The sequence below is a fragment of the Benincasa hispida genome, chromosome 2 (assembly GCF_009727055.1).
Source record: "Benincasa hispida cultivar B227 chromosome 2, ASM972705v1, whole genome shotgun sequence".
Taxonomy (NCBI): domain Eukaryota; kingdom Viridiplantae; phylum Streptophyta; class Magnoliopsida; order Cucurbitales; family Cucurbitaceae; genus Benincasa; species Benincasa hispida.
In genome coordinates, this window is record NC_052350.1 from 38,814,421 (window position 1) to 38,951,273 (window position 136,853).

Below are 136,853 nucleotides of genomic sequence, written 5' to 3' on the forward strand. Positions count from 1 at the left end.
GATGATGAACGACAGCGAGAGGATTGGATGTTAAGCGATAGTAAGAGATTAAGTAAACGATGGAGCTATGCGATGGTGCAAGAGCCAACGGAGGAATTGATCAAACTAAGCTTTTAAAGTTCAGCCTCTCTTTTTATACTACTTTTCACTGCTTACCATTAAAGCCTAGCATGACACCTTCAGCTTAAATGGAAGTTAAATTCGGTGCTTAGAACAGTCGTTGCCCTTAATCGGTGGTTAAGACTAATCAACGCATGCTTCAATCGTTTAGCTCAGCGCCATCGTTTAGTGATTCTCTCGCTGTCGCTTCTCACCCAACAATATCGTTGTCACTCATCGTGTAGCGCATTGCCTATCGCAAAACTCTCGCTGACTAATGACCATAGTCATTGGACGTTAGTCATCTTATCTATTTATCATTATTTTCATGAATTGTATGGTTGTTAATGATTTCTTTAAATGGAATATTTCACAATGTGTTCATTGCATGACATATATTTAATTTTTTTAATAAAAAATGTGTCCCACGTGTCGTGTCCTACTTTTTATGAAATCAACTTTTCGTCGTGTCCGCGTGTTGGTGTTCGTGCTTCTTGATGGGGAGTACATCCTCGGCCTCGCCCCGCCCGTTGCCAACCCTAGTTATAAATTGATATTTCACATGGAAAAAAGGTCAGTTATAGAAAAGATTTTAGAAACATCCATAGAAAAGTTTTTATTTTTGGGTTTATTCCATGAAATTTTCCCAACGTAATAAGAAATTGTCAAAATTAATTTAAAAAAAGAAGAAAAAAGAAAAGAAATGTCAGTAATGAAATGCATTGCTTTTAACCCTTTGTACTTGGTTCGGTCACCTTTTACAACCCAATTCCCGCCCCCGGGCATCCCCCCCCCCCTAAAAAAATGGAAAAAAATATCCTTGTTCATCCTTTTTCTTCTTGCTGATTTGAAAGGAGAAAAAAGAATAACTGGTAAAAAAGGGTGGAAACAAATGGGGTGGAAATGATAGAAAGGAAAGGGATGGAGAGGGAGAAAGGGGAACAGAAAGCGAAGGTAAAGGAAAAAGGAGGCGACGAGTAAAGAAAAGGTGGGTGTGGAAAAGGAGGGAAGGTGAAGAGGGAAAAGTTGATGGAATAAGGAAAAAAGATAGGAAAGGAAAGAGGACTGGGGAGGAAGAAGAGTGGGGGTAGCGGGAAGAAGTGGTAGAGAAGAAGTGTAATAAAAAATAAGGGAGAGGAAGGGGGAGAAGTGGGAATGGAGGGGAGAGAGAAAGGGAGGAGAAAAGGGCGAGAGGAAAAGGAAGAAGGTAAATAGGAGAATGGGCTGAGAAAAAGCGAGTGGGGTAGAAAAAAAAATAAGTAGAGAAAAAGTTAGAATTTAGGTAGCGAAGAAAAAGGATAGGGTGAAGGATGAGTGGTCAGGAAGGAAAAAATGAAGAGGGAGATGTGGAGGTTGAAAGTAAAGAGGGGTAAGGGAAGAAGGTAAGAAAGAAGGAGAAGAGGGGAAGGGCAAAAGGAAGAAAAAGAAGAAAAGAAGAGAAGGGAGATAAAAGAGGAGGAAAAGGAGTAGAGAGGTGAGGTAGAAGAAGACAAATGAAAAGGAAGAAAGGAAACAAAAAGTAAAGACAAAAGTTAAGGAGCGGAAAGGAGAAAAGGAAAGCTAGAAAGGGGAAGTGAAAAGGGAGGGAAGGAAATTAAACGAGGAAGCGTAGAAAGGAAGAGGAGGGAAGGAAAAAAGATAGAAAAGGAAGGAAAGATAAAGAAAGGAAAGAGAGAAAGACTAGAGGAGCAGAAAGGGAGAAGATAGAGAAGGGCAAGAGAGAACAGCGGAAGGACAAAAAGAAGCTGAGACAAGGAATAAAAGGCAGAAAGCGAAGCAAGAAAGGAAACGACAGAAAAGAAGGAGGGGAGGTGAGGTAATGAGGAGAAGAGGGGGAGCAGAAGAATGAAGAGGCGAAGGGGAGAAGTGCGAGGAGAGATGGAAAAAGGCAGGTATAAGGGAGAAAAGTGGCAAAGGGAGGGAGAAGGGGAAGAAGAAAAAAGGAAAGTAAAAAGGAAAAAGGAGAAGAAAGCAAAGAAGAGAGAAGGAGAAGCAGAGAAGAGGCGGAAGAAGGAAGGGAAAGCAGGAGAAGGGGGCGGAGAAGGAAAAAAGCCAAAGAGAGAGGAGGGTGGAACAAGCGAGGGAACAAGGGAGAGGAGGAGGGGGAAAAAAAAGAGAAGGGAGAAAACAGGGACGAAAGAAAGAGGGAAGATGAAAAAGGGAATTAGAAGGCAGAAAGGAAGATGGAAAATGTAAAAGAGAAGAGAAGACAGAGAAAAAGCAGGCGGACGGGAGGGAAGAAGAAGAAGGAGGAAGGAAGAGGAGAGGCAGAGTGGAAGGGAAGCAAAAGTAGAAAGGAGGAAAGAAAAAGAGAGAAAATAAATAAGAGGAATGGAGACAAGAGAAAAAAAGAGTAAAAGGAAGGAAAGAGAAATGAAATAGAGAGAGCGAAAACAGAAAAGAAAAGGAAAAAAGAAAGAGAAAGGGGGAGGGAAAAAAAAGCAAAAAAGGAAAAGTAGGAAGAAGAAAGGAGAAAAGGAACGAGGAAGTAGAAGAAGATAAAGGGAATGAGGGGGAAAGGCAAACAGATGGAAGAAGGGAAGTGGGACAACGTGGACGCAGATGAAAGGAAAAAAAAGAGGGAGAAAAAGACAAAAGCCAATACGGAAAGCGATATAAGTGGAGCAGGAAACAAGGGGAGGAAATAAGAGGGGAGAACTAAGGGAGAGAAAAAGTGCAGATTAGAAGAAAACTACAGGTAGAACGTGGGGGGAGAAAGGAGAAAGGGGAAAACAAGGGTGGATAAAAAAAGAGAGGAGAAGGAGGAACTAGCTGCAGGAGAAGGAGCGAGCGGTGAGGCGAGGAAAAGAGGAAAGGCAGAGAAAAAAAGAGGAGGGGAAGAAAAAAAGGAGAAGAAGGACGACGCGGGGAAGGGACGAAAAAAGAGCGTAAGAGAGGGAGAGAGGTAAAAAGGAAAAGGGAAAAAGAGGGAAAAGGGGAACAGAAAGAGAACGAAGAGAGGAGAGAGGCGAAAGTAAATGGAGCGGGAATATAGAAGAGACGGGAAGGGAGGAAAAAAAGGATAGAGAAAAAAAGAGGAAATGAGAAGGGAAATAAGAGAAAAGGAGGGAAGCGGGAGGAAAACGGGGATAGGAAAGTAGAGAAGGGAGATGAGAAAAAGGAAAGAGATAGAAAAAGAGGAAAAAAGAGAGGGTGAAACAAGAAGGAGAAAAAAGAGGGAGAGGAGAAAAAGCGAGGGAAAGGCGGAAAGAAAAGAGAAAGAAGAATTAAGAGAAAGGAAAAAGAAAGGAAAAAAAGGAGATGAGAGGAAAGGGAAAGAGGGAAAGGACGAAGAACACAAAAAAAAAGGGGAAGAGTACGGGATGGCAGAATACAAGGAATGGATAGGGGAGTGGGGAAAGTGAGAAAAACAACGACAGGAAGGGAGGAAAAAGAAGGGAATAGAAAGTGAAAAAAAGGAGGTGTGAAAGAGAGGAGAGGAGAAAAGGAAAAAGGGGAAGAAGAAAATGAGGAAGAGAAAGGAGGAGAAAGAGAAGAAAGAGGCGAAACGGAAAAGATAGAAAGGAGAGAGGAAAAGAAGCGAGCAGAAAAAGAGCGGGGGAAAGAAGGGAGGAAAGGAAAGAGGAAGGAGCTAACAACTCCTTTAAATTTCAATAGGATACACAACATTTTCAGCAAGATACAAGGAAAGCCATTGAAGCTTTGGGGAGCCAATTCTCACAACTAGCCACCTCTATGAGCAAATTAGATAGACGGTTTGGCAAACTTCCGTCCCAACCTGAGTCAATGCTTAGAGAGAATGTTAGTGCAATCACATTGAGGAGTGGCAAAGAGTTGAAGCTACCTGTTGAGTCCATAAAAGAGCCAAAATTGGAGAAACCAGAAATTCCTTCTTTAGTCAGACCGTTTTGCCACCACAAAATAAATAGGGAATATCATCTCACTCTTATCCCCCTTTAGATGCATATGTACCTAAAGCCCCTTTTCCTTCCAGTCTTGCTAGGCCAAAGGAAGCAATTGCAGACAAGGACAAGGAGCTTTTGAGATGTTTAGAAGGGTTGAGATAAATATTCCTCTCCTCGATGTCGTCAAGCAAATCCCCAAATATACCAAATTTTTTAAGGAGCTTTGCATGAGGAAAAGACAAGCCAAGGAAAAATAGAGAATGGTGGTAAGTCAATTAGTATCTGCAATTCTACAGAAAAACTTACCAGAAAAACAGAAGGATCCAGGTATGTTTTCTCTCCCTTGCATCATAGGCAAAAAGAAAATTGATAGGGCCATGCTAGATTTGGGTGCATCTATAAACGTTATGCCTTATTCGATTGATCAAGAATTAAAATTAAAGGACTTAACTGAAACTGAAGTTGTCATACAATTAGTAGATAGGTCCTTTATTCACCCATTAGGAGTCATAGAGGATGTCCTAGTTTAGGTCAATGAGTTGCTTTTTCCTGTCGATTTCTATGTTCTTAAGATGGAAGAGCCCACGTCCATCCCATCTGCATCAATCTTGCTTGGGCGGCCTTTTATGAAGATGACCAAGACTAATATTGATGTAAATGAGGGCACTTTGTCTGTGGAGTTCGATGGTGAGTTGGTCAAGTTTAATATTTTCGATGCTATGAACACTTCCACCATAGGGTAAGTACATTCTTTGTGCCAGATTGATGTGTTTGACTGTCTTGAGCAGGAGGTTATATGAGATGTCTATGATAACGATGAGGATGACTCAAGAGATTTGATCCCCCTTGGGGAGCTTGCCACCTTGTCCATGACAGAGCCGGTAAGTATGCCCTCATGTTCTGATGTTGAATCTTCTGACAAGGTGCTTCCTTCTGTTTTACAAGCACCTAAATTAGAGCTGAAGGAGCTTCCAGACCACTAAAAGTATGCCTATCTGGGGGAAGTTGAGACCTTGCCTATTATTATCTCCAAGCACCTAATTGAGGAACAAGAAAAGCAGCTAGTTGAGGTATTGCAGAAATATAAAATGGCCATTAAATGGATGCTAGCCGATGATTACATACAGGAATGTATGTCATCTTAAGCCTTTTACTTAGAATTATGAAGGTTGTTAGGTAGAATATGTGTCAATCATGTTAGGAATTCACGAGAAAAAGAGTTTGCGTCGATCAGCATATCTAATCTCAGCTAACCCATTACTTTGCATTAATTATGCGTTCAATGTTCTATTTTTGTAGCTAATGTAGGAAATGAATGCAAACGCAAAAACTGGACCACCGCATAGACGACCGGATGGGGAGAAACACTCCATCGCCAAAGGAAACGCATTGATCACGCATGGATGTTGTGGTAATCAGCCGTATGTGTCCATCGCATGGGAGTTGCGCTCGTCAAGTGATTGTGGTCATCATGTAGAGTTGCGGTATTAAGCGAATGCAGCCATTGAATGATTGCGGCTATGCGACAACACATTCTATTGAGATCAATGCAAGGTAGGTGGAATGAACACATCAACGCATCTACCTCTAGAAAGACCAAAAGATGATGTTAACATTTCACCTACCATGCCGTTAGTGGCAAAGGTTCAGAAAGGACTAACGCGCCGAATGTCAGACTCAAAGCAGTCAAATTAATGTTGTCGGCGACCCAAGCTCTATAAATAGAAGTCGATGAGCAGAAATTCAAAGGATCCAAGGTTTTCGCCTGAGGTTCGCCTAGGGCAGATCCTTGCAATCCAGACAAATGCATGAGAAGATGGCTGAGAGTTCTTCACCTCCTTCATCCATTCCGAGTGACGACCGGAGCCTTCGATCGGAGCTAGATCTCAAGAGAGTCAGCTCCTCTGCCCATCCATGACACCACCGGCAACCTTGACGCACATCCACTGGGAGCAAATCTTTGCTTCCAGCCGGTCAATTCATTTCCCTTTGTTTTCTCATATTGTATTATATGACATTTTGGAATTAAGGAATTAATACAATCTGTTTTCAATGCATTTCTCTGTTCCTTCGACTCCATCTCCATCTTCTTTGCTAACATCTTTACTTTCATTGCAACACTTAGTGGGAGTGCTTGGGTATTGCATACTTAGTCATGTGGATTAGGAATATGAAGCATGTAGCAACCCATCTAGAGGTGTGCGTTGCTCGAGTGTGTGAGTAATCTTATTTGCTTAGTGTGAAGCTGCTGCAATGCCTGTCTATAGGCTAACGCATTGCTTGTCTATGAGTAAAGTCAGCAACAGTCAACTACCCGGGAGGATAAATGGTTGGACGCATTAAGCAAGGCATGCATTGTTCACTAGAGATAGGAGTAATCTTGTGTCAACCAAGTTCATGTGTTTGTCTTGTTTTATGTTGTGCCCAACACCCCTTTAAAGCTACTCGAGAGAGAGTCTAAATAAAGAACCTAATGACTCGAGAGAGCTAGGTTAGAATCTAGACTCTAGAGAGCGAGATTAGATCGGCATAAGCAAGAGATAGGGACTTAGAGATAAGCTCTGTCTGTCAACACTGCATCGCATGCACCCTAGGAATAGTATGATATTATGTGGTCGCCTTATTTGTGTGTGTGTCACTCTGTCATCGCATAAATGAGAATAGAGGCTTATGTGTAGGTCCTATAGACTTATCGCATATATCGCATGCGTTCTAGCATTAGAAGCCGTAGCATTCGCACCGAGAGGTGGTTTACTATTGTATGTATATTCCATGATCGCATGGCTTGCGTTGACTAAGGTTGCCCTTGCGGTCACTCTTAAGGGTTGCAATGAAATCATCTTCGCATTTTATCTATTTTCCCACACATTTATTTCATGTCAAGGTTTGTCATATCTCTACCTTTCATGCATATTCTCATTGTGTTGTCTGTTAGATAGGAGTAGGAGTAGGATTAACTTAGTAACATCCCCTCCATTCTTTTATTTAAACCGTCGCATGCACATTACCGCATACATATAGCTACAAGTCCCTGGGTTCGACCTCGAATTACCCAAGAAACTTGCGTTGGAATTATACTTGGTTCCAGCGTAAGAAAACTTGTGGCAAGACACATGGTCATCACATACATTCGTTAACGCATTATCCGTCCAATGCATGATCATCGACGCATGACTATCAACGTATATCTTAGGAACATTCATCGCATACCGCGTCCACGGGATTTTGGTTTTCGAGTAAAATTGACTTCTAATTTCCCGCCATCAGCCGACATTAAAGGTATTAGTCCCGTTGTATGCATGCATCGAATCTCTTTGGAAGATGGAGCTAAGCCTTGTCGACGGCCCCAACGGTGTCTGAATCCTATCTTGAATGAGGTTGCTATGAAAGAGGTCTTCAAACTCTTAGATGCAGGTATTATCTATCCTAACCCTAATAGCGAATCGGTCAGTCCTATTCATGTAGTGCCTAAGAAAATAGTTACTACTGTTGTTAAAAATGATGAGGGTAGTTTGATTCCTGTTAGAGTCTAGAATGGGTGGAGGATGTGTATAGATTTTAGGAAATTAAATGTTGTAATTAGAAATGACCACTTCCCCATTCCGTTTATTGATCATATGCTCAAAAGGCTTGTTGGAAAGCTCCTCTTCTGTTTTCTTGATGGTTTTTCTGGTTTCTATCAGATCCTGATAAATCAAGAGGACCAACAGAAGACGACATTTACATGTCCTTATGGCACCTTCACTTTCAGAAGAATGCCATTTGGACTATGTAACACTCCTGGTAACTTTTAGTGTTGTATGACGTCCATATTTTCTGAGTATATTGAAAAATGCATGGAGGTTTTTATGGGATGACTTTACTATATATGGAGACTCATTTGCTTATTGTCTGTTTAATTTGTCTAGGGTTCTAGAAAAATAAAAATGCATTGAGTCTAACCTTATTCTGAATTTTGAAAAGTGTCATTCATGGCCTCTCATGGCATACCTTTAGGACATATAGTATCTGAGCATGGTATAGAGGTAGATCATGCTAAAATTGATGTTACTGCTAAGCTCCCTTACCCCACAAATGTGAGGGAGATTCATTCATTTCTTGGTCATGCAGGGTTCTATTGCAGGTTCATTAAAGATTTCAGTAAGATTGCTCAACCGATGACCTCCCTTCTCCAAAAAGACGTGGCCTTTGTTTTTAATGACGAATGCAAGAAAAGTTTTGAAATGCTAAAGAACGTCTTGTCATGCACTCTAGTTATTTAGGCTCCTCGGTGGGACTTTCCCTTTGAGATCATGTGTGATGCGAGTGACCATGCTGTGGGAGCAGTGTTGGGGCAGAAGATCGATAAGAAACATCACGCCATCTACTATGCTTTGAAGACCCTCAACCCAGCTTAGTGCAGTTACACCACGACGGAAAAGGAGTTTTTAGCTGTTATTTTTTCTTTAGAAAAATTTTGCTCTTATATTTTGGGATATGAAGTTACTGTTTTCTCTGACCATGCAGCTCTATGCTACCTGATGTCAAAAAAGGAGTCGAAGCCTAGATTGTTGAGGTGGGTTCTTCTCCTTTAGGAGTTCAACTTAAACTCCAAGACAGAAAAGGATGCGAGAATTCCGTTACTGATCACCTGAGTAGGATTGTAGCATAGGGAGGTTGCCTCAATTCTGATGGAGACTTCCCTAACCACACTTTGATGCAGACAAATGGTATTTCTATGACTCCCTGGTACGTTGACATTTGACCACTGGTAAGTTCCCGCATAGGATGAAAAAACATAGGCAAGATAAAACTAAAAGTGAGTCAAAATATTATGCTTGGGAGGATCCTATTCTGTGGAAGTTTTGTTCAGATCAGGTAGTTAGAAGGCGTGTCCCTGATGATGAGTTCTTTTCTATTTTTGAATTTTGTCATAAGCATGCATGTGGAGGGCAGTTCAGTCCCAAAAGAACCGCCAAAAAAGTCTTAGATTCTGGTTTATATTGAGACACACTATTTAGGGATGCATACTTTGTTTGCAAAACTTATAAGCGGTGTCAAAAATCTGGAGGGTTGTCCCGTAGGAATGAGATGCCACAATTCCCTATACTTTTTTGTGAGATATTTGATGTTTGGGGGAGTGACTTTATGGGACCTTTTCCTTCTTCTTTTTGGTACAAATATATTTTATTGACAGTGGACTATGTTTCCAAATGGGTGGACGGCATAGTTACTAATGATGCTAAAGTGGTTGCAGGTTTTTTGAAGACTAACATTCTTAGCAGGTTTGGTTTCCCTAAAGTAATCATCAGCGATCAAGGATCACACTTTTGCAATAGAGTCATTGCATCCCTGTTGAAGAAATACGGTGTCCAACACCATATTGCCACCCTATACCACCCTCAAACCAATGGGCAAGCGGAGGTGTCCAACAGGGAAGTAAAGACAATTTTGGAAAAGGTGGTCAACCCAAGAAGGAAGGATTAGAGCCTTCAGCTTGATGACACTCTATGGGCCTACAGGATAGCTTTCAAAACTCCTATTGGAATGTCCCCTTACTGGAAGGTTTATGGTAAGGCATGCCATCTTTCAGTTGAAATCTAGCACAAGGCTTATTGGGCTATCAAGAAGTGCAACTGGGACTTAGAGACAGCTGGGGAGGCCAGACTTCTACAGCTTCAGGAGTTGGAAGAGCTAAGGTTAGAATGTTTTGATAATTCCTTGATTTATAAGCAAAAAGCGAAAGACCTTCATGACAAGATGCTTGCACCCAAGAAATTTCAAGTAAGGCAAAAAGTACTCCTTTATAACTCTCAGTTGAAATTTATGCCTAGTAAACTCCAGTCCAAGTGGATTGGGCCCTTTGGTGTTTCTCACGTTTATCCTTATGGTGCATTAGACATTGTTAATCTTGAGACAAGAAAAGTCATCAAAGTTAATGGGCACGGGTTAAAGGTCTACCATGATGGCGAGTCTTTGGATTGCTTCGACATCGCCAAGCGGTTGGACTCTTCGGTCTACATCTGAAACAAGCCATCACGGTTGAGCAACCGACCATAAACATTTGCGCTACCTGGAGGCAGCAGGATTTAAATTTATTTGTTTTCTAGGATAGATTTCAATTCAGTATTTCTCTTTTTAATTTTCTCATTTATTGAGCCTAATTCTTTCTATTATTCTTGTTTGTAGGATTTTTGGGGAGAAAAAGAGTTGACCAGGATGCCCTACATCCTTCCTTCACCTCATTGTTAGGGAAGTATTCTGATCCCTCATGCTTTATTTCTAATCACAGTGGGGACAATGTTTATTTTAAAATTTGGGGGTGGGATGTTTGAATTTTTGGGCCATTTTTTCAAATTTTTGGGCTAAAATTTTTTTTTTATTGATGATATTATTTAGGGTCCTTGAGCGCTATACTCAGAAGATGCTTGCTTGCTTGTTTGTCTTGTTGTTGTGTTCCTTATGATGACTAGCCTATGACGCACTCGAGGAATTATTTTTGCATGAGAATAGGTCGAATGAAAGGGTTCATAATTTTCATGATATTTTTTAAAATTCTGCTTAAAATTTTTATTACATCTCCAAGTCCGTTGCATATCTATCTTGACCATGTACGGTTGCTTAGAATTTAATTATAAGACCATAAGTTTGTTCTCACTCCGATAGGCCTTGGTAATACATATTAGTCTTTTTAAGGTCCAATTCAGTAATGCATGCTTGAGATGTAGTCAATTGATATTACTATAGCAAGAAAAAAAATTAATGATAATCAGTTATTCATGTTTAGGGGTCTACTCCTCTTCTTCAAAGGGTATGATTAACTTGGGGTGGTCATGACACTCATGGTTTCCCTCTGAACTAAAGTATCCTAGAGGAATGAGTGAGCTTAGGCACTTTTGAAGGAAAATTGGCCTGTAGTTGGATGATTCGCATGACACCCATGTGGGCAAACCAAAACGAAAGTTGATTTCCTGAATTAGGTTTCCCCTTGTTATTGCAAAATATGAAAGAAAGAAAAAAAGTAATAGCATGTGAAAAAAAAGGCGATGGTAAATAGATTTTTGACTAATCCAATGTTATGTCATTACCACTTTGAATTTAGGAAAGCAAATTCAAGATCCTTTGAGCTAGTGTAGGGGAAAATAAATGGAAGATTCATAAGGCTATTTCGGGCTCGCTCTGGTTCAAAATAAATAACTTCAAGCTTGAACATACATTAATAATTTTAGCTACTTAATTTGGTTTAATTGTTTATTTTGTAGGACTCGAGTATTCTACTTAAATCTTTACTTAGGAATGTTCCAGCTAATTAAACAACCTAAGTATAGGTGTTTATCCAAGTATAACATTTATAATTGGATTTAACCTACGATGTCTAGGTAAAAAACCAATTTTAACACTTCACATCGCTCTCGTGTGCTCATAAAATCGGTTAATAACTCTCAATTATTCAGCCATAATCCCCAGGTAGGAGGTGTTCCATAGACCGTCAACTTAAGTACCCCAGCCTTAGACAGAATTATATGCTGGTTGAGTTTGTAACCGTATTTTACAAGACGTTGACCTATTTTAACTATTAAAACATATGGTTAACCTAAGTGAGCATGCAACTTATCTTTGTTATGGATTTTAATGTCTAATCCAATCTTATAACAACTTATAAAATAATAGACATACATTACATCCATAACATGCTTTTATATAACAATCATATAAACATTCATTCCATACATTTAATATAACAACTTATATCAAAAGCCATGGAATCCTACACATGCATACTATACATTATAACACTTATAATATACTTGCAATGCATGTTACATGCTTATCCTATGGTGGAATTTTAAATCTACATGGCATACAATATGCACACAATAGATAAATTATTTAATTCACACATTCACAATGCATAATTAAATAAACACACTAAAATGGACCGGTTTTGGCATCCTAAGCTAGCTAAAAACTACACTTATTATAATAATAAGCAAAAACCAGCCCCGAACCGCCTCTAGACACTTCAAACTAGCCCGAACCACTTGAAAGAAACTTGAACCGGCCTTCAAAACAGCAAAACAACCCAAAATCGATCAAAACTAGTCAACCAGCTTGAACCGGATCGATCCAGACCATCTGGACCGGCTGAGCCTCCAAAACCAAGCGGGCGGGTTGGCTGGAGCTCCAAATGGACGGGTCGGCTGAGCAGGCGGGTCACGGGCTCAGTTGCGCGCAGGCGCTGGGCTGGCGAACAGACGCCTTGGACTGGGCTACGAACGCTTGGTCTATCAACACAGACTGGCGTAAGCCTGACGGGCCGCGCGCACTGGGCTTCAACCGGACGGACAGATTAGGTTGGGTCACGGGTGGGTCGCCGGGACTAGACCTACATGTGTCAGCACTTCCTCCGCGCAGATCAGGCACCTTCTAGGTCGGGTTGTGAGGCGGGTCTGTAAGCTAAAAAATTACCAAAAATGGAGTTGTCCTCTTTCCGAAACCGAGCAATTACAGCCTAATTTTGACTCTAATGACTCTAGCAAATTTACAGACCCTTCACGACATGTTAAAGCCCATAAAAAACTGGGAAATTACAATAATTATTATAACCCAAGAGGAAAAACAGATGCCAAAACCAAAATTATCCATTTTAGAACACAAGCATTCATAACATGAATCAATACCCACTATATGCATAAATTAACCAAAAATTGAGTACTTTAAGCATGTTCTGATACCAATTGATGGAACTAACACATGAACAGCGGAAGAAAAACAGATCTAAAGTACTCAAATTAGGTTAATTACAAAGATAAGCATGCAATAGAAACAAATAAAAGGGGGGAAATAATACAACCTTTGTAGATTTTGAATCTTCTCCAAATTAGCTCCAATCTCCTCAAGAACGGTTCATAGACAACCAGAGAGTCTTTCCGACTATTTTCGACCTTAGAACAGGATGGTAGGATCCAGTAAGTGACTAATTTGAAGAGGAAAAAGCTAAAAATTTGAGAGAAAAATGGATGAGAGTATCACATAATCTCATCAATTTCCACTAAGGTCAAGAAGTTTTAAAAATCAATAAACACTCCCTTTTAAAGACCATTACATGCAAAACATGTAACTTTGATTTTGATGAGAATTTGACACTCAAAAATCCACTAACTCAAAGTGGGATTTAGTGGGTTAAGTGTCTTCAGATGAAGACAACACTTATCAATTCAATAGTCGGAATTTCTCACTCAGAAATGTTGGATCTTTCCACTAACTTGGTCAAAGTTTGATTCTTAAAGTCTGAAGTCAAAAAATTTGACTTTTTGACTTGCAAAAATAAAAAAAAATCAACAATTTGACTTCCATTGCATTTTTTACCTAGTCAACAATTTGACTTTTAATGCAATTTTGACCAATTCCATTTAATTTCAAAATTAGTTCTAATAATCAATTTTAAAATTAAATTAATATGAAATAATTAATTAAACAATTTAATTAATTTAATTTAATATTAAATCCAACCACTAATCTCATTTTATATGAATCCCTATTCATAATATTGATATTTAAATCTTATTTAAATATCTTCTATTTTCTCTCTCTTTATGTTTAATTCACAATTAAACATTAGGTTAAATATATTGTATATATTAAACGCGTTGCTACAAAAATAGAATTTGAACACTTCAAATTCGTTCATCACATTGTTCTAAGGTTTAGTCCGATATAAGCTAGTAGGGGGACCTCATGGACCTACAGATCATGGGCTCCAATGATCCGCGATTAACCGACTAAACTCTGTAACCTAATTAACCACCATTCATTAACTATCGGGTCACTCCACTAAAGCCCAGTAGTTGCACTCTCCTCATTATAGATATATTATGTCCACTCGATATAACCATGATTAGTAAGTTAATCCTTCATAGGTTGTTCGTAATAACTAGTCCAAAGTTGTTTTACCTCTAATAACAATTGGTTTGTGATCCAATCACTAAACTAAGTCCCTCTCGGGCCAATGAGAGGGTGGGGCTATAAACCCCGTACTCCATTTTCCTACATAAGTGACTAACAGGCATGCTAAGTAAATACTAAGGATATGTTAAAGTAAAGTTGTGAAAGGAAGTAAAGAAAGTAGGAAGATGGAGGAAGAAAATTCTAAGTGTTGGAAATACCTAGTCATGGGTGAGTTTTAGATAGTTTAACAAGAGGAAAATTGGCTAAGTATGGAAGCCAAAAGTAGACATGCGATGATTGAGAAGTATGGACGCATGAGGTTGTGTGTGTAGCAACCAAGGCTTGTAGAGGTTATGTGAGGCTAAGTGTTGAAGACAAGGATAAACTATGCGTTGGAACTAAGGATGAATGCATGCGTTGAAGGATCTTGCATGATGCGTTGACAAGGCTTGCGGCAACTAAGGGGCTTAGGAGGTTGGGAGCTTAGGGGAAAGGTAGGCTGGGCGTTGGCACAAGGCCAGGCGCGGGCGAGGAAGCACTCAGTTGCGAGTGAGCAAGGCACTGGGCATTGAGACGTTGCGCGAGGGTGATCGTATAGGGCGTGACGCGGTAGACGATAGGCGTCAACGCTACATGATGAACGAGAGCGAGATCGTTGGGTGATGAGCATCAGCGAGAGATCCTTGAACGATGAGCTGCACGATAGGCATTAGACGATAGGTTTTGGATGCTAGACGATGGGGTATGCGGTGTGTGCAAGGCTAGACGAAGAACGCAAGGCTGAGCGTTGAGGTTGGGCGTGCACGCTGGCCAGTGTGCGGCGTTGAGTGCAAGCCGTTGAAACTCGATGCACGCTAAAGTTATGCGATGAAGCGAGAAAGGCCTAACGCTTGGTTGATATATTAAGACTAAGCTATGTGTGGGCTAGGACATGCATTGGCTTAGGAGTACACGACAAAAGAAGGGACGCGATAGCCTCTAAGTGAGCTATACGTTGGCCAAGTTGGACGATGCATTGTATGAAGAAGGCATGCAGCCATGTGGTTGCAAGCGTTGGCTTGGGAGCTGACCCTTGTGTTGATAACCAAGAGGAAAAGATCAGCTTAGTGATTGATCAGCTAAGCCAGCTGTCATGCTCAGGTTTGTTGTTATCCCTTTAAGAATGAGGTGGCAACTTGATATTAAAGGGTGTTGAAATGCCTTGAATCTGTTTGTTGGCGCTTCAAACAACCAAATACGGGGGTCTCACTGACCTTAGAGGTGTCGTTTTTTATGTAATTTCTGAAAATATTTTCTCAAATAATATTGTTCTCCCTCTGCCCGTGGACGTAGCTAACACACTATTAGTGTACCACGTATATCTGTGTGTCGATCTTCTCTATCTCTATGTTCCTTTTCGTGTTCTTTAATTGTCGATTTCGTAACAAAGGGTAATCATGCAGTTGCTAGTTTAAAAATGAAAGCTAGAGTTCAAAGAGAGGGTTTGAGCAATTCACTCGTGCAAATGGAGTAATTTCATATCCATTCAAACCCTGAGTGTGTCTAGTTGCTGAGGTTGAATTTTCGGAAGGAAATTCTAGAGGAATCGAGCTGAAGAGTGAAGAATCCGGCTGAAGGTCGAGCTTTTGGGTAAACTTGAGCTAGTCTTGATTATTTGAAGATTTTGGCCTAACCACAAGGAATTCTGAGCTGAAATTTTAAGGTAAGCTTGCTAAGACATTTTAGAAAATGTATATAGAAGGAAATTTCTTTAGAAAAGGACTGAAAAAATTAATTATTAAAATTGTAAGTTGAATATGGAATCTTGAACAAGCAGGTAGCTATTTGGGTTGAACAAGCAAGCAACTTAAAGGGCTTGACGATGATGTTGAGCGCATGCGTTGAAGGCTGAGTTGGCACAAGGACGCATGAGAAGCGTTAGACCACGCAACGCATATTAAAGTTGTGAGCGCAACTACTGTGTGGGCGTTGGACCATGCAGGCCGGCGCACAAGGTGTTAGGCGCAAGGTTGCACTGGAGCTTGTGGGTGTGACCAGACGAACGCATGAGGCATGCATTGATGTGCCATATGACGGGCTCATGAGTTAAACGATTGGCGCAAAGGTTGCCATGCGATGAGCAATAGGTGTGGGCTGGAAGCTTGGGCGCATAGGAGGCTTGAATGCCTAAGGCAAGGCATGGATGCATGGTGAAGAAGTTGCTGCTTAGACAAGTTAAGGCATAAGAATTTGGCTAAATATTCAACACACAATGAGCTTAGCATTGAAAGGTTTAGTGACAAAAGGAGAAGTACATGAAGAGGATTGCCAAAGACTGTGAGTGATTTTAAATGTTTTAAATGTTTTAAGTAAATTGCTAATGCTTTATGAATGTCTAGCAATACATGTTTACTGTAACCTATTTATGACATCTATTCTCAAATAGTTTCCAAGTAACGCATCTCTCATTAATGTTATGTTTATGCTATGTTTTTCAATGATCATGAGGATGCATTAGTACAGAATGCTTTAGGGAAACTAAGTCATTAAGAGATAAGAATATGCAAGTTCAGCATCAGTAGCTCAATACTAAAGGATTAGATGAGAAGGTACTGAAGCACAGTCTTAGATTTGGATAGCTCGATACTGAAGGACATAGAGAAGGTATTTGAGCAGCTCAATACTTAAGGACATAGAGAAGGTTTCTGAGCAGTAGTACTTAAGGTATGATGGTACTTAACTAAAACCACGTGCACATAAGGAAAGTTGTTATTGATAGTGTTGAGATTACTCCACACCAATTATGGATTGTAGTTGAGGGATTGAGAAAAGGCTCTCTCTCAACTGAGGATGCAAATTATGTTTTTAGGAAGTTGAACAAAAAGGGATCCTTCCCAGTTAAGTAGTAATGCAGTTAAGCATGGTAAAGAGTGAGCAAGAGGGCCACTCTAAACTAAGGCAAAGTTCAACAAAGCATAAAACGGTGCCATTTTATGTTAATGATTCTAGAAATAATAATAGTTTCCAAATTTATGTTTTTAGTTAAAACTTTCAGTCTTACTATCAGATTTATGTATGAAAGTTATATTTTAAAAGTTAGTCACTCACTGGGCTTCTAGCACATGTTTTCAAATTTTCCTCTTAGGTAGCGGTCAGTTCCCAGAAGATATCTTTGTTGCTGTTCTGCCACTCAAAGACTCAAGTTGAAGGAAGCTTAATTGAGGACTGTGTATTTATTAGTACACATGTGTCTATCATATAGGGACTAGTGTTCTATTTTGGGCTCACTAAGTTGTAATATACATGTATGAACAATGTTATGAAACCTTGTAAAATGATAATGTGTTAAGTTCTGAGTTAATTTGTTCAGTATGTTAATGAAATGTACGTATTCAAGGTTTAAAGCAAATTAAACAGGTTAGTTAGGCAGTAAGTGCCAGCAAAAGGGTTGAAAACTACTGCAGTCACAACTCCATCTAGGTTAAGAGGGTAATCTGGAGCAAGGTATGACAGAGGCCCCTTGTTCAAGACCTAAAGTCAACACTTAAGGGAATAACCTCTTTACTACCCCTAAAAGCGAGTAGGAGTGAGTTCCATCTTGCACTCTATGTCCCCAGCTATCTACCCGGTCTTACCCTAAAATGGGAGACTTATTGAGCCGGCACTGTTGAGCCAATTCTCACCCATATAAATCTAAGGATAATCTCGAATAAACAGGAGTTCATAGTTAACTCAGGATTAAGGTCAAGTTACCTAGGTCATCGCTTTGAATAGTCAATCTTAAACATTAAATAGCGTTATAAAGTAAGAGTGACTTAATTCTTGGTCCGATCTTATGAAAACTCATTGCATAGGACACCCTACTTCTCATGTCAATACATGAACGAACTAGGATCACTTTGTTTGTAGCACTTTACAACAAATTGTAACAACTACAGAGTGGGTCACATCCAATAGTGTTACCAGAATAAGGCACTCAACCTTATTCGTATACTCTAGATCATTTTGACTATTTACTCGAACATGTTCCACTCTTATGTCTCCACATAAAGTTCAAATACTCGTGTAATAGTCATGGATCTTTTAGTTTATTGAATTTATTTCTAAAATGAAATAAGCAATTCATATATTCAATAACAACTTTATTGATTTATAGAATAAGTTTATTGTTTACAAACCACGAGTTTTAGGACATAAAACCCAACACACTTTGCCTCTCTTCAGCCCAAGGTATGCATCCACATGTCCATCTTTGCACCTATTTCATCATCTATGCGCCCAACACTCTGATCTTTAGGGTTTTCTCAATTTATAGTGTCATGTATTGTCCAACACTTAGCTAAATTCTCCCCCTTAATACCCTATGCATTCACCAACCTTACTCTACGCGTCCAACCTTATTTCCTCTCTTAGTTGTGCATAGTTCAACGCATGGTTTACTCAACACTTAACAAATTCTACCTCATGCTTCCACCTTGTCCCTCATCTCAAAGCATGGCTCCTCATGTTCATAGCATAGTTCCTTATGCTCACAGCATAGTCTTTTATGCTCATAGCATAGCTCCTCTCACAGCATAGTCTCTTATGCCCGTAGCATAGCTCCTCATGCTCACAGCATAATCTCTTATGCTCATAACATAGCTCCTCATGCTCATAGCATAGTCTCTTATGTTTGTAGCATAGCTTCTCATGCCCATAGCATAGTTTCTTCTTTCTCATAGCATAGTTTCCATGCATCCAAAATTGTTCGAAGTTTTCCCTTAGGATGCACTTACCATGCATCCAACATGGTAGGATTTTACTCTACTATGCTATGAGTTGAGCATTTTTAGCTATGTTATGACTTCATCTACTATGCTATGACTATTGGTGGAGGAATAATTCTTGTTCTGTTGATGATTTGATATGCATCGATGGTCATGCATTGATCATGCATTGATAAGAAGAATATGCGTTAATAGTATATGCGATGATCACACGATAATCTGAAGGATACGCAGTATGTGTTAATCATTTATACGATGACTATGCATTCCTGCCACAAGTTTTCTTGCTCTCTTTCCAAGTATAACGAGAACGCAAGTTTCTCGGGATGATCTGAGGTCAAACACAGGAACTTGCAACTAAATGATGCTTATAAAGTAATGTGTTTGAGGCAATGAATAAAAATAAAAAGAAAGAAGTTGATTGCTATGCGCTACTCCTATTCCTAGCTAAACAGACTGAGCAATTGAAGTTTGACTATAAGAATTGGTAAAGATGTGGCAACTGTTAACGCGTAATGAGATGCATGGAGAAGTATAGTTGAGGGGAAATTTCACCAAGTCATTAAGTTTGGTCACAAGGGTAATCCCAGCTCGCCATACTAACGCATCGCACACCTCTCGGTGGTCCGCCACATGTCTATATCTCTATAACACATGGTTTCTTTGAGCATAAGATTATTCATATCTCTAGGAACACTACTTACTTTACTTAGTGAGTTTTACTACTTACCCTCTCGGGTAGTTGGTTATAGCTACTCAGCTCATAGACAAGCATTATGATAGCCTCGCACTAAGCAAAGAGGATTGACTCATTATACTCGCGCAACACACACCTCTCGATAGTTTTCTACATGCGTCATATCTCTATGTCGATATATGATGCATGATTGAGTATGTGATAACTCTTGCAATATGCACATAACTTATTGCGATGAAAGTAAAAGATGATAAAGTAAAAGAAGATGATGAAAATGGTGTTGAAGGAACTAAAGAGATGCATTGATTACAAAATGTATTAATGTATTAAGCCAAAATGTAATACAATACAGAGGTAAAAAGAAGGGTAGAGGGCTAGACATAGGCAATCTCTTGCTTCCATCAGATGTATGTCAAGGTTGTTAGTGGTGCCATGGATGGACGGTGGAGTAGTCTCTCTTGAGCTCTATCTCCGGCAAAGCTTCGGTCGTTAATCGGAAAGGGTTGTGGAAATGAAGAACTCTCAAATAATTTCTGCTCATGCTCTCGTTTGTGATCACAAGAATCTGCCCAAGGCAGAGTCTCGGATGCCTTGAATATTAGCGTCAAAGCTCTACTTATAGAGCCAAATGTTGACACTTTGATAATTCCGCTCTGATTAACCACCATGACTAATGTGGTAGGTGAGAGTGTCAGCACTGCATCATGGTCAACGATCAGGAAGTACGTCAGAATATCTACTGTACGATTTCAAAAATCTCGAGGCATGCGTTCATATTCATTTCTCATGAAAGATCAACGCATTCCACCCACTCTTTGCAATCATACTTTTATCATGGTTATCACTCTGTAGTTGCAGTATTTCATGCGACGAATGTGTCTTCATTAAGATCAATGCATGCGATCACTTTGCTATGGCTTGGGATCAACGTATGCGGTTGATTCCTGCGACAACTACAAAAATAGACATTTTGACGCAAAATAACCCATGATATAGGATTAACGAGGATTTTTAGTGCTAATCAACGCAAGCTCATTATTCCACATGAATTCTTAGCAAAATTAACTCATACTCTGCTCATCAAACCTCATAATTCTAAGTAAAAGGCTGCAATAGCTTGTATTTCTACAAGCTATCAACTATGCTATGACTTTCACATATGCTAATTTCCTCAACTATACTATGAGTTGAACTTAGCCAAAATTCTTCATTCTTTCCTATGATATGAATCCAACTCTTATTCTTATAGCATAGTTTTGATACTTAGTCGAATTTTGAATCCAACACTTATTCTCATAGTATAGTTTGGACACTTAGCCAAATTTTAACTCCAATCTATTATGCCTCCAGCACTTAGAAATTTTGTTAAGTACTTTTACTTCCTCCAAGGCATAGTTTAGGTACTTATTCAAACTTTTTCCTTCCAAGGCTTCAAGTTCAAGTTCATCTCTTGACCTAATTAATCCTGTAAGGGCTTAAGTGTTACACATATACCCTTCAAGTTCAATGCATGCTTCTCTCCATGCGCCCAAGATAGCTTACCTCATTCTAATGACCCTTGCATTCAGTGCACCCTCAAAGTAGACACCCTTTCATCTGGTGCAACTCCTCTTACTCCCGCATCCAAGCATAGCTTCTCTATGCATCCAATGAAATCTTCATGAGTCCAAGATGTACCAAGGCCAATTTCTTGAGGTTATGCATCCAATGTGACCTTCCGTCTCTTGTCTAATGTTGATATCAAGTGCCACACTCATAAAGTATGCGTCCAAACTTCTCATACCTTCAAGGTATGCATCCAAGGGTTCTTCCTAGGTTTACTTAATGAAACTTTCCTCACCTTAGGCTAGCTTATGCATCCAAGAGGTAACTAACTCTCAGCCTTTAAGATTCCAACCCTAGTTTCTCCTCACATGTCCACTAAGTATCCTAGATGTGTCCAAGATGGTCTCTTTGACCTAGCATGCATCCAAGGAGTCCTTTCCTTGGCCAAAGCATACATCCAATGTGTCCAAGAGTATTTTGAGATAGTGTATTGTATAACATGAATTGTATAACACAGATCTCCTAAATTGGAATTTCCTTATCCTACCAGGCTTTGAATACAAACTCCTCAACCATGCGTCCAATAGGTTCAAAAACTCCACTCAACACTTAACCAAATTTTTAACCTCCATTATTCTATACTTCCATCCCTAGGGCTGATGAGTTGAACTTGTCTAAAGGTTGAGTCCAACTCTTCTTCATCAACACTTAGTCAGATTTTCAATTTCCTCAAGGAGTCATGCACCCAACCTTTTTCTACCAACACTTAACTAATTTTACTCTTTCTTCTCTTCTAGTCTGACATATACTCTATTCCTAAAGTTTCTCCTAAGCTTAACGCATAGCCCTCCCACGTAGAAATTTTCCTGATACCACAACTTCTTTCAAAGCATAGTCTAAACACTTAACCAAATTCTTACCCTCCAAAATCCAAGTATGCGTCCATCATACTTCCTTGACTCAAGTGATTGTTTACTGCACCTCATGGTTAAGTGAAATAAAGAGATTGAGGGCTTATAGTGATACAACCTATACCTCTTTTACGAATAATAATAAGTCTTGACATATATGACAAGGACATAATACAAAATCAAACAGCTATTTTTTTAGTGAAATTATCACAATTGACTTTGTAAGGTCAAAAGATAATATCTTGGGTCCCGTTACAAAAGGTCTAACTGGAGAGTTTGTTGAAAGTTCATCGAGGGAGAATATGAGTATAACTTATAGTTTTAAAAAATTGACTAAAGAAGCAACTCAACTTAGTTGATTAGAATCCTAAGATCTAGGTTCAATATGCAAATCAATCTCTAGATGGCTTAATGAACATTAAATTAAAATTTTTATTTTTTTACCCATTCTGAGGATGATCAGACCGCACAAGTGCGATTTTAGGGCTTAAGCATTATGCTTTTAATAATTTCTTTAAGTAGGTTGAAAAAATATTTTTGGAAAAATCATATACTATTTTCATTATAGGACTCGCCTATGTGAGAGTGAAGGGGTCACTTCTACAAGAATTTTTAAACTGAATTCTCTAAAATATTTACAAGATCAGGTGGTGTTCAAGATCAAAATGAATATATTTATGAGAACGAACTTTGTAAGATTGAGAAACTATGTGACTTTTATTCATTGGGTTTACTCTAAAACGGTTGATAGTTCAAGGCATCAAATCCATTAATTAAGTAAACTCAATTGATGTTCAATAAGAAAAATTCACCGTTTTACTACTTATCACAATTCAGTTTCCTCAATGAGAAAATACTGATCGTTTTGAGTTTCCTTCTTTACCTCAAATTATCAACTTTCTATTCATGGAAGGATTGTTGAAATAAATGGTATTGGACTTTTCTTACAAAATTATCCTTATTAGGGTTCATATCCTCCTTGAGGTGCATGAGCTTGTGAATAGAGATTAGACAATTAAGTTGTCTTACTTCTTGATTTGACCGTCTATCCAAAAGTAATTATATTGACATCCAAGGGTTTTTTCTCGAACTCATATGGTACATTCCATTGCCTAGCTCTATCCAGGCTTTTCATGGATTTAAATTGAATCTATCTAATGGTCAATGTTTAAAATATCGATGTCAATGGAAACATCGAGGTCTTAATTTTACGAAAATTCCAATGAAAACATCGATAAAAATTCGATTTCGATAGATATTTTTTAAAAAATTATAAAAAGAAAAGGTTCAAAAAATATATCTAATTTAGTAAATAAAGATTTTATGATTTTTAAACAAGTTAATATGTCAATTATTTATATTATATTTACATTAGTGATATTTTATTGTTTAATTATTATGTTTCATGGATTTCTCTATGATATAATGGAAATATTGATTCATCCCTCATGCCAATATCGAACCTATAGGAACGTGAAAATATCAATAAAAATATCGACATGTCAAACATAGATTTAATACTATGACAATGGTTATACTCCACAATCTCTAAAATTTCACTTGTATCAATATTTCCTAAATTTAAGCCCTTGGAAAATGAAAGTAGTATGGTACTAATTGAGATGAATGGCCTCCATTATTTATCGTTCTTGTAATTCCAAAACCGCTCATGAGCCTTAGACTGATGTTGTGAAAATAGCTTAAATGTGCCCAAACAAGCCTAATTCAACAATGAACTTTGAAGTCTAAGATTCAAATTCTCATACCCCACACTACAGATAAATTGGTGAATGTTAAATTCTTATACAATTTTACTGCCGTCAACTAGGAACATTCTATTGACCCTCATCGAGTTCATTTATGGAGACGAGAATAAACTTCATACACACGACATATCATACATTCCTTAAGAACCAGTCACTCAATTATATCCGTACAGTACACTTCAATTATATCTATATAATGTTTGCTTATCATTTATCTATATAATGTTTGCTTATCTTTTTTCTTTCTTTCTTTTTTGTTTCATTCTTTTCTTCCTTGTATTAGTTAATCCCAACCTTGCTGAAAACCCGATCTAAAATTTGACAATGTGGACACAATTAAAAAAAAGGAGTGAAGTTGCAATTTCTGAACAGTATCAATTCTAAGCTTCCAACTAGCAACTCCTATCAGAAATGTACCGCTAAGCAATAACAAGAGCCCAGAATATCTAAGGAACCCTGATACTAAAAGGGCATACAAAGATGCACAAAATTAGAGGAATGGGAGTGGACGAAAATTAAAAGCACAAAATAATGAGCTAGCATTCCTTTGATCTTACACGAATTTGGCCTTTTAGTAGATGATACAATAGCCTCTTCCGACCCCATCGCCAACTTATTGGAGCCACGACAGCACGTCTTCTCTGCTTACATGGTTTTCCTGCACATGAGAAGTCTCAGCACACCATCATATAGTCTTATACTCTCACACGAAATGTTTGGAAGTCTGCAAATGCATAGGATACTATCGATTCTAGATGTGCAATCACTAATAAAACTAGAAACTCATGAGTTCAATTAACCTCTAAATTCGCAACTTTGATTTTCGGGCTATACTATAGCACCATTGACTTACATAAATCATTGTAACACCAAAACCACTACTATTTTTCTTTTCAATCGTTTGTCGCTGTTTCTAAAAGGGGGTAAGGTGAGTACGTACTTGCACTGCCCATTATAGATTCAGAGGATTCAAACACAATATAACTTGAAGTCATAGACGAGAACAGATATCAAATATTCTTCTAACATGTCAATCTATAGCAACATACAACTCCAAACAATCATACTGGTAGTTGATAAATTCATTCTCTCAAAGAAAAACAGCTAATAGAAAAGGAAAAAAATTTGATAAACCCATGGTGCATAGAAGTTTGAATCTTTTTTAATCCTTCCTTCCTTCCTATCACCGCTTTCTGCTTCAAACTGCGTATTCGACATCATAACTAAATTTGCTTTATCCAAATTAACATCGATCTCAACAGAAAAGATAAACTTGGTTGGAATGGATCTTTAACTCAATTTTATATCCAATGCCTCTTTGTTGTCTACCTCCAGCTGTAGCCTAGTTAAACCCCACTAAACTAACAATCTTCCCCCGCATACACATGCACAGCAGAAGATGAGAGAATCCTTACTTCTTTCGGTGGCAAAGATCTCCGACTCTGACTGCAATTTTGAAAAGTTAGATTCCAGCACCGGCCAAAAATTCTTTTGAATCGCAAGCACATCTAGTACAGTTTTCATCCCAGCGCTGGAGGGGAAACTATCATCCAAGTCGCATCCAGGACTTTCACCCAGCAATACCTTTTATTAATGTAGCAACAAAAACGTAAAAAGTCAATGAGGGAGAATAAGTGACACCATGGACACCCTAGATAGGCACCATAATGATTCAGCTTAATATATAATTAGATTTATGAATTAGGAACGAGAAAATATTTGCAATTTATATGACAAAAGAAGATATACTGTTCAATTTCAAATTTTGTTTTTCCATTGTTCAAAACAAAGCACCTTGATTACTGCAGTAGCTGAAGATGATATGGAACGAAGATTATAGCTGCAAACAGAGATCTCAATCAACTTAGCACTTTGCAGGAAAAAATCCATTTAACCTACTCTGAGCACAAGCCACAAGGATTTAGAAATGAGCAACAGACCCGCCTTCCAGTATAACAAGCAACTTCCCACCAGAGACAGTATTCAACAACTGAGTCATCTGTGCATACCCGGCAGGAGTTACCTAGAAAATGAGAATAATAACGAAGTTTAATATAAATCATTAGTCAGAGAACACAGATTCCAAGAAATTTAACTGGTGAATCTAAATAAAGAACACTCCTAATAATAACAATAACTCAATTAGAAAATATTTACGTCACACATTCCCAACGGATCACCCCTAGCAGCATCAAACCCTGCTGATATGATAGTGAGATCGGGTGCAAAAGCAGAAGCTGCAATGAGAAGGATAAAAAAATATATATATCAGAAATGCAGATTTAGAATTAGTACTATAGTATACGCCATCTTCAACATTTAAAAATTAGTGATCTAGATATTCTAAAAACCAATGCTCTAGAATCCCGCATATCGAGTATAATAATGATGGAGAAAAGGCTAAAATGAGAGAATTGCATATCTTCCAGAGGCCAAACCAGATAACAAAAAGTTTCTCCAATATGTCATGATTAAAGTACAGGTTGGTGATTACAAGAATCTCTAGTAACAAATAAACCAACCAGAGACATAGATTATGACCCTATGCCAGAAGTCTAGAGAATCTTCTCTCCTTGTCATCAAAACAGTATACTGAGTTGATCCTTCCAATTTTCCCAACAACATGGTCACGATTGGATGTGGGACATCAGATTTTAGATTCTTGAAAGCCAGAAAATTGAAAAGATGAAAGACAGGTCCCTCAACATTCAGAGAGGAAACACAGGCATAGCATAATGCTTGCGAACGCCAAAAGGAAGATTGAACATTATTTTTATAAAATAGATAATAATAATAATAACAACTTTCACAGGCTATCTTCTGAACATTTTTCATCTCTTGTTACATGAGAAACTAGAACCACGTCCATCATACTCAGTATAACAATTTGATGAAATAAAAGATATTTGAAGACAGTAAAAAACCTTAATATCAATTTTCTCAAACATCAACCTAACCACAACCAGTCCTCAAATGTTGATAAGTATTATCTTTCAAATATCTAATCTGGGCCCAAACAGCCCCTTAGATACATTGCTATGTCATCTGAGAAAATGTCACTAAACCAGACTAAGATATCAAAGTAGATGATGCAACATGCAATTTACGTAATTTTGACATGCTAAAAAAATCCATTAAAAAGAATAAAAAAAAGTAAAATAGAACTTTTGAACCCGATAATCATAGAAGGACGAGGATAAGGAAAGAGGACGAATGGCGCAAGTCTCAAAAATAACATTCATGACTAAATTATATGTATAATCCCATTAGGTGAAAGTGTAACAACAATCATAAACCATCTGGGGAACCCCAATTATACACATGTACGAGAGAAAGAAGAGCAAAAGGGGAATTAAGGTGGACCACTTGACGGCTATGAAATTGAGATGGGGAAAACAGCAAAGGGGTTTATAAAAGGTTTTGACAAATGGAATTGGGTCTGAAGAATATTGTGGAAGAAGCTGAGGATTAGGAGAGGATTTGTCCTGCTCCTGCCCTCTCGAATGCGCTGGTGACTTAGTTTTATATTTATTTGTTGCTCTGTTTCGATCTAAGATATAGTAATCATGAGAGCTCTCTTTATGTTTATCAATATAGAAACAGGGGATCGTTATTACCCCTATCTTGCATATTTGTTGGGTTTTGCTGAGTGCAGGATATTGACACCTAACAGTTTTCTCTTTTTTTTTCTTTTTCTTTTTTTTTTTGATACCCAACAGTTAACACTATCCGTATCATTGTAAATCATATCTCATGCCACATTCCAACACAATTTTTCTTCCTTGTAATGTAAGTGTTATGTTTGAAAAGCATGATTACTAATAGGTGCTATCAAACAGTTTCAAACTTACTTCTATTCCGAATATATTTTTTGGCACAAGATAAAACAAATAGCAGTGAGGGAAATAACCTATGGGAAGCACAACTTGCTTAAATGCAAAAATGTAATCGTTATCACCAACTCCTGACTGACTCCAAGGAACATTCACACAATATCCTTCTGCTCCCATTGTGCCAACCTGAAGAAGTAAATAGCCCTTACATAAGTAATAATGCTCTCACAGTGGGAGGCCCACTCTAAGGCAACAAGCTTTTTGGTTGCTTGGAGTCCAAAGTGTAGAAAAGGAAATTGTAATTTTGAAGGCAGGCAAAGAAACAAATGACTTTTATGACTATATCAGCATATGCGTTAAGCAGAAAGAATAAACTTTAAATGGAGATAAATATGATGATCTCTATTACTGTCCGATTGCTGGAAAAAATATGATTAAAATTACACAGTGCTGTAAGAAAACTAGACAGTTCTTTTTCTTTTTTTTAGTGAGAAACATTTAATCAGAATTTCACTAGTTAAATAACATTACTACATTTCAATTTCACTAGTTAAGTTTTTAGTAGATCTCATGTAAAGATCAGACACTCTAGCTTCAGCTGCACATCCATGTACAATAAATTTAGACAGACAGATACTCCACATGTTGAACAAATTCAGGATACTTGTTTAAATACACATCCAATGATTGTATATATCTTTTTTTTATTTTCTTTGACAGATGGATACTCCATCACTTGTTGAAATCATTTAGGACACTTGTTAAATACATCCCAAATGGTAGTATACATGTCAAATATATTTGAATGCAATAAATAGGAAATTTGGCATTACACGCAAACATAAGTTGAACATTTGTGATTTATTTGCCACAACTAAGTTTTAACATTTTTTCCTTTTGGGACAAAAACTGGTTGAATGTGTGTCGATCATTGGTTAAACTAAATAGGTACTGCACGGTAGCTATTTAGTTTAGAACTACACGGTTAACTTATCCCATGTAACAAAGTAGGGTGGGAGATTTTAAAAGATGACCAGTTGTTACCTCATCAGCAGCTCCTGTTCCAGGATAGAATCTACCTAACTCATGCCTATGTAAAGATATATACAAGACCTACAAAATTAAGTCAAATTGTCATCAAAACTATATTAAGTCCAGGAACGTGTCTAAAAAGGAAAATCACAAAGATGACTCTGTTAGAACAAATAAGTGAAAGTGCAGAAGAAGGTTGGAATACATGCATGTTTGAAAACCAACATTAATAACTTTAGCAGTTTTGAAAAGGCCCCAAATCTTAATAAAGAATGTTTCAGACATCAGTAGGTATATTCATGAACGCTAGTCAAGGCTTGTGATTATAACTTCCAACAATGAGATCATCTTCTCCGGCAAAAATTTTCATCTTCTGAAAATCAGAGATCAGAGAAGGAAGGTAGACCACTAGATAGAGAAATTCATTTAATAAAGAACATACCGATTTATTTTGCTCAAATATTTCCTGTGTTCCATTTCCATGATGAACATCCTAAAGTAGATAGAACAAAAAGTAAAGAGAAGGCATCGTGAGAGAGAGAATTGAGAACAGTTAAGGCCCTACTACTTGGGAGAAAAATAGCAACCTTACCCAATCAACTATTAACACCTTCTTAGCACCAGCAGCCTGAGCTGCCAATGCAGAAACTGCCGCATTGTTATGGAGGCAAAACCCCATGGCTTGTTTGACGCCTGCATGGTGACCAGGAGGACGAACCTGAGATTTAAAATAGTCAGACAACATTCTAAAGGAGCATGTACAGAGAAGTTCATTTTACAATAATGGCAAAATAAATTTTAGTATTTAAAAATGTTATTTTCCATACCAAAGCAAAACCATTTTTTGCACGACCAGAAATGATTTCTGAAGCAAGATCAGCACATAAACCTGCTGCAAGCCTAGCAGCCTGTGCCGAATGCTTATTTGCATATGTGTCGGGAGTGAAATAACTGTCATAAAAAACAAACCCAAAAGCAACCTTACTAACCATCATAAACATCACATTTACAACCCACGTCTCATAAGCACAAACTTCCATGGAAAGAAAAAGAAGGAATACAAAAGAAAATAAAAGTAAACCCAATTCAAATTTGACTACCCCCACTTCTACAGTTTCAAAGAGAATTCATCCATCAAGTAGTGATGTTTTGATACCAAAATGGTTTTCCTCTTTAATCAAGGCGTTTGATCTGCAATCTAAAGAGATCACCTCTTTTGCATTTTTTTTAAGGAAACAAGACCTTTCATTGATATAATGAAAAGAGTCTAATGCTCAAACATATAAGAAACGATGACTAAAGAAAAATAAATCAAAGGATGAGAAGTTGGATTAAACAGAAAATAAAAGCACTCCAATACAAACTAATATCTTGAAGACTTGAATAGAATAAATAGAATAAGCCTTAGAAAGAGAAAATCAAGAAGAAGCAAGAAGGCAAGCTAAATCTAGCGGCAATATGCTGTGCAATATTCCAAGCTTTACCCTTGTCTTCAAAACAATCTTCTCTCTTTCAATTTAAGTCAACCATGAGAAAGGTTTGGCAACATTCCTCCAAAGAGAAAGGAACAATAACTATTTTTGGAAGATAACATGGTGTTTCCACATTTGTACCATTGTTTCAATGGCCTCAATTTTACCTTCTTTTGGTGTCTACTATCTCCTCCTCTCTTTTTCTTGGGTTCCACTTCCATCATCCTTAGTCCCCACTAGGAAGAGGGCATATATTGTGGCTCTTTTGTTTTTGACCGGGAATCTTTTTGGTTTATTTGAGGAGGAAGGATATTTATCTCGGTACCAATTTTTACCTTGCTTTGGAAGGTTAAAGTGCTCAAGAAGGCCAATTTTTTGTGTGACAATACTCCACAATAGAGTTAACATCTTGGACCACATCTTAAGAAAATCGTACTACCTAATAAGGTGGAGAACATTGATCGCCTTCTGAATTGTGATTATACCATCGGTCTCATTTTGTAGGATGGAGGCCCTTTTTGGTTTACGTTGGCTCCTCTCCTGCAGGGCCTTTCTCTTTTATGCCTCTTGTATTTTTATTTTTTTTCCATTTAATCAGAAGTGGCTTTTTAAGGAAGGGGGGTAGCTCTTTCCGGTTAGTCAGCATGAGTTGCAAAAAGACAACTTCATCATCCATAAACAATGTCAAATATATTCTAGTTACATAAAAGCAAATACATTCTATCATTCTATATGGGAAACAATTGAGAGAGAATATGACATACCAAGAAATAACATTGCTTGTAACCTCAACAGCCTGAATGTTCTCCAGGGAATGAACCTTTTATCCCAGTGTATGGTCCAAAAACAAAAAATCAGAAATGGTTCTTACAAAATAAGTGAAGGAACGTCTATGTTATGTTCATCGATATATAGATCAGTACTAACCTCAATACATCTATGGACATACCCACAAATTTAAGTAATGTACAACGGTCCACATGATATTTCATTGATACATCTATGAAAATCCTCACCACTTCCCACATCATCAATTTCGATCCAAATAAATTGATATATCAGTCAAGATTAGTTGACAAATCCGTACCATCCAACATTAGGCCAATATCTATACACGAAAATTACCCATCATAATCTTAAGAGTATGCTCATTATTCAGTTTTTCTTGTTTCATATTATATAATAAACTTAGATTTCCTAGTCATTTTTGCAATCACCCTATTTCGATGATCATCATTCATATCCTATTCGGTAGTTTTTTAGGACGACATGTCGTTTACGGGGCTTCAGCTTCCTATAGTATACCACATCCACCAATGAAAACTGTTCGTACCAAATCCTTAAAAGAACGCCTGAAAAATAAACGTAGTTGCTTACCTTCTCGAGTTCTTCTTTGGTAATTTCTCTAGCTGGAATTGGATAACATCTCCCAGGAAAAATTCCTACAGCAGTAAATTTTTGCCATTGCTTACAGTCCAATGATAAAAAGTTGAAAGCAATAAACTACATTACAGCATATTAAATTATAAACATCAGCCCAACTATTTCCTAATTTAAAAACAAAAGAAAATATGCCGAAGTAAAGATTACCAGCTGTAGCCAAGCTGGCAGCAATAGCTCTCAGACGATCTGGTCTTTCTGGGTGTGGGTGTGACTTCATTTCAACCTTCTCTAGCAAGAATACCACAAGACAGGAAGTAAAGCACTAGAAAACCAATGACTAAAAAGTCTACAATAAAAGCAAAAATCCTTTTGAATCCAAACCATAGACCTAGACATATGACAAGAATATTACAAAATAAGAAGTGTCATGCCATTTTCATAATAATTAAACTAATTAAATTTAGATTTAAAAAAGAAAAAGAGAAAACATGTTAATGTAGGCATTTACATTTTTCTTTTTCCTTTTCTTTTTCTTTTTGGTTCTTTATTTTCTTTTCTTTTTATAAGAAACAATATTTTCATTGAAGAAGAGGGGATTACAAAAAGGAATGATAAGGATGTGAGGCCTCCAATTGTGAATACATACTCCACAAGGGGTGAGAAAGTAATTGAGCAAGAATAAGTTTGTTGTTTTTATTTGTCAGAAGGTGGCATGTTGGTACGGAAATTGATGACTGAAGGTTTATGTAGGTTTTTCGTATGACGGGGAGGGTGTGAATTTTGGTTGTTTGGCCTCTGGAGAGAACCTACTCTCCAAATAGCTGGAGTATCATTTTCCTTTTTTCCTTTCTCCTGTTTCAGTTGATATTCTATCTATGTTGCATGTGAGTAGTTTTTTGTGTTATTTGCAGGAAATGTTGTTAGATACATAACAAAGGAATTGCCCTCAGGGCCAACGGAATTTAGAAACAGCTCTCGGTTGCCATAAACCTTGTCATAGAAACAAAAATCTTAGGCAGGAGGAAGCAAAACATTTAAGTAAATCCCAAAGCTCGTCCAAAACTTCTCTGGTTTATTTCAAACTAAAGCCTCCAAAAGAGTGGTCCATGTCCGCATTTGTCCAAATAACTTGAGCTTTGCTAGAAAAAATTAGCACATAGCAGCTGAATCAGAGCCATCTTGAACGATAGGAAGGAAGATAAGCCAAAGAGTTGGATAGAAGGCCTCAGCATTTACTTGCATAGTCACACTGAAGGAGAGGAGGGTTTTGGTCCTCTATAACTTTATCGTTAAGGAAACACCAGATAGGAGCAACATAGAGGGAGGAAAACATATTTTTCAATTTGAGACTCTCCTGATATTGGAGCTTCTGCTTACAAGACAGTCTCCTTATTTCAGATGAATCACATATTTGAACTATACGATCAAATTTTAAAATTAAATTAAAATCAATTAAATAAATAAATAACTGAAAAAAACTTGCATCTGAAAATTTTCCACCACATTCCAGGTTGAATCTTTCAGAATCAGGCACGAACAACAGTATTATAGTATGATGTGACATAAACATGACACAAACAGGTAAATTAAACTATAGTCACAAAAAGAAATTAAATGGGATAATTTAATTGAGGTATGGAGCTACAACATTGACAAAACAGTAGAATAGCTATAACATTGAGAAACAAAGCCTGGAAATTTCCACGGGAGAACACATGCATTTGCATCCAACACTCTGAGAAACAAAAGAAACAACAAAAAAATGAATGCTTGAGGATCTAAAAGATAAAAAGTTTTGAACAAAGTCCCATACTTCTGAATGCAGCAACATTCTCTCATCAAAGCCTATTGCCGTGGAACTATTAGATGTTGATACTTGCAAAACCATGGCTATAAAAAAGACATAAGAATAATTGTAGTTAGACTCTTAAAGCAATAAATAATGACCAATAAAATTATAAAGAAGATGTAAGAACAAGAATCACACTAAATCAACACAGATAGCACTCAAATATATGTATATTAAAACATATATATTTAAGCAGCAGATTCAAATATTGGAGTCCAGAGAAAGGGAATAACTACAAAATAGCTATAAAGAATCAGCTAAAGAGAGACGCTAAAATGAGTAAAATTCCAAATCCTTCCAAGACCTGTTATACCCAAGAAAGCTCTCTAATTCTAGTAGCGAAAAAACCTAAAACAGAAGGTCCAAGATGAGTTCTTCCATCATTTTACAGATACTAGGACTCCTTTTCCTTAAGCACAATTGTTTTTGTAGACCTGTTTTTTGTTTTCTGCCAATGTTGGGCCTCTTGTATTCTTAAATTTAAAAAAAAAAACTAAAACAGAAGGTCCAAGATGAGTTCTTCCATCATTTTACAGATACTAGGACTCCTTTTCCTTAAGCACAATTGTTTTTGTAGACCTGTTTTTTGTTTTCTGCCAATGTTGGGCCTCTTGTATTCTTAAATTTAAAAAAAAAAAAAAAAAAAAAAAAACTTGGTTCAGGGGGTACCCACAATACCGAATGTCTAGAAAGCAACAAAGAAAAGGGTCAAACCCATAAGCCATAACAAATGGCTTGGAACTTCAAATGCACCCTCAAACATAGCCCACCAACTAAGGCCGGGGAAAAAGGAGGAGGTTTTTTCAGATCAACTCCAACGTGTTCGACCTTGCCAAAGCCAACCAAGAATTTTCCCAGATATGTGCAACTTTCATAATATAGAAGCAAGAGATGTCAAATGGTTGGCACAGATGGATCTTAACATCTTATATTCATTTCTAGGAAGGTGTTTGATGTAGGGACATCTTGAAGTTCTTGTAATTTCTTGGCATCTATTCTTAGTCTTTTAGAATCTTTCCTTCTTATCTTAAGTCCTTATTAAATCTTGACTACAGTCTTATATATTATGTTTGTCTATAATTGGTTACTTGCCCATCCGGTTCTTTCCCTGTTCAGTTAAAGCTTACTGCCTTACTTATAAATAGGGCAGTCATATATTAATAAAGTTTTGAGGTATTTTTTCACTTGTGTGCATCAGTATTTGGCCCCACATGTCCCCATCATCTATACTCTCAGTTCCTTGCTAAAAATACCCCAAGCACTTTGCATTTTACCAATAATATGTTAGGATCCTCAAACTCAATAACAAGGAATGGACTTAAGAACAATCAGGCATGAAAATATATTGAAATATTAAAAGAAATAGTAATAAGATAACAATCGGTATATTTTAGAGGACTCAGAAATCTTCTCCCAAATTCCCAATTAGGAAATCCTCACATAAAATTCTCCATACCTTCCTCTCAACCCATTCCCTCTATTTATAACTAAAAAGTCCTAACAAACCTAATAGCTAATTACTAATATGTCCTCCTAATAACTATATTAATATTCTACTAATAATCCTAATATTACTATAATTAGGGGTCTTAGATTACTCCGCTCTTCGAAGACACCTTGTCCTCAAGGTGTGCTTACAAAACAAGATCACCTTGTCCCCGTGGGTATGGTGTTGCCAAAGTGGGCCGGATTCTGGATTTAAAACCAAATAACACCCATCTAGGAACCCATCTTCAATTCCTACCACATTTTCTGACTTAGTAATGGATGTTAGACCCTTAACTTCTAACTTATCAAAATCCTGCCCAACAAACCCTAGGCCCCTACTCTCACCAAAATCCTTTGAGTTCTCCTGAATTAGGTTAGGTTTTAACAGCCTATTAAAATTCTGAAGCCCACGTTTAAGTCCATTGAGTAATCCACATTTTTCAACTTTTGACACAAAGTGGGCCTTAACATTCCTGTTTAAATTTGGCCCATTAAGCCATAGTTTGTTCGTCCAATTAATGAAATGCTCACAGTCTCATCTCTCTTTCACATAAACGATTGACACGTGGGTGGCATTCAATGTTTCAAAAATCGGTTGAGGCGAGGCGACTTCCTCATGCCTCAAGGTGTGTGATTACATCAAGAAAAAAGAGGTGTACGCCTCTTTCAGTGAAGGCGTACGCCTTTTGGTATGGCATTGAGGCGTTTGAGGCTAAAGCCTCAAGGTATTTGAAGGAAAATTAAATGGGCTGGGCCCACCCACCGAGAACAATAAACATTGTTCTTTGCATGTCTTCAAACTTGCAAATTGGGAAGTGGAACCGGCAGACCACATTAATTTAAAACCAAAATTATTATTGAGTTTTTTTTTCTTTTTGGAGGAAGTGGAACCGGCAGACCACATTAATTTAAAACCACTTAAAGTAAAGACCAAGATTTGGGTTAAACATAACTGGGAGAGTTTTCTTCCATTTTCTTCTACAAAAAAAATATAATAAAACACAGTTCAATCAAACCACTTGAAGACTTTAATCTTCCTAATAGAACATTTTCAATTTTATATTTCTTAAAAGAGTTTTTTCCTTAAATAGTTACTGTTTCTTAATTCTCTTTTTTTAAATAGTTTTTTTATTTTTTTTCCTTCATAGTTTTTTCCTTTTGTTTAAATATTTTTCTTTGTCATGATGAATTTTGAGTATGTTAGGTATTTTTAAGCAATATTATAACATTATAAATATATAATAGAATATATTTTATGATTTAATTGTCTTTTTAGTTTAAAATGAGGCTTACGCCTCATACCGCCTCGAGGACGCCTTTAGCCTTTTAAACATTGGTGGCATTAGGGCTAGACTTTTAATTTCCCTCCCACTTTCGCCTCCACTCATTTCCTTTCCCTCTTCCCAACCGTTTCAGTGGTCCCCATCTCTCACTCCCTGGCTTGTCTTCTTCCTCCTTCACGACTTCCTTTGTCATTAACAACCCGATTGCACCCATCGCCAGCAACTTTATCTTTCGTCGTTGGCACCGGTCGTCGTTCTCTTTACTTTTGGATCCTACGTCAACTTGGCTACTAGTTGGTCTCCGAATTCGCCCACACCGTCTTCTTCCAATCTTCACACGCAGCTCTACCTCTCCTTTTGGTTTCTTCATCATCTTCAGCCTTCGTCCTTTTCGCCATCCCATCCAACGAACCACCAACGTCTTCTTTGTCTCCAACCTCTTAATTTCCTTCTCTTTACAAAACTTGCATCCACGCCCTTCCAAAAATTTCATCACCAATCGTGCTGGTATTCGTCGATTCTTCTTCCATTTGATATCTCGATTTCTCCACCATTTGTTCCTCAAATAGTACTTCTTCCAACAATTATTTGTTCGATTATTTTTCCTTCATTGATCACTTCGCCTCTTTGTTGCTTCTACTCCCTTTGATCAACATTTCTACTTCCATCGAGTCCTTGTCTCCAACCATCTCGCCTTTCGCCATCGACAATGAACACGAACGATCAAGTTTCTCTTCCTCTCTGATTTCTCCATCTTCAACTCCTCATTTTTTTTTACTCTTTTTCTTTCTACTATGGAGCCCCTCATCACCTTCCTCTTTTTTTCTTTTTGTCTCTCGACCGCATCTCTTCTATCTTCGATGTTCATTTTCTCTCAACGAAACTTGTTGGAACAAGCACCACTCCTTCTTCATTGATGCCTTTCAACATTCGGGAAGATCCCTCCACAATAAGCATTCCACTAGAAGCTCACTGGGAATTCAGGTTCAACTCCAACGACAATCGTTTCTTGTTTTTCTGACCTTTTCTTTGTCAATTCTTCTTTCTCCACTTCGATAGCTACTACTCTTCTTTCTTTTCTTTCTCTGTCTCTTTGCTGAGACTCCTTGATTCTTTGTTGTATTGCCTTCATTTCTCCTTGTATCTCCAACAACACTGATTCTAGCATCTAACCTCAATCCATAGTAGAAACAATACTCCCAAGAAAGAACAGCTCTTATATCAATTTGTTAGGGTCCTTCCTAACAAGAATAAACTCAATAACAAGGAATGGACTCAAGAACAATCAAACATCAAAGTATATTGAAATATTAAAAGAAATAGTAATAAGATAATACTCAACACATTCTAGAGGGCTGAGAAATCCTCTCCCAAATTCCCAATTAGGAAATCCTCACATAAAATTCTTCATACCTTCCTCTCAACTCATTCCCTCTATTTATAACTAAAAAGCCCTAACAAACCTAGTAACTAATTACCAATATGCCCTCCTAATAACTATATTAATATTCTACTACTAATCTTAATATTACCATAACTAGGGGTCTTACATAATAATTCATTTCGTACTCTAATTTTAACTTGCCCTCTTATATAATCCAATATAGAAGGAAAATTGCAGACAAAATACATACATACATATAGATAAAGAGAGAGAGAGAAAGAAGAAATACCTAAAAGCCAAATGAAGACTATTTCCTAATATTGGCTACTATGAAACCATTGGGTTTTTCTTTTCCTTCTTTTTTTCCTTTTTTTTATAAAGAAATTGAAAATTCTATTGATAAATGAAATGACCACCAAAGGTGGATTGCAAAAAGGAATGCCAATTAAAAATTAAAGAGAAAAGCCAATGATCTTTAAAAGAATGAACATTCACACCAATACAAAGCATTAAAAACAACTATTGGTGTAACTAAAGCATTAAAAACAACTATTGGTGTAACTATCCACTTCCAGTTGTTTGGTTATTATGGAAGCATTGGCTGAATTATAAAGAACAATATTTATCTCAAAGTTCATCATCTAGTTAAGGCATATATGATAACCAGTGACTGAGAGGTCAAAGTCTCAAAGATCCAAATCCTCCCACTCCCACATGGTGTTGTACTCAACACACACACACACACATATTAATGAAAAAACTTGAAATAAAAGCTTTCAACATATCCCAGAAAGTGAGACCACCCTTCTTAAAACAACCAACAAGCACACGAATGACCTTCCTTGCACCTGTGATTGGCCGTACAATACACTCAATTATGTGGTCAGAAAAGGCTTTTGTATTTTAGTCATACCAAATTCATCCCTCTTGCTTAAAGAACTCTGAAAAAACAGCAACATTCATTAACTCGACCAGATGATGTTCAAACCAAACAGGTCAGACAATTGCTAACTTAAAATCCAAATCGTCAACGAATAAATGCTCATCTTCAAACAAAAACCAGAACTACTTGAAGTCAATACAACTACTACTGCACTCCATGACAAAGTACCACACACAACTAGGAAAATAAATGAACCTAACAAAGCCCAACCAAAGCAGTAAACCAAACCACACCACATTGACTTAAAGGTAACGAGCACCCAACCAAACAACCAAACCGACAGGCTGAACTAAAGGGCAACACTTCCGAGATTCATTTTCCTCCTTCGTTAGTTGTGTGAATTTGCTTTTGTCTTGTTAGATGACATAATATTAAATTTACCTTCACCCATAAGTTTAAGTTCTTGGATCAATTGGTGATTTAAGATGATATCAACGCATGTGGTCTAAAATGTCCTATGTTCATACCCCTACAAATATTATTTCCTCCTCAATTAATATTGAATTTCAAGCCCACAAGTGAGGGAAAGTGTTAGGTGATATAATATTAAATTTACCTTCACTCATAAGCTTATGCTTTTGGTCAATCGGTGATTTAAGATGTCCTATGCTTTGTATTGGTGTACACTTTATAGGCCTTTTTCTTATTATAGTCTTTCTTGTTTATTTTCCCATTGGCAAAATTTTATGTAATTTCACCTTTGGGTGATTTAGAGTTTTTACGCCTTTATTTCATTTATCAATGAAATTGTTTCCCTTCTCAACCGACGAGCTGAACGAAAGGAAGAAAAGAATCTAGCGACAATGGAGGACAGCAATGGAGAACAACTAGCAACAAAAGGAGACACGAGTTGGAGAAAAGAAAACCCAAGAAACGTTGAAAACCCACAACAATGGTGCACGATGACAAGGATGATGACAATAGCAATGGTGACAGCAAATCTGATGACAAAAACAACGACGAATGGCAACGAATAGACGAAGGAGAAAGTAAAACTCAAAGACATTGAGAAGCCTACACTCAAGAGACAAAAAACAGAACGAAGAACCCAAAACACGGCTGACAATGACGGTAATGACCGTTGGCAGCCTAAAAGAAACAGCATGCATGGCCAAATATAATACAACCAATTAGATTCAGATTATCATAACTTCACCGTACATCCATACAAACATCGTATCTAGAAATATTTCTAGGAAACCAATGGTCAATTGTCTCATAAAATAATTATAATAATAATACAATATGACATGAAATATAACAACCCAGTCACCAAACGAATAAGATTAAAAATACAAGAATACAAAGACAAGAAGAAGATTAATGTTTTTTTTTTTGGATAAGAAAGATTTTATTGATGAATGAAATATCCAAATAGTACAAAAGGAATAAACATCGAAAAATACAAATGAGGCCCGATAAATAGGAGAGGATAACAACAGAAAAAGAAGAAGAAGCAAACAAAGAGAAAAAAGATGTACAACCAAAAGAGATAAAATAAAAAAGCAGAGGACCCCTGATCAAGTGCATAAAGGAAAAACAAACGATGCCGCACGCCAGAAGAAGATTAGTGAATTAAAATTAAAATAACACAACATGAGCATTTGCAACAACAAATGACTCACCTTTATCAGTTCTTTTCGTTTCGAGCTCAGTCTCTAATAAATTTGAATCTTGTGCAAATGAAGGAGCAAAAAATCCATGTTTGAGTATTGCAGATTCTTTATGTTCTCCACATGACTGCAAAGGAAAATATACATTCAAAAATGCAGAACCACGTCCTGAAACCACAAGTTAAAGAAAACGCAGAACATAAAGAAGAGAAAGGGAAATTGTGTTGAAAAGGAGCACAAACGGACATCACAGTGTACAGCAACATCAAGGTTGGCCATGGTACAATTGGTACAGAACCACTTCACTATTTCCCTGAGTTTCTGTAATGGTTCCCAGTCACTATCATCGTCGTCATCCTCATCACCATCCCCCAATATGTCCCAGTTTTTACACATATCTTGGAAGGTTATTTCTCTTTGCTGTCTTGCCTTCTTCTGAAGTAAAACAGTATTGTATTTACTCATAGTGCAGTCAAAGGACACAATAACATTTCATGACAACTGTAATACGTACTTACTAACTAAACAATGTTTTTACTTACACGTAAAGTATCAGGTTGCAAATCTATTTCTACACTGCTTGGTACATCTCTATAAGAACCTACGTCTGTATTATCTTCTTGACAATTATCATCTGGACAAGATCTAACACCATTTCTATCAGAGCCTGATTTTCCACATCTTCCATTCACACTTTGACATGAGTGTTGGTCGCCTTGCTTCTGAAGATTTACTTCCACCTCTCCATCCACTCTCTTTTGAAGAGCTTCTGAAACCATTTTGTCTTGTTTTCAGGGGTTGGATGAAAAATTATCATTAGTGAATATCATCGACATGACAATAACTACAAAAAACATGAGAACCAAAATTATGATGTGGTAAACAAATCAATAAGAGAAGATAAAGGTTCAAATGATGGGTATCAAACAGTCATAAATTATAAAAATAAATAAATAAATAAAACCAAGAGTGAGAAAGAGCAACACACGTGAGTGCTAAAAGTCCTAGGCAAAGGACATTGAAATTAGACAACACTCTCTCTAAAGATTCAATATCCATACATAAGGCTATTAAGAATCCAACATTAAATTTAAGTTTTTTTCTCAGCAGAAACTGACTTCCATCATCAGAAAGTTGGAAATAAGGGGTCCTCACCGCACCAATGAATTTATAAAAAAAAAAATAATTAATTAATTAATTAAGAAAAAGTAGCTTCCCAGTTGGCAACAATTTGAACAAACTTTAAATTCAAGTTTCAACTACGACCTTCAGCAACTTAGAGACATTGTTCTAAAAGTCCCAAAATGGATACTCTGAAGTGCATTTGGCACATAAGTTAGATCATGTGCTTCACCTTATTCAGCATACTCTCTCACTTAAATGTAAAAGATATTTTAATAAAGCATGGCATGGATAATTCAAGTAAAGAAAAGAAAAGTTAAACAAAAAGCTAGTAGTTCTCCTTTGTTCAACTTCAACGTTCTCACCCCAAACGTGTCCTCTTCCTCTCTCTAATCAATGTGAAAAGACATAAAATAAAACTAAATTAAAAACACAAAATATGGAAGACTATATTCTGATGATGAAGAAAAAGTGGAAACAATCACTTATTCGGTGATGACAAGTTCTAATTCATTGGCAAAGTATTAAAGATTCAGTAACATTTCAAACACATGCTAGTAAAATATCGGCATGATCATTATCTCAGACTCCTTGTACTTAATTTCTGTCAGTCTTTAGTAGTTAATCCTTTATTTTCTCTATCTCCTACTTCATGCTGATTTTAATACTTTATGTTGAACAAATGCATACTTCAAATAAGTATGTAGGTACGCATACTTAAACTAGCACTTGTAATGTAACTTGTAAGAAACAAATTTCATCACATCTAACTTGATTATCTCATCTCTTGAGAACCCCCTGTGGCGTGAAAAACTTGTTGGGCGAACTACAACCCAGCATATACAGCCATTTCAAGAACACAGAGAAAAGATAATACAACCAATACGTGGGGAAGAGAAATGGGAACAAAGATAATAACCCTCCAACGCAAAATTAATAAGGAGAATTAAAAGAAACCCTAACTACCAACAGAAACATTTACAGAACGATTCTGATGCGGATGACCATCGGGATCGACTCAGTAAGATTTTCGAAATGAAACTGAAAAAACAACATAGCGGGAAAGATTAACAAGAAGAAAGGAAAGGAATAATCGAACCTGCGCTACGCAAAGATGAGTCGCTTCAACGCCAGAGCCAAAGCAGAAGCGCACTGGTACGGCAGCGGGAGTCGCCGGTTCATTTCCATTGTTGCAATTCCAACTCGAGGTAAAAAAAGAGAGTGGACAATTTTGCAAGCTCGTCCTTTGATTTTTAATGTAATTTCACTTGCGCATCTTTCAATTTTTTCGCACAGTTCGATGTGGTTAATTTTGCAAGAGGGTTTTTTTTTTACGGATGATCCAATATCAATACCAACTTTTTTGTACAGATAATCGGATACCAATACCAATGGTTTTAACGTGGAATGACCTGATCTTAGAAGATGAAAAAAAATTAACTTTACACTTACAATTAGGATATTCAAAAAATTCGGTAATCCGACCAATTCGGACTATCCAATTCAATCTGGGTTAGATTTTATTTTGAGTTGGATTAAAAATGTTAAAAAATATTAAATTCGGGTTAGGTCTGGGGTTACCCAATTTCAGAATCGGATCAACCCGACCCGACCCGATATATATATATATATAATAAAAGTTAAAAAAAACAGTCGAGTTGTAAAAATTTAAAAAAAAAAAAAAAAGTGACCCAACCCGGAAATTTTGGGTTGGGTTGACCCTCCAAAAAAGAACTAATAGGTTCATTATTAGCCAACCCGAATTTTTGGGTTGGTCCAAAAAATTCTTCCAACCCGGGCCAATCCAGACTATGTACACCCTACATATAATAGTACACTATCAAAAATACTCTATCACTATCTAACTCAAACTTTAATTGATTTTTATTTATAATCACTAGTTGTTCTGATTATCTCACTATAGAATGGATATCCCTAACAACAGTGGTGTGTGGTATAAGCAAGATGTTAGTTTTCATTAATTTTTTAGGATTTGATCATTCCGCATAAACGCCTCAAAAAATGGGTGATACATAAAAAATCTCTTTTTTTAATAAAAGATTTTGAAAATTAACCTACTACATAATTAATATTTTCATAATGTTCTAAAAATTTTCATAAATATATTTCAACAATATTTTGGGACATTTTAACCTTTTATAGATTCTCTCTTTTTGTATTATTTAAAAATATTATTAACAAGGTTAATTTTGAAAACATTTAAAAGCTTATGGTATATATGTTAGTAGAGTTCTCGATTAAATGTCTTAAAAAAAGAAACTTAATTCTATTATTTTCATGATGAGTGTCAAAAATTAAACCAACCAAAGAAATTGACTCCAACAAATCAAAAAGTTCGGTTATTTGATCATATTAATAGTTTTTTTCTTTTTGAGTTCCACATATTGATCTATTCAAATTCAACTTAAACTAAAATAGTTTCGATAACTACCTAAAATGATTGATCTTGTTTTTTAAAAAATAAACGGATGTATACACATAATTTTTTAAATAAAGTTAATCTATTTAAAAGAAAAATATTTAGGTACATCCAGAGCATCAACTATCTTTATCCATCCCATCAAATTATCAGATCATAACTTGTTATACGGTAAATTTTGTTTTTTTCTCTTTTTAAAAATATTTTAATATCTTTTAGATGTGAGTGATGAAAAAGATATGCACAAAGATAGATAATCTCCCGGATGCATCCAAGTATTACCCGATCTAAAATCTTACAAAATACAAATAAAAAAAAGAAAGTCATGACTTATTGAAAAATATTTTGCATATAGTAGCTAATGTATTTTTCAGTTCCATAGTCATTCATATATATTTCATTTTACCTTTGCAAACGCATAATCTCTCACTTTCATATTTAAGCTTTTTTTTCTTAATCCTCTCAATTGTTCGATCTCTCTATTTATTTATTGTGTTTATGTACTTTTTTTTCATACTTGTGTGTCATTTGAACTTATCTCATCTATCATCAACACTCCATTGAATATAATTCATTCAACATAAACAAAAGTTTAAATTTGATTCTCCCATCGTAAGATTTTGTATAAAATGACAATAAATTTGTATACATCATTTGATAATAAAAAGAATAATCTTTTTTTCTTTTTTTATAGAAAAGTGTATTAAAATAATGTGTGAGCAGTGTTATTAATTTTATGAAAAAATGCAAATCGAAATTAGTATATTGAGTTAAATTTAGGAATTTTCAAAGATAAAAAAATAAGGAAAACTATTTATACAAAATAGTAAAATTTAATCTTCTTTGATAGAGATTGATAGAAATTTATATGTGTTTATCAATGATAGAAACTGATAGAGATCTATCATTGAATCAGTCTCTATCATTGATACTATATAATAGACATTGATAGAAGTCTTTTTTTTTTTAATTATTTTTTAAATAGTTTAACATTTTTTTATTTATGAAAATTGTCGAGTGATTCAATTAAGTATGAAAAAGTTACAAATTTTTAAATTTCAAAATTCTTGAAACTTTATCATTAATTACTCATTATTAATTATTTAAGTTAAAAACTCTATCAACTTATCATTAAAAGGTAAAAGGATTGATTTCCACGATAACCCTTCAATATAGATTTTTAATGGGACGTGTCCAGAAAATACCAAAGACCATACGAATGATTAAAGGGTGTAAAAAAATTGAACCAAATGAAGTTTAACGATTTTGATACAATGAAATGGACACTTTCATTATTTTTTTTAATGACACATTGATCATTACTTCAACATTTAATTTAATGACTAATATAAATTTTTATTATTTATTATAAAATTGGGAAAAACACAAATATGGAGAAAATATAATATAATAATAATAATATATAAATTTGTGACACATGGGGTTAACATGTTTAAGGACACATGGTCTTTTTTGGGATGGACATCTATCTTCTATAATATTTATAATATTATTAATATTTTAATTAGATAATTATATCAAACCTGGACCGTTGGTGATTTGATGAAAACAAAATTGTTTCCTAAAGAAATATATCTATAATCTATAGTCTATAATCTATAATATTATACTAAAAGGTGAGAATGTACGAAAAACTTGTTTAGACACTTATGTCCCTACTTTATGTTACTTATTTACACAATATATCATTATCGATTAAATATAAATAGTAAATGGATTCATTAATCCATAATTTTCAATAATAAATATGTAAATTTCGAACCTTATTTTCCCTACTTAAGTAAGTTAATTAACATGTTAATCAAGATTAAGAATAAGTTATAAATATGTTTGTAGGGAAAAGACTTGAAGAAGAAAAGAAGGGAAAATGTTCTAAGTGTTGAACATTATGACCCTCAATAGCAAGACAAATGAAGCCCCTTTAGGAGAATTTTGGCTAAGTGTGGAAGTCAAAATGGCCATGCATTAGAGGATGTGGCCTAGACAGTGGCAGCCATGACCACGAAGGCTAGTTAGGCGCATTTGAGGCATTGACCATGAGGCTAAATGGTGGCCGCATGGGGCACCATGCGTTGAACAAACCCATGAGAGGTCAGATGGGCAAGGATAAGCATGGGAAAGCATGAAGGTCCTAAGCATTGGGGGGTTGTACACGTGTGCGTTGATGAGCGTGGGTGCAGGACACGTCAAATAAAGCACTGCCTAGTTGGCGTGTGCAGGTGAGCCCATGCGATGGCATTTAAGCGAGGTGATGGGCGTTGGCTGGTGGCTATGTGATGGCGCTGGCTAATGAACTACGTGTTGAGGTGTTGCCATGCGATGTAGAAAGCGATGGTTGAGTCCATGCGTTGTTCAAAGTAAAGGCCACAGCAAAGGAAAGCATGCATTGGCACTAGACCAATTGATGGGCTAGTTGCATTAAGGCCATGCGTAGGGCAAGGGCCATGTGTTGATCGTGTCAAGCAAGGGTAAGTTGATGGTGAAGCCATGTACTGATCAAACAATGATTAATAACTTAGTCACCTATTTTAGTGGACCAGCTTTCGAAATTAAAGGAATTAATTCCACTTAATGGGTGAGTTGGCAGCTTAAGAATGCATTGAGGACATGCAATGCTTAGTATAAAAGAGAAGTTTTAGTTCAAAGGTTCAGTTTAAGCTCTTTACCCATTTAATGAGGTGATTCCAGAGCCATTTAAAAGCTTGTTGAGTGTAGTTTAAGCTCTAGGGCTGCTGAAAGGAAATTCCAAGGAATTTAGGTTGAAATCTGAAGGAGATTTTAAGAAGGTCAAGCTCTCGGATGAATCTGGGCTAGTGATGAAGATTTGAGGCTTTCAGACAAACCACAAGGAATTAAGAGCTCGAATTTTAAGGTAAGCAAGTTAATATGTTTGTAGAATGAAATTTTCTAAGATAAAGTATGGAAAATAAGTTATCCGAGCTCAAAGTTGAAACTAGGTTATGGTTAAACTAGCAGGCAGTTGCAACCATTGAGCAAGCAGGCTGCACGACCTAGGCAGGCTGCAAACACGCACGAGGAGCTGGTTGTGCACAAGGTATGCACTGAAGTTGTGTGCGATGGGTGCGTATACTGAGTTGATCCTTCCAATTTTCCCAACAACATGGTCATGATTGAATGTGGGACATCAGATTTTAGATTCTTGAAAGCCAAAAAATTGAAAAGATGAAAGACAGGACCCTCAACATTCAGAGAGGAAACACGGGCATAGCATAATGCTTGCGAACGCCAAAAGGAAGATTGAACATTATTTTTATAAAATAGATAATAATAATAATAATAATAATAATAACTTTCACAGGCTGTCTTCTGAACATTTTTCATCTCTTATTACATGAGAAACTAGAACCACGTCCATCACACTCAGTATAACAATTTGATGAAATAAAAGATATTTGAAGACAGTAAAAAACCTTAATATCAATTTTCTCAAACATCAACCTAACCACAACCAGTCCTCAAATGTTGATAAGTATTATCTTTCAAATATCTAATATGGGCCACATGGTTAAAGCTTAGCTACTCAAAATTTTCCTAAGTATTTGACGCATAGAAAGGTACGCATTGAGGAAGAAATTGATGTTTTTAGCTAAATGTTAAATTCATTTAGGTGAGTTAGTCTCACAAAAAGATTAAAAGTACTAGCTAAACATGTCATTCATTTCCACAGGGTTAGCGCCAATAGAAAGGGCTTATCAACCCTAGGAGGAACGCCCAATGCTGTAAGTAACAAACTTGATGTTTTTCAAATGTTTTAGTAACACATGCTTTACTTAAATGTTTAGAATCGTGTTTGTCTATATGAATGGTTAAAATTATTTCTAAGCAAACTATGTTTCATGAAGCCATTAACACATGCTAGTTTTAAAGAAGTTTATAAGCATGACTTAAGTATTTCAATACTTACTATTCAAGAAGCATGCATTGGAAGTGATTCTTAGTAGTAAAAATGTTTAAGCATATGATTTATGATGTTATGCTTTCAAAGTATGATTTACTCAAAGTATGAGTTTTATAATGATTATTAAAACTCGATACTAAAGGACAATGAGAAGGGATCTAGGCATTAGTACCTAAGGTATGACGGTAGTTAGTGATAACCACATGCATGTAGGTAAAGTTAACATTGAGGGATTGAGCAAAAGGATTCTCTCTCAACTGAGGATTGCTAACGTTGAGGGATTGGGCAAAATGGTTCTCTCTCAACTATCAACCCATTAAGGTTTAACGTTGAGGGATTGAGCAAAAGGGTCTCTCTCAACTTAAGATTATGTTAAGCTATGTTTTAAGCTATGCTATGATGAAAAGTTGTAATTATGAGTTTGCTTGGTAGTTTTCAGTTTTAAAGCATGTTGTTTATATTTTATTAGTCACTCACTTGCCTAGTAGCTCACTCGTTTAAATGTTTTCCTTATCCCAGGTAGTGGTCATCTCCCCAGAGGATAACTGCATTGCTGCTCTGCCACTTAAAGACTCATTTGGAAGAGAAAGTCTAGGTGTCTATTCTGTAAATATTTGTACACATGTGTCTTCACACTACAAGAATTCTGGGATTTAATGCCGGTTCAAAACCGACATTAAAAACCTTTTATAACACGATCTTCACAACCGACATTAAAGCCCAAAATTATGGTCTTTTTTTTTTTTTGCAATTATTGTCCCTTTTTTAAATGTCATTGTCCAATCCATTTTTAATGTCGGTCAAAAAGTTAAAAATGACATGCACTAAAACTAAGGTAATCAACTTATACATGCACAAAACAAATTCTAATTGCTTTCACAAATCCATAATAATAAATCACAAAAGATGAATTGGATGATAATTTAACTCCAAAACCAAGGTAATCAACAAATTACCAAAACTCATAAGGGTTACATAGCAAAATTAAAATTTTGTTAAATCCAAACAAATTTATTGGTGTATCAAAAAAGAGCTAGAACTTACTTTTAAACTATAAAATACAAACTAAGGCTTGTAANNNAAAATAATAATAATAATAATAAACAAAATAAAAGTGCACACACACTTGTTGTCATTATATAGTGTTTTCCAAATAGTCTTTCAATTGCTCCTTCATTATGTTCTCTCCACCATCCACCATAGGTTTGATCCAAATCGAAAGCATGGCTTCCTGTAAGCAGAGGAAAATGGGAAAACAACATATAATAAGAATTCAACTACCCCACACAAAAGAATTTATGAAATTCAAGCTAGGGAGCTATGGAAAGACAACATTTAAACAACCACACAGAAGGTCGAGATGTCATTTAAACAACCAACATTTAAACAATTACATTTATGCACACATATACGTATGTACATAAATTCTCAAATCTTTGATTTTGAGTCTTCATAGCAATTTGCAAAGAAGGCCGAGATATCATGTTCTTGTTATAAACAACCACACAGAAGCTCGAATCACATAACTCCAAAATATGCCAAAACATAAGCATAAGCATATGAAAGAGGAAATGAGGAAATTAGTATCTCCAACTAAAAAGTTTTACATTATCCATATAACTAAAAAGTAAAAAGCCCCTTAAAGCAATACCAAAACTTAAGCAACTAAAAAACATACCAAACAGATACAAGACTTCAATCAAATGAAACCACAAAAAACATCTCTAATAAAAGATGTTATCGAGGGTCAATCTTTGACATGAAGGTAGTCAATCCTGGATTATCTAAACAAGATTCCAAGGACGAATTAGATCAAATTGACGAATAAGCACAATAAATGGTTAAATAAGAGATAACAAAAGATTTGGCGATGATAATAAAGAATTAACCTAACCCACAATGCATGAATAACCCACAAACTACCATAGTGCAACCAGATTTATTTAGACATATAATGCATAAATATAAACTACCAAAGGATGCCTAAGAAGTTCCACCACCATAAACCACTCAATGAAAGTCATAAACAACATTTACGAACTGTGAGTTTAGGAAATTCCCAACATATAGTTAGTTCGTGAAGCTCAAGTAGAGCAAAAGACGATTTCTCAGACAGTAGATTAGCATAGGGCAACTAGGACTAGAGGTGAGGATTCCAATGGAGCTAAGCAAAAAAAGGGGTAGTAAGACGACCCTGACAATATGGTAGAATGTATGCGGTGATTCACTAGGAGGCAGAGGAGGCGCGAGTGTTATGACTAGTAAAGTAACTTTATGTAACCAGTCTGCTTATGTGTTATTAGATCCTGGTGCTACGCATTCATTTATATCGAGCATGTTTGCATTACATATAGATAGATTACTTGAAAGCATGCTTGAGACTTGTTTATTTCTATGCCTGTTGGAAATGTTCTAATAGTGCATAAATACTATACGAACTGTGAGATAGTCATTGGGAGTCAGAGCTTATAGGTTGATTTGATTCCATTAGAGTTACTTGAGTTTGATGCTATTTTAGGCATGGATTTTCTTAGTAAGTATCATGCCTTTATTGATTGTTTTAAGAGATAAGTAGTATTTAAAAGGCCAGGAGAGCAGGAGGAGTTGTTTGTGGGAAGTAAAAGACTTCTCCCTAGTAGTTTGATATCAGCGGTGAAAGCTAGGAAGTTGTTGAGCAAAGGATGTGTTGCCTATTTGGCACATGTGGTTGTATCACGGGATAATAGGTTGATGCCTGAAGACGTGCCTGTAGTGCAGGAGTTCCTTGATGTATTCCCTAAAGAGTTGTCAGAATTGCCACCTAACAGGGAAGTCGAGTTTACTATCGACCTGATTCCGGGTACAACATCTATTTCACAGGTACCATATAGGATGACACCAGCGAAGTTGAAAGAGCTAAAGGTGCAATTACATGAATTAGTTGATAGGGTGTATGTTAGACCCAATGTGTCACCCTGGGGAGCGTCAGTCTTATTTGTAAAGAAGAAATACGGTACCCTTAGGTTCTGTATAGATTATAGGCAGTTAAATAAAGTGAAGATTAAGAATAAGTATCCTTTACCTTGCATAGATGATCTTTTTTATCAGTTAAAATGAGCTACAGTGTTCTCTAAGATAGACTTGAGGTTAGGATACCATCAGTTAAAGGTAAAAGAAACGGATGTTCCAAAGACTGCTTTCAGGACCAGATATGGGCACTATGAGTTTCCAGTTGTTGGGTTTTATGTCCTAAAACTTGTAGTTTGTAAACTAGAAACGTATTCTATTTTTAATAAAGATGTTATTGACGTTTATTCAATAAAGTTATTGTTGATTATATAAATTGCACTTGTTAAGACTAAATCCAATAAACTAAAAGATCCATGGCTATTATATGAATACTTGAACTTTATGTGGAGACATAAGAGTGGATCAAGTACAGTAAATAGCCAAAATATTCTATAGTATACAAATAATGTTGGGTACCTTATTCTGGTAACATTATCGGACGCGGCCCACTCTATAGTTGTTACAATCGTTGTAAAGTGCTACAAACAAAGTGATCCTAATTCATTCATGTGGAAACATGAGGAGTGGGGGCATCATATGCAATGAATTTGCATAAGATCGAACCATGAAATAATTCACTCTTACTTTATAATGTTGTTTATTATTTAAAAGACTGACTATTTCAAAGCGATGGCCTAAGTAACTTAATCTTAATTCTGAGCTAACTATAATCTCTTGTTTATTCGAGATTATCCTTAGATTTTCATGGGTGAGAGTTGGCTCAACAACGCCAATAAGCCTCCCAAATGTTCATTAGAGGCTATCAGTGGGACTTAAAGAACAATAGGTAATTTCGAGGGTAAAATAACTATTAATCCAGTCGTTATTACGAACAATTTGTGAAGGGTTAACTTACTAATCATGGTTATATCAAGTGGACATAATATATCTACAGTGAGGGAAGTGCAACTATTGGGCTTTAGTGTAGTGATCCGGTAGTTAACGAATGATGGTTAATTAGGTTAAAGAGTTTAGTCAGTTAATCTCGCATTGTTGGAACTCATAATCTGTAGGTCCATTAGGTTCCCCCTACTAGCTCACAAATGGAATAAACCTCAGAATAGCGTGATTAGTGAATTTAAAACGTTCAAATTCGAATTAAGAAAATTAGTAATTATATGTGATATAATTACACGTTTAATTATCAAATTAAACGAAATTGGAGAATCCGAAATATTTAAATATGATTTAAATATTAAATTCATAAATAGGGATTCATGGTAGTGGAATTGGTATTTAATTAATTTAATATTTGATATTAAATTAATAGAATTAATTAAAATTTTTAATTAATTATTAATTTTATATGAAAAATTAATTAATTGAATTGTTTTTTTGTAAAATTAATAAAATTTTTAGTTTAACTAAAATAATTAAAACTGAAATAGTTTTTAATTTTGAAAATTGTTTCAAAATTGAAAAGGAAAAATTGAAATTGGAAACCCACAAAAGGTTGGATTTTTCCACTTTTAGCTTTAGCACATTACTCATCAAAATCCACTAAATTCACCAAGGAGGTGGTGTCTTCACTTGATGAAGACTTTAAGCATGTAGTATTTGATACAAAACAGTTGAATGATTCAGTTGAGAAAGGCATGCAAAGTGAATTTGAAAGCTGAAAAAAACTGAAGAAAGGGTTCTTAGTCTCTGCAGTGTTCATCTCAAATCCCCTCTAAATCTCAACTCATTTTGAATCCCACAATTTAATCTAAGGTCCCAGAGGATAGTACGGAAAATCTATTAGTGGTTCACGACCAATAGAGTTGGCAAAAATCCCCGTGGGGTCGAGTCCCCGGCCCGATCAAGGTGGAAAATCCCTGATTTGATCGGGATTCTAACCAAGTCTCCGGTTGGGAACGAGGAGGGTATCCCCGCCCCATCCCCGTTCTCAACCCCATACCCAATCAAATTATATATATATAATTTTGAAGTTTCAAAATTATATATATATGAAACTCCCATACTCGCCTTGACCCCATTGCCAACCTTAATGAACAGTAAAGGATAAGATTGCAGCTACAGCTGATTTTGAAGTTTCAAGAAGATCTTCAAAGATATTTATGAAACTCCCTTCATATTATATGAGCATGCTTGATTTGAAGCTAAAATTGATGAATTAGAGTGCTTAATGATTTTGTTTTCTCCTGTTGCATGCTTGTTGAAACTAACACTAGTAATGCCATTTGGTTTGACAAATGCGCCTGCGGTATTCATAGATCTTATGAACAGGATATTCCATCCCTATATGGATCAGTTTGTGATGGTCTATATTGATGATATTCTGGTTTATTCCAGTAGTAGAGAAATGCATGTGGGACATATGAGGTTAATGCTTCAAATACTGCAAGAAAAAAAGTTATATGCTAAGTTTAATAAATGTGAATTCTAGTTGGATGAAGTTGTATTCCTGAGGCATGTTGTATCTGCAACAGGAGTTACTGTAGATCCCCAGAAGACAGGAGCAATTGTGAATTGAGAGCAACCATCTATGGTAACCAAGGTACGTAGTTTCCTGGGTTTACAGGTTACTATAGGCGATTTATGGAGGGCTTCTCCAGGATAGCCCTTCCATTGACTAGTTTGACCAAGAAATATGTGAACTTTGAATGGTCTTCTAATTATAAGCATAGTTTCCAAAATTTAAAACGAAGATTAGTGTCAGCTCTAGTACCTACATTTCCTACTCTAGGTAAGGAGTTTGAAATTTATTGTGATGCGTCCCGACAGGGACTAAGCTGTGTTCTAATGTAAGAAGGTAAAGTGATAGCCTATGTTTCTAGATAGTTAAAGAAACATGAATGTAATTACCCTACACATAACTTGGAATTAGCAGCAGCAGTTCTAGCTCTTAAGTTATGAAGACATTACTTATTTGGTGAGCGATGCCACATTTTCACTGGTCATAAGAGTTTAAAGTATATCTTTGATAAAAAAAAGTTGAACTTGAGACAGAGAAGATGGTTAGAGTTGATCAAAGATCATTATTGTACTATTGAGTACCATCAGGGAAAGCAAATATGGTGGCAGATGCTCTAAGCAGAAAAACAGGAAAAACGAGAGCTACTATTTGTTTAGTACGAGGTTTAGTGTTGCAAGAGTTAAGATATGTTAATGTCGATCTAGCAGCCGATCAAGTAGGAGGCATGTTGGCTTCGTTTCAGGTACAACCTACCTTAGTTAATGATATTTCACGTGAATAATTAGGAGATTCTAGTCTCCAAAAGATAGCTGAGAAGGTAGGTAAAGGTCTGAGGATAGATTATGAGTTAAGAACAGATGAAGTCTTACTCAAAGAAGGTAGGGTTTATGTACCCAATGCTTTAGCATTGAAACAGGCAATCTTGGAGCACATAGTTTAGCTTATACTATGCATCCATGCAATATGAAGACGTAAAAAACATTAAAGAAGTCGTACTGGTGGCTTGTCATGAAAATAGAAATAGCAGAGTTTGTTGATAAATGATTGATATGTCAGCAGGTTAAACCTAAACGGTAGAGGCCAGCAGGATTGCTTAATCCACTTCCAGTGCAAGAATGGAAATGAGAGCATATTACGATGGATTTCTTATTTGGCTTGCCTAGAACACCATCAAGATATGATAGAGTATGGGTAATTGTTGATAGGTTGACCAAGATGGCTAAGTTCGTACCAATAAAGATCACTTTTACCCTAGACAGACTGACTAAGCTTTATGTTGATAAGATTGTCAGCCAGTTTGGAGCTCTAGTGACGATAGTCTCAGATCGAGATTCGAGGTTTACTTCAAAATTCCGGCCTAGTTTACAGAAAGCTTTAGGTACTAAGTTGCATTTTAGTACAACTTTCCATTCACAAACAGATGGTCAGTCAGAGGGGACAATTCAGACGCTAGAGGACATGCTAAGGGCATGCGTATTGCAGTTCAAGGGTGTTGGGATTGGTGTCCTGAATCTTCTTGTAATCTCGTAGTTTGCAAACTTTGTATAAACATATTGTTGTTAATAAAATAAGTTTTATTTTATAAGCATATACTCAATCAAATAAACTAAGATCCTAGGTTATTTTATGTAATTTAAACAAGTATGTAGAGATATATAAGTGGATCTTGTTTAAATAATAACCTAAACGATCTGTAGTAGATGGATAAGGTTGGGTACCTTATCCTAGTGACATTATGAATATGTCCCGGTTTGTAAGTGTTACAAATGTTGTAAAGTGCTACAAATGATTTGGTCCTGATCATTCACGTAGAGATATGTGAGTGAGGGTATCCTATACAAGAGTTTGTATAAGACTGGACCACGAAATGATTAGTCTTTTTATATAACGCCGTTAATAATAGAGACTTACATTTCACTAAGATGACCATAGGTAACATGACCTGAATTCTGAGTGAGTTGAGAACTCCTGCTCATGAAAGAGGTCTTTGATTTGTATTGGTGAGAGTGGCCAAATTGCTAACTCAATAAGCCTACAATTTTGGGGATTCGTCTGATTGGGGAGCTGGGAACACAGCTACACAAGATGGAATTCACTCCTTCCCCGATGCAGGGGCAAGTAGATAAATTGCTCCCTTAAGGGCTGATTCTAGGGCTTAAACATAGTGACCACACCCTCTCTTGACCCAAGAGGGATTTGATCATAGTTGGATCATGACTTATTGTTCATTAGAGAGATCAATGATACTTAAGGAGTTAGATGTAACTATATGGGCAAAACGGTAATTTTGGTTCAGCTATACTTACGAGCAATTTGTGAAGAGTCATCGCACTGTTGATTGGTTATATCCAATGGACACAGAAATTTATTTGTAGTGCGAAGAGTGCAGCTGTCAGTCTTTAATGGAATGACTGATAGTTAATGGACGTTGGGTAATTTAATTAAAGAGTTTAATTAATTATCCAAGTACCGTTGGAGCTTCAATCTACAGATCCATAAGGTCCCCTTTATAGCTCAACAGGGATTTAATTGATAATTTTTTTTGGATTAATTTGAAGTATTTAAATTAATTATATATGATATAATTAATTAAATTAATTATATATGTGATATAGTTAATATAGTGTATTTGATACATTATAATATAAGGTAAATATGAGAGGAATCTAAATATGATTCAAATACTAATTATATGAATGAGATTCACGTAATTAAATTTAATATAAATATTATTTATATTAAATACCATAAATAAGTTGAAAGGAACTAAATATTTGGATATGATCCAAATATCAATTATATGAATGAGATTCATATAAATGAGTTTACTATAAATGTGATTTATATTAAATGCCATGTATGGTTGAGAGAAAATACATCTATAGGTTATATTGTATTTGATACAATATATAACTATAGATTATGTGTTATATGGGATATATCATATAGTTTATATACATATAATAAGGTTGTTATTATATGTATAATTATTATTAATTTAATTTAATTAAATTAATATCAATTAATTAAAGGGAGTTGTCAACTCCCTCCCCCTAATTTCTCTCAACAAAATACGTGATGAGAGGGGTCAGAGAGAGGGATGGTGCTCATTCATCTTCCTCCATGAAACACTGAGAGAATAGTTTTCTCTAAAAAAATGAAAAGAGAAGAAAAGTTCTTCTCCTCCCTCTCCTCCCTCTTCCTCTCATTCTCTCTTCCAAAACCTTAAGGCAAAGCCCATACCTCCTGTCATTCTCAATCCCTATGGAGAATATAGGAGGCTCCATTTGGTGGTGTCCCTTTTGAAGAAGGAGATTCGTTCGTGACTTTGTTCGAGGGAGTTATTGAAGAATAATCTTCAAAGGTAAGGGTTTCTGAAACCCTAAGTTTTCCTTTTTTTAATGCATGCTATAATTTATGTAAATGCTTATCTTGTTCTTGATTTGCTGTAGAAATTAAATTCAATGAAAAATGGATTTGAGACGATCTTGCTTCCGCTCAAGATTATCTCATCAGATAGTTCCTTCAATTGGTATCAGAGCCGGATTGTTGGTTTTCTGATCCTAAATTCCATTTTTTTATCGAATAGAATTTTACAGTGTTGTTGGGTTTTATTGTATTCTGTTTAAAGTTCATGCGATAATGGTTTCAATATGAATGTGGTTTTATTGATGGATGTTTTGGGATAGGATACTTTGTTTTAAGGCTTTATTTCATTTACAAATTTGGTTTGTAAAGGCCCCTGTTTAGGGCATAGGTTTTGCTATAGAGTTTGTATTTGTTGTTTGAGTCACTCGTGCTGTTCTCGGGAAGCTTCAAAGAAGACGAAGCAATTTTACAACCAGCTACACGATCGTGTAGCATTTGCTAAACGATCGTGTAGCTAATGCTACAAGATCATGTAGATTTTGCTACAAGTTTGCACAACAAATTTGCTACACGATCACTGTAGAGAGTTCATTGAAGGGCGGCTCGGTTCGAACGGTTCAAGTCTTGGTTCACCTATTTCGAACCAGATGACTCCTATGCTGTAATAGTTAGCCTTTTAACTTTCCTTTAAGGTGTCCTATCCCCGTCCATTAACTGTTTATTTTAAATATACATATGATGTATATTCTATATTATATGTCATATAGTTTTAAAACCTACCATAGGTTATGCATTTATATTCATGCATCATTTTATATTATAAGTGTTATAATAAATGTATGTGCATGATTTAAATTATAAAGCATGTTCATGCATCATATAGTATAAATGTTATATTATATGTATGCTTGCATTATAGTATTTTTATACATCATTTATATTATAATTGTTATAATATATGGTTGAATGTATGTATAGAAAGTATGTTATGGTATGATTCATTACCTAGTTATATAATTGTTATATATATTAGTAATGAATGGAGATTGCATGAAACATGACGTTACTTTAGGTTAATTTATAAATGTTATGATTAACTGAAGTATGTCAAATATGCAATGGATGTTTTAATTGTTTCATTTATTTATAATTGTTATAACTAAATGAAATAAAATTAAAATCAATAATTAAGAGTTACATGCAAACCTTAGGTTATAATCATTTTTTAAAAATTGTTTTAAAATATGATTGAGATAGACCTAAGTTCACAAATTTCTAATGAGATTAGAAATTAGATTAATCTTTTTTAATCCGTTTAATAGAATTAAATGGATTTCAATAAAAGATTAAATTTGTAGCAAACGTATCTATAAGGGACCTTTTGTCTAGGGTGGGTTCTGTATAGGCTGGGGTAATTAAGATGATGGAAACGTCGCAGCCCTACCTGAAAACCTATCTGGAAAGGTGAATTAGATAGATCTGTTGCAAGCATGCAATTGTTGATTAACATCTTTTAAAATGTTTAACGAATATTAATCAAAATTCTTTAACTTTCTAAAGTAAGTGTTACTTTTAGGAAAACTTAAACAATCACTAAGTAAAAATAATTAGTCGTATTTTTCCTATGTAAATTAAACCCTAGGTTGTTAAAATACTCAGTGGGAGAAAAAGATGTATATGACACGTCAATTTTTTTTCCACTCATGTTTCTCCCTTAATATTCACACCGTGAGACTCATGCTTAGCCTTGAGGCGCCCTAGGAGCGTCCCCCTTCGGATGGTGTTTGCATGGGTCAATATCAAGGTGAATAAAGAGAGAATTTATAGTAAGTGGGAGAGGGATGTGTGTCAATGAAGGATCTGATACTAAGTCCACGATCATATATTCAGTAACTAAGCGATGAGGCTTGCTGAGCTATACGATCATCTAGTGCGCGCACACGTTAAACGACATCCAAGCATTCGATACTCAACGATCGTCTACCTCATCGCCTACACGATTCGACCAACACTTGATCGTCTTCTTCCTCGAAGAACAGCATCCCTTGCTATGAACTTCTTCACGAACGAATCAAAACTCAAACTAACTTTGAATACAAACTCGATAGCAATTATTTATGCCAAAAAATGCATGGGCCTTTACAATTAACTGGAAATGTAAACGAATTTAACAAACTGAGGTTTCACCCTAGAAAACTCTATTAATCCACACATCCATAAACGATTTAACAATTAAAACAGAGAGTAGACATGATGATACCCACCGAGAATGTAAATGCAATTCTTTGCAGCAATGAAATTGGAATATCAAGAACCTGGCTCTGATACCAATTGAAGGAACTCTTATACAAGAGTACCTATAAGCGGAAGCGGATTTTTCCAATTCATTGTGATAGAATTTCCACATATGCATTCAAACATACAAATATGCATTCATAATGCTAAACTATTGGCATACTAAAAGGATAAATAAACAAAAGTCCGAGAGAACATTCCAGTTGAAGACTTTTCTTCACTTGAAAAATCGCTTTCTCCACGAACGACCTTTCGCTCTGGCTAAACCAGCAAGTAATCGTCTAGTAACACCCCGGTCGTCTACACGAACAACAGGCAATAGGAACGACACCACCACTCAGAGCCCGTAGTATTCTCGGAGTGAGAATCCAAAGGGTGGGCTTTGATGGAATTGGTAGAGGTGAGGAGGAAAGGTTGTCGTGTACTAAGATCAAGCAAGTGGGAAAATGGAAAGACTATCGTATAGTCGGGTGTTTGATCGTTTAGTGTGCGTTACACGATTGGGTAGTAAAAGTTGGGCAATCGTCTATACAATCGTTTAGTTATGCTCAGGCGCTAAGCGATCGTCTATGAAATGATACATGACCGGTTTAGAAAAACGCAGGTGCGGGTGTGTGATCATTTAGTGAATGGTAGGCTATCGTATAGGCTCTCAAACATTATGCGATCAAATGCTTAACACACCGTGAGCAATTATGCGTATCTCTCGTGAAAAATAGAAACCATTTTCATTTTATTCTTCTGTTACTAGAACTGAATTGAACTTCCCACTAACGCATGAATTCGGAGAAAAAGCCGGCCAATTATCTCATAACCGTCCAATTAACAATTAATAAATCTAATCATATTATATTCATAACTTATAGTTTGATATCATATATCAACCATAGTGTTTTCTCCTCTCTTGATATAAATCATATTTATATCCAGTTTCCTCCAAATTATGTATCTCATACGTTTAATCAATTATATCATATATAATTAACCAGTTCAATTATATCAATTATATCATATATAATTGTACTCCTTCTTGTCAATTTGAACATTTCAAATTGACCCAAAACTGATTCTCAATTTGTATCCAAACTACCAAGGGACCTTATGGACCTATGGCTCGAAGCTCCAATGGTATGTGAATAGCTGACTAAACTCTTTAGCCACGAGATTCACCATTCATTAACTGTCAAGCATTCCACTAAAGACCGGCAACTAAACTCTTCTTACCACAGATATATTTTTGTATCCATTGGATATAACCAATCATGAGTACGATAATCCTTCACAGATGGTCGTAAGTACAGCTGGGCCAATTTACCGTTTTGCCCATGTAGTTACATCTCACTCCTTAAATACACCGATCCCTCTAATGAACAATACAACACAGTCCAACTATGTGTTAACACCTCTCGAGCAAATGAGAAAGTGTGTGCGTCACATTGTTCAAGCCCTAGGATCAGCCCTTAAGGGAGCTATCTATCTACTTACCCCTACTTCGGGGAAGGAATGAATTCCATCTTGTGTAGCTGAGTTCCCAACTCCCAAATCAGACGAATCCCCAAAATGGTAAGTTTGAGTCGGTAGCCTGGCCACTCGCACCCATGCAAATCAAAGGTCCGCCCTCAATGGCAGAAGTTCCCAACTCACTCAGGATTGAGGTCATGTTACCTATGGTCATCTTAGTGAAGTGAAGTCTTTATCATGAACGGTGTTATATAACGAGATGTTAACACTTCCTGGTCAGGTCTTATACAAACTCTTTGTATAGGACGCCCCCGCTCACATGTCCCCTACACGAATGATCAGGATCAGACCATCTGTGACAAGTCACAACACTTGTAACCATTCCACAAAGCGGGCCGCATCCGTATCATTACCAGGATAAGGTTTCCCTCCTATATCCATATACTACAAACCATTTTGGTTATCACTTAAGACAGGATCCATTTGTATGTCACCACATACATGCTTCAGTTACATAAAAACAATCAGAGATTTTAGTTTATTGGGTTGTGGTAAAGAAAATAAAACATCCAAATGAGAAAAATCAAGAAGTGAAGTAAATATCATATATTATACATCACAAGCGTTCGTACAAACTGTTTACAAAATACAGGACACGAATCTTTAGGGCATCGACCCCAACAGTCAACATGTTCTACGGTCTCTTTCATTGGTTTACGCCGTGAGATCTTCTTGCACGGTCTCGAGGCGCTCTAGGAGCTTCCCTTTTCGGATGGTTTATGTATTAGGTCAATATCAAGGCGAACTCCATAAATGGATAGGATCGTTTTAGCTTTTGCCCCAATCGGTTTTTTCCTTTAATTGGCTCATTAAGGCGAAACTTTAGGGTCTAAAATGGAGGGTCACACTTACGGGAAATTATTAAGCAAGTTAATGATTTCTTGACCAAATAAATGATGACTGATTGTTATAGGAATAAGAGTTAATTCTGGTGTAATGATTGGTTGAGAGTGTCTCAATTCAGTGAAGGGATAACTGACTACCCTTCGGTGGCTTTTGTCCTAAATCACTGAAGCGTCATTGCAAAATTAGATATTAAATGGGGTTCATTTAGATTTTTGCTAAAACTGATTGAATTTTTTTAGGAGTTAAGCTAAAATCTAATGTAGATCAATGTGTTTGTTTTTTAGCAAATATGTCTAATAGCATTTTTCTATTAGTTGTTTTTTCTAGTTTGACCGATTTCAATTACACGACGTGGAAAGATTCCATTAAAACGTTTTTTTGTGCTAAACGACCTCGAAATTGTCATGATCGAGGACTGTCCTCAAGTTCCAACCCCTGATGCACCATGAAATGTTCATGATGCATATGAGGTATGGACGAAGGCTAATTTTAACGCCCGAGTTCACATTTTGGCAAGCATACCTGGTGCGTTGGCCAAAAAGTTTGAGACTTGGACATTGCACGTGAGATCATGCAATCAATGCGAGAATTATTTGAACGAAAGTTCTCACGATTCAAGCAAAACAAGATTGATGACAGTAGAACTAGTATTGTTAGTTCCCAAGATAATCTCCAGTCTATATTGAATGTCAAAGGACTAACAGATAAAGCAATCGTTGCCAACTCTGATGAAGTTCATCGACGAGGATTGTCCTCTGAGATGAAACTTGGAGTTTATGACTTGGGTTGTGGAGAAGATCCCCCTACTCTCCAGAAAATGAAGAACTCCAAAGAAAATAAATATGATTTATTTGTCTTGGAGACGTGCTTAGTAGAGAATGATGATTTTGCCTAGATAGTTGATTCAAGAGCTACTAATGATGACGGGCAGAAATGCACGTCATTATAGGCCTTTTATTTAGAATTATGAGGGTTGTTAAGTAGAAGATGCGGCGATTATACTTAGAATTCATGAGAAAATGAGTTTGCATCTATCAGCATTAAGAATCTCGGCTAACCCACTATTATACGTTATTATGCATTCAATTGTTTATTTTTGTAGCAACCGCAGAAATCGATTGCATACGCGGGAGCCAGGCTATCGCGGAGACGATCGCATGCGGTGATCACATACGTCAGTCATATGGGTGTTGCGGCTATCAAGCGAATGCGGTTATCGCAGGGAGATTGCGGCTACAAAGTAATAACCATAATAAAGGGATGAATGCAAGGTTGGTGGAATGCAAGCATGAACGCATAAACTGGGATTATCAAAAAGATGATGTTGACATTTCACCTACTACGCCGTTAGCAGTAGAGATTCAGAAAAGAACCATCACGCCACGATGTCAGATTTAGAGTAGGTCCATTAATGCTATCGGTGATCAAGCTTTATAAATAGAAGCCGTTGAGCAGAACTTCAAATCATCCGGGGTTTTCTGCCTGAGGGCAGATCCCTGTGATCCAAACCAAAGCGTGAGAAGATAGCTTGAGAGTTCTTCATCCCCTTAACCATTCTATCCCCTTAACCATTCCGAGTGATGACCGGAGCCTTCGCCGGAGTTAGAGCTCGAGAGAGTCTACTCCACCGCCCATCCATGCACAATCCAAATGCTGTCTCTTATACACATCTAGATGTGTATAAGAGCGGGGTTTTCTGCCTGAGGGCAGATCCTTGTGATCCAGACCAAAGCGTGAGAAGATAGCTTGAGAGTTCTTCATCTCCTTCAACCATTCCGAGTGATGACCGGAGCCTTCGCCGGAGTTAGAGCTCGAGAGAGTCTACTCCACCCCCCATACATGGCACCACCGGCAGCCTTGACACACATCTGATGGAAGCAAGACATTACTTCCATCCGCCCCTCCGTATCTCTTCTATCCTTGTATTGTATTATATTGTGGCATAAGAGATTAATACATTTTGTGATAAATGCATTTCTGTATTTTCCGTCGATTCCATCTCCATCTTCATTTACTTAGCATCCTTTACTTTCATTGCATCACTAAGTAAGACTGCTAGAATATCGCATACTTAATCATGCGGCATAGGAATATGAAGCATGTAGCAAACCACCCGTGTGCATTGCGCGAGTGTTGTGAGAAAACTTTATTTGCTTAGTATGAAGCTGTAGCAACGCTTGTCTATAAGCAAATGCAATGCTTGTTTATGAGTATAATCAGTAGCAACTAACTTCCCGGAGGGTAAGTGGTTGGTCGTATTAAGCAATGTAAGCAAATGTTCACTAGAGATAGGAATAATCTTATGTCAGCCAGGTTTATGCGATTACCTTGTCTTATGAGCGCATCATTCATCATTTAGGCATACTTGGGAGAGTAGTCTAAAAACCAAATCTAAGACTCAAGAGAGCGGATTGGATCGCATGAGCAAGAATGGGGAACTTAGAAATAAACTCTGTTTGCTACTACACAGCGTATGCGCCCTTTAAATAGGATATGGTGATATGCGGTTATCTTGCTTATGTGTGAGAGCACGTGAGCGGGAATATAGAAGCTTAGAAATAGGCTTTTCGGCACTATCGCATATACATCGTATGCATCTACGTCAAGTGTGTATAGCATGATCGCATAGCTTGCGTTGGCTGGGGTTACCCTCGATCAAGCTTAATGTTACAGTGAAGATGTAAGCCCTTGATCTTGAATTGTTCCTAAAGGAAACAATTAAAATAATTAAAGTTAAAGTTAGTTTGGAAAAAAAAAAAAAAAGAAGAAGAAGAGAAAGGGAATTAATCTAAAAGAAAAGGAAGAAATAGAAGAAAGTGGAATTTTGGAAAAGGAAAAGGTATTTGAAGAGGAACTTTTTTTTAAAAAAAAAAAAGGAAAAAAGAAAAGAAAGAAAAGAAATGAATAAATAAGTAAATAAATAAAATAAAGAGAAAGAAATAAGAAGAAAAAGAAAGGCGGTGACCAGCTTGAGAATGAGACCGATTTATACCGATTCCCTCGAGCAAACCCTAATTTTCTTTGATGAAATTGTAGAGGGACGTGAGGAAGAGAATTTCGAGGGTTATCGGAGTGATTGGAGCTGTGGAGGTTGAGGAATTTGAATGAAAAGTCGGGTTAAGTCTGAATTTCGGACAGTCTGAACAGGCTTTAGTGTTTTAAAGTTCTTGAGCTGTAGAAACCAAATTTGAAGCTGAAATTTTGAGGTTACTAAGTTAAGAGGTTTATTAACATTTTTCTTGAAGGACGTTAGAGCTAATTTTGACTGAAAATTGGTGAATTAATAGGAAAACCGAGACTACACAGAATTTCGGGCGAACAGAGAAACGTGACTTTTGGAGCTGATTCGGTGTTATTCAAGCGTTGTCAAAGCTTCAAATTCTCAGGATAGTTGGTTAATATGCTTATTGGAAAGTTTAAGCAAGATATTTTAGGTTATATGGTTAGGGATTGATGAATTTCAAGCTGGGAAAAAGTTCTGAAACTTCTCGCCGGAAAACAGGGGTATCAAGAAATATTTGACCGATTCCAGAAGATTTAGGGCGATTCAAGACTCCAAAATGTGAGGTAAGATAGTTTAGAGGATGGGTAAGAGGTTTATATGAATTAATTCGAGTGGGTATGGCTTAAATGAGCGAATTTGGTCGCCGGAAGTATCACCGAAAAACTGGCCGAATTTGGAAGAAAATGTGGGCTGGAGGTTGAAGATGACTTCTGTCCGTCATTAAAAGCTGAAAAATCCAAATTTATGGTAATTAAAGTGTTCTCAATCATAAGTAGTGGTAGTTTGGTATTCATATGATAAAGCATGGAATTGGAGGAAATTGGGATCCTAGTTTAATTTTGAAGATGATTAAGCGGTTAATTGGTTAAGTAAATCTCGATTAGGGTCAATGAGGAAATTGGGTAAAACGTAGACTAAATTAAGGTTTTAGAGAAGTTTAATTAAAGTTAAAATATTTTAGAAATTAAGAGAATTATGGTAAAATGTTGAATTTTTTATGCAGTGTTTGGACTGGATAATCATTTAGAGGATAACCATAAGTTAATAATGTGATTTTCAGGCCAAGTTCAATTAGGAGAGGCTTATAAATCCGAAGGATCGAGCCTGAAATTGTGAGTGACTCTAAATGCTTTAAATGTTTTATGTAAATTGTTAATGCTTATGAATGTCCAACAATGTATGTTTCCTGAAAGCTATTTATGACAACTATTCTCAAATAGTTACCAGACAACTCATCTCACATTAATGTTATGTTTATGCTATGCTTTTCAATGAACAAGATGATGCGTTAGTATGGAAAGCTTTTGGGCAACTAAGTCATCAAGAGATAAGAATAAGCAAGTTCAGTGTGAGTAGCTTAGTACTGAAGGACTAGATGAGAAGGTACTGAAGCTCAAACTTAGATTTAATAGCTCAGTACTGAAGGACTAGATGAGAAGGTACTGAAGCTTAGTCCTAGGTTTGAATAGCTCAGTACTGAAGGACTAGATGAGAAGGTACTGAAGTTTTGTCCTAGAATTTGAATAGCTCGATACTGAAAGACATGGAGAAGGTATCCAAACAGCTCGATACTGAAGTACACAGAGAAGGTATCTGAGTAGTAGTACCTAAGGTATGACAGTACTTAAACTAGAATCACATGAATATAAGAAAAGTTGTTATTGGTAGTGTCACACTAACTATGGATTGACGTTGAGGAATTGAGTAAAGGTTCTCTCTCAACTAGGATTGAAAATTATGTTTTTAGGAAGTGAACAAAAGGGTTCCTTCCTAGTTAAGTAGTAATGCAGTAAAGGATGATAAAGAGTGAGCAAGAGGACCACTCTAGACTGATAGACTAAGGCATAGTCCAGCAAAGCATATAATAGGGCTATATGATGTTGATGATGACATGAATAATAGTTGCCAAGTTTATGTTTTAGATACAATGGTTTTAAAAGTTTTATGTACACGTTTGCTTGGCTTGTTTTAGTTCCAGTATTCTGTTTTCTAGTTTCCAGTTTAAACATGAGATTTATGTTTTTAATAGGTCACTCACTGGGCGAGTAGCTCATTCTTTCAAATGTTTTTCTTTTCCCAGGTAGTGGTCATCTCCCCAGAGGTTAGCTGTCATGCTGCTCTGCCACTCAAGGACTTCAGTTAAAAGTCCAAAGTCTAAAGAGAAGTTTTAGGTGTCTATTTTGTAAATGTATGTACATATGTGTTGCTCATATTAGGGACTAGTAAAGTATATTGGGACCCGTTGAACTCTGTATGTGTTAATATCATGTAGTTATGTTGTTGTTGATCCCTGGTGTTCTGAGGTTATTTTTAAAGTTCCATTAGTTTGTTGAATGTTATATATGTATTTCAGGGATCTAAGCAGGTTATGTAAGTTAGACAGTAAGTGCCACAAAAGGATTGGTAACTACTGTCGTCACATTCACTTCTGGATTAAGAAGGGTAATCTGGGAAAGGGTGTGACAAAAGGCATCCTCGCCTTTTCATCTATTTTTCCATACATTTTACTACGCGTTAACTGTTGCCGCGTCTCTACCTCTCAGTCATACTTCCACTGCTTTATCTGTTAGTTAGAAGTAGGAGTAGTGCATAGCTCGTAACCCTCATCATTCTTTTATTTCTTCGCCGCAAACATATTGCCACATAACATTTGGCTATAAGTCCCTGAGTTCGACCTTGGATCACCTGAGAAACTTGCGATCTCGTTATACTTGGCGAGAGCGCAAGAAAACTTGTGATGGGAACGCATGGTCATTGCATAAGAGATTAACGCATACTTTTCATTCCAACGCATGACCACCGACGCATGAGAACAAACGCATAACTTAAGACATGCATCGCATATTGCGTTACCAAATTTCCATCAACAACTAACCTCGTGTGTTTTCCCACTAAGGATTTAATTCCTGGAAATACTTGGAAGCTGGAGAGATAACTCTTAAAGTCGGTACTGGTGAGGCCATTTCAGTTGTTGCTGTAGGCAGGCTTAAATTATTTTTGGACAAGAAACGATATATATTATTAGATGACGTATATGTAGTTCCTTGTATCAAGAGCAACCTAATTTTTGTTTCTTGTCTAATTGAACAAAAATATTCCATATCCTTCTCTGAGAATAAATTGTTTATTTTTAAAAATGGAATGGAGTTAGTTTTTGGTTCAATGGAAAATAACTTATATGTACTAATGTCGTTAGTCATAAAACTCGTGATCAGTATTGAAATGTTCAAAACAACAACCACCGTAAAACGATTGAGAATTTCTCTTAAAGAAAATGCTCATCTTTAGCATCTAAGGTTAGGTCACATCAATCTCAATATGATTGAGAGGTTGGTGAAAAGTGGACTTCTAAATGGTTTAAAACTCTTTACCAATATGTGAGTCATGCCTTGAACGCTGTAACAACCCAAATTTGTACGCATACACTACAGAAAATTAAATGTCAAATGTTAAGCAGGACGAAATTTTATTTAAGGAGGTAGTAAATGTAATACCCTAACCCTAATTTAGAAAACAGGAAAACAAATAAATTTAATAGGAAAATCGGGTGAAAATTTAGAATTGGAAAAAATAAGAAATTTATTAACTATCCAAAAATAATGAATAAGGGGGCAGAATCAGGAAGGATTAATTAGAAACTGGAGAGAGCGAGATTCTCAGTGAGAAAGTGCCTGGAGAGAGAGTGAGATTGGAGAGAAACCTGGAGAGAGAGTAAACCAGCGAGAAAGTTGGAGAGAGCGAGAGCCACGAGAGTAAACCAGCGAGAAAGTTGGAGAGAGCGAGAGCCACGAGAGTAAACCAGCGAGAAATCTGGAGAGAGCGAGAGCCACGAGAGCCAGCGAGAAAGCTGGAGAGAGCGAGATTTGGACAGAAGCGTAGATTATGCGTTGAATTTGGCCACGATCTTATAGATTATACATGGAGAACCCTAAAATTGAATACAAACAAAGGTTGACGACGTAAGGGCAAACGTTAGCCAAAATTATGTTTCTTATTAAGAGAAATTCTTAAACCTAAGTAATTTTAAAAAAGTAATTTGTAGGATGAATTGTCACATAGAGAAGAGCTGGAAACGGCTATAAATAGGAGGCTTTGGGCTGGAAGTTAAACTCATTCTCAAACAAAACTTAGTAGTAGAAATCGTGTGAAAAGGGTGAAGTAATTCTGTTAGTTAGAAGGAGGAAATGGGAGGGAAGTGCTGCCCAAATTTCCTTCTGGTTTAAGAGGGAAAGCTCTACTGATTAAACCATAAGGAATAATAAGGAATAACTAGGATCGCAGTCAAGGTAAGTAGTTTATCTCACCCTCTCTTTAAGTGTTTCATGGTAGTGTACCTTTAATATGCTGCATAATTATGTTATTGTTCTGTTGCATTACATTTTTAAAATACATTTATCGACAAGGGACCCCATGCATTATGTTTGTTTACAACGATGAAATATTAGATAAAGGTTATGCTTCTAGGGCTAGCAGGGCATGTATGGTTGCACCCCTCTAGACCCAATTCTATGTCAAGTTTATGCTAGGGACTAACAGGGTATGTATGGTTTCACCCTTCTAGTCCAATCTTACGTTTATGCTAATGGTTGATGTTAGATGTGACTTTGGACCTACTGACTGCATGACCCGCTAATCATCAGATGAGTTAGTTTTCGCTTAAGTCCTTATCTTCCTACCAGGGCGGAGAAATTTACGTTAGAAGCATAACCAACCATCATATGTTATTATATGTTTTCGGTCCCAATCATATGTTTTCAGAACATGTTGCATGTGATTGTGCATTTGCTCACTACCCTTTGTGAAAATTACTTACTGGGTATATTATATACTCATCCTATTTTACAGACTTTGTAGGTAAGGACACAGCGTAGGTGGCAGAACTGGACGTTGCTTAAATGGCCAACCATCAAGCTTACTATCATAGGCATATGCATTTTTATATCACTACGCTAATGTTTTATGGATCCTGGTGTTTTGTAAAATAAACTTTTTATATAGTTTTCTACCTAATTAATAAAATCTTAGATATGTTCTTTTGAGATTTTTACCAAAACTCATCTCATGATAGAAAAGTCTAAGTATGCATGTCATAGCGGTTGGACCATAATATGTAAGGATCCGGTCGTTACAGTTTGGTATCAGAGCATTTGAGCCAATTAGGCTCTACTAATTAAAAAAGTCGTGGTGTTTGATGGTTCGACTTGTTAAGTGATGCCCACAGTTATGCCAAATACGCTGGTAAGTGGAATTTTCAAACGAGTAATTTAGTAAATAATTTAGTAAACAAAAGGTATGGGTTAAAATTTTTTTAATTAAAATTAGATTGCTTCCTTATTATGAAAATAAAATGTGTGTACCAGATGCCACCACAAAGGGCTCCAAGACGACGAGGCAGACCTCGAAGTGAATCCACAAGCGATCAAAATCAAGGACATGGACAGACGCCTTACGTGTTACTTACACCAGATGCGCTACAAATGGTGATACAAAATATGAGTAATGGAAACAGAACCTTGTCCACCACACCAACAACCAATGATACAAATGACTCAAAGATCATTCGAGAATTCAGAAAGTTCAATCCTTCAATATTTGATGGATCATTTGTGGATCCAATTACAGCAGAGAATTGGATAACAGAAATAGAAACTATTTTCCGCCATATGAACATCTCAGAAGAACAGAAAGTAAATTGTGCCACCTTCATGTTAAGAGGCGATGCAAAGTTCTGGTGGGAATCCACACAAAGAACAATCAAAGGTTCAGTCTCATGGCAACAATTCAATCAGGCCTTTTACAACAAGTATTTCCCGTTGACAGTGAGATATCAAAAGAAAGTGGAATTTCGTAATCTTCGTCAAGAGAACAAGTCGATGGCAGAGTATGAACGGAAATTTGATCGCTCGTCTCACTTTGTCCCTCGACTAGTGGACACAGAAGAGAAGAAGGTGGAAAGCTTTATTTGGGGATTAAGAGAAGGCATTCGAGGCATTGTTACTGCTTTCCGACACAAAGAGTATGCTCTTGCCCTCAAGTCAGCCTTACTCATGGAAGTAGATCTTGCTGTTAAAACCTCAACTTCTGAACGAGGATTCATGCCAAATCAAAAATGGAAATTCACCCAACAAGGCTTCCAACGTTCACAACGGCAAGCAAAAATTTCCCAAAGCACTCAAGGCGTACAGTCACAACAGAAGAGTCAAACATTCACATATCCTAAGTGCAGAAATTGTGGAAAACACCATCAGGGGAAATGTCTACGGAACTTAGGGGTGTGTTTCAACTGCGGCCAGACGGGTCACTATGCAAAGGCTTGCCCAAAGCTCATCAACCAAGTATCAACTACCTAGACCACCCAGCCTACTAGTAATAAGGTTACCCAATAACAGAAAGGACGGGTGTTTGCTGTTACACGTCAAGAGGTAGAGGATCAAGATGCAGTTGTTACAGGTACATTACCCATCCTCGGGTATTATGCCTTTACTTTATTTGATTCGGGCTCTAGTCATTCATTCATCTCTACAACATTTGCACAACATGCTCAATTAACATCAAAGCCCTTAGACTACATTCTATCCGTAGCTACTTCTGCCCGAGTATCTATGTTGGCCCACTCAGTAGTAGAAAACTGTGAATTGTCAGTATCAGGACATAAACTAGGGGTGACCCTTATCATCCTAGACACTGTCTCTTATACACATCTAGATGTGTATAAGAGACAGGAACTAGACATCGCTTAAATGGCCAACCATCAAGCTCACTATTATAGGCATATGCATTTTTATATCACTACGCTAATGTTTTATGGATCCTGGTGTTTTGTAAAATAAACTTTTTATATAGTTTTCTACCTAATTAATAAAATCTTAGATATGTTCTTTTGAGATTTTTACCAAAACTCATCTCATGATAGAAAAGTCTAAGTATGCATGTCATAGCGGTTGGACCATAATATGTAAGGATCCGGTCGTTACAGTTTGGTATCAGAGCATTTGAGCCAATTAGGCTCTACTAATTAAAAAAGTCGTGGTGTTTGATGGTTCGACTTGTTAAGTGATGCCCACAGTTATGCCAAATACGCTGGTAAGTGGAATTTTCAAACGAGTAATTTAGTAAATAATTTAGTAAACAAAAGGTATGGGTTAAAATTTTTTTAATTAAAATTAGATTGCTTCCTTATTATGAAAATAAAATGTGTGTACCAGATGCCACCACAAAGGGCTCCAAGACGACGAGGCAGACCTCGAAGTGAATCCACAAGCGATCAAAATCAAGGACATGGACAGACGCCTTACGTGTTACTTACACCAGATGCGCTACAAATGGTGATACAAAATATGAGTAATGGAAACAGAACCTTGTCCACCACACCAACAACCAATGATACAAATGACTCAAAGATCATTCGAGAATTCAGAAAGTTCAATCCTTCAATATTTGATGGATCATTTGTGGATCCAATTACAGCAGAGAATTGGATAACAGAAATAGAAACTATTTTCCGCCATATGAACATCTCAGAAGAACAGAAAGTAAATTGTGCCACCTTCATGTTAAGAGGCGATGCAAAGTTCTGGTGGGAATCCACACAAAGAACAATCAAAGGTTCAGTCTCATGGCAACAATTCAATCAGGCCTTTTACAACAAGTATTTCCCGTTGACAGTGAGATATCAAAAGAAAGTGGAATTTCGTAATCTTCGTCAAGAGAACAAGTCGATGGCAGAGTATGAACGGAAATTTGATCGCTCGTCTCACTTTGTCCCTCGACTAGTGGACACAGAAGAGAAGAAGGTGGAAAGCTTTATTTGGGGATTAAGAGAAGGCATTCGAGGCATTGTTACTGCTTTCCGACACAAAGAGTATGCTCTTGCCCTCAAGTCAGCCTTACTCATGGAAGTAGATCTTGCTGTTAAAACCTCAACTTCTGAACGAGGATTCATGCCAAATCAAAAATGGAAATTCACCCAACAAGGCTTCCAACGTTCACAACGGCAAGCAAAAATTTCCCAAAGCACTCAAGGCGTACAGTCACAACAGAAGAGTCAAACATTCACATATCCTAAGTGCAGAAATTGTGGAAAACACCATCAGGGGAAATGTCTACGGAACTTAGGGGTGTGTTTCAACTGCGGCCAGACGGGTCACTATGCAAAGGCTTGCCCAAAGCTCATCAACCAAGTATCAACTACCTAGACCACCCAGCCTACTAGTAATAAGGTTACCCAATAACAGAAAGGACGGGTGTTTGCTGTTACACGTCAAGAGGTAGAGGATCAAGATGCAGTTGTTACAGGTACATTACCCATCCTCGGGTATTATGCCTTTACTTTATTTGATTCGGGCTCTAGTCATTCATTCATCTCTACAACATTTGCACAACATGCTCAATTAACATCAAAGCCCTTAGACTACATTCTATCCGTAGCTACTTCTGCCCGAGTATCTATGTTGGCCCACTCAGTAGTAGAAAACGGTGAATTGTCAGTATCAGGACATAAACTAGGGGTGACCCTTATTATCCTAGACATAAGTGATTTCGATATAATACTAGGTATGGACTGGTTAGCAGCAAACTATGCAAGCATAGATTGCCATAATAAAGAGGTCATATTCATCTTTCCAACCGGAACCAAGTTTAAGTTTAAGAGTTCTAAAACACAATCAGCCCCAAGAATAATTTTAGCCTTAAAAATTAAACATTTGCTCAACCATGGGGCTTGGGAATATTTAGCAAGTGTAGTGGATTTACGAAACCAAAAGGATGAAATTAAGGCCATTCCTATAATAAGAGAATTTGAAGATGTATTCCTAGAAGAGCTACTAGGTTTACCACCTAGTCGAGAAATAGAATTTTGTATAGATCTAATTCCCGGAGCTGAACCAATATCTAAAACACCATATAGAATGCACCTGCGGAATTAAAAGAACTCAAAATACAATTACAAGAATTGTTAGATAAGGGATTTATACGCCCTAGCGTGTCTCCATGGGGAACACCTGTCTTATTTGTTAAGAAAAAGGATGGATCAATGCGTTTATGTATAGATTATCGGGAGTTGAATAAGTTGACAATAAAGAATAAGTACCCACTCCCATGCATTGATGACCTATTTGACCAATTACAAGGAGCCTCATTATTCTTTAAAATAGACTTACGATCTGGATATCATGAACTACGAATCAAGGAGTCTGATATACTCAAGACTGCTTTTCGAACAAGATATGGGCATTATGAATTCGTTGTGATGCCCTTTGGATTAACGAGTGCCTCAGCAGCCTTCATGGACTTGATGAATAGAATTTTTAAGGACTATCTTGATAACTTTGTGATCGTATTTATAGATGATATTTTGGTCTATTCCAAGTCTGAGGCAGAACATGAAAATCATCTTTGGGACGTCCTTTCCATATTAAGAAATGAAAAGTTGTATGCCAAATTCTCCAAGTGTGAATTTTGGACGCGCCAAGTTGCCTACCTAGGGCATATTGTAAAGCAAGAAGGAATCTCAGTGGATCCTGCTAAGATTGAAACAGTTAGCAAGTGGCCTCGCCCAACAACAGTCAGCGAAGTGCGAAGCTTCCTTGGATTAGCAGGATATTATAGACGATTTGTGAAGAATTTCTCAAGTATAGCATTACCCTTAACTAACCTCACCAAGAAGAATAATCCTTTTGTCTGGAGCCAAGTATGTGAGCAAAGCTTCCAGGAACTAAAAGAAAGGTTGACCACAACCTCTATTCTCACTATACCTGATGGATCAGGGGGTTTAACTGTGTATAGAACGAGTTAATCAAATCCTAGAAGACATGTTGAGGGCATGTGCTTTGGATTTTACTAGAGCATAGGATTCGCAGATACATCTTATAAAATTTGCTTATATTATAGTTATCAGGTGACAATTGGTATGGCTCCCTTCGAAGTCTTATACGAAAAGAAATGCAAATCCCCTGTACACTGGGATGAAGTCAGGGAGCGAACACTACTAGGGCCTGAATTGGTGCAGCAAACATCAGAGTTAATTAAGCTAATTCGGGAAAGAATGTGAACAGCTCAAAGCAGACAAAAGAATTATGCTGATAACCGTCGAAAAGAGTTGGAATTCAAAGTAGGAGATCACGTATTTCTAAAGGTAGCACCAATGAAAGGCATTAAGCGTTTCAGACGAAAAGGAAAACTTAGCCCCCCCACTTTATTGGGCCCTTTGAAATATTAGAACATATTGGCCAAGTAGCTTATTGATTGGCATTACCACCCACCCTTTCTACAATACATAATGTCTTTCATGTATTGATGCTTCGAAAATACGTGTTTGACCCATCACATGTAGTAAATTATGAACCTTTACAAATAAGTGAAAACTTGGAATATGAAGAGACTCCAGTTTGCATCCTAGTAAGAGAGAAGAAGTCACTTCGTAATCGGGAAATAAGTTTAGTTAAGGTTCTCTGGAGAAATCAGCAAGTAAAAGAAGCTACATGGGAATGAGAAGAAGAGATGAAAGTCAAATACCCTTATCTATTTAAGAACCAAGAAACTTTCGAGGACGAAAGTTCTTAAGGGGGGAAGAATGTAACAACCCAAATTTGTACGCATACACTATAGGAAATTAAATGTCAAATGTTAAGCCAGACGAAATTTTATTTAGGGCGTAGTAAATGTAATACCCTAACCCTAATTTAGAAAGTAGGAAAATAAATAAATTTAATAGGAAAATCGGGTGGAAATTTAGAATTGGAAAAAATAAGAAATTTATTAATTATCCAAAAATAATGAATAAGGGGCAGAATCAGGGAGGATTAATTAGAAGCTAGAGAGAGCGAGATTCTCAGCGAGAATGTGCCTGGAGAGAGAGCGAGATTGGAGGGAAAATTGGAGAGAAAATTGGAGAGAGCGAGAGTAAATCAGCGAGAAAGCTGGAGAGAGCGAGAGCCACGAGAGTAAACCTACGAGAAAGCTGAAGAGAGCGAGAGCCACAAGAGTAAACCAGCGAGAAAGTTGGAGAGAGCGAGAGCCACGAGAGTAAACAAGCGAGAAAGCTGGAGAAAGCGAGAGCCAGGAGAGTAAACTAGCGAGAAATCTGTAGAGAGCGAGAGCCAGGAGAGTAAACTAGCGAGAAATCTGGAGAGAGCGAGAGCCACGAGAGCCAAACCAGCGAGAAAGCTAGAGAGAGCGAGAGCCACGAGAGCCAAACCAGCGAGAAAGCTGGAGAGAGCGAGATTCTGAGAACAGAGCGAGCGAGATTTGGACAGAAGCGTAGATTATGCGTTGAATTTGGCCACGATCTTATAGATTATACATGGAAAACCCTAAAATTGGATACAAACAAAGGTCGATGACGTAAAGGCAAATGTTAGCCAAAATTATGTGTCTTATTAAGAGAAATTCTCAAACCTAAGTAATTTTAAAGAAGCCATTTGTAGGATGAATTGTCACATAGAGAAGAGCTGGAAAAAGCTATAAATAGGAGGCTTTGGGCTGGAAGTTAAACTCATTCTCAAACAAAACTCAGTAGTAGAAATCGTGTGAAAAGGGTGAAGTAATTCTGTTAGTTAGAAGGAGGAAACACGAGGGAAGTGTTGCCCAAATTTCCTTCTGGTTTAAGAGGGAAAGCTCTACTGATTAAACCATAAGGAATAATAAGGAATAACTAGGATCGCAGTCAAGGTAAGTAGTTTATCTCACCCTCTCTTTAAGTGTTTCATGGTAGTGTACCTTTAATATGCTGCATAATTATGTTATTGTTATGTTGCATTACATGTTTAAAATACGTTTATCGACAAGGGACCCTATGCATTATGTTTGTTCACAATGATGAAATAAGATTAAATTTTAATTAGATAAAGGTTATGCTTCTAGGGATAGCAGGGCATGTATGTGGTTGCACCCCTCTAGACCTAATTCTATGTCAAGTTTATACTAGGGACTAACAGGATATGTATGGTTGCACCCCTCTAGTCCAATCTTATGTTTATGCTAATGGTTGATGTTGGATGCGACTCTGGCCTTACTGACTGCATGACCCACTAATCATTAGATGAGTTAGTTTTCGCTTAAGTCCTTATCTTTCTACCAGAGTGGAGAAATTTACGTTAGAAGCATAACTGACCATCACATGTTATTATATGTTTTCGGTCCCAATCATATGTTTTCAGGTCATGTTGCATGTGATTGTGCATTTGGTCACTACCCTATGTGAGAACTACTTACTGGGTATATTATATACTCATCCTATTTTACAGACTTTGTAGGTAAGGACACAGCGTAGGTGGCAGAATTGGACGTCGCTCAAATGGCCAACCATCAAGCTCACTATCATAGGCATATGCATTTTTATATCACTACGCTAATGTTTTATGGATCCTGGTGTTTTGTAAAATAAACTTTTTATATAGTTTTCTACCTAATTAATAAAATCTTAAATATGTTCTTTTGAGATTTTTACCAAAACTCATCTCATGATAGAAAAGTCTAAGTATGCATGTCGTAGCGATCAGACCATAATATGTAAAGACCCGGTCATTACAAAGCCAAAATGACCAAACAACCTTTGGAAAAGGTTATAGAGCCAAAGAAACCTTGGAGCTTATATATTCAGACCTCTGTGTTCTGATGAATGTAAGAGCACGAGGAAGGTATGAATATTTCATCTCTTTAATAGATGATTATTCTAGATTTGGGTATCTATACCTAATGCAACATAAGTCTGAAGCCCTTGAAAAGTTCAAGGAGTACAAGACTGAAGTTTAGAACTTGTTAGGTAAAAAGATAAAAACACTACGATCTGATCGTGGTAGAGAGTATATAGAGTTAAGATTCCAAAACTATATGATAGAACATGGAATCATGGCCCAACTCTCAGCCCTAGGTACACCTCAACAAAATGGTGTATCAGAAAGGAGAAACAGAACCTTGTTGGACATGGTTCGGTCTATGATGAGTTATGCTCATCTTCCTGACTTGTTTTAGGGATATGCAGTAGAGACTGTAGTTTATATTTTGAACAATGTTCCCTCAAAGAGTATTTCTGAAACACCTTTTGAGTTATGGAGAGGTCATAAAGGTAGTTTACGTCACTTTAGAATTTAGGGATGTTCAGCCCATGTGCTATTGACAAACTCCAAAATGTTGGAACCTCATTCAAAAGTATGCCTATTTGTAGGCACCCCAAGGAAACGAGAGGTGGATACTTCTATGATCCAAGTGAGAATAAAGTGTTTGTATCAACAAATTCTAACTTCTTGGAAGAAGACCACATGAGGGATCATAAGCCACGAAGAAAAATTGTTTTAAGTGAAATTTCTAATGAATCTACTAAGACTTCAACAAGAGTTGTTGAAGGGGTCGATACATCAACAAGAGTTGTTGATGTCAGTTCATCTAGTCATCCATCTCAAGAGTTGAGATTGCCTCGACGTAGTGAGAGGGTTATGAACCCACCTATACGCTACATGGGTTTGAAAGAAGCCCAAAACATCATAACTGATGATGGAGTTGAGGATTCATTGTCTTATAAACATGCAATGGAAAATGTTGACAAGGATGAATGGATTAAAGCCATGAATCAAGAAATGGAGTCCATGTACTTCAATTCTGTCTGGGAGCTTGTTGATCAACCTGACGAGTAACACCTATAGGTTGTAAATATATCTACAAGAGAAAAAAAGGTGTAGATGAAAAGGCACAGACCTTTAAAACTAGACTTATGGCAAAAGGTTTTACCCAGGTTGAGGGAGTGGACTATGAAGAAACTTTCTCACCTATTGTCATGTTAAAGTCTATCAAGTTTCTCTTGTCCATAGCCACATATTATGACTATGAAATATGGCAAATAGACGTCAAGAATGCCTTTTTAAATGGTAATCTTGAAGAGACCATCTACATGAATCAACCAGAAGGATTCATTGAACAAGATCAAGAGCAAAAGGTTTGCAAGCTTAATCGGTCCATTTATGGACTAAAACAAGCATCTTGATCTTGGAATATGAGATTTGATATTGTGATCAAATCTTATGGCTTTGATCAGAATGTTGATGAGTCTTGTTTTTACAAGAAAATCATTAAGAGCTCAGTAGCTTTCCTCGTGCTGTATATGGATGATATCCTACTCATTGGGAATGACGTAGGTTTTCTAACTGAAGTAAAGAAATGACTAGCCGCCCGATTCAAAATGAAAGATTTAGGAGAGGCGCAATTTGTTCTAGTGATCCAAATTATAAGGGATCGTACGAGCAAAAGGTTGGCTTTGTCTCAAGCATCGTATATTGACAAGATGCTTGTCCGATAATCGATGCACAATTCAATTAAGGGTTTATTACCTTTCAGGCATGGAATTGTATTGTCTAATGAACAGTATCCTAAGACTCCTCAGAAGGTTGAGGAAATGAGACAAATTCCCTATGCATCGGCTGTTGGCAGCCTTATGTATGCAATGTTATGTACTAGACCTGACATTTGCTATACAGTAAGGATTTTCATTCGATATCAATCCAATCCAGGATTTGATCACTAGATCATGGTCAAAATGATCCTCAAGTATCTTCGAAGAACGAGGGACTATATGCTCGTGTATGGAGATAAGGATTTGATAAACGGATTAAAACACTTCGATCTGATCGAGGTGGAGAGTTTTTGGATTCTGAGTTCTAGAACTATTTAATAAAACATGGAATCGTTTCCCAACTTTCAGCACCTGGTACACCTCTACAAAATGGTGTATCAGAAAGGAGAAACTGAACCCTGTTGGACATGGTTCAGTCAATGATGAGTTACGCTTCCTTACTAGACTCGTTTTGGGGTTTTGCAGTAGAGACTGCGGCTTATATCCTCAACTGTGTTTCCTCTAAGAGTGTTTCCATAACACTTTTGGAGTTGTGGAACGGGCGTAAAGATAGTTTGTGTCACTTTTGCATCTGCGATTGCCCTGCACATGTGCTAAAGGCTAATCCTAATAAACTTGAACCACGTTCGAGGCTGTGCCTATTTGTAAGCTACCCCAAAGGGACATGAGGGGGTTACTTTTATGATCCTAAGGAAAATAAGGTGTTTGTATCGACAAACGCTACCTTCCTTGAGAAGGATCATATAAAGGAGCACAGTGCAAGAAGTAAAATCGTGTTAAGTGAACTTTCCAAATAGACTACTGAAACTTCAACAAGAGTTATGGAAGAGCCTGCTACATCAACAAGAGTTGTTGATGTGAGTTCATCTAGTAGGTCAAATCCACCTCAAGGGTTGAGGGAACCTCGACGTAGTGGGAGGGTTGCGAACCCATCTGTTTGCTATATGAGTTTAACTTAAATCCTGGCAATGGTAGCCGATGGCAAGGTTGAGGATCCGTTGTCTTACAAGAAGGCAATGGAGGATGTTGACCGAGATGAATGGGTCAAAGCCATGGATCTCGAGATAGAGTCTATATACTTCAACTCAATATGGGATCTTGTAGATCAATCTGATGGGGTTAACCCTATAGGTTGCAAATAGATCTACAAGAGGAAACGAGGTGCTGATGGAAAGGTGCAAACATTCAAAGCTAGACTTGTAGCAAAGGGTTATACCCAAGTCGAGGGAGTTGACTATGAGGAGACTTTCTCTCCTGTTGTCATGCTTAAGTCTCTCTACATCCTCATATCCATTACCTCATATTATGACTATGAGATATGGCAAATGGATTCAAAACTGCCTTTTTGAATGGTAATCTCGAGGAGACCAATTATATGGTGCAACCCGAGGGACTCATAGCCCAAGGTCAAGAGCAAAAGGTTTGCAAACTAAATCAATCCATTTATGGACTAAAATAGGCATCTCAATCTTGGAACATAAGGTTTGATACTGCGATCATATCTTATGACTTAGACCAAAACGTTGATGAACCTTGTGTCTACAAGAAAATTATCAACAGTTCAGTAGTTTTCCTAGTGTTATATGTAGACGATATCATACTTATTAGGAATGACGTAGGTTTACTGACTTCAGTTAAGAACTGGCTAGTGACCCAATTCCAAATGAAAGATTTGGGAGAGGCTCAATTTTTTCTTGGGATTCAGATCTTTCGAGATCGAAAGAAAAAAATGTTAGCACTGTCTCAGTTATCGTACATTGACAAGATGTTGATCAAATACTTGATGTAGAACTTCAAAAGGGGTCTTTTACCTTTTCGACATGGAGTTACATTGTCTAAGAAACAATGTCCTAAGACACCTTAAGAGGTTGAGGAAATGAGACGGGTCCTCTATGCATCTGTCATTGGCAGTTTGATGTACGCGATGTCATGTACCAGACTTAACATCTTCTATTGGGTCACTGGACAGCCGTCAAGAACATTCTCAAGTATCTTCGGAAAACGAGGGACTACATGCTTTTGTATGGTTCTAAGGATTTGATCCTTATAGGATACACAGACTCTGATTTTCAGATTGATAACGATTCTCGAAAATCCACTTCAGGATCGGTGTTCACTCTTAACGGAGGGGTTGTAGTGTGGCAAAGCACAAAGCAGGGCATCGCTGACTCCACCATGGAGGCTGAGTATGTAGCGGCTTGTGAAGCTGCTAAGGAGGCCGTTTGGCTTAGAAAGTTCCTGACTGATCTGAAAGTTGTTCAATACATGTCTAGGCCCATCACCCTTTATTGTGATAATAGTGGTACTGTGGCGAATTCTAGAGAGCCTCAGAGTCATAAGCGCGAAACACATATAGAGCAGAAATACCATCTGATCAAAGAGATTGTGCATTGAGGGGGCGTGATTGTCATAAAGATAGCTTCGGAGCACAACGTTGCTGATCCATTGACGAAGGCTCTCACGGCTACGAACAAACACTTAGTGATTTATAATAAGAGATATTTTAGTTGCATTAACCATAAACCAATAAACTAAGATCCTTGGTTGTCGTTATAACTTAAGTATGTATGTGGAGACATATAAGTGGATCTTACTTTAAGTGATAACCTAAATGATCTGTAGTATATGGATAAATGAGGGAAACCTTATCCTAGTGACACTACGAGTGTGGTCCGTTTTGTAGGTGTTACAAGTGTTGTAAAGTGCTACAAATGGTCTGATCCTGACCATTCGTGTATTAGACATGCGAGCGGGGATGCTCTGTACAAAGGAGTTTGTATAAGATCGGGCCACGAAATGTTTAATCTTGTTATATAACGTCGTTCATGACAAAGACTTTCATTTCACTAGGATGACCATAGGTAACATGACCTTAATCCTAAGTGAGTTGTGAACTCCTGCCTTTGAGGGCGATCCTTTGATTAACATGGGTGCCAGTGGTCAGATCACCCACTCAAACCTACCACTTTGGGGATTCGTCTGATTAAAGAGCTGGGAACTCAGCTACACAAGACGAAATTCACTCATTCCCCGAAGTAGGGGTAAGTAGATAAATTGCTTGCTTACGGGCTATTTCCAGGGCTTGAAAAATGTGGCACCACACCTTCTCTTGGCTCGAGAAGGATTTACTCATAGTGGGACTATGACGTATTGTTCATTAGAGGAGTCAGTGGTACTTAAGGAGTTAGATGTAACTATAAAGGAAAAATAGTAAATTGGCCCAACTGTACTTACGAGCGATTTGTAAAGGGTCATCGTACTATTGATTGGTTATATCCAATGGACACAGAAATATATCTTTAGTGCGAAGAGTGCAACTGTCGATCTTTAGTGGAGTGTCCGACAGTTAACGGATGGTGGATATCGTGAGTAAAGAGTTTAGTCAGTTATTCATGTACCATTGGAGCTTCAAGCTACAAGTCCATAAGGTTCCCTTGGTAGCTCAATGGATTCATGTCGAGAATCAGTTTTTAGGTTAGTTTGAAGTGTTCAAATTAACAAGAGGGAATTTGATTATATATGATATAATTAAATTGATTCAATTATATATGATATAATTGATTTGATGTATTAGATACATTAATTTGAGGAACTAATATAATATGATTTATATTAAATGCCAAAAAGGAGAAAAAGAACTATGGTTTATATATTACATATGATGTGATATTAAAATTATAGGTTATAAATATAATATGATAAATTAGTTATTATATTTATTTATAATTAAATCAATTATAAGATAATTGATTTTCAGTTTTTTCTCCTAATAACGAATTAGTGAGAAGTTATAATAAGTTTTTGATAACTGATGGATAAAATGAAAATTGTTTTCATTTTTTTAATAATCGAATACGAGAGAAGAAAAAGCTACACGATAGCTTTGAGAGAGTAAACGATCAAGCATCGAGTTTTTCTAGACGATAGTTACTCACTGCTAAACGGTCGAGTACTCAAGTCTAAATGATAGACTTCTGTCTTCTCCCACTTACTCGATCGTCTACACAATCGTTCAGTTCCTCCTTCCCTCTAACAAACTCAAACAGAGCCCACGCCTCCTGGATTCTCACACTGAGAATACCGAGATAGCCTCGTGGTACTGTCAAATTGTTGTTCAAGGGTCGAGTATCGAGTTTAACTCGATAGTGATCGAGGATATTACAGTTCATGTTGTTCACTGGTTTGCTCGTGTTGCGTTCGTGCTGTTGGACGCTTGGCTATTGGATCGAGGAAATACAAGAAGAAAAATTCTTCAAAGGTATATTTACTCGATCCCTTTTATGTTTATTCTTTTGAAGCATGTTGTAATTTAAACTTGATGCATAACTGTTCTGTTAGAATGTAAATGTTCGCGCTTTCACAATGGGGTTTGGAACGATCTGCTTCCGCTAATTGATTCTCTAATTTAAGAGTTCCTTTAGAAGCTTCAATCTACAGGTCCATAAAGTCCCCTCTGTAACTCAACAGGGATTTAATTAAGAATTATTTTTGGATTAATATGAAGTGTTCAAATTAATTGGGAGAATTAATTATATATGATATAATTAATTAAATTAATTATATATGCGATATAATTAATATAATGTATTTGATACATTATAATATAAGGTAATATGAGAGAAATTTGAATATGATTCAAATACTAATAATATGAATGAGATTCATGTAATTAAATTTAATATAAATACGATTTATATTAAATATCATAAATAAGTTGAGAGGAATTAAATATTTGGATATGATCTAAATATCAATTATATGAATGAGATTCATACAAGTGAGTTTACTATAAATGTGATTTATATTAAATATCATGTATGGTTGAGAGAAAATACATCTATAGGTTATATTGTATTTGATACAATATGTAACTATAGATTATGTGTTATATGGGATATAACATATAGTTTATATATATATAATAAGATTGTTATTGTTGGGGTTGATGCCCTAAATCTCATAGGGTCCTGTAGTTTGTAAACACTTGTATGGACAAACATTTTGTGATTTATGATATATGATATTTTATTCACTTCAATCTATGAAATATTTGATATTTTAGTTGCGTTAACCACAAACCAATAAACTAAGATATAACATAAACATGTATGTGGAGACATACAAGTGGATCGTATTTTAAGTATTAACCTAAATGATTTGTAGTATATGGATTAAGGAGGGATATCTTATCCTGGTGACACTACGAGTGTGACCCGCTTTTTAGGTGTTACAAATGTTGTAAAGTACTACAAATGATCTGATCCTGATCATTCATGTATTAGACATGCGAGCGGGGATATTCTATACAAAGAAGTTTGTATAAAATTGGACCACGAAATGTTTAGTCTCGTTATATAACGCTGTTCATAATTGAGATTTTCATTTCACTAGGATGACCATAGGTAACATGACCTTAATCCTGAGTAAGTTGTGAACTCCTACCTATGAGGGCGGTCTTTTGATTTGCATGGGTGAGAGTGGCCAGATTGCTGACTCAATAAGCCTACCATTTTAGGGATTCATCTGATTGGAGAGCTGGGAACTCAGCTACACAAGATGGAATTCACTCCTTCCCCAAAGCAGGAGTAAGTAGATAAATTGCTCCCTTAAAGGCTGATTCCAGGACTTGAACAATGTGGTATCACACCTTCTCTTGGCTCGATAAGGGTTTAGTCATAGTAGGACTATAATCTATTGTTCATTAGAGGGATTAGTGGTACTTAAGAAGTTAGATGTAACTACAAGGGCAAAACGGTAATTTGGCCCAGCTGTACTTATGAACCATTTGTGAAGGGTCATCGTACTATTGATTGGTTATATCCAATGGACACAGAAATAAATATGTAGAGCGAAGAGTGCAGCTATCGGTCTTTAATGGAGTGTCCGACAGTTAATGGATGGTGGATAATGTGATTAAAGAGTTTAGTCAGTTATTCACGTACCGTTGGAGCTTCAAGCTACAGGTCCATAAGGTCCCCTTGGTAGCTCAATGGATTCAAGTTGAGAATCAGTTTTTGGGTTAGTTTGAAATCTTCAAATTAACAAGAGGAAATTAGATTATATATGATATAATTAAATTAATTAAATTATATATGATATAATTGATATGATGTATTTGATACATCATTATTTGATTGGAGGAATTAATATAAATATAATTTATATTAAATGCCATAAAAGAGAAAAAAAAACTATAGTTTATATATTGTATATAATATACTATTAAAACTATAGGTTATAAATATAATATGATAAGTTAGTTATTGTATTTATTTATAATTTATTAATTATATGATAATTAAATTTCTTTTTCTCAAATAACAGACATTGTGGGTGGTTAGACAGTTTTATGGCATCTGTGAGATAAAATGAAATGGGATTTCAAAATCTTAGAAGACTACAACGCACGATTAACTCTATTAACTATCGAGTGACTAAATGATAAGGATCGAGTTTTACTATACGATATTACTCCTTTCTAAACGACCGAGTATCGAGTTTATGCGATAGATTTGCATCTGTTACTTTACTGTGTCATCGCTTACTCGATGTCTATTTTAATCCTTCCCTCTATCCAAAATAAGTCAGAGCCCACAACTCCTAGATTCTCACACTGAGAATACCAAGGTACTCTTGTGGTTGTGTCTGATTGTTCGAGGATTGAGTTTACTCGTTGCTGGTGTTCAAGGGAGTTCGAGTTCTTGCCGTTGCATTCGAGTTTGTTCGAGGGATATACGTGAAGAAAGAGTTCTTCAAAGGTAATATCTCTCTTATCCTTTGTATTTGATTCAAAGCATGTTGTAAGTTATTGATTAATGCATAATCTGTTTAGCATGATTCTAAATGTTTGAATTCTTCCACAATGGAGTTTGGGACAATCCGCTTCCGCTCAAAGGTCCTCTATATTTAGAATTCCTCCAGTTATTATATGTATAATTATTATTAATTTAATTTAATTTAATTAATATTAATTATTTAAAGGGAGGGACTTACAACTCCCTCCCCCTAATTTCTCTTAGCAAAATACGTGATGAGAGGGGTCAGAGAGAGGGATGATGCTCATTCATCTTTCTCCATGAAACACTAAGAGAATAGTTCTCTCTAAAAAAATGAAAAGAGAATAAAAGTTCTTCTCCTCCCTTTTCTCCTCTCCATCTCCTTCTCTCTTCCAAAACCCTAAGGCAGAGCCCACATCTCCTGTCATTCTCAATTCCTAAGGAGAATACAGGAAGCTCTATCTGGTGGTGTCCCTTTTGGAGAAGGAGATTCGTTCGTGACTTTGTTCGAGGGAGTTCTTGAAGAATAGTCTTCAAAGATAAGGGTTTTTGAAACCCTAAGTTTTCCTTTTTTTAATGCATGCTATAATTTATGTAAATGCATATCTTGTTCTTGATTTACTGTAAAACATACATTAAATGAAAAATGGATTTGAGACGATCTTGCTTCCGCTCAAGGTTCTCTCCTCAAAGAGTTCCTTCAAAGGGAAGTTGGGATACACATTTATCGTTGTTCGAATTTGCGTATAACAATAATTATCATTCCAATATTGTGGCTCTGAGGCTTTATATGGAAGACCTTGTAGGATACCTGTGTGTTGGAATGAGGTCGGAGAAAGGAAACTAGTAGGCCCAGAACTTGTTCAGCAGACGATAGATAGTGTTAATCTTATCAAAGAGAATCTTAAGACAACCTGAGACAGACAAAAGAGTTATGTTGACAAACGAACAAGAGAATTAGAGTTCAAGATCGGTGATAAAGTATTTCTTAAGTTATCTCCGTGGAGAGGAATCCTTAGATTTGACAAGAAAAGGAAGTTAAGTCCAAGGTATATAAACATGCATGCTATAAACGTAGAAACTAATACGATAAACATGCATTCTAACTCTATCAGAATAATACTAATACTATAAACATGCATGCTAATTAACTAAAATTGATGTAGTTAGAATGTTTAGATCCTTAATTTCTTCCGCTTCTTGCATGCTAACTCTATCACAATAAATATTTGAATATAATTCAAATATTAATTATCTGAAGATGATTCACATAGAAATTATATGTTATAATTAATATAAATATGATTCATATTAAATTCATATAGTTTGTTGAGGGGGGTTGTTATTTGAATGTAATTCAAATATTAATTTATATGAATGTGATTCATATAAAAACTATATGTTAAAATTAATATGAATGTGATTCATATTAATACCTTAGGTTATTTGAGAGAATAATAAACTATGGTTTATGTTATATGTGATATAACATATAGTTTATATATATATATATAATTCAAAATTTTGAATTTTGAATCTAATTTAATTAAAATTAAGGAGAAGGGAATTCTAACCGTCTCACCCATTATTTCCTCAAACGCTCTCATGTAACAAACTGAAGAAAAAAATGGAGAAGAGTTCTCTCTCGTTCTCTCTCTTTCTCCTCTTGCTCTCTAGGTTATGTAGATGAGTTTATAGAGAATAAAATCTCTCTCAATACTCTTTTTCCCTTCCCTCTTACCAAAATTAAGTGTAAGCTCACATCTCTACACGATTCTCATCCTTGAGAACAACAGAGAAGACCCCGTACTGGTATCCGTTTGAAGTGTTCGTGAGATTGGGAGAAGACGATGCGAATTTGAGGAATGTGAAGAATTGGTCTTCAACGAGTATGGGATATCTTATCTCTTTTCTCCATTTTCATTATAGTAGCATGTTTGATTTAATAATGTTTATTAATTATCTCTGTCACTCTAAATTTTGTATGTTCTATAAAACAAAATCTAGAAACCGATGCATCTAATTACTTCTATTATGGGGAATTCCAATCCCTTCACAAAAAAAATACACTTGGTCCAAGGTTGAAGATGCAAAGTTGGTTGAATCATTAATGCATTTAGTCGAGAATGGGTGGTGAGCAAATAATGGAACTTTCAAGCCTGGCTATTTGCAACTACTTGAACATATGATGCAGGAGAAAGTTCCTAACTGTGGCATCGGAGCATCGACTATAGAGTGCAAGGTGAGGTTCTTAAAATGACAGTATACAACGATTAATGAGATGTTGAGCAACACATGCAGTGGCTTCGATGGGAATGATGTATTTGATTTATGGGTTCGAGTAAGCTAATACATTACGATGTATTATCACAGTTAATATACTTTTTCTAACATAATATATATTCATTTGTAGTCACATCTTAACGTGAAGGGTATAAGGCACAAACCATTCCCTTACTTTGACGAACTTTCCTTTATTTTTGGGAAGAATAGAGCTACTGTGAGAACTATCAGACTTCTATCGACCAGGCATCTTAAATGGTGGAAAATATGAATGCTTCTAGATTGAAATCAGAGGATAATGAGCAACTAGAGGACAAACAATTTGAGAACATACCAATTGTTGACAACATGGACGAGCATTTCTCAGATACGCCTACTGATAGGCGTGTCAGACTAACCAACAATACCTCGAGAGGAAGCAAGAGAAAGAAGAGTACATTCCGATTTAAGTTTCTCAACATAGTCCAATCAACAATGGACATCCAAGAAACTCAAATGGAAAAGCTTGTATAATGGCAAAAAGAGAAATATGAGCTGGAGGTTAGGATGCCAAAAGATGTCGTCGAGCAGATCTACTAGGTTGAAGATTTGGAGGAAGATGATCGATTGACCCTTATGGATATTGTGGTGACTGATATTCAGAAAACATACTGTTTTCTAGTCGTTCCCCTTGAGTCGAGATGTAGATATTGCATACGTTTGTTGGGCAAGACCGACTGATTTAAGCTATACTATGGATGTCTTGAATTATATATATTTTTTTGTGTAGGTAACTTGGCCATCTGTTAATCCATAGTGTGTGTATATATATATATATATTCTGTGCACCTTGTAAACAGGTGAAAAATATGACCCCTGTATAAGCTAGTATCTACTCTTTGTGCAACAAGTATAATGACCATCAGTAGAGGCATCGTATTAGAAATCAAACTTGTAAAATAATTACTTTTGTTTAAAAGGAATTTTGGAAGGAAAGATCCAAAACTAAAACCTAGACCATAATTCATGATTATAAAAAATATGTCTACCTAATAAAAATTCAATCAAGATTTTATTCAAACAAACCATAAGTAGAATTATGGTATAAAAAAGTTTCAAAACAAACAAATATATCATTTGAACATATTCTTTTAGAGTTATAAAAACTACACCAGATACTTGTGACATCCTATATTAACTCTGCACCCCTAAACACAGACATACGAACTCAGAAAAAATAATTCTGCACCCCAAACACAGATATATGAACTCCACATACATATGAACTCCCCAAACATATGAACTTCAGACATCCTATATCAGCTTTGTAACCCAAATAGCCCCTAATATACCAAAATTGTCATTCGATGTGCACTCATGCACTTGTTATCTGTGAACTTAAATTTTAATTCTTATTCATTTGTTTCAAAATATTATTTCCCTAATATAATGTCATCAACTTACAATGATTCAGTTCATTTTGTTGGTAATTGTTATCATTATAGTATTGTAGAAGTTGATGGTAACACATTACCTCCAATTGTTGAACAAAAAAATAGGAGGATCTACAAAACTTATGATACATGCTTAGTTAGTGAATCGATAGAGCTCATACGTGACTAAAATGTATTTTTGACGTTGGAGTAATAAAGAAAATGTGTTTAAAAGGAACTAAATATGTCTAACTCACCTCCAACTCTCCGAAAGTCGATCTCAACTTCGTTTCTAAATTGTTTATAAACTATAATCTTCCATTGTGGGTGAATGTTTGTCCTCGTCAATCTTTTAAATGCTATTTTAATAATAACATTGTAGTACATCAATTACTCCTTCAAGATTTATATTCCAATAGTATATCACTACTCATTTAGAATGCATTTCAAGTATATCTTCATTAGTATATCAAAGTAATATCTCAACACTTATTCAAAATACAATTTCAAAAATTAGTGTATTAGTAGTTTATCAACACTTATTCAAAACTCATTTAAAGTATATAATTATGAGTATTTCAATAATACATCAGTATTCATTAAAAATGTATTTGAAATATCTCATTAATGTATTTAGTATTATACCAATACTCAATTAAATATAATTTCAAGTATAACATTGTTGATATACGAATGATAGTAAATTAGTATAATTAAAAAAAATATATATCAATCTTGCTATATTTGCAAATCTAAATAACCATTTTTTTCTTTTTGTTTCCATTGCAATTCTGGGAAGTTAAATCATGATTGAAGTCCATATATTATTCAACAAACCTAATGTTATAATCTTTATTTTTATGACGCAATATTTTCTAGAAAATAAAAACATGTAATACGCCTAATCATTATTCAAAGAAAAAAAATTTGGGCATTGCCTATGTTGCAATCTTTATGCAACCTAGATGACTGTTGAATAAAATTGTCGTACAACAAATTTTTTAATAGAAAAATTGAATTATTTTATTTATTTATTTTGCTCCCATGCATGTAAATACAACTTGCTGCATTGAACTTTTTGTTGCTTAGACCCTTTTTACTATCATTATTTTTTCCCCTAAATTTTTATTAGAGAAAATATTAATTTAAACCCCCTAAACTTCAAGATTTGAAGCCCCAAATTTTTCTCAATAAACAAATAAATAAATCCAAATTAATAATTGTATCCTTTGATGACCTAAACTATCATAGAAAATCAATTCAGATAATTGTTAGTAATTTATAACTATTTTCAACCATCTAATTTAAAATCTAACTCAAAATATCTCTAAACCCAAAATTTAATACCTAAACTATCATCTAATCAATATCTTATCGATTGTTTTGAAACGGATCTAAAATGAACACCAAAATTCTTCTAATATTTTTAAATATTATTTAATCTTTCCAAATTTTATACCAAATCCTGTCTCTTTTCAAAATTTCTTCAAATTTTATCTTTACCAAATCTTATATTAAAATTTTCAAATCTTTTCCCCACCCCACATGTTATACTAAAAAAACAATTTCAAATCTTTCACCCAATCATGAAAATAGATTTTTCAAATAGATCTTGCAATGTCATTTTTAAATTTTGGCAAAAACCAAAATTTACAAAAATATTTGAAAAAATTATTTGGATATATGTCAATGTTCATCTTGGGCAAAATTGTACTGAGACAGCCAAAATAATCGATAATTTTGGACTTTCTCGATATAATTTCGCCCAAGATTAACCAAGATCCACATACTTTTTTTTTCTTCAAATATCATGCAACTTTTCCAAATCTTATACCAATTCTTACCTCTTCAAATTCTCTCGTTTCCCAAATCTCATATAAAATCTGAGGTAATCTTGCATATCTTACACCTAACCTATGTTTGGGTTAATTTTCAAATTGATCGACCAATTATCTAAATGGATTTATCAATTATCTTTTCAATTTTTGTGGTAATATTTGGTCATGTGTTTTAAATTTTGGAAAGATTAAGAAGGTTAAGCAAGATTTGGGCAAATTATGTAAATCTCAATCCTCACTTTGGTCGAGATACACTAAAAAAATCCAAAAGAATCAATAGCTTGAATATAAATTGAGAATGTTAACTTTTTATTCTAATCTCGGTGTTCGATCTCGACCAAGATACACAGAGAAAACTATTTCAATGAATTTTAAAAAAAGATGCTAGTTTTAAAGGATGAAAACTTTCGAGTGTTATTTCTGACAATTTCTCAAAAAAATCATGTCCAACAAACCAGTTAGAGATTTTCATCGACAATTCACCAATGCCGAAGGTAGAAGGCTGCAACTTTCCAATCTAAAATTTGCTCAATTGAAATAAAATTAGACTGTATGAGCAACTCTGTACCAAAAAAATAAGATCACTTGAAACAAGCAGACAAAAACAGAAAAGCCAGTACTATATTCAATGGCCTAAATATACAGTAATCAAAGAAGATTTTTCTTTTTGTTTTTTTTTTTTTTCCTTTTTGAATTGTTCATGTACATTCTGTAATGAAAAGTTGATTTGTATCCCTGACCTTGTCTGTAGCTTGATAAAACCAAAAATCAAGGAGATTAAAGTGCGTGTGGGAGGTTTACATGTTTATCTCCAACAAGAAATTCGTCAGGACCATTACTGCAGAAGAGAAGTAAAAGCTTTATTATTATTATTATTATTATTATTTTTAATATCGGTGAGTATAGAGGTAAGAGATCAATGAATAGGGAAAAAAAGGACTAAATGATAGAAAATACCCTCACACTTTTTGACCTTTGTTTCAATAATACCTATCCTTCAAAAGTTATAATATTATTTTTGACGTTTCATAAATACTTCAAAAGCTCCCTTACAATAGAAAAGGCATTAGAATGTTTGACAAAAAGTCAACGTGTCTGAATGTTGCTTTTTAGACTTAATTCAGCAACCATCCTAGTCACCGCTACGTTGATTTTATGTTCAACATTCTAACATATTTCTACTTTAAAGATATTTTTGAAACATCTATAAAAGGTAGAGAACAATACTGCCAACTCGTGAAAGAATAAGGGTATCGTTGAAATAGCGCAAATAGCCAATTAAAAAGAAAAAGAAAGAAAGAAAGTCTGCCACGGAAGATGAAATGAAAGATGGGTTACCTTAGATGGCTCAGTGCTGACATTCTGTAAAGGCATGTAAATACCAAAATATGCAACCCAATTGTATAGAAAAATGCAAAAGTTCTGGCATACCTGAAAGAAGGTTAATGTCTTAGCAATGAATTTATGTATCAAATGTTCCCACCAAAAAGAGGGAACAAAATAAGAAGAAAAAAGGCAAAGGAGTTCGTGACTACGTTTGGAAGTCGGAAACGATAGTAAACGGAGAAGCCTGAACACATAAATGGCACAAACATGATGGAAAAATGGAATTAACTTCTCAAGGATGTGGTGCATAATTCGGTTATACCACAGAATGAGATTGTTGTCACCATCCACAGTTTGCTAAGGTAACGCTTGACGTATCTTCTAGTGAAGGCATTTAGAGAGATTTTTTTTTTTTTTTTTATTCAAAAAAATGTTTCTAACTTCCCAAGTGTTTCTTAGAAAATGTTATTTTGAAAAAAATATTTTTTATTTGTTACTGAATATTTTAGATTTTAGAAAAAGATACTTTTAACAATCCAAAATAACTTAAAGAAGTGATGGCAAACATATTCTAAATCTCCAGCCAATTCTCAGAAAGATCAGATTGGGGGGATAGTGATTTAAGAATGATATCTCTTCACGATATTGTGATTCAGAGGGCAGAATCATGGGTTTGAGTTAAGAGAGCATGAAAGATAGAGCGGTTCAAGAAGATGATGCAGAACTATTTAGGCTGCTTGCCAGGCTGCTTGCCGCACTTTACATTTACAAAAAAGAGAATGAATTTGTAAAAGTCAGAGGAGCTGTGGAGTCATACTTGTTCCCCAGAAGAAATCGTCCACTGCTGAGTGTGATCCTGTCTCTGAAGCCCAATTCTTTGTACCTCTGATCCCTTTCCTAAAATAAAGAAAACCAAGAATTTGCAGTGTGATGGTTATGTGATCTGTTACCTTAACTATTTTATGATTAGAGAGTTGCAGAGAATATAGGCATGAAATTAGCTGGCATTACTGCAACAGTTTGCTTGATCCAATAAAAAGGTGAAAGGGTATGTTTCTATATACTCTTTTTTTTTTGAGGAGGGAGAGAGAATGCAACGTATGCATGACCTGGTGAACTAGATGAATACTATCAAAATTTTGACAAGACGATAAGAGTTTGAGGGGCAAGAAACCTTTCTGGAGAATGCAGCAAATGGATTTATATCGTCCTCGTAAATTTTTTTATACTTAGACTCAACGTCGGACATGGAACCACTTTCAAGATCCTCTGCATGCTGAAGTAGATAACTGAAGTTATTTAAGGAAGCAAACAAATAAACAATGATGGAGAAGGAGCCAATGGTGCTCTATTTTTAACAATGGCACAAGCATGAGTACCTTCTTTGATCCCCTGGACACTACTTTCTCAAGGTTGTAATCCTGGACATAACGAATCTTTCCATACAATTTGACGTTATCAGCTTTTGTCTTTTCTAGATCAACTGTAAGTTGTCCTATCTTCTCCTTCAGTTGTCTTATTTCCTAATGTATCAGAAGAAAATATTACACTGCTGAATCTGTTATCTCAAGACAAAAGAAAGGTCTCATCCTAACTAAAAATAATTATACAAAGTGGATAAATACAAACGAATCACACCTCTTCTGCCTCTCGCAAGCGTGCTCTAAAACGGTCCCTCTGACTACAAATTACTTTTAGCATTGAGCTTTGATCTTGATCCGAGGGGAAATGTTTTCGATCTACGTTCTGACATACAAGGGGCCATATACATTAAGACAACAAATTGAAAAGGAGAGTCATATAATATGGGAAAGTATAATACCGACAAGGTATTAAAGATATAATTGTCAACATCATAAATTCATCAATAAACACAGAAAAATATGGATGTGCAGAGTAATTTAATATACCAGCTCAAGAGCCATTTTGTTTGCACATGTTTTTTTTTCCTTTGCTTTTGTTATGCCGTGGGACATTTGGCTTGGGAGGACAGATGAATTTTCATAGGGTGGTGAGGTCCGGGAATGATCTTTGGGATTTGATTAGCCTTAATTCCTCTTTATAGGTGTTTGTTAATAAGGTTTTTGTAATTATCAGCCGAACCTTTTTTGTTTAATTGGCCAATTGGGTGGTAGATTTTTTTATTTTTTTATGTCCTTGTATATTTCCTTCATCATTCTCAAGTATCTGAAAAAAAATAAACGAAAAGAAAAGGGGAAAAAACTAACCTAAATGTCAGAGATCTGAAAAGCTCAAACTGTGGTGTTCCAGTGTTTGTCGGTAATAATCTTCTTACATAGGAAAGTAATCGCTCGAATTTAGTTATCAACACTAGTGCAAACTGAAATATTTTGCCAGGACAATAATGATCTTCAATGCCACGAGTGAAAATGAGATTGAAGGTCTTTACTTGCTTCGCCACAGAGAATGCATATATGAGGGTCGGGGTATAAGGGCCACAGAAAAGGACTGACTACGTTTCCAATTTTGAGAATGTCTAGGAAACTTCAGCCTGTTATAATTATATCATTGTAAGACCCCCAATCATCCACACGTACGTAAGGGAGGGCAAAAAGGGAAAAGTGCAGGGGGCAATGTAGTAGGAGGACGACAATTCGGTTATGCGAGGTGTGGGGACCAATGAAGAGGTTTATGAAGGGTTTTGGGGGTATTAGGTGTGGAGAATTTGAGCTCTGAAGCTTGAGCAGGGGAGGAACAGCACTCTCAAATCGATTGGAGGATATCTTGTTCTTATTTCTTGTTCTTGTGATTATCTTGTTGTTCTGTTTTCGGAGTTGAATTTGTGATACGTTTTCAGACTTGTTATTATCTTTATTATTGTATATCGAAGTACAGAGGGAGGGAATTCCCCTGTTTTCTTGCTTGTTGGGCAGTGCTGGATTAAACTTGGATACCCAACATCTTGTTCTTCAAATTTCATTTTCTGCTTTTAAGAAATAAAAACCAAAACATGTTGATAATTGGTTCTGGTTTCTTATTCTTTATTTTTTTTATTAGAAAAAGAAAAAAATTGAAACAAACCCCCAGTTTGCTAAAAAGATCATTTTGTTGTCTCCCAAAAGTCAAGGTCATTATTGCAACTTCTAAATAAAAGTAAATAAGACCACAAGTTACATTAGGGTGGAATAACAAACCACTAGTTAGAGCTTTAGCTTTCAACAACCGCAAGAGGATGAAGATAGACAGAAAGAATACCTCAGAAAGCTCACCCCTTGCCTCAGAAAGATCCCATTCATCAAATAAACTGCCCTTTTGGTCCTTGGAGTTGTACCCCTGCTTTTGAAGAAACAGCACTTAAAAGTTAACGATCATAGCTCTGAAGGATTGTCAAAAGTATATATATGTAAATAACCCATTAAACATGTGCCTAACTTGTATTTATTCCGGAAAATTCAAATTCAACTTTCTTGACCCAAATAAAGAACACCCTCTTTCGAGGTAAGAAAAAAAAATTGAAACAGAATACACCCCCCGGTCACCCGAGGCTTCCACATCTATACATCATTTTGAAAACCAGAATGCATCAGGAAAAGTTATATGAACCAGAGAAGGACTATCTGCCAGCCAAAGATCGAAACCTTTAATATGTCTTCTTCCAACTTCTGAATCAACTTCTGTTGTTCGACAACCTTTTCTGTGAGTTCAGCTATCTTGCTTTCAGCTGTATCCACCAAAGATGATTTTTCTGAAAGTTTAACCTGAAAATGACACAAGAATCCCGCTAAAAAATACAAGAGAAATCATTTCCTTCCACCTACTGACAAAATAAAAAATACAGCACCATCTTTCAAGTATGGTCCTACATATTGCCACTGGCTAAGAAACATGCATATTGAAATGCCATATATCCAAATTCATTTGAGCATGCAAGCAGAGATAGCAGAATTATAAATAGCCATGAAGCATAGGCATTGTACCTTAAGTTGTGTAAGTTCATGTTCCATTTTTCGGTTCTTATCAAGAAGAAGAGATTCCATTTTGCTCATCTCTTCCCCACTGGTGGCAACTTCCCAATCTTCAGCCTCAATTGAGTTATAACCTACAGCCTGAGCATGCAAGTAAAGTTATTCGGATGAAGGAATACGTTATTTCATGTACCATGCCAAGAAAATAAATCAGAGGAAGACTTTGGTTGCATAAAACCTGAACCATTTTTCAAGATGGCTAAATAAATATAATATTCATAATTGTAGGACTCATATGTGATCACATAAATCAGAAAGATAAATTCTAACATTTGGCAACAATTTTGACTGATCACGTCTTCAAGTAAGATGCAACAAACATCAGAATGCAGAATCAACTGCAAAGAATCAAAATGCAGAGGATCCTCACTATACTACATAATCAAAATATCATTCATGCCTAAACTATGTACCACTGGCTAAGAAACATGGAAACAGTCACATAGACACTCACATTATATAGTATATGTATAGTATATACGTATACATGTATGCATACATAAGTACATATAGAATATGTGTGTGTGTGTATATATTTAGAATACATGTGTATATATTAAAAACCATATTTGATTCAGACACATTTTTTAGTGTGTCAGATGTAGATGCTTTATCTAAAACAAGTGTTCATACTTCCTAGTAGGCAACTTTAGAATTTTGAGAGACAGTAGGGGAAGATAAATTTTCTTTCATAAAGGCTGATTAATTACTTGCAAAATCTTCACTTTTTTCCGCAGATCATCAACCATTTTTTCTGTTGGTCTCGATTGAAGCTCTCTCTTCATCTCATCAATAGCAGTTTCCTATTTATCATAAAAGGTAGAAAGTAGTTAAACAAAATCCAACCATCAAACAGTAGGCATCTTGTTGATTAAGAAGAACAGATGTTACAAAAAATGAAAATATATACCAGTTACTTCCATTTGCAAAGAAAATGAACTTAAATTTGTAAGGTTGATGCTAATTGATTTAGATTGGCATATTCAAAGTTAAATATTTCGTCAAACCTGGTAATTGATAACATAGTTTTGGTGACAATTTCAAGTAAGCACTTTTCCATCATATGAAGGCAAAGAGAATTTGTCTCATGTTAATACATAAGAGCTTAACTGCTTATTTTTGAAATAGAGTTGAGATTGGTAGTTACCTTTTCATTAATCAACGCATTCAGATTCTTGATCTCAATAATATGTTGTTCCCGTTCACTTGATAAAGTCGTCTCAACTTTATGAAGTTCCATGTTTAATTCTGAGATAATCTTTTCTTTCGCACTCAAAGAATTCTCAAGGACACTATTTAAATCTAAATTATCACTGCAGCCAAAGAACAAAAACCAATCAGCAGAATATATTTATAAACATGAGAAAGAAGATTTAGGGAAAAAAGAAGAAGAAAAAGATAAAGAAAGAAGATATACTTTATTGCACAAGGAAACAAGTAGACCAAGGAATTTTTCTGTTTTTTTTTTTTTAAGAAAATCGTGACAGGTTCAATAATCAAACAATTTTATAAAGGAATTCTAATCACTATACTTGGAACGTGGTACGTCTTGTAACACAAACGTTTCAACATGAATCAGAGTGGAGAGTAACTTTCCAGACTAATAAATACTGCTTTCAACGTATATATTGTGAAACTGGATAAGAGCCATATTTCTTTAAAAGATTATTAGCAGAAAGGGAAAACATACAAATCTTTTCTGCATCTGTTTGGACAGTAGATACTAAAGATAGAGTTTTACCACAACATATATGCCAGAAAGTGGTCAAGAAAAATGTCAAAATAAAACACTTAATTTCAGAAGCATCCCTTGTCTTATGGTTCCATTAGAGCCATAGGGAATAGACTGCTTTATTTGTTTAGTATCAACTGGGTTGTTTAAGCAGTTTTTAATGCAAAGGTTTGGTGCTATCACCCCTTCAAATCTAATTGCTAAATTTCCAGACCCTTCTTTGGTTCTTTTGGATAGAGAGAATTCATAGGATTTTTTGAGATAATTGTAGAGGCTTGGAGGAAGGTTAAGATTTTATCACACTTCTCAGTTCTTCTTCCTCTTCTTTCTTTAATCAACTTCTCAGTTCTTGGTATACCTAGATAAGTTTTTTTTTTTTTTAACAATTGTAATATTTCTTTTTACCAATGCCAAGGAGTACTTTCCAGCAAACTTTGCCTCTGTACAAGTTGAAGTCTCGTCTCCCTGCAGTTCCTTTAGTTATAACCTTTTTCATTTCCTATATAAATATTAGTAAAAGCTCATCTAAAGACATTGAATAATTTTCATTTCCAAGTAATCTGGAGTCTTTCTTTTAACTAATAATAATCACACCAATGAATAAAAGAAAAATAGTGAATCACTGAAAAGATGCAATCCACTTCTAACTATCATCACAGTTACTGCAGAAATGTCAAAACATTTGATCTTGACGCACTGCATCTCCACCCTCCTATGATAATATTAAAAAATTGAAATGAAAGAAATGCAATAATGACCAAATGAATAAATTAATATGTGTTTGTGTGTTGCTTCACTTAGGAGGATTTAGATTTATAACCATATTCATTGAAAATATTAAATCAAGCAGCCAGAGAAAAGCAGCTCCTATGGATTTTGGAGGATTTGGATTGAACAAGGAAAAGTTAACTAGTTAATCCAAATCCAGATATTGAATATCACATAAGATTGATTACATAAAGTGATTCCTGGGTGGAAAAAACATATCAAAACAAGAAACGTCATTCATCAACATATTCATGTAAAGATGTTACGGAAGTAGTATCTCACCTTTTCTTATTGCCAGTCTCATCATTTGCCGACTGTAACTGGGAGCGCAGGAGTCCCTGAATATTTGGCACAAGTAAAAGTATAAAAAACATAGGCAGAGCATGACACCTAAATATCAACAATCAGTATGTATTGGACCCTAGAGATAACACTCCTCCCGCATCCACCCTCTTATGTAGTCCATAAAACAAATCAGCAAGTAGAAGCTATTAGAAGTCTGTGCAGTTAACAGACATATTGTTTGATGGTTCAATCATGAACCATAATCTCTACATGCTCAGTGCCCCCACCACCACCACAAAAGAGAGAGGAATGAGAGAGAGAGAGAGAGGAGATCCATGTGCAAATCTTTGCACCAACTCAGGCACAATTTTACACACGGTTCCTTCTACACTGATGTGAAATTAAGTTGCTAAAACTTGAAGTCTTTTTTTTTATGAGAAATACAGATTCCAACGAAAAGACTTGCCGATACATTGATAACTAATAAGAGAACATTTTTCTCTAATAGAATAACTGAAATGAATCCTTTAGATGGAGAATGTAGTGAAAGAAAACCTTTTCCCGTTCAAGACTAAGAAGCCGTGTCTGAGCCCTCTCAACTTCATCCATCAGAAGAGTGACCTCTGACTGTTTTGCAGCCCTCTCTTCGTCTAAAAATATCAATGGAATAATAATCAACATCTAACGCCGATGCATGCTAAGGTGCAATAGTGTTCTAGAGCTTAATTACGACTTCACTACAGAAGGACATAAAATAAATAAGACATAATAAATTAATATATCAAAGTTTTAATATTACAGAACACAGCTGAAGAAAAGTAAGAGAGATAAGAACTTTATTAAGAGCTTGTTAGCGTTTTTGGTTAAATATGCGATCATAACTACATACTAGAAACTGGCAAATTCACCTGACTGAGCACGAAGTTCAAACAATTGACTTTGGGCACGTTCATGTAGCTTTTTCATGTTTGAAACACTTTCTTGTTCTCGTCTTAGCTGATCTTGCAACAATCTTTCCCTGAACATTATTAAAAATACGATGAAAATCACAGTTGAATACAAGGTGCGGTAAAAAAAGTTCAACATCAATGACCAAGAACAAGGCACTACCATCAACAAACACCATGCAACCTAGGATTATGTTTCCACATATAACCCAAGAAGGATAAAATTATCCATAGTATTCAATGAACTATCGTTGGCAATATTCTTTGCTTCAATTTTTAACATCAATATCAACATGGAAGAATGTTTGGTCGCATATTGGTTCAGGTACAAAATTTAAGAAATAAGAGCCACCAAAGTCACGTTCTCATTCAATAGATTACAAAGTTAAGAACATGTAAATTTGATAGATTTTTTTTTTTTTTTTTTTTTAATGAGAAAAAAAAAAATCTATCAATATCCTTCATCATAGCAAGTATAGATATTGACATTTACATTCTAAATACCACATATATAGATCTGTATGATTTTATTAACCTAACAAGAACGGTACCTTTCTTTTATTGCATCTAATGCCTTCTGGTTTTCTTCAGCCAAACTGCGTTGCTTGATTTCCACAATTTCTTTTATTTTCTCCTCCATCTGGACAACTAAAGGAAGATTAGTAGATGAAACGAGAAAGACAGTAATAACTAACTATATATTTTTTTCATTCAAATTGGAATCGATAGGAACACACACATCCAAAACATTATTAAGTATGGTTAAAAAAAATAACAAGAGTGATAAAGAACCTTTTGGGTAAGAAGCCAAGCTTTCATTCAGAAAAAAGGAATAATGTACAATGACATACAAAAACAAAACCACGAAAGGAGTACTCATCAGTACAGAAACAATGACTCCAATCCAAAAAATGATACTAAGCTAGTAAATTAACAAAAAAAAAAAAAAAAATAGCTAATGGATGCCCATAAAAACACATTAAACCTCACACCTCAACCCTTCCTCCAAATACCTCTCAACCCCTCGATCGTACAATTCATCTCAAGCCACACTCCTCACAAGATAGCAAAACAACAAGCCTACCACACGACACTCCCTTTATCCTGAAAATGAGAGTTCATAAGGATCTCCTCGGTGTAAAACTTGCCAAAGGAAGTAAGAAAACAGGCACTCCCATACAAGATGATCAAGATCGTTCTCTGCAGCAGCAAAACCAAGGAAGAAAGTCGTTGGATATGATCCCGAAGGTTCAGATCAGACTTCCATGTAACATGCCAGATAAAGCATTTCATTTTCTTAAGTATTCTAACCTTCCAAAAAAAGGAAAAATCGAGGCTCCCATGGGAGGAGAAGGACAAAGCTTGCATATGAACAGATGACAGGAGAAACCCTCTGAAGGGTTAGGCTTCAAAATTCCTCATTCCTAAATGAACCATTTGGTCAAGGGAGGGGAGGAAGAAAGCCTCACCTCCAAAGACTCACGATCAGTCAGAGGACAATGAAAGCCCAAAAAAGGTGAGGGAAGACTCATAGGAAATCAACCCAGAGGCAACTGAATGCCACCTCTTCCCAGACACTTTTAACTCTCTAAAATCAAGATTATTTTCAATATTAAATGTGTTAATCCTCTTCAAATTTTTTAAATATATTTTTTATTGAATTAATTGACTTGGTCGATCTACTAAGCGCATGCTTGGGAATGATTTTGAAATGGTCAAAATGACTTTTTTTTCATGTTTAAAATTGTTATAAAAAATGTTTTTAATCCTTCAAAATTAATTTAATGTTTGATTTTACACTTTAAATACAAATTCATACCATCAAAATTGGTTTTGAATGATTAAAAGGATGTTTTCGAGTAATTTTGGACGTGACATAAGTGATTTTAATCATTTCAGAATTACTTTCAAACATGCCCTAATTCCATGTCATTAGTTCCAATATGAAGAATCCAAGGTAGAAGGCAAGAGGCCTCCACCAAGCTCAAATTGTCCCACATTAGCAATCCATGTCTAATCTAAACCTTAGGGTTCATCTAAATTTATTTGAGGTGTTATGGTTTGGAATTAGTGGGAGAATCTTCAATTCCATAGTGTGGACGTTTCATTTACTTTCAAACATGCCCTAATTCCATGTCATTAGTTCCAATATGAAGAATCCAAGGTATTAGGCAAGAGGCCTCCACCAGGCTCAAATTGTCCCACATTAGCAATCCATGTCTAATCTAAACCTTAGGGTTCATCTAAATTTATTTGAGGTGTTATGGTTTGGAATTAGTGGGAGAATCTTCAATTCCATAGTGTGGACGTTTCATTTAGTTATATGAAAAAATGTCAAGGTACTATTATATTATCATCATTCATCACAGTGTACAGAGATATTGTAACCTGTTGCTCCAATTGCCGATTGCGCTCTTCAAGTCTTCTAATAGTGGCCTGCTGATTCTTTAAATGGGTTGCTTCAGTTCTAAACTCCTCAAGCTCAACTTTCATTTTTCTGTTCTCGGTTTCTAATTCAGACAACTTCAAATCTTGTTCCTGCAAAGAGAACATTATGCAGCAAAAACATTAAAAGATGACAAATAGCATAAAACAACTGCAACGGGTTTTGATAAACAGGTATGCTTCTTCATTTATATTCCCCCCATTGAGTGGAGAGGAGCAAATTCAGACTTCACATAAAGTTCTTGAGTTCAGTATATCTATGTATATATATATTAGGGAATATGGAACATGGAGAAACCTTTCTAAAATATTCCGCCTTATTGACCTTAGTACTTGAACTTTTCTTCTTTTTTTTTTTTATTTCTTTATTTCTTTTTGCTTTTTTCATAATATCGTTCATACTCTGCCAAAAGTCATAACCAAATCTGAAGGTTCACATCTGAGTGAACAACAATAATATTCTTAAAGAGGTTCAATACTCTTAAGTAGATTTAAAGTAGAATGGGAAAAATTGTTCACAAGTTCGAATATTGATGCTGCTCAAATATAACACCCATACAAAAGCCTTTGGCACTTACACCAATTGAAGCAAGAGCAGGATAAGGATCTGGAGCCTCATAAAGTTTCTGATAGATGTTAAGAAAAGCATTTTCTCCAAATTTTGCCCTCTTCGTGAGATTGTCAACTTCTTCTTGGTAACTTTTAAGTAGAGAACTAAACAAGTTCAATTTTTCCTCTGGTTGAGCCTTCTTGAAATCTATCGGTATGCAGAGCCAAATAATTTTTGAAAAAACAGGGAAAAAAAACATTAGCAAAGATATTTTAAAAAAAACTTTAACAGAAGCCATAAAGTGATATGAGCATACGTAAGAACATTACCTCTTGTACTTTCTGCAAGCTTCCGGCGATTTTTCTGGCTATTTTCTTGGTTTTCAGCTATCCTAAGTCCTTGTTCATCCAATGCACTTTTCTCCTTCTCTAAATCAAACTCTGCAAATCGGGAATACAAATGATCACATTGTGTTAGCAGAGGGTAAATTTTTCATGGCAGTTTAAAATCAAACAGAAAACAAGTGATAGTATTACTAGAATTTCATATCCAAAAATACAAAACGCCTTGCAATTCGTTAGTACTATTTAACTCAACACTTCACAACGCGACATAACTTTCCCCAATGAAAAGGTGAACCATCGGCAAGAACCACTCAGTATTTAAAAAAGAAAAAAGAAAAAAGAAAAAAGAAGAGAAGGCTTCTCAAATCAAATTGTTTCTACAATTTGAGCTCAAATTGGAAACTAAGGCGTAGAAATCAAGCAGAATATTTGCAGTTAAAAATGAATTACACAGCTAATGAATCAGAACGTAACATAAACTACATGATTATCTTCAGCAAGTTATAATCAAGCCCAAACGCATCAATAAACGCACGAATTGAAAGAGAATTCGATTTAGAATTAGACGATTACCTTTCCAGAAACTAGAAACGACGGAAACGGCGGAAGTTGAGGATGAAGTGTTCGGCGGTTTCTCCCTCTCGGATCCACCTTTGGGAGACTCCATACTTGGGATGCGAACTCGGAGATGGCCGCTGAAGGAGTCCAAGAGTGCGATCACTTCTCAATACTAGGAAGTGATTTGGAGATCAAACAGTAGAGCAGATCCCGGGGAGCTTCGGCATTTCTGGTATGGCAAATTCGACGTCTCTTCTCTTCTTGTGTGTAAATTTGGAGAAATTATGAGTAAATTTGCAATGCAAGCCAAAAACAATTAATCCAGTTCGTTGAAGATGAATCGGTTCAGCAAGACCGACGGATATCTACTGAGCCAAAACCATGGGCCGCTTCAATTATAATATAATTTTGTGGCGGTTGCGAATATAGCAATCACAACGTCTATATTTTCATCTATATTTTCACCTTTTTATGGTTTCGATATAAGAAATAAAACGATATTTCTATATTATCATAAAAAAATTCATTAAATATAATAATTCAGTAACAAAATATCACTAATATAAATTTAATATAGATAATAAATATGTTAACTTGTTTAAAAATCATAAAATATTTATTTACTAATTTAAATTTATCTTTTGAATTTTTTGTTTTTATAATTTTTTCTTAAATATCCATCGAAATTGAAATTTTATCACCATCGAAATTTCCATAAAATCAAGATCTCGATGTTTTCGTCGATATCAATATTTTAAACATTGACTACAACTACAATGTAAAAAAAAATTATAAATCTTATATATATATATATATAAAAAGTAAATTTAGATTAATTTCCAGAGTCTATGACCATATCACTAATAGAAGTCTATCAACGATAGAGTTTATCACTATTATATTTTGTTATCTTTGTAATTCTTTAAAATTTATTACATGCACTTACTTGCAATGGGTAGCACTTGTAAGGCTGATAATTAAGTGTATAGAATACTTTTTTTTAAAGAATTGCAAATATAACAAAATCTATAATCTATCGCTGATAGACTGATTTAGTGATATAATCTATCATTAATAAATTAGAAATATGGAATAAAATAAACTAAATCTCTTAAAGAGAAAGAATGTTAATTTGAAGTAATCATGTATTAAATGAATATGAACTAAAATTAAGAAGGAAAAAAAAGTCAAAATTCGAAAATAATGTTAATAAGAAAAGAAATAAATAACTTAAAAATTGTGAAATAATTGTGAAAAGGTTAAATTACTCCAAAATTAAAGTTAAAAGTTATTAATAAAATAATTCAAAATTTAAGACATCTATGAAATATATGGTGTACAAAAATTAAAAAAAAAATGCATGTAAAATTTTATGGTTTTAAAAAATATCAATTTCAACCCTAAATTTATCATAATTTATCAATCTTTTACTCAAAACTTTTATATCAATTTTGATTCTAAAGTTACATAAATGTTGCATTTTAACGCTAAGTTCAATTTTAACTAATTGATCAATTTTCTTTTTTAAAATTTGTAAATTCTTTATGAACTCATTAATTTTAGTTAAATAAAGTTTTAGATAAAAATAACTTTGACCTACGCATTTTTTTATCAAAGACATTAAAATATATACACCCATTAATATTTATATGAGTTTTGTAACGACCGGATCCTTACATATTATGGTCCGACCGCTGCGACATACATACTTAGACTTTTCTATTATGAGATGAATTTTGGTAAAAATTTCAAAAGAACATATCTAAGATTTTATTAATTGGGTGGAAAACTAAGTTTATTTTACAAAACACTATGATATTTTACAAAACACTAGGATATTTTACAAAACACTAGGATCCATAAAACACTAGCATAGTGATACAAAAATGCATATGCCTATAATAGTGAGTTTGATGGTTGGTCATTTGACCGATGTCCAGTTCTACCACCTACGCTGTGTCCTTACCTACAAAATCTGTAAAAATAGGATGAGTATATAATATACCCAGTAAGTAGTTCTCACATAGGGTAGTGACCAAATGCACAATCACATGCAACATGTTCTGAAAACATATGATTGGGACCGAAAACATATAATAACATGTGGTGGTCGGTTATGCTTCTAACGTAAATTTCTCCGCCCTGATAGGAAGATGAGGACTTAGGCAAAAACTAACCCATCTGATGATTAGCGAGTAATGCAGTCAGTAGGGCCAGAGTCGCATCCAACATCAACCATTAACATAAATGTAAGATTGGACTAGAGGGGTGCAATCATACATACCCTGTTAGTCCCTAGCATAAACTTGACATAGAATTGGGTCTAGAAGGGTGCAACCATACATGTACTGCTAGCCCTAAAAGCATAACCTTCATCTAATTAAAATTTAATCTTATGAACAAACATAATGCATGAGGTCCCTTGTCGATAAACATATTTTAAACATGTAATGCAACATAACAATAACATAATTATGCAACATATTAAAGGTACAATACCATGAAACACTTAAAGAGAGGGTGAGATAAACTACTTACCTTGACTGCGATCCTAGTTATTCCTTATTATTCCTTATGGTTTAATCAGTAGAGCTTTCCCTCTTAAATCAAAAGGAAATTTGGGCAGCATTTCCTTCGCGTTTCCTCTTTCAAACTAACAGAATTACTTCACCCTTTCCACACGATTTTTACTACTGAGTTTTGTTTGAGAATGAGTTTAACTTCCAGCCCAAAGCCTCCTATTTATAGCCGCTTCCAGCTCTTCTCTATGTGCAACTCATCCTACAAATGGCTTCTTTAAAATTACTTAGGTTTAAGAATTTCTCTTAATAAGACACCTAATTTTGGCTAACGTTTTCCCTTATGTCTTCAACTTTTGTTTGTATTCAATTTTAGGGTTCTCCATATATAATCTATAAGATCGTGGCCAAATTCAATGCATAATCCACGCTTCTGTCCAAATCTTACTCTTTCTGTTCTCAGAATCTCACTCTCTCCAGTTTTCTCGCTGGTTTGGTTCTCGTGACTCTCGCTCTCACTCTCGCTCTCGATCTTGCTCTCGCTCCCGCTCTCTCCCACTGTCTCGCTGAGAATCTCGCTCTCTCCAATTTTCTCTCCACTCTCGCTCTCTCCAATTTTCTCTTCAATCTCGCTAGTTTTCAGCGTGGGTTGCCTTCACTGCTTGTGGATTCCACTTCCTCGTTTTAACTCTTTCAAATTTTAAGAGTATATGGACAATTAATTCACCTCCAATTCTTCCAATAAGCAGTGCCCAAACAAAAAGTTATCTACTGCCCTTTGTCTCAATTAGCTAGCGTCTAACTTCTATTTAATCCTCCCTGATTTTGTCCCCTTATTCATTATTTTTGGATAATTAATAAATTTCTTATTTTTTTCCAATTCTAAATTTCTACCCGATTTTCCTATTAAGTTTATATATTTCTCATTCTTAATTATATATTTTATTTGTTTTCCGGCTTTCTAAATTAGGGTTAAGGTATTACATGTACCACCCCTTTAAATAAAATTTCGTCCTGCTTAACATTTGACATTTAATTTCCTGTAGTGTATGCATATAAATTTGGGTTGTTACAAGTTTGGTCCATGTTAAATTCTTCTTTGTGCTGTTCCAAAGCATTATTGAAAGTTTTGTTTTTTGTTATTTTTAGCTTATGAATTGCATATGCATATGAAGGTGACATAATTTCTATTACAAATTGCATGTTTTTATTAAAGGTCGATTCAATTGTGTTTAGATTGATTTGCTTGTGTCGATTTACGTAGTATTGAATAAAATGTTGTAATTTATAGAGATTATACATGGGCTATTTGTACAAAAGATAAACAATAAAGGGAAGTGTAGCCTAATTGAAGATTCTAATTATCTAGAAATTAGCTAAATCTAAATTACTGTAATATATATTAACACTCTCCCTCAAATTTAAGATGGTAGAGTAGAAAACAACTAAAGTTTGTTAAGTAATTGAGTGAAGCAAGCAGATGATAATGTTTGATAAACATATGAGTTTGTTTCTCTTTAGTATAAATGGATGGTAAATTATGGGTGGTGCTCTAAAGATGGTGACAAACAAAGTGACAATTGTTCTCAATGTGCTTAGTACGTTCGTGGACAATATCATCATGAGCAATTTGGATAGCATCGTGATTGTCACTATAAAGAATAGTGGTAGAGTGTTGAGAGGCTCATCTGTAGAAAGCCAACGAAACCATAGTAACTCTAAAGTAGCATAAATGATCGCACAATATTTAGATTTTATGCTAGAACTTGAGACAATAATTTGTTTCTAACTATGCTAGAAAATGAGAGAATCACCTAAACAGAAGCAATAACCTGTGGTGGATCGTCTATCAATAGGATCACTATCTCAATAAACATCAAAATGGCCGGATAGAATCAAAGATGGACTCAAAGAAAGTTGAAGTCAATGACTAAGAGTATTTTTAACATAGCGTAGAATATGAGATACTACAGTAAAATACATAGTGCGAGGAGCTATCATGAATTGACTGATAATGTGAACTACATAAACAATATATGGGTGAGCCACAATCAGCTAGATAAGACTTCCTACAAATTGTCGATATAGTGTGGGATGTTCGAGAGGAACACTATCAAATGGAGTTAGGTGTGTTGGGATTTATGCCCTAAAGCCTCGTAGTTAATTTGTTATTTTATATAATAATTTATTATTTTAAATATCAATAATGAGTTATCCATTATGGAAAAAATCAAAGGTTATTTCATGAGACTTAAATAGTATTTAGTAGACATACAGTTGGATAATGTTCAAGTAATAACCTAAAGGGTTTATAATATATAGATAAGATTGGGATCTTTATCTTGGTAACACTATGGATACAACCTACTTTGTAAGTGTTCCAAACGATGTGATCAAAATCGTTTAGATGGAGACATGCGAGTGGGGTTATTTTATATAATTAGATTGTATAAAATTGGACCGTAAAATACTTAATCTCTCTTTGTAACACCATTGATCGAAGAGATTAATATTTCATAGGATAACGATATGTAACTCGATCTTAATTCTGAGAGAGTTATGAATTTCTGTCTGTGAGTGTTTGTTCTTGTTGGGAATGTCCTAAAACTCGTAGTTCATAAATGTTAACATATTCTATTTATCAATAAAATTATTATTGAGTATTTTATTCAATAAATTGTTATTGATATTTTATTCTGTTATAAAAATCCAATAAATGAATCCATGGCTATAAAATTAAAACTTTAACTTTATGTGGCAAAATAAAATGAAAACTTTAACTTTATGTGGCGACATAAAAGATGATCAAGTTTTAGTATATAGCCAAAATAGTCTATAAGTATATGGATGAGATTGGGTACCTCCTCATCTTGGTGACACTATTGGATGCGGCCCATTTTGTATACTAATACAAATGATGTGATCCCAAAATCATTCATGTGGAGAGTGTGAGTGGGGGCATCTTATGCAATGAGTTTGCATAAGACCAGACCTCAAAATAGTCACTTTTCTTTATAATGATCGTTTACTGTTAAAACTGACTATTTCAAACTCAATGACCCATGGTAAATCGATCTTAATCCTGAACTAACTATGAACTCCTATTTATTCGGAATTATCCTTTGATCTACATAGGAGAGTAGTCCAACAACACTGCTCAATAAGCTTCCCATTTTGGTATAAGACCGAATAAATAGCTGAGGACATAATTCTGCAAAATGAAATTCACTCCTGCCCGACTTAGGGTTAGCAGATAGATTGTTCTCTTAAGCACTGATTTCTGGTCTTGAACAATGGGGCCCCGTCCTCTCATGATCGAGAGAGACATGGTTTATAAGTTGGACTATAAACCAAATTGTTCAATAGAGGATCAGTGAGAGCTTAAGGAGCAAGATGTATTTACAAGGGTAAAACGATAATTTTGACCTAGCTGTAAATATGAATGATCTGTGAAAGATCGGCTTATTGACTATGGTTAAAATGGACAAAAATATATCTACAGTGAGGAGAGTGCAACTATCGAGCTATAGTGGTGTGACTTGGTAGTTAACGAATATTGATTAATTCAATCTAAAGAGCCAATCAATCTCAAGTTGTCGGAGCTTATGATCTGTAGGTTTATAAGGTCTCTCTACTAGCTCGTAAAATGATCTTGAATAAGTGAATTGAGCAGATTTGAAATATTCAAACCGAAATTAGGGTTTTGAATTTGAATTCAATTTAGGGTTTGGTTAATTATATTAGATATAATTAACGAAATTGAAGAGTTCAAAAATATTTAAATAATGATTTAAATATTTGATGAGGTGAAATATAATATTTGATATTTGATATTAAAATTAATGAATTTAATTAATTACCCAATTTAATTCAATTTTGAATTTGATATTCAAAATTGGAAATTTGTTTAATTGAAATTTTGGATTTTTTGAAAATTCAAAATTATAAAACTTAATTTAGAATTTTATTTTTAAAAGTCAAAATTAAGTTTTAGAATTAATCAGATTTTATGAAATTAAATTGGATTTAAATATATATATATATATAAGAAGAAGAAGAAGAAAAAGAAGAAAAAGAGAACAATTGGATTTTCCCACTCAAATTCCACCTCATGCCAGGAAATTGAAGTGAGATCTGTAACACCATGAAACTTTGTTCTTAATGAATTTTTAGTATTTCAAATTCTGAGGACATTTTTGGAATCTTGGGAAATGCATTTTTTTTAGAGTTAATTTTTAAATTGGGGAATTTACTTTTAGATTTGGAATTTGATTTTGAAGAGGAGGAGGAAAATATTTCATATATGTATACGTTTATAGTTAGGTGTGTTTAGAAGAAAAGAATAAAAGTAAATAAAACAAAACAAAACAAAACATTATTTTATTTTTCTTTTTTCTTTTAAAAAACATTTCTTCCCTTCTCCTTCGCGTGCAACACAACCCCGCTTGTATCTCTTTCTTCTCTATCGACCAGAAGCTCCAGCCCTAGTTGCCCACGACCCACAGCCGCCCCGTCGAGCCCCAACCACTCAGCCTCCGCACCACCATCGGACGTCTGTCAGTCGCGCTAAACTCATCTCTCCACCGTGTTTCTGTCAATCGCGTGGGTCGCAACTTTGTCCAGCCGCACGCCGTCCCTCGCGCCCTCGCCTAGCCGAGCCATTTAGTCCTCGTCCTTCACATCGGATCTGTCGACGAAGCTAGAATCTGAAGAGCTGCCTCATCATGCGCGACCTGGCACCGTGCCAGACGCCATCCCTCCCTCAATCGGCCGGATCCAACTCCCACTAGTCGCGCGCCGCTCGTTGACGAGCTTCATGTTGGGATGGGTGTCCTAATTCTCCCAGAGTCTCGTTGTTTTGTAAAGATACACATTGTTCAATGAATAAAAATAAGTGTTATTTAATTTTGGCATTTACTCATATCCAATAAACAAAGCTCTATAGTTATCTCATGTGAATTTAAGCATGTATATGTGATATACAAGTGGATCATGCATTAAGTGATAACAACCTAAATAGGTCTGTAGTATAAGGATTAAGGTGGGATACCCGATCTTGGTGACACTATGGATACGACCCGCTTTGTAGAAGTTTGCAAGTATTGTAAACTACTACAGATGGTAGATCCTGACCATTCATGTGAAGACGTGCGAGCGGGGGTGCCCTATACAAAGAGTTTGTATAAGACCTGAACCATGAGATGACTAGACTCTGTATCTGTCTCTTATACACATCTAGATGTGTATAAGAGACAGCTTCTGGGCTGATTCTAGGGCTTGAACATAGTGGCCACAATTTCTCTTTGGAAGAGAAAACTCTGTCATAGTAGTACTATGACTTATGTTCATTAGAGGGATCAGTGGTACTTAAGGAGACAGATGTAACCACAGGAGCATAACGGGTATTGGCCCAGCTGTACTTACGAGCAATTCATGAAGGATTTTCGTATTGCTGATTGGTTAAAATGGACACATAATATATCTGTAGTAAGGAGAGTTCAGCTATCGGTCTTTAGTGGAGTGCCTGGCAGTTAACAGATGGTGGATCCCGTGACTAAAGAGTTTAGTCAGTTATTCACGTACCGTTGAAGCTTCGAGCTACAAGTCCATAAGGTCCCCTTAGTAGCTCAATGGATTCAGTTAATGATCAATTCTTGGTGTTGATTTGAAATGTTCAATTTGATAAGAGGTATTTTGATTATATATGATATAATCGGTTTGATATATGAGATACATCTAGTGGAGGATTGATGTAAATGAGATTTACATTAAGTTCCATGGAATAGAAAAAGAACTATGGTTTGTATGTTTCATGAGATGAAATATTAAAACTATAGGTTATAAATATAGTATGATAAGTTGGTTATCATTTATATAATTATTGAATAATTAATTCTTTTTCTTGAATAACCAATTGAGTGGGTGGTTATTGGATTCATGGTAACTGTGAGTTTAAAAGGAAAATGGTTTTCCTATTTTGAAAAAGATGATTTACAAAACGCTGAAAAGTTTTCGCAAATTTTTTTTAGTTCTCTCTCTTGTGCAAAAGAAACTCACGTAGTCGTTAAGTAAATACAGATTTACTGAACGACGGCTAGGCGAGCTAAACGATCGTGTAGTATTTACTAAATGATTGCATAATTTTTCTAGATGATCGCTTGCCTAAAGTAAATGATCGTGTAGAGTCTGTAGGAGACAGACCGAGCTAAACGATCACATAGCTTTTACTAGACGATCGCTTAGCTTTAGCTAAACGATTGGGCATCGACCTATGCGATAAGTATCCTCCATCTCCCACTTGCCTAGTTGTGTACACGATTGGTGTTTCCTCTTCGTCTGCCTCATTCCAAGTCCGAATAGAGCCCACCCTCTAGATTCTCACACCAAGAATACCAAGGTAGCCTTGTTGATGGTGTCTTACTCAACTCGACACCGTCGAGGTTCTGTGGAGGCCGTTCGTGGTGCTGTGGAGGCCGTTCATGTTGCTGAGGAGTTCGTGGACCGAGGCGATCATTAAGAACGAGTGCGAAAAGTTTGTGTTATGTTGCAAGTTGTGTAGATCGGGCATTCGAGGTTGCTATTGTTCGAGCGGTCGTGCGCAACGGAGCGTGGAGATGCATCTTCAAATGTTCGTAGAGTTTTTCTCTTTGTTCATTTGAGTTTTTCATGTTGTAATTTCTGAATTATTTGCATAACCGCTTGTTTGAAGACGACTGTAATTTGTATTGTTCATTCATAATTGTGATTTGGAATAATCTTGTTTCCGCTGCTCATGGAAATCTCGAATCCGATTTCCATCACTTCAGTCATTCGTTGCCACTTCTTCGCCAGTCTCGCACGCTATTGTCGTTGCCATCGATTTTGGTAAGGTTTTTTAAGTGTGTGGGGTTTCCTTTAAAAGCCAATCAAACTATTGATTCAGTTTCACACTTACCCATTATGTTTGGATGTTCAGATTCAAGTTTTGGGGAGAATCTTGAGATTTCCTGGTGTTTTCATTGTGGGTGGTTTAAGTTTGATCTCGTGGGTTTTCAGTAAGTTGTTTAGAAGCTATTGGTTTAGGATTGGTGGTTTTGGAAACTGTGCTTAGAGATTGAAATTTTATATTTGCTTGTTTACTACTTTGGTTTGATTCAAGGTTTCGTTGGGCAAGGAAGAGGCTAAGCTTGCAAGTTTCTAAAGTTTCGATTAGAGGTAAGTAATCTTACTATTGGAACTGCCCACGTGCTAGGCAATATAGTTATGATTTACTAAGGATTTGATGATGGTTTGATGTTTATGCATGCCTTGCTGATATGAGGATTTAAAAGACTAGATGCACATAGAGATATTAGAATGCAAGCATGATTTGAGTATACTATTATTCTATGAGATTCTATTTGATTTGAGGATGATGAGATGTATATGTATGTTATGGGATTATGATGACGAGATGTGTATGTATGTTATAGAACTATGACGATGAGATGTATATGTATATTATAGAACCATGTTATGATACTTATGATGTTGTAGTCGTGATAGTATCCTCACTATTAATTAGATGCCCATTAGAGGTCGTGTGTCCTTCGGGATTCAATAGAGGTGGTGTTTTCCTTCAGAATTCACCAAATGTCGTGTATCTTTCGGGACTCGCTAGAGGTAGTGGTTTCCTTCAGGATCCACCAGAGCTTGTGTTTCTTTCGGGATTCACTAGAGGTGGTGTTTTCCTTCGGAATTCACCAAATGTTGTGTCCGCTCATGATATTTAGATTTCTTTTCATGTTTTTCAACTTCTAATTTTGATGTTTGAAACTTACTGTTAATATTTGTTTTCAAACCTATTTATTATCATTTATGATTTATGGGTACCCTATCATTTGTTTTTAATATTTGAATTTAATGGAGGTCTTTTGAATTTACCTTATTTATTTAGCATTTATTTCACTATAAAAGGGTGTCCTTTTAAGTTCCATACATGCATGTGTTTAGTAACGACCTAGCTTGAGTCCTAGGGGATCGGGTTGTTACAACATCAATCTGAAAACTGAGTTGCATGGTCTTCATCTATAAATTGAAGTATTGGACTTCAATTTGATAGCCATGCAAGTGAATTGGTTGCTGAAATTCTACAGATTTTTTTCCTCTTCAAACCCTCATCCATCTCAACTTTATTGGCCTCAATTTAGTGTTTCCACCATACATTCCAAGCTTGAGAATGGTAGAGAAGGTCTCTGTGATGGTCCATTGCAAATTTGAAGTTTCAATTCATGGAGTGAAGCTGTGTTTGAAGAGATTCATCAAAGGTTATAGTTCTTGATACCTTTTCTTTGAAATTTTGTTTCAATGCATGTTTTAAACTCAAATTAAGTGTAATTAAAGTGCTTAATGATTATGATTTCTTTCACTGCATGTTAGTTTACTCTATCAGTTGATATCAGAGTATGGTTTAAGTACTCAATTATTGTTAATTTGAGTTTGGTGGGTGAATTTCTAAGTTTGCATGTTTCTGTGATTGACATGGTTGAAATTCGACTTTGGCATTAGATTTCTCTTTAATTATGAAGTTTAATTTGTAATTGGCTCTTGAATGATGAGCTTATATGTGTGCTCTAGAGTCTGTAATTTTATTAGAGTCAATAGAGTCTAAATTAAGATATAATTGAAGATTGAAGAAGGTAAGCTCCGTAGAAGAAATTTGAAGAACAACTTTTGTCCAGGCAGCGTTGCAACGCTGCTCTTGTTCAAGCCTGTGGAGTCGTAATGCTGGGATGAGTATTGCAACACTGCTCATCCTAGCCCAACAACGTGCGCGTTGGAGTTGGTTCGCGCGGGAGGTTCGGTTCAGCCACCTTTGGACTGGTTCAACGTCTTTTGAAGGTCTGGAGGTCCGATTCGGCCGATTCAGGTCAGTTCGTGCAGTCCAAAACAGTTTTGAAGCTGTTTTTGACCCTTTTTTAATAATTTAATTATTTTGCTTGCTTAGAATGCCAAAGTTGAACCATATTACTGTTGTTTAATTATTTTATGCATACGATGTATATTATATTTGAATTAAACATGTTTGTGCATATAGTATGCCATTTAGATTTAAAATTCCACCATAGCAAAGTATGTTGCATGCTTAATATTATGTTATAAGTTAGTTATAATATATAATATGCATGTTTAAGGTTTCTTAAAATTAATATAAGTGTTATGTTAATTTGAATTCCTTTGACGTATGTTATTGTTTGAAAGCATGTCTATTGTTTTATAAGTTGTTATAAAATTTGGATTAGACATTAAAATCCAAAACAAAGATAAACAAAATGCTCACTTAGGTTAAACTTGTTTTAATAGTTAAAATGGGTCGTTATCTTGTAAAATTCGGTTACAAACTCAATCGGTTCATAATCCTGCCTAAGGCTGGAGGTATTTAAGTTAACGGTTTATGTAACACCTACTACCTGGGGATTATGACCGAAATTTTGAGCGTTGTTAACCGGTTTTATGAGCTTGCGTGAGCGGTGTGTAGTTTAAAATTGGCTTAACCTAGACATCGTAGAATAAATATAAATGTTATACTTGGATAAAACACATAGGCTTAGATTGTTTAAAATTAGCCACATGATACCTAAGTAAAAGAATACCCAAACATTTAGAACACTTCAGTGGGAGATTAACAATATATATGATATATCGTTTTTTTAGCTCACGTCCCCAAGAGTTCACACCGTGAGATCCATGCTTGGCTTCGTGTCGTTTTTATCGCGATTGCTCCATTCGGAAAGTATTTTCATGGGTCAATAACAAGGTGAATAGGGGAAGTAGTTTATAGTAAGTGGGTGAAGGAAATGTGTCAACATGTCCTACAATCTCCTCCATTAGTTTGAACAGTGAGATTCCTATGTTGCACCTGCTGTCGTTTTTAGGCGACACTAATTAGTCGTTAACCGCGGCGATCCTTCAGAGGGTTGTAACATAGGTTTCGGAATAACCCAAGCTTTAGAAATGAATAAGGTTTTATAGTTCCGTCTTGAACATTGTCTTCCAATTTGGGGGCATGTTCATACCGTTCTATAAGATTTAAAAATGGAGGGTCACACTTACAAGAGTTACTAAATGTTGGTAAAGTTCTTGACTGAAAACGATAACCAAACTACTATAGGAATAAGAGTTATTCTAGATACAATAATTGGTCAAGATTGTCTTGCTTCAGTGAAGGAGTATTTGATTGCCCCTCGGTAGCGTCTATTCTAAATCACTAAAGTATCATTGAAAATAAATAAAAGAATATGGGTACTTTATTACTTTTGCTAAAATTGGATTTAAATGCATAAATTTAATAGAATTTCTTTATTTTTCAGCAATGTCGAATTCGATTATACAACTTCTTGCTTCTGATAAATTCAATGGAGAGGGTCACTCTAATTGGAAATCGAACATAAACATAATATTAGTGGTTGACGATCTGAGGTTTGTTTTAATGGAGGAATGTCCTCCTCTTCCCAGTTCAAATATTAATCAAAATGTTCAGGAAACTTATGATAAATGGGTATAGGCTAATGAGAAGGCAAGAGCCTACATCTTGGCAAACATATCTGATGTGCTCAACAAGAAACATGAATCCATGCCTACTGCTCGTGAAATCATGGCATCGTTGCAAGAGATGTTCAGGCAACCGTCATCTTCGGTACGACATGAGACTATAAAATATGTTTATAACCCTCGCATGAAAGATGGGGCCAATGTTAAGGAGCATGTTCTATACATGATGGTCCACTTTAACATTACAGAAGCTCACGACGCTATCATAAATGAGACCAGTCAAGTTAGCATGATCTTGGAGTCTCTTTCGAAGAGCTTCTTATCCTTTCGAACTAACACTATAATGAATAGGATTAATTACAATCTGATACTCTACTGAATGAACTCCAGACTTACCAATCGATGATGAAATTAAAAGAAAGTGAAGTAAATGTTGTTTCACAGAAAAGTTTTATGAAGGGATCATCTTCGAGAATGAAGCCTTCAGACAAAAAGAAGTATGCCCTTTCCTCTTCTAAAGATAAAAGTATCCAATTAAAGAAGAAGGGAAAAGGGAAAAAGAAACATGCTGCTAAGAAAACCAAAGCTCATAAAGAAAAATGTTTTCATTGTGGAGAAGACGGGCATTGGAAACGCAACTGCCCGAAATATCTAGCTGAAAAGAGAGCCGAAAAGATAAATCAAGGTAAATTAGATTTACTTGTAATTGAAACATGCTCAGTGGAAAATTCTCACTTAACCTGGATATTAGATTCAGGTGCCGCTAACCATGTTTGCACTTTTCTACAGGAAATTAGTTCTTGGACTCAACTCTCAGAAAATGAAATGAGTTTCAAAGTGGGAACAAGGGAAATCATTTCAGCTGAAGCAGTGGGAGACATCAAGTTATATTTTAGAGAATCTTTTATTTTATGAAAGAATGTATATTATGTACCCAAAATGAAAAGAAACTTGATCTCCATATCTTGTCTATTAGAAAATATGTATAAAATATCTTTCGAAACCAATGAAGTGTTCGCTTTTTCAAGAGGTGTTCATATTTGTTCTGCTAGACATGAAAATAACTTGTATGTATTAAAACCAACTGAAGCAAAAGTCATTTTAAATATGGAGATGGTTAAAACGGCAGAAACTCAAACGAAAAATTTCTCCTAACGCCTATCTTTGGTACCTTAGACTTGGTCACATAAATCTCAACAGGATTGAGATATTGGTAAAAAAACAGTCATCTAAATTAGTTATAAGATAGTTCTTTACCATCGTGTGAATCATGTCTAGAAGGAAAAATGACTAAAAGATCTTTTACTGGAAAATGTCTTCACGCAGAAAAAAAAACCCTTAAAACTTATACATTCAGACATTTGTGGTCCGATGAATGTCAATGCTCAAGGAGGATATAAATATTTCATCAATTTTGTTGATGACTATTCAAGATATGACTATATTTACTTAATGAGTCACAAGTTTGAAACTCTCGAAAAGTTCAGAGAATTTAAGACAAAAGTTGAAAACTTATTAGGAAAAAAAATTAAAACACTTCGATCAGATCGAGGTGGTGATTATATGTAATTCCATAACTATTTAGTAGATCATGGAATTCAATCCCAACTCATAGCACCTGGAACACCACTGTAACGACTCGACTCCCTAGGACTCAAGTTAGGTCGTTACTATACACATGCATGCATGGAATTTAAAATGAAACACTTTCATAGCAAAATAAATGCCAAATGAATAAAGTAATTAAAAGATTTCATTAAAACTAGATAATAAAAATCCAAGTAGCAGGGTACCCATAACCATGAAAACGAATCTAGAAAACTGCAAGTCTAAAAATGAATACCAAAACGAAGAGTTCTAAACATCAAGACTAAAATCGAAATAATTAAAAGAAATCTCGAAAACATGCGCAGAAGCATAAGACTGGTCCTAGTGGCTTGATCACAGATTCCACTTGTCATTCACTAGCACGTCCTTACCCTTACCTGAAAAATAAACATAAAAAAGATCAGTATAAAATACTTAGTTAGTAACCCCACCACAGGGGTCAGGCTAAGCATTTATGTCCAATAAATGCTACAAGGACTGAAACTCTATACTAGTAGGACTGGAAGATTTCTATTAACTGGCTCACTCTTTTACCTTTCCCTTAGACGTACGTCACTTTCACACACATCAGGTCCGATGTATATCTCTTTCATATACATTGAACTCTCTGGGAATACATCACTTTCATACACCCCAGGTCTTCTTTATGAATGCAGGGATGTACACCTTTTTCATACATATGGTTATGTATACACCTCTTTTATATACACAAAACCCATTGAGCGTGCACCTCTTTCGTACACCTCAACCCCCTCTAAGTATGCATCACTTTCATACATACAGGCCCTAATACATCTCTTTCATGCACTAGTGCCCCTAGACATGCATCACTTTCATGCACTCAAATAAATCAAATGGTGGAAAGGAAAAAAGATCGCATCCAAGATCATATTACATGTAACATTTACCTGTTCACGAGTCCTATAAAATCTTATAAATAATATCATGCAGATCAGTCTAGACAAGCATGTGTAATCTTGTAAAAATGAACCGACCCTAGTACCTCTCTTTCATGCACTAGACTTAAACATTCACATAATGGATCATTCAGAATTTCATGGTAAATCGCATGACATACATTCATGGATCTAAAAACAAATCTCATGAAAACATATACATCAACATGTCTAATTTTCATCTAGCGCTATGGAATTTCAATGGTAGTGTCACTTATCTCATAATATAGGCCCAAGCTCAATTGTTCTACTAATATACCTTGTAAAAATTCTAAATCATGTTCATACATATAACATGCTTCATATTATCACATGCTCATATATTCTTTCTAAATAGTTCATTCAATCTCAGAACCAACAAAATTATCCTTAATCTTATCGCTCGGCATAAAGGCGGTTCCAGTAATAAGATTACTTACCTCGAGTCAAAATTTCAAGACTAGCTCAAGCAATCAAACACTAGCAGCACCCAACTTAACGTTGCTAAACTATGCCAAAACATTGAAGAGATTAGATGACAACAGTAAACAAATGGGTGCCTAATTCCAATACAATAGGGGTTTATCAGTGCAAGTCAGCTAAACACCGTGATTGATGAGTGGGTATCTTTCTTTTTGGTGACACGACCTTCGGTGAGGAACGAAGTAGCTCGACTAAAAGGAGAGGGATGAGACTTTCTATCGCTTGCGCTTGCTTTTCACTCGAACTACACTAGTAAAGAAGAGAAAGTATTTACTTAAAGCTACTAGAGCAACTGCTAGTATTTCATTTTCCAGATTCGGGAAGGAATACGAATGGTTTATGCTTTTGATTATACTGTTTACTTTGATAGTCTGGAAAGCAATCAGGTAAGCGAGCGAGTTCGACTTCTCGGAGTTAGAGTCCTTAAGGCTAACAAGCAAGTTAAGGCAATGCTGGAGTAAGTAAGCCAAATGTGTCTTTATTCCAACCACTGCGAAAGCTCCATACAGAAGGGTAGGCTGGTTCGCTTAAAGAGAATCTTTTGGTTCGTCCCGATAAACTTATCAATGATCAGATAATGGATACCTACTACGCCAACAAAATCGACCCACTTAAACAGAAAATAAATTCTACACCAACTTCAATCCCAAAGCCAAGATCCAACAAGAATAGTGACGAAGGAAAGAAAATCTATGCGGTAGATTAGTGGTGGCAGGCGAGCGACGCACTCAGATCTAGCAGACGGTGCAGTTGGTTGGCTGGAGGCGAGCGGCGGTGCTGTTTGGAGGCGAGTGGCAGTGTGGCTACTGGGGGAAGGGACGAACGACAGGGAGGAAAAATCTCAAATGGTGGGTGTACTTCGTGAAGAAAGAGAGAGAGAATTGGAGGGGGGAGGTGTGCCGCGCGTGAGGGAGAGAGAAGGAGGGAAGAGATAAATTCATGTGAAATTAATTCAAGTGAATTTAATACTCCAATTTTAAAACCACATGACATAAATTCATGTGAATTTAATTCAAAATTACGGATACACAGGATGTTACATTCTTCCCATATATAACAATCCAACAATTAGCCTGCATAGTTTTGAATTTAATTTTGACAATAACTCTAAATCCATCTATAACCATCCATCTCTGAATTCCAATTCAAAATTAACTACTTCCCCTCCAAATTGAATTTAATTTTGACAATAACTCCAAATTAAATTCATATAACTCCAATTAATTCCAAAATAATTAAATTGGAATTAATGTAGAAAATTAATTAAATCTCAAACTTCACATTCATTTATCAAACTTCCCTCAAATAAATTTCAACATTCTCAAATTCAGTTTCAATATTTAATTAACAAAATAACACCCAGACAATTTTAAATTGAATTATCTTAACCCAAAATTCAATTTTTTGCCTCAATACTCAAAATAACACCCAAATAATTTAAAGTAATTAAGTTAAAATACCAAAAAAATAAAAATAAAATTGGGTTGTTACATTCTTCACTCTATAATAAACTTTCGTCCTTGAAAGTTCAAGTCCTTATAGGGCTCGTGATACTTGTCCTTATTTCATCATCAAATTTCCAAATTGCTTCTTTAGATTGATAATTCTGAGACAGTTTCATATTATTCTTTAAATCTTAAAACAATCGCATACCACCGATTAGTCCTTCCTATGAAAGCATATGAAAATGTCACTTAAATGAAATTTTTGAGGTCCCTAGATACTGTAGAGCATTTTTCAATCCAAAATACCTCACCATAACCTCATACAACTTTTTTTTTCCAGCTTCTAAGATAAGGACCTTCATAATTCATACATCTGTATTGGGAATATCCACTCTTCGTATAGAAACAGTCTGAACCAATGTGGTTCTCAACCATCCGATCTATGACTAAATAACTTTAAACTTTACATGTTCAAAACTACCAAGGTTACAACTATGTTCCATTAAGCCAACGAACCTAACATGCCCTCTTCTTTTCACATGCCAAAACAATAACTTTGTATAGGGAAAATAGAGCAAACATGGCCTTTCATACTATCTTAGCATCTTTTAAAAACTGAAGGTATGAAAGAATGCAAGGAAACATAGATTCAAACAACCCCAGGATGTTTGGACCTAGAATGAGAAGTGCAGCTTTCACCATAGCGTCTGACCTCTCCGTCTCATGTCAAGTGGTGGCATTGCTCCTATATAACACTTAGATGATGCATGAATATGCTTAATGCATGCATAAATATAACTCTTACATTATACGATGCATGAGCATGCTTGTAAAGTAATTTAATCATGCAAGCTACTATACTATAACTCTTCTAATATAATGATGATGCATGACAAATGCATAACCTATGGTAGGATTTAAAACTATATGGCATACTATATATCATATAATTTAAACATACATCTTATGTACATTCACCAAAATTAATGAACCGGGATGATTAACCTAAAAAACGGGAAATAAAAACTATCTATTAGATAAACCATCGAGTAAACCAGTTCAAATAGGCAAACTGGGTCTTGAACCGCCCGGGTGAAGCCTCGCTCTCTGATCGTGTAGCTTTTTCTTGTGATCGTCTTGTAAAGTTGGTCGAGTAACCACAACGATGAAGTATAAAGGCCACCCGATCGTGCAGCGCACCAAATATAACACTTGCCTAAATGATCAAGTAGGCGACAACTATGCGATGAAGCATCATCGTCTAGACGATCGAGGAGCAAGCGCCAAGTAACACTTACCGAATGATCAAGTAGCCAATGACTATGTGATGAATCATGTTGGCCTACATGATCGTTTAGTGCGCGCGCCTACCATGCAACGAGTATCTCATACTTAACGATCGTTTACCCCCATCGTTTACATGATCGAGTAGCCAATGCAAACCGATTGAGTATACATTTTACTCGTTCTTTTAATATCAACCATATGATCATTTAGTAAATGCTACATGATTGAGTTAGAACTTTTCTACTCGATCGTTTAGCCAAATCTAAACGATCGTTTAGCCAGGGCTACACGATCTGACCAACTCTTGGTCTTCTTCCTCGAAGTAAACTGCATCTCCATGCCTTGAAGCTTTATCATGAGCGACTCTTATAGACTCAAACTCTTTTAATATAAACTCGATAGCAAGTTAATATACCAAAAAACATAGGGTCCCTTACAAATTAACTTTTAAATGTAAAAAAAAAAAGTAATAACCAGAGGCACTCATCCTAAAAACTCCATTAACTCATATCCACAAATATATCTAACACTGAAATATAATGTAGACATGCTTAAAACCCACCAAGAATGTAAATGCAGTTCAATATGTCAATGGATTTGGAATATTAGAACAACCTAGCTCTGATACCAATAGAAGGAACTCTTATTCAAGAGAACCAGTAAGCGGAAGAAAGATCTTTCCAAGCCCATTGTGAATGAATAAAATATTTACAAACATACAACCACAGTTATGCATCTTAGAGAAAATTACAACGTGCTTTCTTAACTTAAATACAAAGGAATCAATAAACATACCTTTGAAGAACTCTTCTTCACATATTCCCTCGATCTACTTTGGTCAGACATCCCAGCAAAGTCTACACGATCACGAATGCAACGAACACCTAGTGTAATCACAAACTGTCTAATCCTCGAACGACAACCCTCAACACTACCACTCGGTTATCTTGGTATTCTCGGAGTGAGAATCCAGAAGGTGTGGGCTATGTGTGAATTTGGTAGAGGGAAGGAGGAAGTATGCGATCGAGTAAGTGGGAGAAAGGTTTAGTCTATCATATAGATAGTGGGTACTCGATCGTCTAGTAACGAGGAGCAATCGTCTAGCAAACTCGCTTGGTCGTTTGGTTTCTCGAAAGGGCTATCGTATAGCTTTCTTTCACTCGATCTATTGTATGCGATAATGATGCGATCATATAAAAAAATGAAAACTCTTTTCATTTTATTCTTCAGTTATTAGACCTAAAAATAACCTCCCACTTGCACGGTTAATGGAGAAAAGAAAATAACCAACTAAAAAAATTATCTCATAACTTTTTTATTATAAATAAATATAATAACTACTTTATCATATTATATTTATAACCTATAGTTTTAATATCACATCATATGTAATATATAAACCATAGTTCTTTTCTCCTTTATTTAATATAAATCATATTTATATTAATTCCTCCAAATAATATATCTAACACATCAAATCAATTATATCACATATAATTGAAATAATTTAATTATATCATATATAATCAAATTTCCTTTTATTAATTTAAACATTTCAAACTACCCAAAAACTGATTCTCAACTTGAATCCATTGAGCTGCAGGGAGCATTGCAACGCTGCGACAACATAAAAGCCTGTGTTACAATGCTACCATCAAAGCGTTGCAACGCTCCAGATTGTTAATATGTGCGTCAGGAAACCACCAAATCGTGGGTTTGAGCCTCCCTAGTAATTTCTTTGCAGTTTTTTCATTTTTTTATTATTATTTTGTAATAATTAATTATTAATTGTATTTTCATTAATTAAATTAATATAAATATTATATTAATTTAATTAATGTTTAGGATGCCAATTTCGGTCAAATATTGCTATTTTTTAAATTTAATTATACATATGTTATATGATTTTAATTATTTATATGTCATATTGTATGTCATATAGTATAAATCTCACCATAGGATAAACATAAAATCATGCATCATTTTAATATAAAAGTTATATTATATAGTTGCATGATTAAGTTAAGCATGCTCATGCATTTTATTATAAGGGTTATATTTAAATGCATGTTTAATATAATTTCATTAATTAATATAAGAGTTATATTTTATTAATGAAAAGCATGTTCATGCATCGTGTTTATAATAGTTATAATATATGATGACATGGCTATATAGTATGTGTGTATTATTTTTAATATAAGAGTTATATTAAAGTAATGTATGTTTACTATATGATTTTCATTAATGTCTTAATATGAGAGTTATATTATGTTTATTTAATGAAAATTAAAATGCATGAAGCATGACATTACCTTTGAAGTATAATTGTTATATTTTTATGTATGTCATTAGATGCATAGCTTAGGTTTTAATTATTTCATTAAACTTTAAAATAGTTATAAGTTAAATGAAATTAGAATTAAAATCTATAATCAAGAGTTGCATGCAAAGATAGGTTAAAATTAATTTTAAATGTTCTAAAAGTAATTTCATCTAGACCTATGTTAATATATTTATAATATGATTAGAAATGGGGTTAATCTTTTAATTCCCTTTTAATAGGATAAAATTGGAGTACATAAAATATTAAATTTATAACATAATTGTCTATAAGGGACCTTCGTCTAAGGAAGGTTCTGTCTAAGGCTGGGGTATTTAAGTTGACAGAAACGGAATACCCCTACCTAGAAATCAACCTGGAAAGTAAATTAAACAATAATGTTATAAGCATGCAATGAATGGTTTACATTTGTTAAAGTGTTTAATAAACAAGAATCAACATTGTTAAACTATCCAAAGTAATTGTTACATTGAGTCAAGTTAACAAATCACTTAGATTAATTTATTAGCCTAATTTACCTAAGTTATGAACCTTCTTTTGTAAAACACTAAGTGGGAGGAAAATGATATATATGATACTTCAATTTTCTTTTCATGTTTCTTTTTAAATAGTTCACACCATGAGATCTATGCTTGGCCTTGAGACACCTTTGCGAGTGTCCCTTACGGATGGCATTTGTGTAGATCAATATTAAGGTGGATGGAGAGAGTGTTTATAGTAAGTGGGAGTGGGACATGTGACAACACATTCCTCGGCCTCTCTCATTAGTTTGAAGTAAATTGCATTGTGTACTCAAGTTTCCCCAGCGGAATTCATGTGTAGATTCCTCTGAATTTTCTGGTAAGTCCAGGGTCGATCACAGGGACTTGTGAAAATAGTTGTGTTGGTAATGTTTATGAAAACTTTGTGGTAACCAAGTAAATAAATAAAGTGTGGGTGTGTTGTTGCGTTGATAAAAAAAAAAGAAGTAAATAAAGGCGGCGGATTTGAGAAAGATAGTTGCGTTGATAGATGCAATGAGTATGCGATGAACGGTTTGAGAAGGTATTTTAGCTAGCGTTACTCGGGAATGTGTCAAACCTTGCGATCATGTTACAACCATGCACAGCAAGTCATTTCCTAATGTAAATGCGATGCTCCTAAGTTTAGGACGCATGTGTTGAATGCAAAATGTCCATAGAGCTTATCCCTAAGTCTCTACTCTTGTCCTATGCGTTGATGCAAAATGCATGAAAGCAAGGTGACCGCATACAATCATACCTTATTGCTAAGGTGCATGCGATGCGTTAATAACAAATAGTGCTCATTCCTAAGCGCTTATCTCCCATTTATGCGTTCTAATCTGGTCTTCTAAATCTAGATTCTAACCTGACCTTCCCAAGTCTAGATCCTATCTTTAGACTACCCTCCTGAGTATCTCTAATAGACGAATGAAGCATACATAAAAAAGATAATCGCAAAGATGAAGATTCCCTCGTTATGCTAGCTAACTACTTCTCAACCCACTCAACTAATTTAGCTACTCATGCATAAATAACAGAGAGTGAACAAATATAGAGAAAAATATTCCATTCTTATAACTGAGTTGAGTATAAAATGATAATGGAAAGTAAAGGTAGAGAGCCTAGTAGCAATTCCTTGCTGACTGAGGCTTTTTACACTAAATCTCTATTCTGATCTACAAATGTTCCCACTTTCGCAAGCGTCGGCCCTCTCTCTGTCTTGGAGCTTTCGGTGCTTTCCCAAGCTTACCGAAACGATCTACGGGCACACCTTCTTCCTCGCGTCCGCCTTAAAATGGAAGAAAACTATGGACAGAGGCATGAACTTGTAAAGTGATGAAGTAATCGACTACTTAACCCCTTCTCTGAAGAATGCACTTGGTATTTATAGAGTTTCCATGGTGAAAGGCGGCTTCTCTCTCCCGGTTGTACAGATGGGACAACTTTAATTCCTGACTGATGCGTCGGATAATTGTCATCGATAAAGCTGAATGTACTTTGTGATCGTTATTGGCTGTCAACTTAATTTGGATCCGACTGTCGTTAGCTTTCTGTCCCATCGATCTTAATTATCCTTTCACCTAGATGCGCCCACCATGTTGCGCCGACAGAGTTGTGGTGATTCTTCTTGGGCAAATGTTCGCGAGCACGATCAACGCAAAGTCTTGCGGTGAAGTTGCACTCGACCAATATATTCCTATGATCGCAATCTCAACATTGCGTTAACGCATTTTCTACAAAAAAAAATGTAATGATCAACTACTCTAATGCGTTGGACGCATGCGACCACAATATTATAGAATTTATGCTTAATGAAAGCAATTTAACATATTTCATCAACGCAATCCAACATTGTTTAAGAACTTAGTACCATGATAACGTACATTTCTGCCCGTTATCAGTTGCACTTACAAGAATTGTTAAGCAAGTTTAACAAATTCTGGATTGAACAATGGTAATTAGATGTTATAGGAATAAAAAAGTTATTCTGGTGTAACATTTGGTTGTGAATGTCTCTAGTGAAGGAATGACTGACTGCCCTTCGGTGGCTTTTGTTCTGACTCACTGGAGTATTATAGTAATAGAAATTTTGTCTTTATATGAATGAGATTCATATTCGATTTCATGAGTTCATTTTTAAATTTCTTTACTAAATTAGAATGGATAATAAATTGCATGTAATCGATTAATATATTTTATATGATTCAAAGTTATATTTTTTCTCTAAAAGTTTTAATTAACGATATAAGTCAAAAGTTTTTATGAATATATTATATTGAAAATTTCATCAACACATAATACCAATGTAATTTTGTCTTTTAAATTTGTGAAATGTTCTAAAAAAGAATTGTTGCCATTTTATGAAGCATTCATGAATAAACTTTGTACCAATAGCTTATTGTAATTGTCTATATAACATTTGATGTGTCTAGATAAAAACATGATAAAACATATCGTATGTTGAAGTCATGACAAGCTAAATGACCTACAAAGCTAATTATATGTATATGATTCATATAAAAAAACTATATGTTAAAATTAAATGTAAATATGATTCATATAGAAACTATATGTTAAAATTAATATGAATATAATTTATATTAAATTTATATAGTTTGATGAAAGGGGTCATTATTCGAATGTGATTCAAATATTAAATTATATGAATGTGATTTTATAAAAACTATATGTTATATTATATGTGATATAATATAAACTATAGGTTATATGTTATATGAGATATAACATCTAGTTTAATATTTTTATATATTAAGTTAGTTAATATATGTATTTATTAAAAAAAAATGAAATTTTGAATTTGAATTTATAGAAATAAAGGGGAGGGAGTTATAACTCCCTCACCATTCTCTCCTCAACATCACATAACAAAGAGAAAGTGTTCTCTCTCTCTGGTTTTCCTACGCTCTGCATTTTTTTTTTTTTGCAGAAGAGTTTTGGGCATAGTTTCTTTCTCTCAATCATCTCTTTCTCCCTTTCCAAAATTGAGTATACGCCTATAACTCTGCACGATTCCCGTCCTTGAGAATAATGGAGAAGACCCTTTGGTGGTGTTTATTCCTGTTCATTGAGTTTGTGAATGTCGAGTTTGTGAGATTGGGAGAAGACGACAATGGAGATGAACATGAAGAATTGGTTTTCAATGGGTATATGATTTCTTAATCTTCTCTCTCTAATTGCATAGTAGAAGCAAGCTTAATAGGATTTGTTTACCCTATGTTTCCTTTCTCTAATTATTGTTATGTAAAATCAAAACTGGGACTCGATTTCTTCCACTGCGGGGAGTTTCAATCTCTTCAATAAGCTCATCAATCAAGAGTCAGTTACAAATTAACAACTGAATCGAAGAGAAATCTAATGCCAAAGTTGATAAAACACCATATCAGTCAACCAAACATGCATCCAAAGAAATTCACCCACCAAACTCAAATTAACGTTAATTAAGTGCTTAAATCTTGCTCCAATACCAATTGATGGAATGTACAAGCATGCAATAGAAGCAATCATAATCACTAAGCACTCTAATTATATTTAATTTGAGTTCTAAAAGCATGCAAAGATTGATTTTCAGATAAAAAGGGTTTCCAGAACATATACCTTTGAAGAATCCTCCAAATCTAAGATGCTCTTCATGAATTTTAGCTTCAAATCGACAGTAGACCACTAAGAGTGTCTTCTCTACTATTCTCAGCCTTGGATTTGAGTGGTGGAACTTTGATTTGAAGAGAATTGAGTGAAGTAAAGGAAAGGGTTTGAGAGGGAGAGGAAATTGTGCAGAATTTCCAAAATTCCAATATTCAACTCCTTCAATTTGGAAAAAAAAAATGAGCTTTTATGTATCATATATGTAGCCACTGAATGAGGTATCCAATTGACACTTCAATTGGAACAATTAAGTGGGCTAAATGTTATTATGTAGATAGAACCATCTCACAAACTCAAAAGATGGATTTCTCCACTAACACAATTACAATTTCAATTTTATTTTTGATTTAATTCAAAATTAAATCAATTTAAAAATAAATTTCTAAAATTGAATTAAAAATTGAAAAATTAATTTGATTTTAATCAATTAAACAATTTTAATTAATCAAATATTAAATTAATCAAACACCTAATTCATACATGAATCCTATTCATGTAATTTAATATTTAGATCATTTAAATATTTTAAACTCTCCAATTTCGTTTAAATACGATAAATTAAACGTTTAATTGTATTGAATATAATTACCCAAACCCTAATTTGAATTTGAATATTTCAAATTCAAACCCTAGTTTGCTATTTGAACACTTCAAATTAAAAACCCTAAATTTAATTTGAACATTTCAAATTGAAAATCTTAATTTTGATTTTGAACATTTCAAAACCACTCAATTCACTAATCCAAGATGTTAATGTTTTACGAGCTAGTAGAGGGACCTTATGGACCTACAGATCATGAGCTCCAATGATTTGAGATTAATTGGCTAAGCTCTTTAGACCGAATTAATCAATATTCGTTAACTACTGAGACACACTACTATAGCTCGATAGTTGCACTTCTATCACTGTAGATATATTTCTGTCCACTTGATTTAATCATAATCAATAAGTCGACCCTTCACAGGTTGTTCGTAATAACGGCTGGGTCAAATATTGTTTTACCCCCAAAATTACATCTTGCTCCCTAAGTTCTATTGATCCTCGAATGAACAATTGGTTTGTGATCAAACCACTAAATCAAATCCCTCTCAGGCCAATGAAAGGGTGGGGCCCCTTGTTCAAGACCTGGATTTAGTACTTAAGAGAACAACCTTTCTCCTATCCCTAATTTAGGTAGGTGTGAATTTCATCTTGCACCATATGTCCCCAGCTATCTACCGAGTCTTACCCCTGAAATGGGAGGCTTATGGAGCTGGCGCTATTGAGCCAACCATCACCTATGCAAATATAAGGATAATCCCAAATAAATAGGAGTTCATATTTAGCTCAGAATTAAGGTCGAGTTACCTAGGTAATCTAATCGAAACAGTCAATCTTAGACAGTAAACAATGTTATAAAGTAAAAGTGACTTATTTCTTGGTCCTATTTTATGCAAACTCATTGCATAGGAAGCCCCCACTTCTCATGTCTCTACATGAATGATTCAAGATCACATCGTTTGTACTATCTATAAAGCGGGCCACATCTGATAGTGTTACCAGAATATGGTACCCAACCTTATTCATATACTATAGACCGTTTTGGCTATTTACTCGAACTTGATCCATCTTTATGTCTCTACATAAAGTTCAAGTATTCATGTAATAGTCATGGATCTTAGTTTATTGGATTTAGTCTTACAAGTGTAATTTACATATTCAACAATAACTTTATTGAATAAATGTCAATAACATCTTTATTGATAATAGAAAATGTTTAACTTTACAAACTGCAAGTTTTAGGACATACAACCCAATAAGCCTAATCTTCTTTGGTTTGGAGTTAATATTCCCATATATTATTTCATTGATTGGCTTTCTATTTAAAATTGATTGCAAATGCATGATCATATCAGCAAGTGGTCTGTTGATGTTCCTAATGTATGTGTTAAGTGCACTGGTGGAGTTGAGACTAGGGACCATCTTTTCTTTGATTGCCTTTTTAGTTAGGTTTTCTAAAGGGATATGCTCTTGTAGGACGATGTTCTCATAGGATTGCCATTGGGATACAGAGCTCAATTGGTGTGCCACTTTGGTGCAGGGAATTATTTGAGACATAAGGTCTAAAGAGTCGATTGGGTGATGATATCTATCATATTTTGCACAAACACAATCTTTGTGCCCAGTGAGTTACCTTATGTCCTCCCCATATGGTTATCGCTTATGTGTTTATTTATTCCAATATACCTCTACTAGAAATGAGTTTTGGGCTTAGGCCCATAACAAAAGTTAAGGGAGTGGGAGAGCTTTGTCCCACATTGGAAAATTTAACAATGCCTAAAGAGTATAAATACCAAGGTATGCTAAATGTGTGTCCAAAATGTGTTGATGGTGGAAGTATAACCCTTTCACTGCATGCATGTGCCGCCGTCTAGTTGGACAAGAACTAACCCAATTTATTAAAAAAATAAATGATTTATTTACCCATTTATGAACGTTTTATTTTGCAAGTTTATGAAGGTTTTCATCTGCTTATGAACATTTCCTCTTCTCCAAACCCTAACCGTTCAATTCTTCTTCTTCTTAACACCTTCATCAAATATGAGATAGAACTGTAAGTTCATTTGATTACTCTCATTCTCATCTATTCTGAGCAACTTTTTTTTCGATTCTAGTCCATTTTTCGGTGCATGCATGCCTGAATTTGGAGGCTGTGTTAACCTTGGAGAGCAACCAACATAACGATTAGCTAAGGTCGCGTCGCAATTACTTTCAGGGCAGTGGTGTTCTTCCACGGCTCAACAACTCTTTGTGACATCTGTTCTAACAATCTGAAAACAATTTGTCCAACATTTTGTCCGAGGGCATGAAGATGCATGAGGTTCTCCAAGAAAACATACTGCTTAAGGAATTTCCCCCATCCCGAAGCAACTACAAAAACCATCTTAAACACAAAAAAGAAGGACCTGACACTCCAAGAGTTGATCAGTCACATGCACACGGAAGAAACCAACAGGCTAAAAGATAAGCTAAATTTTGGAAATTGGAATTCAGTTAATACTAACTTGGTTGAATCTTATACTATTAACAAAGACATATTTAATGCTGAACATCTCTACAAAGAATGTCCTTAATCATCATACAAAGATAATATAGATAAAAGAATTGTTGAAGTTAATATCATAAATCGAGTGTATCTTGTTGTTTGTTGTTCGGCCTAAAAATGATGCCATTATCTCGTTAGTTTTAAGCTTAGCCCTAAACAAATAAAATTTGTAAAACACGTACAACCACTAATACTAAGACGAAGTAATAGTGGAAGCACGAGGTCGATCTTCAGGGAACCTCTTTTAACTAGCAAACTTAACTCTTGAATTCCAATTTGTGGGGGAGTTTGTTGAATTTTTAGAAGCAAAGTAAACTAAAACTAGGATTGATATGAATGTTGTAAGAGACTAATAGTAGAGAGCATAAAAGAATTCTTGCTAAGATTTCAATGTGAAAGATCTTGGGGAATTATGTTGGTTAGTCTAATTCAATCATTGGCTTAATTATACTTCAATTTAATTGTTCCATGACTCATTATAGAAATGCCCTAATGTCCCAGTTAGTTAATTATCTTACATATGTCAATTAATCCTAATTTAGTTCTAAGATGCTTCCTAAAAACATTCCACATCAAATTCCTAGATTGCATTAATTCTGAGGTTTTCCAGGCTATGACATGCTTCAAATACTATAAAGTCAATTCAAGAATGATTTGTTTAAATGTTCTAAACTAGTCATGCTTTCAAGAAAATAGGAAAAAGTCCAAATTTTTATTCAAGATTTCTAGTTCTTGCAACTTCATTACAATTATGCTATAGAGCTATGTAATTTTGCATACAAAATTCTAACAAATTTGAGGTGTCAACTCATTTCTATCAGATTTTATTGAAATTAAAATTAAGAACAATCAATTACACAAGATAGAAATACAAGAAAAAACATCAAGAATTTACTTACCTAACAATTTTCCCCAAAAAGAAGATTATCTAGCCATGAAGTTGTAGATTCTTGAAGAAATCCATTGAATCAAACAAGAAAATGATTCAAGAATGAAAAAATTACAGAAATTTCTCTTCAGAATCATGAAAATTGATCTCTCTTTATCGTCTTTTTCTCTGAAATGAATTTCATGGAAAATTGGCTTTTAATGGCTACAGGTCGTAGTATTGTGACGCTAGGACAACACTGATTTGACGCTCACTTGCACAAAGGCACGCACACATTTTTTTTTTAATTTTTTCATCAATGTCTGTAGCGTTGTGACGCTCCCCTATATGGCCAAATTAAGCATGCTATTGCCTTTCAGCATTGCTCAACGCTAATTGGAGGGTCGCGACACTGCTTCTAGTGGCATTTTGGTAAACATTTTGACTATCTTCAATTATGTTGATTTTTTGGTCCTTTTTGGTCCTTTTTAATCCAAATTTCTTGTATTGACTCCAAAATGCTCCCGAGACTATTTTACCTATAAAATGACATAATAAAGCAAATGAATAGAGTAAATTTGAGGATTTAATATAAAAAATATAGCTTTTTTAAAGACCTATCAAATACCCCCAACTTAGCTTTTGATTGTCCCGAGCAAGTTAGACTAGAAACATACATTCAATCAAGAAAAATATGAATCACTTATATGTTTATTCATTCATTCATTCGAATTGTTCATACATCCACATTCAAAGAAAAATATGATTTATATTTAATTTAACAACTATGAATCACATTCATAGAAAATATATTTTAATCTTATTCAAATATTTATTTCCTCCAAATAAACTATAATGTATCAAATACATTATAACAATTATATCATATATAATTGAATCAATTTAATTATATCATATATAATAAAATTCCTTCTAATTAATTTGAACAATTCAAATTAACCCAATAACTGATTCTCAACTAAATTCTTTGGAGGTACCAAGGGGACCTTATGGACCTGTAGCTTGAAGCTCCAACGGTATATGAATAATTAATTAAACTTTTTAATTACATTATCCGCTATCCATAACTGTCGGACACTCCACTAAAGACCGATAGGTACACTCTTCGCACTACAATATATTTTTGTGTCTATTGGATATAACCAATCAACTGTATGATGACCCTTCAAAAATTGCTCATAAGTACAGCTAGTTACATCTAACTCTTTAAGTACCACTGATCCCTCTAATGAACAATAGATCATAGTCCCACTACAACTAAACCCCTCTCAGACCAAGAGAGGGTGTGGCGCCACATTGTTCAAGACCCGGAATCAGCCTTTAAGGGAGCAATTTATCTACTTATCCCTGCTTCAGGAAAGGAGTGAATTCCATCTTATGTAGCTATGTTTCTAGCTCTTCAATCAGACAAATCCCCAATATGGTAGGCTTGTTGAGTCGACGATCTGGCCACTCTCACCCATACAAATCAAAGGACTGCCCTCATACGCAAGAGTTCACAACTCACTCAAGATTAAGGTCATGTTACCTATGGTCATCCTGGTGAAATGAAAGTCTCTATTATGAACGGCATTATATAATGAGACAAAACATTTCATGGTCTAATCTTATACAAACTTCTTTGTATAGAATATCCCCGTTCGCATGTCTAATACATGAATGACCAGGATCAGATCATTTGTAGCACTTTACAACATTTGTAACACCTGCAAAGCGGGCCATACTCGTAGTGTCACCAGGATAAGGTATCCAGCCTTATTCATATACTACAGACTATATAGGTTATCACTTAAACATGATCCACCTGTATGTCTCCACATACATGTTCAAGTTACAAAGATAACCTTGGATGTTAGTTTATTGGTTTATGGTTAATGCAACTATAATATCACATATTTTATAGACAAAGTGAATAAAAAATATCATATATTATTAAATTACATATGAGTTTGTTCATACAAGGTTTACAAACTATAAGACCCTACAAGATTTAGGGCATCAACCCCAATAATAACTTGCATTGGAGAGAGACAATTCTAAAACAAAGGTGCCTTTATAAACTCATGCACACAAATCTTAATTGGCATGTCTTTTACCTAGAGAGATAGCTTTCACACTCTGTTAGGGTTTTTAAAAGATATATATTTTCCATGTTAATTCCCCCAAAATTGTATTGGTTATTTGCTTTTAATGCTAATTTTTTAGGTAAAACGGTCCTCGAGGCGTTTAAGGGTCATTCCGAGAAAATTATGCCAAAAGGATAAAAAATGACCAAGAAAATCAACTAAGTTGAAGAGAATTAGAAAATTACCAAAATGCCATCGAGTGCCATCAAGTAATCGAGCATCAAGTAAATTCCATCGAGTATCAAGTTTCACCATTAAGTTTCAATGTCACGACCCTAGGGGAAACGTCGAGCAGCGCTTGAAGACAGAATGCTCGCTTTTGTTGCAAAAAAGGTTAGCGTTGCAACGCATCGGATTTGGACGCGATTCATCCTGTGTGCGCGCCTTGCACAACGTAGCGTCAAGCACCAACGTTACGTCTCAAGCACAACGTTTCTTTGCTTTTTTGTGATTTAGCATTGTAACACTTACCTCAGCATCACGACTCTACCCTGCAAGTATAAATAGTTTTTCTTTCATTTTTGCAAAAGAGGAAGCACGATTTCAATGGAGGTTGGAATTTCTCTCTGTATCAATTAGTCTCTATAGTAATTTTATTTTCTACTTAGATTAGATTTTTATTTCTTTTTTAATTGTAATCAATAACTTGTAATTCTTCATGAATTTGTCCATGGATTTGTGAAGTAATTGAATCTTGTTTCTATTTCAAGATTTCTTGCAAATTCTTTTAAGATTTCAACTTGTTTTTATCATTTGCAATCTGAATTTGAGCATTCTTGAATCTTATTTTAATTCTTGAAGCATGTTGAAGGATCTATATCTTGAACATATTTGGCCTAGATGTTTGATCTTGTCACATTCACTCATGATTGAATGCCTTGCTTTTAATGTGTTTGATAGAATGTCTAGCTAAGATCTCCAAGAGAAAATAGTAATTGTGTGTTGAATGGCTATCCTAGGATTCACTAATTACAATATTTGAAGAAAATTCAGTCAATTGAGTAAGCTATCTTAACAATTAATTGACGCAATTGAATCCTAGAACTTAATATGCACGTTTTCTCTTCTATATTGCCGCTATCGAACCCAATAAAGGTAGAAGCATGTAGATCGAGTAGGGTTAGGGCTATCCTACCTTAATTGTTGATTAGGATGCTTTCTTGACTAGGTTATTGCTAGTTGTCTACCTTTTTAGAGACTAGTTTGATCTAGTTAAGTAAGTAGTTGCAAGCTTAATCCAACTGTGAATTAAATTTGTAGAATTCAATGATAAGAATTCCATTGAACGTCTATCTTGGATTAGAAGCAAGATTGTTCTAAATTTGATTACAACTATCCTTTGTCTTTTGATTTTTAGCATGTTTCTTGCTTAATAAAAAAAACCTCCGTTTTATAGCTTTTATAGTTAAGCTCAGTTAAAGAAAAGATTAAATAATATTTCCTTGTGGATCGACCTCTTACTTCCATTTTAATTACGAGTTAGTTTAGGTTGATGTTTGAGCTTTACAAATATTGTTTGTTTCGGGTTAGGTAGAACTAACGACACCTACTTAGCTCCGAACACACTTCGACCGTTGGAAACCCATCACTCTTTTCTTGTGGGCCCTAACTAGACACGATGGAGGTAGCTCTTTTTGTTGGGGTTGATATTCTAAATCTCGTAGGGTCCTATAGTTTCTAAACTGATGCGTTATTTTATTGAATGGAAATACGGATGATATGCGTTGATGGATTACGTTGTGCACTCAAGTTTCCCCAGCAGAATTCAAGTGTAAATTCCCCTAAGTTTCTTGGTAAGTTTAGGGTCGAACACAGGGACTTGTGAAAATAGATTGCATTGGTAATTTTTATGAAAACTTTGTGGTAACCAGGTAAATAAATGAAGTATTTGTTTTGTTGTTTGCGTTGATAAAAAAGAAATAAATAAATGCGGCGGATTTGAGAAAGACAATTGTTGAACGGGAAATACGATGAATATGCGGTGAACGGGTTGAGAAAAGTTTCGGTTAACACTCCCTAAAATGC

At 35.5% G+C, this 136,853-nt stretch overlaps 4 protein-coding genes and 1 long non-coding RNA gene across 9 annotated transcripts; 3 read left to right on the top strand and 2 right to left on the bottom strand.

The window, feature by feature from the left end:
• Positions 1-23,868: 23,868 nt before the first annotated feature.
• On the bottom strand, positions 23,869-42,212 carry LOC120071106 (histone deacetylase 15). Of its 4 annotated transcripts, none has more exons than XM_039023162.1 (18): positions 42,058-42,212; positions 40,379-40,680; positions 40,083-40,268; positions 39,849-39,963; positions 33,090-33,166; positions 31,484-31,559; positions 31,271-31,335; positions 30,658-30,713; positions 29,249-29,372; positions 29,014-29,139; positions 28,864-28,914; positions 28,434-28,502; positions 27,467-27,575; positions 25,714-25,793; positions 25,497-25,579; positions 25,351-25,396; positions 24,972-25,140; positions 23,869-24,214 (listed from the first exon to the last, which is right to left on the bottom strand). In XM_039023162.1, the coding sequence occupies exons 2-18, from the start codon at positions 40,613-40,615 to the stop codon at positions 24,093-24,095; spliced, it is 1,791 nt and encodes a 596-aa protein (XP_038879090.1). In that variant the 5' UTR covers positions 40,616-40,680; positions 42,058-42,212; the 3' UTR covers positions 23,869-24,092. The 4 variants fall into 4 exon arrangements, with proteins under 4 accessions (XP_038879090.1, XP_038879088.1, XP_038879089.1 ...); XM_039023160.1 differs by having other exon boundaries at positions 40,083-40,271; XM_039023161.1 differs by having other exon boundaries at positions 40,083-40,271; positions 40,379-40,620; positions 42,058-42,195.
• A 21,587-nt stretch (positions 42,213-63,799) lies between these two features.
• LOC120071749 lies at positions 63,800-66,200 on the top strand. Of its 2 annotated transcripts, none has more exons than XR_005480330.1 (3): positions 63,800-64,587; positions 64,901-64,952; positions 65,921-66,200. It is a non-coding gene; the product is annotated as an uncharacterized LOC120071749 (long non-coding RNA). The 2 variants fall into 2 exon arrangements; XR_005480329.1 differs by having other exon boundaries at positions 63,800-64,403.
• Positions 66,201-69,200: 3,000 nt separating this feature from the next.
• LOC120072084 lies at positions 69,201-70,190 on the top strand. The gene has a single exon (XM_039024502.1). It carries the CDS (start codon positions 69,201-69,203, stop codon positions 70,188-70,190), a length of 990 nt encoding a protein of 329 aa, XP_038880430.1.
• Positions 70,191-71,045: 855 nt separating this feature from the next.
• Positions 71,046-72,035, top strand: LOC120072086. The gene has a single exon (XM_039024503.1). It carries the CDS (start codon positions 71,046-71,048, stop codon positions 72,033-72,035), a length of 990 nt encoding a protein of 329 aa, XP_038880431.1.
• An 18,964-nt stretch (positions 72,036-90,999) lies between these two features.
• LOC120071623 (protein CASP) lies at positions 91,000-103,771 on the bottom strand. The gene is made up of 19 exons (XM_039023981.1): positions 103,447-103,771; positions 102,859-102,969; positions 102,558-102,736; positions 101,923-102,072; positions 100,086-100,174; positions 99,496-99,605; positions 99,143-99,237; positions 98,585-98,640; positions 96,950-97,115; positions 96,513-96,605; positions 95,755-95,883; positions 95,416-95,535; positions 95,033-95,110; positions 93,455-93,562; positions 93,196-93,339; positions 92,991-93,092; positions 92,634-92,713; positions 91,829-91,921; positions 91,000-91,328 (listed from the first exon to the last, which is right to left on the bottom strand). The coding sequence occupies exons 1-19, from the start codon at positions 103,538-103,540 to the stop codon at positions 91,268-91,270; spliced, it is 2,058 nt and encodes a 685-aa protein (XP_038879909.1). The 5' UTR covers positions 103,541-103,771; the 3' UTR covers positions 91,000-91,267.
• Between the last annotated feature and the right edge of the window lie 33,082 nt (positions 103,772-136,853).

What these genes read in the sequence shown, in the direction of transcription:
- LOC120071106 (XM_039023160.1), bottom strand. Translation starts at nt 40,615, where the DNA reads ATGGTTTCAGAAGCTCTTCAAAAGAGAGTGGATGGAGAGGTGGAAGTA. An exon ending in ATGTTGCTGTACACTGTGAT is followed by an intron (nt 39,964 to 40,082) that starts GTCCGTTTGTGC and finishes TTTCCTTTGCAG; the next exon opens with TCATGTGGAGAACATAAAGA. An exon ending in GCAAGTTGTGCTTCCCATAG is followed by an intron (nt 25,794 to 27,466) that starts GTTATTTCCCTC and finishes TTCTCATTGCAG; the next exon opens with CTTCTGCTTTTGCACCCGAT.
- LOC120072084 (XM_039024502.1), top strand. Translation starts at nt 69,201, where the DNA reads ATGCCACCACAAAGGGCTCCAAGACGACGAGGCAGACCTCGAAGTGAA.
- LOC120072086 (XM_039024503.1), top strand. Translation starts at nt 71,046, where the DNA reads ATGCCACCACAAAGGGCTCCAAGACGACGAGGCAGACCTCGAAGTGAA.
- LOC120071623 (XM_039023981.1), bottom strand. Translation starts at nt 103,540, where the DNA reads ATGGAGTCTCCCAAAGGTGGATCCGAGAGGGAGAAACCGCCGAACACT. An exon ending in CTGCTCTTGCTTCAATTGGT is followed by an intron (nt 102,073 to 102,557) that starts GTAAGTGCCAAA and finishes TTCTCTTTGCAG; the next exon opens with GAACAAGATTTGAAGTTGTC. An exon ending in AAAAAGTGAAGATTTTGCAA is followed by an intron (nt 95,884 to 96,512) that starts GTAATTAATCAG and finishes TTGCATGCTCAG; the next exon opens with GCTGTAGGTTATAACTCAAT.